This window comes from Homalodisca vitripennis, chromosome X (genome assembly GCF_021130785.1).
Source record: "Homalodisca vitripennis isolate AUS2020 chromosome X, UT_GWSS_2.1, whole genome shotgun sequence".
Lineage (NCBI taxonomy): Eukaryota > Metazoa > Arthropoda > Insecta > Hemiptera > Cicadellidae > Homalodisca > Homalodisca vitripennis.
This window is the reverse complement of record NC_060215.1, coordinates 82,799,522-82,910,526: the sequence shown is the minus strand read 5'-3', so window position 1 is coordinate 82,910,526 and position 111,005 is coordinate 82,799,522. Positions and strand designations below refer to the sequence as shown.

The 111,005-nt window shown below is 34.5% G+C and overlaps 2 protein-coding genes across 2 annotated transcripts; both read left to right on the top strand.

The window, feature by feature from the left end:
- Positions 1-59,113: 59,113 nt before the first annotated feature.
- On the top strand, positions 59,114-99,878 carry LOC124369272 (phosphoglycerate kinase). Its single transcript, XM_046827184.1, has 8 exons — positions 59,114-59,310; positions 70,112-70,315; positions 73,084-73,228; positions 75,078-75,277; positions 79,550-79,688; positions 94,497-94,753; positions 97,903-98,102; positions 99,619-99,878. The coding sequence occupies exons 1-8, from the start codon at positions 59,306-59,308 to the stop codon at positions 99,657-99,659; spliced, it is 1,191 nt and encodes a 396-aa protein (XP_046683140.1). The 5' UTR covers positions 59,114-59,305; the 3' UTR covers positions 99,660-99,878.
- Positions 99,879-110,083: 10,205 nt separating this feature from the next.
- LOC124369493 lies at positions 110,084-110,680 on the top strand. Its single transcript, XM_046827506.1, has one exon. The coding sequence runs from the start codon at positions 110,084-110,086 to the stop codon at positions 110,678-110,680; it is 597 nt and encodes a 198-aa protein (XP_046683462.1).
- Positions 110,681-111,005: the final 325 nt, after the last annotated feature.

Below are 111,005 nucleotides of genomic sequence, written 5' to 3'. Positions count from 1 at the left end.
AGTGCAGCATCTGGAATCTGATGCTGATACAGATTGACTCCTGGAATCTGGTGTCTATGTCTGTCTAAAGAAATTTATATTTTATAGAGATAATAGAGTTTATACATTTTTTTTAAGTTGGTACGAATATATTGCCATGCTAACCTATATAGTCATAGTAACATCACCGTTGAACAGATTCTCCGTTTAAAGTAATAATGCATCTTTATTTTGATACATCGAGATGACAACCACACATAAAAATACCTTTCTTCCTACTAAGCCGGAAGGAATATTTGTTTAATGATAACTATAAAAAACTATATTCCGCAATACTTTACAAAAAAAAATGCATTGTGATAATGTAGGATTGCTACTAATGTCAAATCACAGGTTTTATTATCAGCTGATTGTTAGTTGAGAGTATTTACATTTTGAGTTTATGTATGTTTTGTCTAAAGTGATCAATAAAATGTTTGTTGTAAAAAAGAAGTTATTTTAGTAATTATTTAGATACAACTGTATTATAGTTAAAATTGCGTTAAAGGAGAGATACTATCCATAGTAATTTGAATTGCTTTGTCTGATGCGCTTTCATAATGTACAGTTTTAGAGCAGAGTGGATATTCATATATGCCCTTAGAAAAATTACGTAAGATCCTAGGTTATGAATGGTAGTGTCGATGTGGTACAATATAATGGGTAGTTGAAGTTTTGGTTAGATTTAAAATAATATTAAGCTTATTTTTATAATTTTCGGAAATCATATATGGCGTATGTTTAACACTCTTGCACTGTCCTCTGTAAGAACTAGGCATTCTGAATTTAAGATGCAGATGTTGGTAAACGTAATTCTGAACAACCGCAGAAGATAAGTTGGATGAAGCAACCGAACCAACCAATCTTTCATTGTGGGTAATATAGTTCTATTTTACACCATGTGTCTTTACTTTTGAATACTTTCTTTACAAATCTACATATTAAGCTGATTCACTTATGTAACATCTGATTGATCTGTAGATTACTTAACAAAACATCAAATTAAAACAAATTGTTTTGGGCCTTTATTTTAAAATTAAAACATTCAGATTTAAAACACTGTAGCCTTCTTACGCTAATCAAATACAACAGACTATATTATATTTTATGACTGCAAATAGTGAGTTTTGTGGAACACTCTTCATACAAAATTTGCTGTTAGATTGTTTCCGTGTTATCAGTAAAGGACCCCCTATCTCCGTACCTGAGCTGTACGCAAATGTTACTCTGGCGCAGACTGTTCTCGGGTAGCAGATACGAGAACCCTCTTTATGTCAGTAAATGTTACTATCCGCAATAGTCACTGCCCTCATTTGGTGCCAGGACACCCGGGAAATAAATGTCCTTACAGACAGCGTCACGTGCGGATTTCAGGAACAAGTTAATGAAGAAATATGCCAGGACAGGGACATTGATAATCGGGGCTGATTGAAGTTGGCAGTGACAACCCGGCGATCAGGTGGTTCTAGCCCGAGCAATAAAGGCACTGTAACTGTCGCTAGTGGGTGTCAGCGTGGGAGGGGTGCTGTGATCTGGGGGGGAGGGGGGTTAGTGAAGCGCAGATGTGACTAATTAAAATGTTTTATAGGGTAGGTAATAGATAGAGTAACAGGTGACATATGTGGAGGCGACAACGTGTCAATGTGCGGTTAGTGGTTAGCCAGCTGCGGCCATAATGGCGATGGCGATGGCCGTTCAATTGGGATCGGCTAAACGGCTAAATGGCTAAACGGCGGTTAAATGGATCGGATTCCCACCCCCACCGCCTATTACCGGCGCAGGGAGGATCGAGGGCGATATTCGGGGAACTGGAAGGATTCATCGCTTTATTGATTCTGTTAAGCTTTAAGCTATATTGGCATACGGTGGAGGGCAGTCTGTGAATACAAAGGTACATGTGCTTAAACACGTCAGTAAACTTTACTGTTACACATTGTTTTGCCATGGAGAAAAATATGTTCAATAGAACATCCGATTACGACTCTTACATTTTGTTTAACCCTCCAACTGGCAGTCATTTTTTCCTGTAGTGGCAGCATGTTTTCGAGCCTCGTGCAAGGGTTTTTTAAAAAAATTATTAAAAATATAAATTAAAAGTAATATATATAGAAGTATATATTTTTGTGTTCAGAATTAAACATATAATAATATTAGTATTTAAATTTGGCCTTAAAAAATGTTGACTAAAAATTTTTTTCCATGAAATTCAAAATTTACATTTTTTATTTTTTAATTTGGGGGGGACCATACCTAGCAAACCAAGTTATAGTAAGAAAACTATAAAAGTGAGATATCCATTTTATGTCAAATTTATTCTAGTTTCAGAAACACATAAGCATTTTACAAATTTATGAAACTATAATAACACTATATAACAAAAAGCAGCGATGCGCATAAATTGTGAAAATAGGGTGTATATGTAAGAGTTTGCTAATAAAAGTTTTACTAATACAGTTTTACTTCAATACATGTTATATTGCATATTTTATTACTCAGAATGAAGTAAACTATACAGCAGTAGTAAAATAAATTCCATAACTTTTTTTTGAAGAGTCGAAAAAAGTTTCATTTTGTCATTACTCAAAACTTTTGCGAAAAATTTTTGAAAAATGTATTTATTCTAAAATATATTTATTTGCACTACTGCAATATTTAACAATTCACCACACACTAAACACAACACTAAAACACAAATAAACCTACTAAAACTTACTAATAAACACGACTCGTCACATCAACAACTCAGACGGCATCGACAACATGGCGGTCACATCTTTTACGTTCCAAACTACGAACTTGGTACATTGCAACTACAATACAAAAAGGAATAAAACTATAGTATTCCTTAGGCTTTTTTTTTCCTGAATCCAATGGTGCATGAATCGAATCGATACGTTGCCGGAATATACTGTAATGAGTGATTATGCAAGGGAATGTTTGTTCATCAAAATTATTTTGATGAACAACAATCATAATTGGGTTGTGTTTATCAAAATTTTGATGAACAACAGTTGGAGGGTTAAGGGCTGCTAGATCACAAGATATAATTTAATAAATTATTAGAATCAACTGGAGTCGTCCTTCGAGTGGGTATTACGTAGTAACACGTTTACATCACATATTAATGTCCTTTCATTATATATCATATTGTAAAACTCATCCTGGAGTATATTAACTTTTCATAATCCTCTGTAACTGCATTACTTATTAGTATACTTCCGCTTACACATTACGTAGTAATAAGGCAAAAGTAAATTCAAGATAATTCACTGCGACTTCGGAAAATTGTTTATCTATAGATTGGCGGCAGCTAATAACTTTGCACAGCTGATGATAAACTATTTATATTTTTGATTGTGACGTATTCTCACATGTTTCGTGAAACAACAATTAAAATCCATTTTTTATTTAAACCATAAAATACAGTTTTATTAATACACTATTAATTTACACTACATTTGCTTTTAATACTACAAGGGTTGAGCATATTTCTCTTTGCGACAACGTTTGGTTTAATTATGTTCGTTTGAAATCTACTGAACGAGGAATTAAAAATCCGTAGGTCGAAGTGTAATAACAAAGTTTCGTTTGTTAGGCTTGATCGTATTGCACGTTTTAAATTACAAAATTACGTAGATTTTGAATAACGAGCGTATTTACTCTGCCACGTAATGTAGCTCGGAAGCACGTGGCATATAACATTCAATAGAGTCGAAAACTAAGAGGTGCCCGAAGAAACTCGGGACTGATTAGTTTGGCCTCACGACGTTGAGGAACATTTGTGAACATACAAAATCACTGTAACTGAATACTTAACTTTGTGCTATAAATTAATCCGACACTAAAGAAACAAAAGGACGGAGACAACGATAAGTAGTGTGGGGAAGGGGGAGAGGGTAACGGTACCGCACTATCCCTGCTTGCCGAGCCGTGTCGGGCCTCGGTTTACAACCGCTTTATTGTACCCTCTATTACAGACATGACAAATCAACTTAGTGCCTGCTCTTTGACACTTTCCGAATTGTAAAGAGCCCTTGCTAATGCGCGCAGGGGCAGCAAGTACTAATAATGCCTGGGACTGCTCACTTTCTCCTAGAAGACACGGACCCAACGACGCGACGGCCGGGTAGGGCCAAGGTCCAACAACTGTGCTACTGCCAACGTTATGTCTTTGTCTGGAAATATCCGTGACGGCAGAAGTCAATTCTAGATTTCCAGAAAGTTTCGGGAGTCGGTTCGTGGCTCCCAGAAAAGAACGTTTTTTCCTTTCAATAAAATACATTAATCAAGTACCATGTACTATATGACTCACTAAATTAATTATTTATTGTTGGTATTAACGCTCTCAAACAGACTAAAATGATGCGTAACGTTATTGTTTGATGAAATGTGGCAATCGCCAATTCGCGTTTTGTGATGCTACAGCCAGCGGACTCAGCAAAGTTATTTCTCCAGTTATTTCGTTGTTATCGTTTAGTCTAGGACAATAACTGACCTAGTTCTGTCTACATTAGATTTTAGAACTTGACATCTAAATAACGTGACACCAGGGCGCCAAGGCAGCAGGTTCTATTGTCAAGCAGCTCGGGAAGAGATTTTTTTCCAGGATCTTGCAGATACGTATCCATCACCAAACATTTCCATTGAAAAATTAAATTTGGTTACCCTTTAATTCAACTGTTCATTCATAAACTTTGCATTTTGAATATAATCTACTACTTATACATATATGTCTTGGAAAGCACAAACCAATTATTTAATTAGTGTTTGTATATACAATAGCGATTGCAGGCTCTGATGACCTTTATTTTAGATTATACCTCTTCATATCCATTCCGGCTCTTCAAGCACGTGAGGATTTTATTTGAATAGCTTAAAGTATTTATTTTACACTCTCAAAAATTTTAAACAGCAAATATTTCAATGCAGTAACAGTAAAATTGATTATTGTAAATTGACAAAACTCTATCTATAAGATTGGCGAGCCCCAAAGGCCTAGCATAAAAGCCACTCTGGTGTGTATTTTAAGCAACTAGTGCTTAATAATACAAAAATTAAAATTAAAGAGTCCAGGAAATCCTTAATGAAGAAGAAAAACATATTATAAAGTTTAAAATTTGATTTTTCAATACAATTCTGTAACTAATATAAACAAAGGTTCAAATTTAAAATCGCACGAGACCGTTCCGCTACCTCCTCTACACCTTGGCACATATATACCCTGAGATGAAAATATTACCCAGAAAAGGGGTTCTTATACAATAAAGAGGAGTATAACAGTAGGTGCTTCTTCCGACAGGCTGTGGACAAAGCCAGTAAAAACAAAAATCCTCTAAGGAAATCTCCACCGAAGTAGAGTTGAATGATCTGTTCTCGCAACTCGTGTGAGAACACAAAATCGACATGGTCATAGTAAGAGAGCAGTACCATGACAGATACGGGGCGTACTGATTCCGTGATACCTTAGGCACCGTTACAATCTTTGTGCCGAACACAAACGTCTTCGTTAAGAGCCACGTTACCTGCCGAGCTCTCGTTTGTGTGAGTAGCGATGAGGTTACTTTCGTCAGCTGCTATTTCACCCCCAATGAAAGTATGGTCGATTTCAAGGGCAAGCTGGACAGCTTGGAGGACGTACTTCCCCCCTTGGTGGAAATTATTGTCGTCGGTAATTTTACGTAAAGGCAGTTGAATGGGGAATGCAAGTGATGAACAGTAGAGGTTACCGCATTCCGGAGATGGCTGCACGAGTAGTCGTGAATTGGGGAACACTCCCACATTCCGGCGGCAGAGATACGCCTTTACCATCCCGGATATTACTTTTGCGGCCTAAAACCCAATCGAAGAATCACGAACTGAAGGGTGTTGCAAGACTTTACTCGATCTGGTCTTCAGCATATCACTTTCGGTATCGAGAAAAGGAGTTCCGATTTGAATAACCCCAACGACCTTAAGGTTGCAACGTCGCCAGTCTAACCGGGGACACCATGACTAAGAATATCTTCAGGGGAAGCAATGCTGTCCTGGAACTGACGAGGAACGTCGGTGACACTGTAAAATAAACGATGGAACTTACCTTGAGAGGCTGTGACACTTTGATGCCCAGTTATTGTGGAGCTCCAGTCTACTGGTGGAACGAGAAATCGTACTGCTCTGCAGAAGGTCCTTCATCCTGAGGCAGAGGATTACCCGCGTTTGGTGGAGGTGGTGAATAGTTCCCGAGGCTGTCGCAGAAGAGTTGCGGACAGAGAAGGGGCTTTGAAGCGAAAAATCATCAGGAGCAAGTGTAATAAGTGTAAAGTGTTAAGGGTGGACATATAAAACGAACCAAAGGGGACTAAGTTACCGAGTTGCAATACAGACTCCGTGCCCAGTCAGCCGGCCCGATTATAAACTCCTCTCTTATTGACAACATAGTGGATTCCATAGTAGAGCTGTCCCAAGCCATCGGACAGATGTGGAGCCGTAATGCGCTTGGCCCCGATGGTGTCCATGGGATCTTTCGAGCGAACCTGGTTAAGGTGCGTAGGTTTAAAAGCTCGGAGTTTCCCTATGTGATCGCGGAGCACGATGATGCCAACCACACGTACTTCCTCTGCAGATGGTGGGAAAACGAAAGAAGGGGACTCCAAATTGCCATAGGCCAACTCTCACCGGACACCATCGTTCAAAAAATGGTCTTTGGCAGAAAGACTTGTAATACTATCTAAGCTTATGTAAAGGGGGTGATGAAAACCAAGAAATTAGAAGAAAAATAATACAGCCCCGGTGTTGCCCAACCGATAACCTGCTACTGTAGGAGCCCTCTCTTGGCTTTGTAGGCATCCTCTTGAAGTAATGTGGAAAGCAGTCCCTAGAGGGAGTGAAGCCTTGGCCGATGGGGTTTTTAGTCGGTACAAGTCCCATTCCTAGCGAAATTCGCTGACGGTGCATTAGCATTTCCCCCATAGATAACACAATTGTAGGTTCTGTAACATATATTAAAAATAAACCATTCATTAGATCAATCGTCATTAGATGGAAGAAAACCTATTTATATTATATATTACAATTATATGCTCATGTATTTACCTAATTTGTGTATGTTTCGTTCTTACGTCCGTATATGTTTTAATAATAATTCAAATTATTACAAGATTTAATTACTATCATTAGTACTATAATGAGTATGTAATGGGTATTAGGTAAACTATAAACGAACGTACCCTTTCAATAAATTATTATTTTTTATACTTGCCTTATTTTTCACTCTAATACTCTATTCATACTTTGTGTTAGTACAAAATTCTAATGCTAGACGAGAATACTAAAACAGTCATTGAAGTTGTAAAGTGTACTTTATCAATTTATAGAACAATGGTGTGTGCTTTTACTAAGATCCTTTCGTAATTATGAAATATGACAAACTGGTTTTAATGGAAATTTGAATTAAGAATAAAACACTTTTAAACGTGTTATAAGCATAGGTCTAATATAAAAAGTATTATGTATCTATAATATAACACATAAATCTTATAGCCAATGAAATATTTATAGATTGAAAAGTGTTTAGTAATTTAATGTTGCAAATGTCTGTTGCCCACTCTGTGAAATAAGTATTTTATATATTTAACATTTAGTATGCACAATACGGGCTTGTATATGCTGGTAGTCCCGGAACTGCCTACACTGGAGTTTTTAAAGTTGTCTTTCGGAAGGATGAAAGCACATTTTGTAATATACGAGTAAATAGAGTGTCCGGTAATTGTATTTCATATTTTAGTCACTAAGTGATTTTAACTTAAACATTTTGATTTGTAAATGCCGTGGGTAAAAAAATTGTAATTTTTCATTAGTATTTATCTCGTAAGAGTGTAACAATATATATTGGATGGTCTTACATTTTTCCAAACCATAAAAATAGCCCTCAAGGTTAAATGAAGTTTTCCTGCAACTGGAGTAATAAAAATTTAAACATTTTGACTGTTGAAATAGATTTAGATCTTACGGAAATTATTTCTGACGTGACTGTACAAGAGCAGTACAACATTTATATTACGGTTCCATATTATTTGGTTAAAAAAAGGAAGGGAACTAATTTTGATATTTACATCCCTCTTTAGAGACAACTTTCTGATTTCTCGGTAACATCATGCGCAGAAATGAAACATCCATCTGTAACATCCTTACACGCGACATTAGACTGCGCCTTCATATCATAGGTAGGCAAACGGGATACATACTTAATGCATCACTTTTGCATCTGCGCCTGAATTTCTTTTATGGTAGAATCATAAATGACCTAATATTAAAAAAGTAGATAAAATAATGTATTGGGTATTTTGTAACATTCTTACGATTGTTTAATGATATAAAACATATTTTATATTACTCATCGTAATAGTTGGTTATGTACAGTTTTTACGCATATGCACTCGAAGTAACTTTTACTCAAATTAGAATTACGTGCCAAAGTATATTTTTTTACCATATCATATTGGTGCGTTAAATACTAGGAAAATAAAAAAAAGATTTAAAATTACATTCTATTCTTGTTTTTAATTTCTCATAACCCATATAAACCCGACTTTTATAAGAGTTTACGACTGCCTGCTACTTTCTGGCTATTCCCTGATGTCACTTATTGTAAAGATAACATAACATATAACATAACATACATACGGATTCATATGATCAATGGATAAACTGGCAGATAATTAGGTATTATTTAATCGAACATTAAACGGAAATCAATTAAAGCAGAAGTAAGTCTAATTATATATAAATTACAGCAGATTAATATACAGTATCATAAAAACTAAAGTTATGAAATTATAATACTTCGAAAATAAATCACTTGTAATAGTATTTTCCTCATATTTAATTTAAACATTGCGTAACAATACTTATTTGACCCAAACACGTTTGCTAACATAATATAAAAACTTTATTTTAGTTCAGGTTTGAACAATTTGTCTAAAATTATACATGAATCAAAGTTTGTAAGTGATATTTATGTTTGTATTATTTATAAAAGAATGAAGGAAGGCGTTAATTTACCATCAATATTTGTATTTTTTCATAATAAAAAACGAATTTCACGTTTGTACCAAGATAACATTTGAAAATTAATAATATTCTATATATTACTAATTAATCACTGTTGTATGTTCAAATATTATTTTAAATATATTATAATATAGACGTAAAAAAGGAATAATCGATCAAAAGTTGTTCCTAGTAAATAAACTTAATTAGCTGGACTTGTGAGTTACACATTGTCTTGCGTTGCAAACTTCTATTCCACAAGAACCGGAGGCAAGAACAGCTTAACAACAAGATTATTCCCTTTAATACACAAACTTAATGGGGTTTAATCAGCGAAGTATTTACAAACAAGTCCCCGAAGGGGGGTGGGATGCGGGTTATACACAATCTAGAGCCATTATCAAGAGTTACGCTCCAGCCTCTAACTAAACTAATGTCGATTTGATTTGTTGCGGGGCGGTTTAGTTCCGAAGGTGGCGGTGACACGTGTTTAAAACATTGATTGCCGCCCCCGCCATACTGCCCCCGCCCGCGCCGCTCCCGGGGGCGGCACTCTACCCCCATTGGCCGACCGCAATATCTTATTCGATTGCAAGTAACCTAGCGGTGACCACCGCGCCGGGAGAAAGGGGACTATGGAGAATAAGGGGGGCGGAGAGAAAATCACTACACATTTTATAAGCCTCCACACTCACCTCGCATCTAATCCCATTATGCTTGCCTTCCACCGACTATAAAAACTAACCCTAATTTTATACCTCAGTACATCTTAGTTTGTTACGTTCCTTTTAAATTATTTCCGATCCTGAGCAAAACATCCCTGCACTGAATCAACCGTCGCGATACATCTGCCACTTCCAACCGAGTTTCTTTTATAGTTAATCAATGCCCTAGTTATACTTGTGTTTTGTTTATAATTTTTGCTAGTTAGGGCAACTAAAATGCAATAAAAACATGCATTTTTTCTCATCTTAGTCGGGATTTTAATGTGGGATTTTAAGTATGTAAAGCTCTATTTTTTAAGTAAGTATTTTTAGTTCTGGGATAATGAAAACTAATAGGCTGATTCTGGTTTCAGAGTGAACAACAATTATATTGCCATTTATGAATAAGTATAAACAAATTTCATTTAATTACTAACTTTTGGCAATTTTACTTTTATTTTCTCAACTAAAATATTTGATTAAATATTTATTGAATTTTAAATGCTAAATTTATGGAACTGTGAGACATTCTAAGATTATTCTTGGTCAGCTTTAATCGAACAATTTCATTCAGTTTGATACTTTCACTTAAGTTAGAGACCCGAGAGAGGATGCCGTGAACAATTGTCTAATGTTATTGGAAAGGAAGCTCGTACTATGTAAACAAGTGTAATAAAGATTAACAATAATAAGATTATTTGTGTAATAGGTCGTCAATCTATTAATAAAGAACTATATCTCTCCTGCATGCCCTTTGGTGTGGTTACCCGTGGGGAACCTTAGACATACGTTGGCAAAATCCTCGTCATAATACTCATGAAAGGGAGTCGTGATTGTTCGTAGTGCTCAGATAACTGCTAAAATTCTCAAAGAATGTCAAGATCTCAAGGTCTTAGATCTCATGTCAAGGTAGGAATTCGCCATGGTGATACTCGAGACAAAGCCCGAATCGAAGGAGTAAAACTGAGTTCTTTCGTTGATTTTAGTGTCAAACTATTATAAAATAAATTCTAGAAGTTAACGTCAGTTCTATGACCATTCCAGCTAATGTGACTGTCCAATAATTTTCCTCCACCTGGTACTAATAACGCTACCACGAATACAAACTATTGCCGCTACATTAAAAAAAAGAAATATTGTTATAATCCCACACTAGTTTTTGGAGACTGAAAGAGTCCCTGTGAAGTTCGTCAGCTTTAAGACTTCTTTTAACAAAGAACGACCTAAATTACCGAATTCATAATGGTTGAAAAGTAAATTTCAACGACACCCTGATCCTTATATAGGTCCCGTCCTGTATCTCCATTCTGTTACAAATTACATAAAGAACGGAATTTATCATCTCTATCAGCAGCTTTGATTGAGAAATCCGATTAGAACTATCATTTTGATGTGTCCCTAGATAGGTCATTGAAAATTTGATATGCGTTGGTTAGTATTTTTTTTTATTAAATGATTAACAAATACTTTTGACTCCTTGTTACACATTGATTGGTGTAAGTCTGGGATTAGAATTTGCTATAATACCCATCCATGTCGTTTTATGAGTATAAGCCATAGAAACTCAACATCGCCGTGGTAACAGTGAATATTTTCCTTCGAGTTGCTATGCCAATCCTTGAATCAACTCAGGGATTGACCATCCTCAGTTTCATACAAACGAAAACTGTACTCACATCATGGTTTATTTTGAGTTTTGCTAAATTTGCTGCCATTGAATGTTTATCGATACGCAACAGTTTCTCATGGTCCAGTTGAACTTAAATTGAACAATGCCTGTTGTGTAAACTGCAGTTATGACATACACTTATCACATAGGACTATGCTACACACAGTTCAGAAACACCTTTAGGTGGATTCTCTATTAGTACAACCAAGAAATCCACCATAAGAGATTTTGTATGTAAGTTTTATTCCGCAACTTATAGACCCTGTATACAACTTGTATACATTTTCCTGTACTTCGAATTCCTTTGTACACGTATTTTCCAATCAATTAATTTCATAACTTTTTATGACCTCCTTTCAATTTTATTTTTTCACATCCTGCAAAACATTCATTCTTTTCTTCAAACACTACAATATGCTTTACTTTTAGCAGCTTAGCTCCTTTGGCTGTATGGCTCCTCCATTTCAGACTGTACAGTGTACACTATGTGCCACAGTCTCTGATTCTCCAGACATGGATAAGCGGCTTTTAGCAAGATTGGACTTTTTCAAGGTTGATCTGAAATTAAAATGTATAGTCATGACATGATCCAAGTAGTGATATATCGATCTGTAAACTTTCGACTCAGCTTAAACATTACTTCTGATCTACATACCCCCTTGCTGGTTTTTATTATAAGCAATAGCCACTATTCCAATTTAGTTTTTCTAGTATGCAATCTGTACTTTGTGTCAACCCTGTTTTAGTTTGATTCCTTCAACATTAACGATATAGGAATACCAGCCACAATGAGGGATTTCTTGTTTTCCAACGTACTGTATAATATGCTGCTACAACCTGTATCTAAAACATCAGTTTTCCGTCAGATCAATTGCAAATATCGTTGATAAATCTCATCCTCAATCACGAATTTGTAACCATGAATTGAGCCCAGAACGAAAGTGTCACTGTTATCAGAAACACAGTTTAAAACTTGATAATAAAACAGTTGCATTCAGTCATAGAAGACTTAGTACGTGTATTATGCCTTACACTCGTTTCGGTGTATACAGGTTTGTTGAACACAGCCATGATTATTCTTATTTAAATTGCTAAAAGGCTTCCTCATTTCTTTTCCAGCTCTTGATCAGAGATACGAGCCATGGATTTACATCTCGGTAAATTTCTTTCTTACAGGTGAGATCTTGCTATGGGTATTATTTAAAATTAGCTTATGTTTCCTTCTCAATAGATGTATAGACTACATCCTTATATCGACTATACGGTACCTATACCTTCATATATCCATTTATAGATGGTTTTAGTCTCTTTTGTATAATCAGTTTCCAAGTGAATGAATGATTTTAAGCCATCAAGGTTGAATTTTTCCTTCTGGGCGTGACTTCTATTTCCATAAAGATGGAAAGTCTGTATGAGTATTTTGTAAATCTCTTGGATAATGAAGAACTTCCTGAGCCTCTACGTCAAACTACCAAAGTCCATAAAATGGCATTTATTTTTATAAATTGTCTGCTTAACGACTAGACCGATCTTTATTGTAATTATGAATCAGATGTTGACGTTTTTGAGCCGAGTAAATTCCGTTTTCGACCGTCATTATAAAATCCATATATTTTGTTAATTTAATGTATACTTCGCTTCCTTATTCCAACAAAGGATCAAATACAAGATAAACCAGACGCCGTCTAGATAAAGGCTGGATGTAGATTATGGGTTCTCATAAACTTCTTCTAAATTTTTCAAAGGCATACGGAAAATCAATTTGTCTTATTTCGTATACATATCCGAATACTATTATCTGTGTGTTTTCAATATTTTTACAGTGTAAAAGCCTTTCAACATTGAGTTAGTTATATTTTCTTCATTAACGCGATTGTAAAATGTTGATGGAGGCAAATGAATATAAAAGTTTTTCCATATCAATGATAACATGTGGGCATTTGTTTTCTCGTAATTAGCTACAAATTATAGGGTTTATAGGGTAAGTATTCTTAGTTTTTTGAACAGACCCTAGGACAGGCTGAAACACTTTACAAGTTTATTTTTTTTTAGTTTTGCTACATATCATTGTTACGCAGCCATATTACTTAAACCAGACTTGTATAGAGTTTTTCCAGATTCCATTAGAATTACACGAATAAACGAACAATAATAAAACACTGTAATACTACATTTTGGCATTGAGAACAATAACACAATATATCGGTTCAGACTTTAGGTTCAGCTGGGGTAGGCGAGCTCGGACTTATGGTCGCTTGTCTCCGGGTAAAGGACTGACTAATCCAGCCTGTTGCAAACACGGGAAACTCCAAATATAAAAACTATACTTTTCTCCACTTATACATATATCTGGTGAAGGAAACTCATGAAATTTTTTACTCTGCCAAAAGTGCATTTAAACATTAAGAAGATGTTCTAAATATTTTATTCATAACTGTCCTAACTAAATAAATTATTATTCTTAAAAGTTCCTGATTTTACCTCCAAGTAAAACCCGTATATATGTCCCTTTTAGGCTTCGATCACTAAGTAATAAAGGCAGGTTGTTCATGAGCCCAGGGCAACCTTCATGAGCCCGACGGCAGATGGTTTGGGTGGTGGGGATGGTCGAGACAACCATCACTAAGGAGAAATGGATGGCTTATCACAGCCTTCAGTGGCAAGGGACGTATTCTTTCACAATGAATCGGAGGAACTGCCAAACAAACTGTCAATAACTTTCATTTCGCTCCACGCCTGTACTCAATCAGTGCAATATGAAAACGTTTGTAGCAATACTTTGAGATTATATAAACATCAATACCACAGAGCAATGGTAGAATGTATAATATGACCAAGTATAGCTATGCACGTTACATTAAAATATTTACGGAGCTGGTCGGAAACTCTAACTTTAAAAACGTAAACTACTATTAAGTCACAGAGGCAAAAATACGAACAAAAACAAAAAGGAAGCTACATTACAGCAACTGCGCAACAGAGGTAAAAATAAGAAACGATAAATCATGCTGGATATCGTGAGAAACAAGCAAAACCACATAAGAGCCGCATAGGACGGCCCCTTGTGTAGGCAAACTAGAAGACAACAAGGGAAAGGGCATTAAAGCGGCAACATATGAGTTAGTCAAGCGGGCAAATTACTAAATGAGACGACTCGGCACAAAATCAAGATATAAAATTAGATGCCTTTTAATCTTCCAAATATAGTTCATTTTACTGTTTTATTTTATATATCGATAATAGATTGGACAATACGCTTATTTGCATTCAACATAACAGTTATTATGACGATATTATTCGTCTTCGATAGATATAGTTAGCTTTTACTTTGAAAAGGTTTTAAAATAAACTATATATTTTAAATATATTTGAAAATGTAATAATAGTCACATATCTACAGGATAGAACTCAAGTAAGTTGTATGAAGAAAAATGTAAACATATATTTCATACCTTTCAGGTTCGGGATGAACAACGTCATGATTATTGTTTAAAATATTGAAAATAAGATAGACTGAAATTAATATACGACTAAGTATTAATATTATCTTTAGCAGTAATATAATGTTTTCAAATCGATCACATTGGTGGATTTGGTTGTGATACTCGCACCGCTCCTAACACTACGGATCACAACCATACGAAAAATCTATGGTAATTGTCTCGTATATTATGAGTTTTCAACGTTAACAACGATACTGCAATGTACCACTTAATTACGATCAGTAATTAAAGTCGTTAATCGTCAATAACATGATTTATTATGACAATTGTAACCAAATTTTGTCAGATGATGTAAAAGATTGACTAATAAATAAAACCTTAACGGTTATAAAAACTTTAGAGTATGTTTCTAAATATATGTTAGTGTCTCACACGCGGCAATAGGAGGACAGTTTATTATACAATTAAAAAACAAAACAACTTATCATCATCATGCTGCAACTATTGTCGCTATAGTTAAGCAAGGTGGCATTGTTTTCTGGGAGGTGTTGCCAAGTTTAGTGATAAAAGAAAAGTATGAGGTAGGTACTCGAATAAATAATCAATCAAAAATAAATTGCAAAAGAAATCGAGGAACACTGAATATACTTGAGGCAGTTCTGGAGATGAATGCGGTGTAAATGTTGTTTAGATTTATTGTAATGCTCAAGTTCTACTTTTGAAACGTGCTTTCACCTACTCCATATTTTCGATTTACGTCTACACTAGATGTCAGAGGGATTTACAAAGGCATACATTTAAAAAAGCTGAAGAATTTTCAATCTTTACGATTTTACTGTCGGAAGAAGAGGGCTTTGATTGCAAAGGGTCCAGAAATTTTTGAGAAATTTAAGGGGTCGTAACTGAGATGCTGAGGAAACTACGAAGTACGAAGGCTGGAAGAACCAGCCAGAAACCAGATCAAGAGGTTTTTGGAAACCAAAAGAACTAAAACAGTATATATGGACTCTGGAAGTCCTCGGAAAGCTCCCCTGGTACTGAAAGATTATTTTTCACAGACTCTATGAATATGATATCCACATGGGCTTGTTATAGAAGAAGTCCACTATATGAACATTGTAGTCGGTCCCTAGGTAAGGAATCGATTGTCTGTAACTCCTCGTAAAATAAAATATCGCAGTCAAGCAATGCACCTATGTTTTTCTGTAAAAAAAAAAAAAAAAACTATTAAATCACGCTTCTACTCCGTGACTCAAAGTTGCCACACAAGTTGTCCACCCGAGATTGTACAGAAGGAGGGTAGGGATTGTGCTCGTGGCCCACGTGTACAAGTTTATTAACCTAAGTAAGGACTGAGTAAGAAAAAATAAAGATAATTTTCATTTCATTTATTGTTTAAATACAATCTAGATTAAATGAATCTGATTTTCTAATGGTTTTAACTGTCTTACGTAAAACTATTTTAAACAACGTGTTATTTTATATATTAAAATGTAAGGATTAATTTGGATTAAATTCATATGTTTAATTACCGTTTTTTGATTGATGTTGCTCAGCAGTATCGGATTAGTTATTCTTTATTTTTAGTCAATTACTAAGAAACACAGTTAATAGTTCTGGCTCAGTCTCACCAGAAGACAATCTTCAAGAGGGACAAGTTTCTTTTGAAAAACATAAATTTTAATTTATTATTGATTAATAACCAATGTGTAATCTAAATCTAACAATTTTTTAATCATAAATAAACACAAATTTCCAATAGTAAGGTATTTTTTTGTAAAAGAAATTAATAGTTCTTAAATAACAATGTTAATAACAGACACTGTTGCTGTTCTAGTATAAATGGTTGTTCACACGAAGCCAAAAATCCCTAGTGGCCCAAATATAAAAGTTATTTCACATTTAGTTAGGAATTTAATTACATAACCACGAGTCGAAGTTTGTCAAGCAATTGTTATTAGAAAACTTGTTCAGTTGTTATTATTTATGTTTAAAGATCTTTGCTCATCCGAACACTTTCAGTGCGCTGTAACTATAATATAACATCCTTTTGGACTCTCTCCATTTTGGCTTACCATTAAGAATCCATATATAACAATGAATTACAAACTATCTTTATCTGACACGGTGTCGTTTACTGGGTGACATACGGGCAGAAGGGATTCGAACATAATCCCTATCAGCTAAACCATCGATCGCCCGGGATTCCAAGAGAAACAGACACAGATTTCATAATTGAAGGGGAGCCTAGCGATCGCACAGGGATGCGGCACCCTCCACACATTAGGCCTCCGTGAAATTGATACACGCCTCGGCGGGAGCAGAATTGCCAGCTTATCTGAGGCGGGGAGCATTGTCACTATTAGAAGATTAGATGTGCCCGTGACCGGTCCATAATTGGCGAACAATACAGCAGTCCCGCTGTTATGATACGGGGTCTGAACTCCCTTCTACTTCGCCCTCCCCTCTCCACTCGACTATTACACACTCTATTTTACTCACTTCAATCGAGTTTTTACTGCTGTTCATTTAAAGCACTCAAACAATCAAAACAGTGGGTCGAGAAGAAGGGTGGAAGTAGTTTGTAACGCCGCTGCGCCTCGCCGCCCGCGCCACCCGCCCGCGCCTGCCAGGGTCACTTAACAGATGTTTCTAATCTATTTCAAAATGTATATACGTTTGGATAGAACGATTGTCAATTAGTCTATTGAACAAGGGGGTTTACCTTGAAATGCGAGGGTTCAAGCAAACAGATCAAAAAGGTAAGTTATTACACTACTCAATATGTATTACTATTAATAATACCATAAAACAAAGGAAATATAATCAAATCAAACATTTTATTGTCAGAAAAATAATATAATGTACTCGTATAGCAAATATTATACTTATTTTATTCATGCCAATGTTCCTAATTCCAACGCTAATTGTACAAGGGGTGGGACTACACCATAATCTTAAACTACATAACGACCACCAAGGCTTTCAGGTTCAAACAGCGTTGAAAAATTGCTAACTCAATTCAGATCTTGTGAATAATTGAGTATTAAGAAAAATTATCTTTAAATTGCTTAGTTGCTATTTAATACTGTAAAATAAATAGTTAAACTGAGATTTCCATCGTGCATTGATTTCGATATAGGACTTGCGTGGCGTGCACAAATAGGTTTGATTATACAGTAATTAATATGAAATATTCAGAATTTTGTCCTTACTGCGAATCTACATGTTCTGTGTCACAAACCAAGGAGGTAATATTGAGATGTGTTGTAGATTTAAACTTCAGAAAATAATCCTGCGAATATGTTAACTTGATATAACAGGTTCTTTTTATATTATACTATAACAAATACCAATACCACAAAGTAATTAGTAAGCAAATAGTTTATTAAAAAAAATTCTATTATACATTTTTATAGTATTATTTATTATAATATTTTATTACTTTGATACATAAATTTGTTATTATTAGTTCATGATGTGGTTACAGAAATTCTGGGAACTTGATAAACCTTACTTAAAAGCAAATTTATAAAAAAAAATGTAATAAGAAACTAATTATAACTAATAAATGAGCAATAGCAATGACAATGAAATCTAGTTCTTATCTGAAGTATTGAAATTGCAAAAAAAGTTTCTATGTGGTATCATATATTGATACAAGTAGACTATTTATTTAATATTACAGAAATATAATCAGTTGCTTTACGTTTTTACAAATTCCAAATATGATGGAATGATAATGTGCTTCTTGTAAATACTTTAATCATCTGAAAATGTATTTCGTTCAAATGTGCATAATTAATTTAGACAGGCCTTTTCTCAAAATATACTATCCATTAATTATACCCAAAATACGATGATATTAGAACGAAATATAGTTACATTATACTATATGTGGTAATTAGTGTTTAATATATATTTAAAACAGTAAACTAGGTTTTTGGATAAGTGAAACACGTAAAATGTTTTGCTAAATAGTATAAATTGTAATATTTTGTCTGAGAATAGCACAAGTACTTGATGAAAATGATTTGTTATTAAAGTCATTGTTTTTGTCCTTTTTATAGTTTTCAAAACTCTTTTATTATCTTGAACAAACTTCCTTTTTTTATTCTTTCACATGTTTTATTGTTTAATCTTGTGTTGATTTCAATCAACTTCAGTTTTTAATGGTGTATTGTGTGGAATAAAACAAAATACTTTTTTTACTAACAATGTTTTTTACAATTTTCAAAAGCGGAATAGTAAAATTATTATTCCTAGTATCGGATACCCCTCATGGTCCATTATGATAAAACTGTAGATAATATATTAGCATGAAATATAACCTAACCGAGTAACGTGTATGCTTTATGAATTGTTATAGCAGATATAGCGTAAGAGATGTACCAGTAAATTTTAACAGCTGGAAACTGTTATTATTTTCTTCTTCTTCTAGACAAGCAATTGTAAAGTTTTAGAGCTGATGTTACGACAGGCAAGATTGTCATGGATCATACCGGTTATTGGATCCATTATGTTTGAATATTAAACATATATAAGTCTATTATATATGATTCTCTTATACTCAATCTACAAATAATCCGGTTAGGTGAATGTTTTATCCTAACAAAAATTGTCAAGCGAGCCGGCTGTACCGGCCATCTTGATTTTAGCCCCACGAGAACTATGTTACCTCATGCACTTTATTGACCGTATTTGTAGTTGGAAAATTGTAAGAGATGTTCATTTTAAAGTTATAAGTAATACGCATCAAACACTTTTTTGGTTTCACAGGTTACATAGAAAAAAATCTGAATCTTTTATACGTCATCGTTAAGTATTCAAAAAGTACACACAGTAAAAAAATACTTTTGAATTTGTATTATTTATATATTTAAACAGTAACAAAAAAGAGCATAAATATGCACAAATCGCATGTTCTTGTGGGGAAAAGTGAAGGTCGTTTCACTATACGCTCTTAAATTCAATATTATGAATTTGTATTTGTGAAATAAACATTGATCAGTCTAATTAAATTTACTTTCTTTTGCGACAACAATTTCACTAATTACCGTTGTTGGCAGGCTACTTACAGCGTAGGACCAGTCGTAATTAGTAGGCTGCATACGAGATATCGTGGTCCATTACGTATTTGCTACTAATAGTTACTAAATACTAGTATGACCATCAGTAGGCAACTGAATATATCATTCATTCTATCGTAAACCTGAGTAATATTTGTATGAGATAACAACTGTTAATATTGATTAAGAGTTAAACCACGTTACCTGAACTGGCATTATTACGTACGGGTATGTCTCCATAAACATGTAGAAGAGGGAAATGGAGGAGATAAAAAGGAGAAATACAGCAGGAAGACGGAGAATGGGAAGAGAAGACGACAGAGAAAGGAGGAAGCGTTTAGAATCGCACTGTGATTCATGCCTACACCCAATTGACCGGGCAGTGAGTGACTAGGTAAATTATTGGTTTCAGTGGGGACGCGACGAGATAGCCGCCCCATCCCCTCTTTCATTACAATTTATATACATTTTATTCTGATGGCGCGGATAACTGATGCGAGCGACTCATGTTTGCGATAACAATGCTATTATCTCGCTGAATTGCTGCCGCCGTTGCTGCTACTGCTGCGCCAGTCGCGTTTCATCAGCACAAACTACTCTGCCCTCTTTCACCCCCCCCCTCCCTAAACCGCGCTGGTAAACTTGTCTTGACTACAATTACTTCTACAGACTTTGTAGTCACAATGGTGACTATTATTGTCAATTTGTAGTTACTCTTTTATACTACAATGCACTACTAACAGAAACATAATATGTTATATTCTTGCCGAGGCCGCGGCTAAGTAAAGTGTGTACTTTTTGTCAAGCTGGCTAGTCAATACCCGGTGCTTATTTATCATAAGAATGAATAATAACTTAAAATAACGTGTATGTCTGTTTTCATATTATGTATTATTCAGCTTGCGATTCTTTACCCATCAATAAACACACTTTACTCAAGTCGGAAAGGAGTTTTCAATTTTATTTTGGATATGCTTAAATTAAATCATATAAATTGTTTTCGATTAGCCAGTTATGAACGGAATACTTAGTATTTAGAATTAAAATTTTTAAATCAAGATATTATTTATTTTCTTATTTCTTGCACAAATTGCAGAATTAATATTACTCTAAATTACTAAACATGTAGTTTTTGTATCCAAGGTTTACTTTTACTTTTTACAGTTGTTATGTATATTTAAATATTGTTGTTTTGATTGTTGTTGCTGTTACTTACGCAAAATTCATGTTAAGTTGTTATTATTTTTAGTTTTATGTTTTATTTTATTCTGAAGCCACTAACTAATCAGATAATATGAGTATATAGCCCACACAGTGCCATATGCAATTGCCTCAATTGAAGCATACATGTATTAATAATAACTTCAGTTATGACATTGAACGATTTATATTTAAACTGAAAATAATATGAAATTATTATATTGCATTACATAGTGGACTCTGATGACTCTGCTTTTAAACTTATTAGAACAATATAATGTATTAAAGTTGAAATACATAAATCAAATAAAAATTAAACAGAGCAGTTTACAATAATCTAGTTCCTCCAATATAAGTTAAAACTCATTTTAAATTATTCTCTTTATAGTGTAGCCAGAATAAAAATAAAGGTTTGAAATAGAGTCATACTATACAAAAAAATAGCGTAATTATTGAGGAAGAGTGGTTTGAAAACACAATGTAATGTATTTTGTATACATGGTCTGTTCGTCTACGCCATCAGAGGATTAATTTAATTTTGGTCATTACATTTACTTACAAAATGTTATTATTTCGTATTCGTCACGAAAAGTCAGAGAGCAATGCTATAATTTGAGTCTGATTTATCAGTAAGTCTGAATTAAATGTTGAAGTATTGAAGAATCTCCGTAAGCTTAGAATCTTCGCTTTGAGTCTTCTTACAGACGTCTACAATTCGGTTTGAACGTCTCGGATACTTCAGCATGATACACTTATCTGTCTATTATAATATATAGCAAAATATGAATAACATCATTAGTGTGTGTTTTATTTACTAAAAATGCAAAATCGGTGGACTTCATAATAAACTCTGAAGATCTTTATATGCATTTGGATTCACATTCAAACTACAAACAATAATCTATTCACTATCACAGGCGGGTTATTGTTATTATTTCTTTTTAAGGAGAGGCCGATCCCCTTTTAAGCCTTATTCTGTCCGTCCTCATGGGCCATTGGCCTGTGCAAGGATCTTATCAAACAGAATAAGGGGGAGAGTCGATACAATACAAGGTCAATGGTACTTGGTAAAAAGAGCAATGGTCACAGACAGGATTTGAACCTGCGCTATCTCTAACTCGTACCCAAAGTCCAACGTCTTAGACCGCTCGGCCATCAGCACTCCCCAGTACTAAGCCATATTAATTTGCGTACCAGATGAGACAACAAATATTTAATGCATGTTTTGGAATTCTGGTTATTTATATTAGATTCATGATCTTGGGCATTAGAAAGAAATACGATGTGAGCACATCTAAAGAATGTGTCAAAATAATCCCACAATGCACAATAAATTGGTAATTTATTTGTTTTTAAAACGTATATTAAAATTATAAACTTCTACATTAAACAATCTCATTACTGCAAAGTGAAAACTAAACCTACAAGTTTTACAGAATACACTTTTACAGGACGATATTATATGATATTGTTTATATGTTCAGGGTTTAATTTGTTAGTACATGGTGAAAAAGATAAATGAAATAAAATACTAAAATACATTTCTTGTCTTTTATTGTAGAAAAAATGTAAATTTTTAGTTTTGATTAATGTATACAATTATGTTTTTTCCCGTCTTAAAAAAATTCTCTTCGTAAGTTTAGTTTGTAAGATTAGGGATTTAATTTCCGGTTACTACTTTATTGATTTAGTTAGGTAAAGCTGATTCGAGTGCACAATTTTGGGTTTAAGGAACTATATTTTTACGTGCTCTTCTTTATAATATTTTTATTTACTTATTTTCTTCTTATTGTTTTTTACAAGTAATGTTCTTTATCGACGAATATTTTAAAGACTATTGCCAATTACCTCGAATTGGTGAATGAACGAATTAGTTTATTTCCAACAAGAATTTACAGTATATACAGAAACAGAAAAGATAGATATTACAATTATTATCGTGCTAAAGGAACAAATATTAGTAACTAAACGCGTTTATTGTATGGCATTAAGAAATTTGTGTTGAACTAATTGCGTCAACGATATCCTTCTGAAGAAATGACAGGAACACGTTCAATTTTCGCATTGCGACAGCGCATGGTAGCATGGCCCTTGAGTAATTTTATTTTTGTGGAACTAAGAGTGTTCCTCTTCTTATATTTTCTAGTTTGTTTTTGTATACAAAAGATCGTGCCTCATCGGTTGGCCTGATGGGGAGGCATGGATGGGGCTCGTTTCTCGTTATTTTTACACCGCCACCTGGAAACATGTAGGTATTCTTGAAAACTGATATAAAATTCAAACTTCTCATCCTGAAAACCTTCAGATACCGACTTTCATCAAAATCCGCCGAAAATGAGTGGAGGACGAAGCATATCTCTCTTCTACACGAGTTTGAAGCCGCAATCTTGGAAATGAGTGTTAATTAGTAAAACTGATATCAGGTGCGCGTTTCTTTACCCGATAACTCCCACTAACCAAGTTTCCTGCAAATATCCAAAACGCCCATTGTGCGCCATTAGCGGCCGCCATCTTGGAACGGTAATAAAATGCGACTTCCGGTTCCAAGGGAGGGAGTGCCCCAAAAATTTTTATAGTCAAAAAGTAGGTCTCATTAACATACAAAGATTCCTAAATTTTTCTTTCAATTGGTCAGAACCGTCTACTAATGACAGAGGTGGCCACTGTCTTTTGGATGACCGTGTATATACCGTATTGTAATATATTGTATTTCTCGTGCAGCTTAATATAATTTAATAAAATATCCTAGCAATAAAAAATACATTACAAATGTTATAAAAAGTAATGTTCCGTCGGATAAAAATAAAAACTTTTAGATAGTTTATATAAGAAGAAGAACTTGAAATATAAAAAAACAGACCTCGTTGATGTATTCTTCTAAAAGTACGGATCATTTTTAGGTTAATTAGTAAACATGTTTTTTTTTACCTAAATCAAAGTTTTCTTAAATTTGTTATCAGCTTTAATAATGCATGTATAATACTCATTAAACATAATGTAATGATCTCAGTTTGTGAGTCCTAATACGTTACATGTGATGCATTTTAAGGGTGTTGGACAGCAGAAATGGAGACCTTTTATAACATGTGAATGGAGAAGTAAATGTGTAAGACTACCTCATGCACTGCTTTAAACATATTTCATGGATAATTTATATTAATTTTATCAATGAGGTCACTAGTAGAATTTTTTATCATAATTAAATTATTTGTAGAATACGTAATGAATCTAGTTTTCATTACTATCACTATAAGGGCTCCAAAATCCCTTTTAAAATTATTTGATAAGAATGATACATTGAGACGTATTAATCTAAACATTTTTGTTTTTCCCAATGTTAGCAAACATGAACCAGAATAGACAAAAGCAATAAATTTAGTATTTAATCTATTATTGCTTAAATCACTGGTTTTCAAAATACTAGTAAGTAGTTACAGGTAAACATTTAATTCGCATAAAAATATCGAATATAATTAATTAATTAGTTAAATCACATTTTTTTACATATTTCGCTGTAATTTGAAAGAAAATATCGATGTTATAAAATACTGCTAAACATTTAATTACGGATACAAATATAATTAATTAATTAGTTTAGAACATACTTATGATATATTTCGCTGAAATTTATTTTTGTTTCTCTTTCAATAGTATAAAATATTTGGTTACGTTTACTAGTCTTTAATTTTCTCATTTAAAATATGTAAACGAAATATCATTAGCATACAGTCCGATTTAAAAACAAATGACACATTGTTTAAAACCTTATTACAAGGTGTCAAAACACGTAGGTCTATAAGACTCGATTGTGAATATATAATGTAACGAAAATTAACAGTTAAATTAATGTAAATTTCGCTTCGTAAGCGTCATTTTGAAGCCGATTTACAAAAAAAAACATAATTCACACACTATCAGTTTTATAATATGTTATAGTATGAATGTTGGGTTTTGCTCCAGTTCACTTTCCTTTTTTATTGCCGCGTCTGGTAACTGACGCTGTCTGACTTTACTCCTGGATTCACATTCAACATTCAAATTGAATCACCCCTTCCTACCATAGCTACGTTATGTTATAGGTATGTTTATCATAAACAACGTAAAATTAAAAATAACTGTTCCTGGTTTCAAAAGTAAACTTAAAACTATTAGTATCAATAACAATTAACATAACGTCCAAATATTCCAATGGACATACAGGATAGACTACAAATATATAAGTAATATTGATTGTGAGATACCTAGTTTACGAGGATCGGTTAGACAAAAGTAAGAAAATTGATTCAAACTTTTTAAACAACCATAAATGTACATTCTAGGAAATGTAGTAGAGAACATGTTAGTATGTTTAGAAACATGGTCCGTATAAGTGCAGTTTTCAGTAATCAGTTTTGTCAGTTATTTTCAAACCACCCTAAAATTTAGAAATTAACAGTTTCACATTTTTATGTTGGGATATTGTTTATATCTATTAATATTTTTGTTATATACATTTTCTTCAAATGCTGCTTTATACATAAGCATTTATATTGAAACTAAGGAAGTTGTCTTATTTCCCTTCTGAAGTTAGATTAAACAGCCACACAATCTTACGTCATTAACTTTGAAATAAATAAGTAAAAAATTACACTAAAAAAGTACAGCTGGACAGGCGCTTAAAAGTTATGTGTGCAACAGAAAACTATTATAGCCAGTGCACCATTTGTATTATTCGATATAACTTTATAAATGATTCGACCCCATCAATAGAGGAGTTATCTTGAAAAATGAACTTTAGCTGCAGGTAGATGAATAATGCAGCGAGAGACCGTGTGCCCCAATCGCAGTGGAGAACTTGCTAATAGACTAGGGATGAAACTACAAGGGTTGCAGGATGAGGCAGCGTTACAGGCCATTATAACGGAATCATCTGCTCCGGCACAATGGGTTATGATAAATAATAATTTGCGCTAGGGTGGCTACACACCCCTCGCATAATACAAGTGTACTTGTTTATTAAGTCGGCCCGCCCGCCTGCCTACGCCCGCTTCTGGATTAGCTACCGATGATAAATCGCAACTACATCTGTCGCCCCTCTCTACTTCTCTGCTATTTATTTTGGCACTTGCCAAGGTACATGGTGATTCAGGATATTCGCACAGTTCTTCGCGAACTTTCAGAACTCCTAGACCAGGAGCCGAGAGGCATTTAGCATTTATAAGCAGACAACCTGGTTTATCTTGAAATCGATATAGAAGTATTCCTTGAGAAAGAAGTCGATCGTCAGTCGCGCTAGGTTTGACGGAGGTCGAAATGGGAAGGTATCAAAAAGGTTAAAAATACAAATTATAATTTTCTCAAATTGTCTTTTTCTTACCTTTACAGGCTTAAAGCAACCGTTATACACGTAAATGAACATTCAATTAGTGTCTGCTAACCATATACAGGCCATTAAAATGATGACTATCAGTCTTTATCTAGTTGTCTGACGGTGATATAACTAAAATTTATATGTCAGAATGTCGGTTTTAAGTCTGGCTTTCAAAATAAGAAAAACATAATCTGAGAAAAGGATTCTTGTCTCATATTTTACCTTTTTGATACCCTCCCCTTTCAACCTCATCCAAACCTTGCGCGTCTGATGATCAATTGTTTTCTTAGGAAAAATTCCTCTACCGATTTCAAGAAAATCCTGGCTGTGTGCTTAAAGAAATTGCCTCTCAAATCACCTACACTATCATTCAAACTTGAAATTAATAATAAAATTTCGTTTGAGCGTAAATGTTAATCAGAAAGTTGAACGAGAAGTACACTTCCCTCTATTTATTTGAGTTGACTCTGAAAGATTTATAAGTCAATCTTTCCCATATTTACAACATAATGTTTTATGTTTAATCTTGCTTTTTGTTGCTAAAGTAATCGATATGAAACTATATGAAAAATATAATCGTAACTATTATTACCACGAATATGTACTTTCACGTGCAAGCAGATAAGCGTTATGCCAAATTAAATTTGCAAGATTTATTTTCATGCGTAAACTTCTATGTGTCTGAACAACAAGGTGGTTTAACTACATTTTTGGGGGGAGGGAGACGATTAATCTGATTAAAGAGCACTTAAATTTTACTAAAGTAGATAGGGCCAATTCAAAATAAAAAGCTTAAATGCTGTAATTCAATTGTGTACATGATGAGACAATAAGACTACCACTTCACCTATTTATAGTTGTCTCTGAAGTTAAAACTATGTAAATTTTTCATTTTGAGCTTCTTTGTCGTCGAATTTCATTGGATCTTTTAAGAAAAACATGACTCCAGATTCGAGGAGTCAAGTCTGAGACAGCGTCAGATACCAAGCGCTGCAATAAAATGAAAGTGAACTGGAGCTAAACTCAAATTCCATGCAATCAACTCTTCCTACCATAGTTTCGTTATGTGTTGAAAACTGAAAAATACACATTTTAATAAATTAGATAAGGCCAATTCAAAATAAAAAAATTTAATTGCTGTATTTCAAGCAAGTTGGATTGCTATTATAAGAACGTTTTATTTTTTTTTTATTTTTAGGTCTCTTTGGGGGTATGGGAGCATCCCCCCCCCCAATAGTTACGCCACTGTAACAATAGATTTTGTTGCGAAATATTGACTAGTGCAATGTATAGTGTTATATAACATTTAATACTGAATTTGAACAGTTATCCTGTACTAAAACTGTGAACTGATATAAATTCTAGTATAACAGAAGTACCTGTAAAGTTTTAAATTTCATTTTCTCTGTGTCAGTGAGTACAGGTTCTAATGATCCTCATGTAGATATAAATTATGCGTGTTTTTTTATTTTATTTCTATCATAAATAGCCGAAAAATTTGCTGTAATTTGTATACTATTCAGTACATTTATTAAATATTGCGTTTATAATTCATGTGTTTCTATTTAATCAGGAAAACTTCAACCTTACTATGGTGTCAATTGTACTTGAACCAAATTATCATTGTAGTATATTATAGTTTCTGAACCATAGTGTTTCTATTAATGCGGTTTAGTAGTATTTTAAGGCATCTAAAGAGATGTTAAAAATGTAATAACATCGGCCTAACTAAAACGAGCGTCGCAATTTAGACACGGCACCTCGTATTACTCGTTCAATCATAGAAAACAACTAAATTATATAGTTTAATTGGTTGATAATTCAAAAGCAAAACAAAATTTTAAAATTTCTAGTTTTATTTACAAACACCACGTATATAAACTGTTGACATGCTAACCGAATTTGAATGGGTAACTGAAAATAAACAACATCCCAGAAAATCATTTTTGTCAACCTAAAAGTCCTGTTTTCTGATCATTAATATAATAAATACAAATAAAATTTGTGTTGTTAATATATAGCTAATTCTCTTAAGACTGAAATTGTAAAAATAATAGTATTACTTAAATTGTTGTATATTATATTTTTATATACAATATCCTTTTGCCATTAATTGATGATCACTGAAATACAATAAGACGTTTTGATACATTTTATTTATTTGTTAGGGAATAAAACTTTTCCTTGAAATCAAGGAATTTAAGTAAAGATTTTATCTTTAAAAAGTTTTTATTATTCGTTTTTATAAATAAACCAAAAAACATAATTAAGCAAAGATTTTATGAGAAATATGCTGACTTAAAGATTCGTCGAAGGTTTTAAACACCAAGGTGTCATCAAATATTTTTAGTTAAGTCTCTGTTTATGTCTTCAAGTGTTTTTAAGTCTTCATAGAGTTTTAGGTATTATGTAAAAATGTATGTAAACAATATTATTTCGAACCTAGATATTTAAAGGCCTACTATTGTAAAGAAATTAAGGTACATATTTTATGAATGTACATTGTTTAAAATAAACATAAATAAAAGACCCAATGAGTCAAATTTCGCCAAAACGCCTATATCAAAAATATGATATGAACCATTGATAAACGTGATTAGATTTGTTTACATCAAACCAGCATATTATTATCTTTCTATCTAGATCAGAAACATCAGCGCACCTTGTGGCTGAACAAACAACTAATACGACGTAATTCCTTTCTACTTATCCAAGTTTTAAATGCAACTTTTAATAATTGCTTTGAACTGGAATGTTATCCTTTTTATGCTTTTTGTGATGAGCGACTCTCTTGGCTACAAAAATGCAATCTCAGTTTATTTTATGTATTTTTGAAGTGGCATTCTTTCACTCGATCATTTATTATAGTCGTTTCCGTAACTTTCTTTCCAAGCAAAAAGTATTTAAAAAGCGGTGTTCGATTATTGCAAGGCCGGTTTACGATAAACGCAATTTAACCAAAATCTTTTTTACAAGTTCCAGTACAATTTATGAGCATTGGAACAATGGAATAAATGGTACACTTTACAAAATTTTAAGTGGATGCATGTTACGTTGAATTCCAAAAATATTATAATAAAAATAGTTTAAATATATTTATGATTGGATTTAGGTATTACAGCATTGTAGTAATATACTAATGCAAAATTTTTTCAAATGTCTCTATCTGTACTATGCCTTTTACAGTGATGTCATCGCTGTTGTAAAATGTTCAATATAGAATCAATAAAAATGTAAGGGGCATGTGGGTACGGAATGCCCCCCTCCAGATAAATAGTTCCCTGGACGCAAGTGCAAATAATAATGTTCATCATTATCTCGCCTCATTTCCATAATATTTGAAACTTCAAAATTATTCTGTTTCTACTCTTATTTTCTGATTAACAAATGCAAGCATATCTTAAACTTTTAATTTTCGTATTCAATCATAAGCATTAATTTAAATATGTTAAAATCATAATTTGAAAACCAACTACGATTTACGAGTATACTATTTATTCTGTTATATTCGTTACTGTTAAGACATAGCAAATAACGTGGTGTGTTAAAAGCAAAGCTAAAATTTAAACGCAGCTGACTAAATAAATAAATACCAGAATCTATAATATTATTTCAACACAGTGTCAATAAATCTTTACAATCTTCTCTACTTTGAAGAAAGTAGGGGACACAACCTCTAGAGGAAGGCCCTGTTTAACTCACATAAATTGCCGGAGAAGCGTTTCACTTATTTCAGCCATGGTCGTTGGATGCTACCCAGAAGGTAGTAAAGGTACTATTGTCTATCTGTAGGCAATGTCAGAATAAATAAAATGTATACTGAGCATAAACTAACCGTTTTATATTTGAGTCCTTTTTATATCCTCTTCTTTCGATTCTCGCAAACACTAGCACGACAACGGCCGTCGGATCGATTTCTTTCTTGGGGATTATTTATCTATTGACTTTATGAAATACTAGGTTGTGTGCTTATAGAATACACATGCCTCTAACTCCTGGATTAATAAACAGGGGCCAATACTTCGTATTTAACTGACTAGTACTTTAAACTTTCAATATCAGTTCATCAGATGATCTAAATTGTTATTAATCAACTACTCGTACCACTAGTTAAACATACCTAACTGTCCATGTACTTCATTTCAATAGCTTTTTTTGGTTTAGACATATTTCCACTTGTATTATTTACTAATATATCTTTTTTATGTATCAAGAATTATATACTTTAGGCAGGAAATCATATATTAATCTCTTAATGTTGAAGTCAAATACAATTATAATATATGACTTATGTATAAATACAAAAGTCATTTGCAAACCGTGTTACATCCATATTAAACACTCTACAAAGTAAGCATTTGTACGAATTTAAAACTTCAGAAACCCCTAGGTTTTAGTAACGTAATTCAATAATAGCAAAACAGATCTTTAAAACAGTTAGCGAGAGTGTATTTGGGTTAACAAGATGGCGCCCGAAAATGTTATGCTGCACATATTTAGGGATGTTAGCTTCTCGATATTTTTGTAATTAAGTTATGTATTGTTTTAACTTTTGTATTCTACCCAGAGAGAAAGCCATGGTTTTTTCTAATAAAAGTATAATTGAAACAAACAAATTTTGTTTTGTTCTAAGCAGAAATATTTCAAGATTTTAAATTTGATGTCATGAGCCGTGTAAGCCTAACTAAAGCCCGTAATATCGATTTTAATAGTTATCACTTCTTGTTTACAACCCGGTCTCTCAGAACTCGTTATTGGGTTTCATGATACAAAAATACATTTGGCGTACTTATGTGGAAGAAACTCTGGTTTTAAGAAGCTTGTTACTTCAATTTTCCAGACCTAATATACTAGGAGTAGAACAAAATGGGAGTGCCGATGGCCGAGTGGTCTAAGACGTTGGACTTTGAGTCCGAGTTAGAGATAGCGCAGGTTCGAATCCTGTCTGTGACCGTTGCACTTTTTATCAGTACCATCGCCCTTGTACTGTATCGACTCTCCCCCTTATTCTGTTTGATAAGATCCTCGCACAGGCCAGTGGCCCACGAGGACGGGCAGAATAAGGCATTAAAAAAAAATATATTTTTAGGCTTCTCCTAAAAAAAATATTCTTTGGTTGATGTGAGGGGGGAAGCAACTGAGATATACTATTATAATGCACATATCGTCGAAAACAAATAAGGATATGCTATATTGAAATTTCTCATTTACGCTAAAATAATGTTCTTCAAATATGCCTATTTCTGTTTTAAAATTAACTTCTTCAAGAGCGCCCTCTCTAAGAAAGCTATCAGATTCCGATTTTAGGATTCCTCCCCTTGGCCTAAGATTGTTCAAGTGCTACTGAAACTATTGAGCTATCTTATGAGTGTTATGCCGTTTTGAAGAGATATGCCTATGACGCCCTATTATTCAGACGGAAATCCATGCAAAGCCTCAAGTAACAGCTCGTATTTTATGTAATATATACATTTATCATGAAACAAACCTTTGACATCATCGATGTTTTCCGATAGGTTGGGAGGCAGGTAAACCACCTTTTGGCGTTAAACATGCATTTAACTTTTATATGAGTTAAATCTATTAGTTGTATTATGCGTGACCGTTATCTATAAGCCTTATACGCGACTATTTGAATATGCAGGAAACCCAACATCACATCTGGCGGCTGGTCTATCTCAAGTTATGGAGCTAGATTTTTAACACTTCACAATGAGAATATATACTAGAATATTTAAAAAAAGTATATAAAACAATCAGTCCAAGATAACCAACATATCTTTTTCAGAGTATCCATTTGGGAAGTTCTTAGCTTAAATCATTTTAAAATTTTATATTTTGCTGCAGGTTTTAATTCTGTACAAAGAATCTTTTTTAAATATTGTTCATTTCTACTCCGTACCGTACTAAATTTAATTTAATTTTTCCATACATATTGATTGTGTCCCATTACAAAAGAATTATTTAATTTCATAAGTGTCATCGTTTTATGATCATACAGCAACGATTTTATCCAGTATAGTAGTTATGGTATAAGTAATCTATAATATTAATTAAAGTAACTTCTTTAGAGAGTATAAAATATAAACAGTTTAAGATTAAGAAATAATATGCACAGACTCCTTTTCGTTATACGAGTGTAGTAACACCATCATAAAAATAAGGTGATATTAACTTGATTAGTGGATGTTATAACCAATCAACAAGAATTTAGTTGGTTAATATGATGAGAATATCTGCCTGAGCAATACACGTTATAGTAATCAGCTGTTTTAAAATAAAATACACCCATAGTAAACATCGGAACTTTGGAAGACCGTGGAAAATAGCACTCTAATCGGGGGTGTTTAAAATCCAAAAAAAATCACATCTAGAATGTAAGACCTTTCAGTTAATGAAAATATGTACATAAAATAAATAAACATAAAATATATAAAATATATTAATGTACTAATATAGACAAAATAATTTTAATCAAATAATTCAAACAAAGTAGTGAATATTATAGGCGTTCAATTTCTATACATAACATACGTTTCATAGTTAAAGAAGCGGATATTAGCAGGTTTAAATTTCTCAGGAAATATTTGGTAAATTGTTACGTATCGTAAAGTTGGTATGAAAATGTTTGAAACGTGTGTAGATCAACGGCGGAGGGTTTATATTTTAGCAAAACGATTTAATCGGCTTTTCTATTCATTGATATTTATGTCAATGTGGAGAAATTCAAATCAATAACCCTTATAGACAGTTCGGAAGCGAGTTTTATTTCAGTTATTGAAAGGGCGAAATAGAGCTTAGAGTTAATAAGAGGAATAAATAAACGTCCGCTTAAAGAGGTGAGGGTGGGTTAGGGGAGTTACCACCTGGTGCCTGTGATCCATCTCTGTAATAGCTCTGGCTCCCTGCCGCTACACCAGGCAATTAGCAGCTCTGGATGTGGTGCGGCGGGGCGCGGCACGGCTTTAGTAGAAGGGGGCGAACCTTGTCTACTATATGCGATAATAGTTTCAAACAGAGAACTAAATCCGAGGAGTAGGTGTCAATAGTCTGGAAGAATAGAACTGAGGTATAGATGCGAGGATATACGAGTTGTGTCCAAAATATAGATGTCAGTAGTTTGGAAAGCAGACCTTTTCATCTAAATGTTGTAGTACGGATAGGATGATATACGAGTTATGTCTAAAGTATAGATGTCAGTAGTTTGGAAAGCAGACCTTTTCATCTAAATGATGTAGTACGGATAGGATGATATACGAGTTATGTCTAAAGTATAGATGTCAGTAGTTTGGAAAGCAGACCTTTTCATCTAAATGTTGTAGTACGGATAGGATGATATACGAGTTATGTCTAAAGTATAGGTGTCAGTAGTTTGGAAAGCAGACCTTTTCATCTAAATGTTGTAGTACGGATAGGATGATATACGAGTTATGTCTAAAGTATAGGTGTCAGTAGTTTGGAAAGCAGACCTTTTCATCTAAATGTTGTAGTACGGATAGGATGATATACGAGTTATGTCTAAAGTATAGGTGTCAGTAGTTTGGAAAGCAGACCTTTTCATCTAAATGTTGTAGTACGGATAGGATGATATACGAGTTATGTCTAAAGTATAGATGTCAGTAGTTTGGAAAGCAGACCTTTTCATCTAAATGTTGTAGTACGGATAGGATGATATACGAGTTATGTCTAAAGTATAGGTGTCAGTAGTTTGGAAAGCAGACCTTTTCATCTAAATGTTGTAGTACGGATAGGATGATATACGAGTTATGTCTAAAGTATAGGTGTCAGTAGTTTGGAAAGCAGACCTTTTCATCTAAATGTTGTAGTACGGATAGGATGATATACGAGTTATGTCTAAAGTATAGGTGTCAGTAGTTTGGAAAGCAGACCTTTTCATCTAAATGATGTAGTACGGATAGGATGATATACGAGTTATGTCTAAAGTATAGGTGTCAGTAGTTTGGAAAGCAGACCTTTTCATCTAAATGTTGTAGTACGGATAGGATGATATACAAGTTATGTCTAAAGTATAGATGTCAGTAGTTTGGAAAGCAGACCTTTTCATCTAAATGATGTATTAAGGATAGGATGATATACGAGTTATGTCTAAAGTATAGGTGTCAGTAGTTTGGAAAGCAGACCTTTTCATCTAAATGCTGCAGTAAGGATACGAAGATATACGAGTTACGTCCAAAGCGCAAGGATGTACAATACTTTAGAAAAGTTGGTTATTTCTAAAAAAAGCTGTATAAATGGAGAATATATGGAAAATTCCCAAAGTATGAGTTAATAGTTTGAGATAGGCTGGATGTTATCCATTGAATCTGTACATAGATGGAAAAGATGTGGAAAATTCCAAAGTACAAGTTAATAGTTTTGGGAATGCCCTAAATAATCACCACTTACTTGTATATGTTGTATTATTAGGAGAAGAAAGTAAACCTACCGAATTATAAACTTTACACTGAATTGAGTACCATAAATATAATGCATTCCTATAAAAATATTGTATGGCTTTTAATGACTAGAGGGCCGTGCAACAAGTCTACAGTTGCATCCGACGACCATTTTATGTCTGCTTTCCGAAGCAAATTTTGCAGTGTTCATGTTTTCCTGATATAGCGAAGCAATGTCTTTACTTAACTTCCAAAGTACGGTCTGTCTTAGTATTCAAGGTCAACGCCAATAATGCAGCAGCATGAGCTTGGAGCCCTTTAGACTTTGACCTTCGTAGTCAACGTGCTAACAAACTTAAATATCACAGAAGATTAGGCTATAAGACAATAAGTTTCTATTGAGATTATTCAGTCTAGAATAATATGCATATCATTAACATAATAGGTATTGCAGTATAAGTGGATTATTTGACCCATATGTTTTTACTCAATTGAGTCAAAACTGAGCACAAGCCATATTTATATATAATTTATCAATAGGAAAAAGGAGATTTATGCCAAAAGCATACGTTGCAATAGTTTGGAAAAAGACGGCATTTTACTGTTTAGACATATACCGAGGTACAATATCTTTGTAACATCATTGGATTTTGTTATAATTAATTTACAAACTTTAGTAGTTGGAAAATATTTGCAATTGTACGTACGTTTTAAGAACTAAACAGTTTTGCCGTACCAAAACACAGGCTTTACAAAGTTTAAGTGTTAATTATCATTTTAGGATCAACCATTTCATACGTAGATTTTTATTTTCCAAGTCCAGCTTCTGTATATATTACCCACATTAATAACGTGTCGTGGCAGTATCTTTGTTAAAGAGTTTGGAAATATAGCTTCTTTATTGCTAGGGTTATGTCGTCTAGCAACAGAGCAGCAAGGTGGCAGTGACATAATAATTAAATTAGTAAATAATATATTCTTCATGCACCATAAGGACAGTCAATACACGAAAGACAACGTAAAATACAGAACAGTAAGAAAATGTAACTAAACTACAAACTTGGCACTGAAATGCAGTAAAACAGACAAATCTACTATCTACAGCTAACAATAGTTAATTATGGATAACAGATAACAGACGAACTATTGTGTGTTTACAGATCATTGTATATTAATACAAGTGAAACAACAATATGTGTGTAATATTCAATTGTAACATTTATATTTAAATGTATTGTAGTATTCCTGTAGTTGTACAGTACTTTCTTGAACAGTAATATCAATCGTGACGATATGGCACTGTGATCATATTAAATAAATTTCAAATTGCTAACCTTCGATTGCTGCTCAGTGACCTGTTTTATAACATAATATTCACTGAAGAACTGATTCTAAACTTAATTAAAATGTGCAAGTAAAATGATATTTCTTGGATTTTATGGCAGGAAGACCTACCTACCATCATCATAATATTTGTCTACTAGTGTCAGAAGCTATTGTTCTCTTTTATTTTATCATTTACAATAAAACGATCAATAGTCTATTATTAATTACATCTGTTTTATACAAATAGTATATTAGTTTTAATTTTTAAATAATAAACAACATAAAGATACAAACTATCCTGAAATTGGATTTATTTTTAACAAAGTCCAGTGTTAGGCCTACATGTGTATACAGATTAGTAAAATCATGTAAAATATTTCCTTTTACCAATAACTGGTCAATATATAATCATTAATACAGTTTTAAAACCGTGCAATTTGCAAATCTTATTTCGCAGGCTCGTTTCCAAATGTCCAAATTATTGCACTCTTTTAAACAATTATAACAAGATACAATTATGACATCAATACAATAAAATAAAATAGCCTTTATTTACAAACGTTTCTTAGTACATTTACTGTTTTACAGAACAATTCAAGTCATAAGTGGCCTTAAATTAATATTCCATACTAAATAACAATTAAAATATGATTATACAATTTTACACTTATCTATAGGCTAAATAAATTCATTAAAATTAGGTCGCTCATTTAAGATTCATTAGTAAAAACCATGCAAAATCATATAAACTACTAGCTTAAACATTGTTTAGTTTTCGACTATTAAAAGTTGCGTATTTTTTTATTAAATGAGCTACAACTGTGTATTTTGAGGCTAGCGGGGAGGTCGTTGAACAACTTAGGTCTAAAGTATGAAAAACTTCTTCTCCCGACTTCAACTTCAGGAAAAGACAATCAACTGCATGAGCTTAAGCCTAGCGAATTCCGGCAACAATTTCTGAATTTGTACAGGCCTCTTAGTGCTCTTTCACACGATCCGGCGCGAGCCTGATGCGGCGTTGGGCTATGGGGAGTATAGTACGGTGTAATTAGACCTAAACCTCAACATCCAAAGTAAAAGTTTTCCTCCAACACCAAATTGCTCTACATAGTCCCCTTATTCTATGGTAAAAAGTTACAACACCATTTTGAGCGTCGGGTTTGGGGTTGAGGGGGGGGGGGGGTGGAATTTGAAAAATCACTAGTTTTTTTAGTTTTTCGTAAATATTTCAAAAACTAAGTGGTTTATCCTAAACATTGTTAATATACAAAAATGTTCTACGTTAAATTTTAAATAAGAATGGTCCTTTTCATAATCACTCTAATTGTACGGTTCAAGAGTTACAGACGGTGTAAATGTTAACTTTTTTCGTAATTTTGAAAATTAAAAAACAAAAATAATCTTCGTAAAAGAATGTTGCTATTTCAGTGGCCGGTGGTATGTTAGTGATAAAGCCCTTGAAGGAACGACAACCTCACCACCTTATCAAGGGGCACTCTTTTTTAAGGGAATAGAGGCTTCCACAGGCCTAGGCCATATAAACCTGTGGTACGGAGAAACCCACCCTGAATTTTCTACGAACATTGCAACATAAATTCACTTCTTAAGCATAATATCTTTTAAAATTTGGAATGTTCAATGTCTTTATTAACTTCACCCATCCTCCAGCACATTATCCTCCTCCTCTAGTTCGTCGTCTAAGATGTTATTATTGTCCATGTTATCACATGCTGGGCCTGAGCAATTGCTGCATATGCTAATGCAGTTTAGACCACTCCTTCTGCATTCACAATTACGAACGCATTCATCTTTGCAAGTACACATTATATTGGGACAGTAATTCCTGGGGGGCTGCAGGACGTGCTGTTGTAATTGGTGTCAGGTGGTCGCCAATCTTCTTCCAACCCCACTCGAGTGGATCCTTATCTTCATTCAGTCCACTGTTTGTACCTGGTGGTAGGTCCTAAATGAATGCTGTCTGGACGCTCCTGAAGTGGGGGGTAGTGCATCCAACTTCAGTAATGCATGTATAGGCTGCTTTGCAATCGCTTTCAAGTAGGACTGGTAGCGGAGACAATCTAGATCTTCAGTGTTCTTGTCTCCAAACATTGCAAGTAGGAAGTAATTTTCCTGCATCAGCCACTGCACTGGGGTCGGCTCTTGGGGTTGTTGAAGACCAGAAGCTTTTCACGAAGAACGTTGTTGGCTTGAACTTTCCTATAAGGTGCAATTTTTCCCTTCTTATAGACAGCAGACACAGTGTCACATCCTGTGAAGGCGTATGTAACCAGAAGTACATCTTTCATATCCCCAATGCCTTGCTGAATGTCAGAAATAATGTACTCTGTTTCCTGGTGATTTCCTTTTTTAGGTACGACCATTTTCAGTTTATTCCCTGAAGGTTCGTGGACAGTCAACAGTACTAATAAGTCCGTGTCATCACCAATAACACACGTTTGAACATCTTTCTTCGCTTCATCAATAGCTGTTAAGACTACTAATAGGTCAGCATCACCCGATGCTTGAAGAACTGTGCAACCACATTGTTGCAAGTGCGATGAAAGGAGGGTTATTAGACCCATCTTGTTTTTAGCACTAGCTAAAAATTCATTTTGATTTATGTTGACATGGATTGAGTCTTCTACTTTGACCACAATGTTGGAACGTGATCTTCGTAGGTGTTCTTGATCCTTTGTATACTTCGTTCGTAACCATCAAAAACAACAGTCGCTTTTCCATAATGAGTACATACGTAATCACTATATTGCTACGCAAATCTGCTTAAATGTAGCAGGCTGTTGCCAGACAACACGATGTAGGAGGTGGCCTCCGTCAATTATATAGGACACTTTCACTGGGTCATCGATGTTTGATGATTCTTTTGAATCTGAAACCAAAACCGTCCACCATTGATGATTTTTTCCCCTTCCTCATCAAGCCAGATTCGTCCAAAGAGTGATGAAGGATATGCACAGAGTTCAAACTGAAAAACTTTCCTCTAATCTCTCATCACTCCTTACTGTACACACCATCCGATGTAAGAGAGTGTTAGGATTTACACATACCATGTCGTTGTTAATTTTCACCGACTTCGTTATAGAGGCTAGAGACTTGACAGCAAACTTTCTTTTCATGTGTATTTCTTTAAATGTTTTGTTTTAATAGCTTTGATGGATATGGCTCCTATTTTCCAAATGCTTTATCGGTGCAGAAGACAGAACCGCCATTGGTTGCGGCCCGCGCTCAAGGTCACTATGATGGCGGCCACGCCTGCTTGTACTACCACGTTTCTCCTAACAATTATTTTTACTTTTTCAACCTTCTATGGTGCCTCTTAGCCTCTTTTTGACTATAATACTGTAGTATATTATTACTCTTTAATTAAATCATTTACTTATTTCTATATAGCTTTATTTGGAAAAAAACCTTAAAAATTATATCATTTTTATTTTTACACCGTCTGCAACTCATGAACCGTAAATTTTACAGGGAATATGCATAGGACATTTTTTTGTTTAAAATTTCATGTAGAATATTTTTTGTATATAACACTCTTTGTGCTAAACAGCTTAGTTTACAACAAATTTCCAAAAAACTAAAAAAACTACTAAATTTCCTACTTTTTCTCCCCCTCCCCCCCCAAACCCGACGCTCAAAATGGTGTAACTTTTTACCAAACAATAAGAGGGTTATATAGCACAATTTGGAGTTGGAATAAAACTTTTACTTTGGATGTCAAGGTTAGGCCTTTTTTTAGGTTAATAACACCGTACTAGTAGATGAGTCTTTCCACACAACATCAGGCGCTCGCCGCACGGCGCAGACGCCGCGCGGCGCACAAATTCCCGCCGGACTCCCCTACGCCTGACACGCGGCGTCCACGCCGGACTACTCTGCGAAGGGCTATTGTATCATATTGGGGGTTTCGCACGGCCCAACCTCTAGTCTTGGGTTTGCCACTGGAGAGTGAAGACGTACGTATACTTCGGTATTGTTTTTGTTCAAGTGTTTTGTTTTGTTTTTTTTTTTTTTAAGTAAAAATGAGTGAAACACAAGAGGTAGTGGCAGTCGAGACTGATGAAGATATTGACATGGAAAAATTAATTATTATTGTGGAAGAAAGACCACTGCTGTGGGACAAGTCGATAGAGGAGTATAAAGACAGAAACAAGAACAGGGAAGCTTGGAGAGAAATCTGTCATGCGCTATTTCCTGGATTTGAAGACAAATCCGCTTCAGAAAAGAAACAGTTGGGTAAGTACCGTTTAGAAGTTTTTCATAGTTAAACACATAGCATGTGATAAATGTGTTCATCAGAAATAACCGGATTATTTACATTTGAATAGTACTGGAAAAAAGACTAGAACTGTTAAAATGTCAAAAGAAGGTCTGTGGGAAACTAGCAAAAAAGTACCTGAGAAAAATTAAATTAAAAAGCTATTTCAAATTTGAAGGAAAAAGTTGCATAAATATGAAACACTAATATATTTCTAAAACGAATTTTAATGCAAAGTTTAGGACACTGATATTGTTGTTATGAATTTGTAATACTATTTTTTACTTAACTATATATAAAACTATTAGCCTTAATATCATAAACAGTTCACATTTTTGTCCACGGGTGGTGATTAGATTTTTTTTTAACTGCCATGTCACTGATCCAACGTTTGTCATGAAGTACTTAGCCAAAACATTTCTAACCTGAAATGGACTTGATCCCACCTCGCAATGACTGGTTAGTTCCTTGATGGGTACGTACTGGCAAATCTTCCCATCCAGAAACAGTAGATGCATCTTCTAACCTATTTCCATCCCTCACTCTAACAAAGTTGTGTAGAATTACACAGGCTTTCGTTATCTTGACAGCTAAATCAATGTTCACATTCATAGGTCTATGGAAGATCCGCCACTTATTGCCCATGATGCCAAATGTGCATTCAATCAATCTTCTACCTCTACTTAACCTATAGTTGAAAACTCTTTTCTCAACAGTTAAGTTGTGGCCTCCAAAAGGACGCATAAGCTTAGTACTTAAAGGGAATGCTTCTTCTCCTAGGAAGAAATAAGGCATATTAGGTCATTCACTCCCTGGGAGAGGCTCAGATTTAGGAAATTCTATTGCTTGATCCTGAATTTTTTTCCATAGACTTGATTTATGGAAGACTGATGGATCTGCTTCTGATCCGTAAGCCCCAATGTCAACGAAGGTAAAACGATGATTTGCATCGAACACCGCCATGTAGTAGAAAAAATAACCTTTGTAATTGAAATACAAAGAACCGCTATGCTCAGGCTTGACAACTCTGAGGTGTTTTCCGTCCACAGCCCCAACGCAATGGGGAAATTGTGTTTTATTACAAAATCCTTCTGATATTTCCTTCAGATTCTCTGCCGTCAGCTCTGGAAAACACTCCGAACGCAAGACGTCCCATAAACTGCTGCATACGTTTTCTACAATTTTACTTATTGTAGAGATTCCAAATTTGTAGTAGAAGTGTAGGTCAGTAAACGTGTTGCCAGAAGCCAAGTACCTAGAACAAACAACAACAGATGTTATAACTGTCTTTGTTCGAGATTTCATAGTTTGTTAAATATGTGTACCTAAATATGAAAAAACTAACTTGTACTATTAAAGTTTTCACAAGGTTTTTTACTCTTAAAACCAACTAGGTACTTTCATCTTTAATGTCTTTTCCTTTCCTTTTCAGTAACCTTTTTTGTCTTCTTTTGCTTTTTTATCTCTCTTGGAGTCGATTCTCTTTAGTCCTAAAATCTAAAACTTTCCAGGTCGAATGCCTAGCCTATCCAAAACATTTAGCTTTCCTACTGCTCCTTCATTGAAACCAAACCATATTGAACTTTCGTTCTGGGTTTGGATTTTCCCATGAAGGCAGCGTTTGATTTTTCTTTTGGACGAATACAATAAAAACATATTACAGCTGTCACCAGTTGCTGAAAATAGACACTGAACAGTAGGGCAGCCAACAAACCTAAAGTAAAACAAACTATATTTCAAGTAACATGGTATTACGTAAAAAGATTTTTATATTTGTTTATCCCTAAAAGATACCGTCTCCCCTTAAACTGTCAATTTATTTCCAACTGTTATGCTCAATAGATAATCAAATAATTAATGCGGGTTTTTATTTCAGGGGACAACTTGCTGAAGAAATGGCGAAATATAAGGGATAGGTGGATGAAGCACATTCGACAAGATAAGGATTCAAAAAGATCAGGAGCTGGAGCTAGTAAAACAAAAAATATACATATATCACGACCAACTTCAATTTTTGAAGAAAATAACTCACCAACATGACACAGAGTCATCCATCAACGTACCCGAAGGCAATAATCCTGTATCACCAACGGAAGATATAATAGACAATACAGGAACTCGTATTCCAGCGCAGCCAAACAAACCAAAAGTAACAAGAAAAAGGAAGAGAAACTAAGACGAGTTCGAATTGAAGATGATGAAAATCTTAGAACAGCCGTATGACGAAGAAGAAACTTACTTTGGCTTCTTCAGAAGTATGGTTCCAACTTTAAAGACCTTTACTACTGACCAGTTTGCTGAATTTCAGCTAGGCGTTCTCGGGGTTTTAAAAAACGTCAAGGCCCAAGGACAGGGTCAAGGAACCAGCCACGTCCCTACTTCGCAATACCAGCAAGTCCACTACCCATATCCCGGGAGTCAGCCTCAAAACGTGTATTGTCCTCAACAACAACCGCAGTTTGCTCCGCAATTTTCAAACCAGACCTACATCAACCCATACATTCGTCCGATTCACCCACATACCTCAACCAGCAGTGAAAAGTACTATCCAATGAACCAACAAACCAGTCAAGAAGCAAGCAACCAGCAGCCAACGCCACCATCACGGACACCAACCCCACATCGTGCTACAGCTACTCATCAAGGTTCTTGTCCTTGGATTTCGAAGGAGATTCAAATGATTTTAATATTTGATAAAAGTAAAAATATAAAATTTCTTATGTAGCAGTATTACTCTTTTGTATACTTCTTATACAATAAATGTTATCCATGTACATATTTGTAATGTTTTTGTATAAACTAACCTTAAATGACATATCGACTATATTTACAAATAACTAACACATTTATAAACTTACCTTATTGTAACGGCAAGCATTTCCATAGGTTGGATGGAGTTCCTCATGTTTGTATCTTGTTTTTGCAGCTTGTCTTTCAGTTTGTCATAAAGTTCATCATATAATTTGATTGACATACGAAAGTAAGAAAAGAATCTTTCCTCACTGTTCCGCAATGAATTGAATAAAACTTTGAAGGACCCAGAATTATGTCGATTTTGAAGCAATGGGTGAATCCAATACCGCCTATTTCTTCTTCTTCGCCGTCTCCACAGTAAGTACATGGCTAGCACTTTATTCTTCCGCGGTGTTAACATTTCAATAGTTGAGCATGTACTGAACAGTCAAAACATGGGAGCGCCGCACGGCACGCGCCGGATCGTGTGAAAGAGCACTTAGTCTGCCAAGAGCACTCTGAATAGCATGAGTGACGTGATCAAAGAATGTAAGGTCGCTATTAAATAAGGAACCGAGCACTTTGACTTGATCGCACTGCCAAAACTCGCCATCAAGAGCGAATCCCTGTCCATCAATGCCTGTACTAGATTGTGTGGGATGACGTGAAGAACAGTGCACTTATCTACATTGAAGCTGTATATCACTCTATACAGACCATTTACTAGTATTCTCAAGTTCAGAATTGATATGGGCGATAGTCTCCCAAACTGAGCTAAGATCATAGGACAAGTGCAACTGACAATGATAATGTAAATGTTAATTAAATGCATCCCAAACTTGTGAATACAATGAATTTAAAGGCAAGAATTAGAAACTTGTGTTAGGTGTTTAAGCCTGCTATGTTTTCCTCTTTTTGAAAATCGTAATGATTGAAATAATCAAACCAAAAAGCTGGCAGAAACAAGCTGAAGATTTTCCTTGTAATAGGTTATTGAAGAACCTCGATTAAGAGTAAAGTTTATAGAGAAACAAACATTTAAACACTTACGACAAGGTTAAGTAGAACACCACTGATGTAATTTGGTTACTTCTCGTGTAGGGAATGAAAATCACAACAGTGTTAGTGAAGAACGAAGACCTGATATTTTAATGTTTACCACGGTTGAGGTTTTCATCGCCCACAGAAAATAAATGCAGCTAGTAATTAACTTCTATTGAATGTGACAGGTCAGTAATGGGAAATATAGAGAAAATTAAAAAAACATATTGGGGAGAATAAATAATATGAAAAATTAAGATTAATGTAAACCGAAATTCATTAGAAAACAAAAATCTTGAGTAGAGGTGTTCAACCAGAAAAAAGTAATGTATTTACCACAAAGTAGTGTATTCTTTATTTTCAATAACAGACGTTTGGCTGTGACAACTTAACGTCTAAAATTTAGGAGAGAAACTTTTATGTTATATCACTCGGCATGAATCAAATCTAATAATGGCCTCGTTAGAACATGCTTCCTCTGTATTGAGATACATAGAAAACTGTATCAATCAAGAAGTAAGTATCACTGTTTTGTAATGGTGGTTCCGATTCAGAAAAAAATACAACCGCAGTATCACTGTTCATCTTTGCTGTCATTTAGACGCTAATCGAGAAGATATCAGGTTTCTCGAGCCTAATCATGGACAGAGCAAGGGAGAATCCGCACATGTACGATTAGTAAATTTTATTAATGTAAAAACATTTAAAATATTTAAAACATTAATGTAAATAGAGGTCTTAAAAGAAGTTGCCTAAGAGTATGAGGAACTAAATTAATTAGAAAAATAAAATAAATATAAAATTTACAATCGTGAGAAAATGAAACGTAAATGAAGATTATAACCACTACAGGAGCTGGAACATTCGAAGTTTATTTGCCTAATAGATTTTAGATAATAAGAAGTGAAGCAAATACAAAAAATGTACAATCAAAATGTAATGGTTGTTGGAAAAAGATAATAAAAATCGAGATTTCGCTGTGATTGTTTGTGAAATATTTACTAATTTCAGTTCGGAGTGATTTTATTGTTTTTTTCTCGATAATTATATATGTAGTAGTCGGTGTTGAATTAATACCTAAAATCAACGTCCTAACATAATTCTAAGTAGCACTTTTACCTCAACCACTCAACCAGTGAAATCCAAAATCGTCAAAACTTGAATCTGTAGAGAGCTTTTCTTCGGTATTTACCGACCGAAAGTGATTTTTTCTCTATAATTATATAGGTACAGTGTACAGTTTAATGATAATAAAAATCGTCGTCCTAACTCAACCAAAAACACCACGTTTACTTCAATCACTAAGTCTAAATTAGTTGAAGTTCTAATCAATAGAGTTTTTCAAGTGTATTTTCCGACCGAAAGTGATTATCTATATTTTTTTCGATAATTATATACGCGTCTACAGTTTAATGACACCTAAAATCAACGTCGTAACTTAATTCTAAGCAGTCATTTTACGTCCCCAAGATGAATTTGAACGAAGTGGTCGCTAATTTAAACTGTTCGCCGTGTTACGGTTCAGGTTACTTTGCGACGTCACGTGACCGCGCTCTATACAAATACCGTGATTACACTACACTATCCGAAAGGCCGAGCCCAAAAGTATCGTTTGATGCTTTATGATTTAAACGAAAGAACAATTATATTTTAACAACGGTCACTTTAATCAATTAAATCAATCAATTTAATGTTTGTAGACAAGGTTAATGATAACTCTCCTTTTTTCTCCTGCTCTATGCTTTATTTTTTAATATGTCTTAAAGTTTGGGGGGGTCTAGACCCCCTGGACCCCCCCTTCGCTACGCCACTGGGTTGGGAATCTGGTATCCCAGGGTAATTGAGCCATAAATACTCAAGACTGAAGTGAGAAAATACGGTAAGCTTAAATAGAAAGGTTATTTAGAGGATTATTTTAAAAGATCATATCTATCTCTGTAACAGCCAGGTACGTCTTGTAAAACCAGGATTAGTAAAACCATGTCCATCTCAACAAGAGGTTGCAAAAGGCTTGAAGAGTATTTTATATAGTATTATGAGCAATGATTTGGTAATATTTATATGTGGAGTAAATGACATAGGCATCAGTAGTGAAAGTAGTATTATGGACATGTACACGATCTGCTAGTCTCAGTACCGAATACAAAGTACATGATCTGAACCATGCCTCCTAGATATGATCTCAGTCTATATTCGAGGGAAAATAAAGCAATCCGAAAAATAAACAATAGTCAATGGCTTGAACAAGCTTTTAACATATAGAGGTATTGGATTTAGGGTTCTGTAGCATGTTTTCCAGAATAGGGGTTCACCTCTATCATATGAAGAGGATTGGTTTGTCATGAGATAAGGTCCACTATCACCTCTTGGGCCTCTCAGGGACTACTCGCTAGCTTTGGAGTTGAGACTGCTGCTGCCAACAAAGCGCAACCCAGCACCCCTCCCTAGTACATCTCTCTGACTAATCGCAGTATAGATTTGTTTGAATCCGCTATTTATGCCTTTGATACTGATCCCGACGGCATAAACAGCACTGTACCTAATTCAGTAGTAGAATACAGTATAATTTATCTCAGAATACTTGTTATACATTTGACAATGATTTTTAAGTCTCATAGGAACAGTGTTGTTTTGGGTGGCATCAAAAGGGCAAATAACAATTTTAATTTTCTTATCAATAGTGATTGTCTGACCATTTGAATTATTCAAGTAACAAATGTAAAATTCTGTATCAAAATATGCAAGGTCTTAAAAGCCAGTTCGAGCAGGCTAGATGGGTCCTCTATTTTTATCTTATTTATTTATGATCTTCCTGAGTTTTTAATCAATGACAACATCAAGAAATCAAAAGTCTCTCTTTGCAGATTACACTTGTATGATTCTTGACCATAAAAATACTGATCGAACATTTTCAGAGATTCTTCTCAATAATGGGATTGGTTGCCTCACTAATTTTGCTTCTGTTGAAACTCTTAATACTGAGTTACTTTGCCCAGTCAGTATTCCGACTATGATACAGCCTGGTGATCTGGGGATTATTTTGCGAAAACGCATTCAATAGGTTATTTGTTATTCATGACTGAGCTCTGAGGATCATTTAGGTCTTGGGCAGCGGGACAGTTGTAGGGAGAGCTTCCGACCGAGTGGTATTCTAAACTTTGCCTAGTTTGTTAATATACCACATTTTCGTGTTTTATTCAAGAATAAAACTAGTTTCTCTATCTAAGAATACCATTAAGATACAAGAGATAATACTAAATTTGAAAATTGATAGATGCAGATGGTCGTTGCTAAAAGTTTAGTTTTTAATTTTAGGCGAAAGGCTTTTAATGCTTTACCATCTTATCTAAAAATAACCATTAGTCTTAAACCATTCAAAACAGGAGTGATGGAGCGCTTGATTGGAAGGCCTTCTACAGCATGCGAGAGGCCCTTTAGAGCCCAACAATCAGTGATGGTTGATCCCGTTCTTGTATCTATTTGTTTTTCTATTTATGTATAATTATAGTTTGAAAAATTGTGATGTTTAATTTTAGTATTCCAATGTTCTCTGTTAACGTGCACATATAACTGTAAACTTCTAATTTTGAATAAAAAAGATTTTTATGGTTAGAGAAAGGGAACAGGACCCACGGCACTTTGAACATTGTGATTCGGCTTGTAAACGTTGGTTTCACCCCGATTGCGTCAAGATTACTGCCGGTGAATACAAGAAGATTGCTGATGGAACTACTAAGAACTGGTCTTGTGGTCGCGTTGATTGTGTAGACTCACAGTCAGTTAGACCTGTGTCTGCTCAAATATCTGATCTGTCCTCGAAATTTGATCGTGTTATTAATAAACTGAATTTGCTTGATGGCCTGTCACAGGGAATAGAGGATATAAAACACGATTTATCCAGCATTAAAGCTTCTATTGCTGAATTGGAGCCTCGAGTCTCTGCTAATGAGTCCAAGATAACTGCTTTACAGCAAGACGTACAATAACTTAAAGATTGCCCTCAAACTGAAAATCTAGAATCAATACTGGAGGAATCTAATGACAGAGCTCGTCGTGCCAATAATGTTATTGTGTATAGCTTATCTGAAAGCAAAAGTAGCGATGTGGCTATGAGAGTGCGTCACGATTCAGATAAGGTTCAAGCCTTGATTAATGCCTTCTGACCATCCCAAACTGATCTTACCTTCAAGTGCTACCGTATTGGTGCTGCGACTAATAAAAAGGTGCGCCCCCTAAAACTCATTCTTCCTACTCTACAGGCTGTCATTGAGTTCTTGAGAAACCTTGATGAAAACGTCCTTCGTGGCATCGATCCCAACTTTTCTGATGTAAGAGTGTCAAGAGATCGCACACCCCGTGAACGTGATCATCTCAACAGCTTGAGGGACCAGCTCAAAGTGCGCTCAGAGAAGGGAGAGAAGAATCTCACTATAAGGTACGTGAATGGAACGCCGAAGATAATGAAGCAGGCTTCAAAAAACTGAGCGGCGTAGTCACCAGTGTCTACAATCAGAATGTTAATGGGTTAAGAACTAAAATTCAAGATATCAAACAGTCCATCCCTGTTTCTGTATACGATATTGTAGTCTTGACTGAGACCAATCTGAGTGGTGACATATCCTCAGCCGAGCTTGGCCTTTCTAATTTCAAATTATTTCGTTCTGATAGATCTTCTGCCACAAGTTCCAAATCTAGTGGTGGTGGAGTATTGGTGGCTGTGAAAAATTCAATAATGGTTACCGAACTTAGTCCTTGTATTAGCACAACTGAATCTGTATTTCTTCAAATTAACAAGACATCGTTAAGTCCATCCATGTTTATTGCTGGACTTTACATACCACCAAATAAACCTGCTGAACCCTACTCGAACTTCTGCGACATTATTGAAGAGTTTTTGAGTACTGGTCCTGATTATGATGGTACTGCTGATTGGTGATTTTAATCTCCCTGATGTTATTTGGTCTGACATGTCTCCACCTGCCAGCAATAAGTCATCTCAGCTATTGCGCAACCTGATGTCCTTGCACCGACTATATCAGATTAATGGTGTCCATAATCCTCGAGGGGTTATGCTTGGCCTTGTATTCAGCAGTGATGAGAAGTGTGTTGTCTCTCCTGCCTCTGATCCTGTCTTGCCTTCTGAAGCTGCTCATCCTCCTCTTCACATCGAGGTACCCGTACAAACCTGTGGGTCGGTGTCCAATGTTGCAATGAATTATAACTTTATGCGATGCAACACTCAAGAAGTTTACAACGAGCTTAGTCTTTGCTGTGGTGAGGTGTTTTATCATATACCTGATAGTCATGGTTTTTTCGATAAGTTTCAAAAGACCATTCATGATATTGTTCTGAAGCATACTCCGTTGAAGAGAGGCGGTGTGTGTAGATTTCCATCATGGTTTTCTCCTGAGTTGAGGAGTGCTGTCGTGTGCAAAAAGATCTTGCACAGAAAATACAAGGCTACTGGTAACTATGGGCATTATTTAGAATTCCAGAGGGCCCGACACCATTGTAAGAAGCTGAGTGACCTTTGCCATGCAACATACATGGAGCGAGTTAACAACTCTATTCCCCTAAATATCAAGGCTTTCTGGAGTATTGTCAGGAACTTGAAATCTGAGTCTACCAGAGCAAATGAATATTTCTCGGATGATCAACGCGAATCTAGTCCTGAGGGTATATATAACATATTTGCTGATTATTTTGCATCCGTATATAGACCTTCGGCTGACCTCATCCCTCAGTTTGACTTCTCTACCCAGATCAATATGTCGTCTTGTTCGGTTGGGGTTGAGGATGTGAAGAGAAAACTTTCTTCATTGGACACTTCCAAGGGAACTGGGCCTGACTTGATTCCTCCATCCGTCTTGCGCTTCTGTGCTCCCATTATTGCGCCTCAACTTACAGTCATCTTCAAAAGATTACTTGAGGATGGTATATTCCCTGATGGACTTAAGAGCTGTTTTATTGTGCCGATTCATAAGTCGTCTGATCCTTCTGATGTCCACAATTACCGACCTATTACTATTCAGCCAGTTCTGGGGAAGATTTTCGAAAGCTTAGTTCTTGACTATGTGAGCTTCCAATTCAAAAATATCATAGCGCCGCAGCAACATGGCTTTGTCCGGGGTAGGTCAACAGTTAGCAACTTGGTTGTTTATGTGGATTACATTTTGTCTGCCTTCTCGAGTGGCGTCCAGGTCGATAGTGTTTATATTGATTTTAGCAAAGCTTTTGATGCTATCAGTCATGGGCACCTTCTGGCCAAACTTCACGGTTATGGTATATGTGGTAGCCTACTTTCTTGGTTTCACTCCTACTTAAATGATAGAACTTTCCTAGTTAGTTTCGCTGGCGCCCTGTCAAGGCCTTTTACCGCCACTTCTGGTGCCCCTCAGGGGTCACGCCTGGGCCCCTTTCTCTTCAATCTCTATATTAATGACTTGGTCAAGTCATTAAATGTTGACTGCCTAATGTTTGCGGATGATGTCAAGGTCTTCCGTGCTGTTAGGGACCCTTCTGACACTGAGAGACTGCAGATGAACCTATGCTTAATTGAGAACTGGTGCATGAGCATAAATGCCACCAAATGTTCATTGGTTTCTTTCACTCGCTCTGCCCAACCTCTTGTGGTATCTGACTACGTGCTCAATGGAATTTTACTATCTCGCAGTACAATCGTCCGTGATCTGGGTGTCGTCTTCTCTGCAGATCTTAGCCCTGATAAGCATATTGACTTCATCTGCGGCAAAGTCCTACGAATGCTCAACTTCATACTAAGAGCTTCAAGGAGTGGTCTTGGCATTGTGGCGTTGAATATCCTATATAAGTCCTTGGTAAGGAGTATACTTGAATACTGTTCTGTTGTCTGGTCTCCTTATCAGCACAATCACATTGAACGTCTAGACAGGATCCAGCGACGCTTCGTCCGAGCTGTCGGTGTTAGACTGGGTCACAACTATTTTGATGTACCCATTGATCTAGTTGAGGCCTCTCTTGGACTTCTCCCTCTGTCTACTAGAAGGCAACAGGCTGATGCTCTATTCCTATGGGGAGTTCTTCGTGGCACGGTCGACTGTCCTGACCTACTCTGTCGCATTGATCTGCGAGCTTCAAGACTGACCCGCTCATGTAACCTGTTTTTTTGGTCGGTCGCACCCCACCAGCTACATCATGCACGGCCCTCTTCCACGTTTGCATCGACGACTGGGCAACCAGCTGTGTCGCCAGTTCGACTTCTTTGATGACAGCCAATCTGTGATCAGAGGAGTCGGGTACCCCGGTGAATGTTTGTTTTCCGGAATGGAGTTCTCCTATATAAATAAATAAATTATATCTCGAGCTTACTTATTGTTTTATGTTTATGTATGTTATCGTTGTTTCTTGTCATTGTTATGTTAGCTATTGCTATTATTGTTAAACTGTTATTGTTATTATTTATACTGCTTTCCTCGTATTACCTCTATTTATTGAATTGTTGATTTAGTTTATTAAGTTTGCCTATTGAATTAGCTTATTGTTGGTTGAAAAAAAAAAAAAAAATGATTGCTTGGTTATTGAATTGTTGTTTTAGTTTATTAAGTTTGTTTATTGATTTAGCTTGTTGTTGGTTGACGTGCTTGCAATATTTTATTGTTTTGTTCTTTATTGATAACTTTGTATTGTTTTTCTATAATTTGTATTGTCATCTTTAGTTATTTTCTCTATTAGAACGTATATTTTATATTTGTATTTCTATTGTACATTAGTAGATATTATGGTAATATTGGATGTAAACATGGTTTCTGTACAATTCTGTAATGTATTTTGAGAAAATAAATCATTATTATTATTATTTATCTTGATATCCTTATCTGTAAAATGGTGTATTACCGTTGATAAATAAAATAAAATAAATAAATAAACATTGTAAGGCGATTACACAAATGATGATGAGCAGAAAGTCCGTCTCCTTCTGAAACTCACTTTTCATGAAGTGAAACTGCACAAATGATAAAATGAAGTGGGGCAAGAAACCTCCAAAAGAGAGCTGAGAGCAAACGAAAACTACCCTAATCCCACAAAGACTAGAATGCGCAAAATAGAACATCCCTTCTTATTTTAAATCTGCCGGGACTGATAACATCATTCTGAACTTGCTATGAAGGAGGAGCAACAAAAATCTGCCCCACCAGATAAAAGAGGAGAATTACGTTACTTATTAACCATTTACCGAAATTGAGGATAAGTTATAAGGTAACAATTAATCTCAATGTTGGAAAAATATGCCACTTAACCGAAATTATTTAGATAATTTTTCTACCCTCCTTTGAGTTCATAATAGACCCGGTTAAAGGCAAAGTGGTGTAAGTCCATTTTTTAAAATTTTGAGTTATGGTCTGCAATGGATTCTCCATACCAAAATCTATTTTGTGCAATGATGGTGCAAGTCCTAGTACACTTGGGGACCACACAGAGTGCAGCACTAGTTTTAGCTGACAACAGAGACATCTGTTGGTTATAAGGAAAAGTGATGTAACTTGGACTTGCACCACATTTCCAGAAACAGCTGTTGTCTAAACAGTGAATACACATGGTTGTTTGCTTTTGTTGGTGAAGCAGTGAGTTTATATTCCAGTGTTAGTTACAGTCACAGTTTATTTGTTATATTATAATGGATTCCGACAGTAGCGAGCCAAGTATTTTACACGATAATGCATCAAGTGACGATTATATTCCATCTGAATCTGCACTTTCAGGTAAGCTAAAAAAATTAATTTTTAGGTTAGAGTAAACCATGGGCTTAGGTTTAAAGTAAACAGTATTAACAAAATGTTTGTCTGTATAATGTATGTATGTACCCAAAACTAGACCCAACTGTTATTTTATTGACAGTTGGTGTGTTTTTTCAGACGAAACAGACTCTTCAGAAGACGACCACGATGAAGAAGATGTAAGAAGAGGAGGTAGAGAAGACGAGAATGTAGCAGGTGGAAATGAAGAGGTTCATCCAATTAATATATCCCGTAAAAGGACAAAAGGCACGGGTAAGAGAGAACAGAGGAAAAAGAAGCGAAATTGGGAGAATGCTACAAAACTGCAAAGGGTAAGGAAGTCAAAAGCTAAAAATTTTCAAAACGCTAATTGCAATTGTAAAAAAAGTGCTCAGAAAAAGTTTCCATTGAATCTCGAAAAAATGCTTTCAACACCTTCTGGAAAATAGGTTCATTTTCTGCTCAAAATTCTTTCATTTGTGAATTAGTTCAACAACACAAAGTAGAACGTCAACGTCCTCGAGGCGGTGGAAAAGAACCAAAGTCAAGCACTAATCGTGTTCATGTCATACTGATTGATGGGACAAGCGTCAACGTTTGTAAAAAGTACTTTCTTGGTACTTACCAAATTTCTGACGGTAGAATGACCAGAGCTTTGAAGGTGGCCAAGAAGGGCCTTTCTCCTGGTGCAGATGGACGGGGTAAACGAAATCCCGTAAACAAAATTCCTGAAGATGAGATGGCAGTAGTGAGGCAGCACATATTACATTTTCCTTCTTACGAGTCACATTATACTAGGGCTCATAACCCTAATTGAAAGTATATGCCAGAAAATCTCAACATTCGATTGATGTACAATCTTTACAAAGATTACTGTACTGAGCATAACATAAGACCCGTTAAAGAGGGCATATACCGAAGAACATTCAACACTGAATTTAATCTTCATTTCCATGCTCCTCACAAAGATACATGTGTTAGGTGTGACAAGTTTAAAAACAAAAACATCATAGGCTAGTAAATTATGTTAAAAAAAAAAAAACAGAAAGATACTGGAGAAACTGCAAAGACGTCTGTGCAGCTGTTAGAGGAGCACAGCACTGAGATCCTACTTTGAGAAAATTGTATTTCAGGGTTAATGATCTCGAAATCAAGAAACTGCACTGTAAGATTTTCCCCGAAAAAATTAACTTCACTGCAGCTCTATACTGAGTGATACTGAGTACTCTTAATCACCGATAACGCACTAGGGTGTCTTTCGCAGTCAAGGTGTTAAATCGAAGCAAATATATAATATTTTGCAATAAATTAAAATATAAAAACAAAGTTACCACACACACACACACACACACACACACACACACACACACACACACACGCACACACACACACACACACACACACGCACGCACACACACACACACACACACACACACACACACACACACACACACACATACGCGCGCGCGCACACGCACACACACACACGCACACACACACACGCACACACACACACACACACACACACACACACACACACACACACACACACACACACACACACACACACACACAGGTAAACACCCTGTATATATTTGCACAAATAGAATTCTATTTTCTTCCTATTTTATGACATTGAAATATTATATTATATCTTACGTATAATTCTTGCAAGTCAAATGTGTCTGTACATTTTAATGGTCAAAGATGATTGCGAGACGTGTACAAGAAAAGTTATTGTAAACTAAAATATTGTATAAATGCTATATACTGGTACCTGTTTCATTCGTTATTAGGTGCATTCTTTCCAGTTCACCTGAGTTAGTGGGAGACGATCTGCCAGTCGAGGAACAAAGTGATTAGACTCCGTTAAGTTTCTATTTTCAATGTAAATAGCCATCTTTCCACTAATCGTGTGGTAAATTTAAATCCCCGCAACACAAGATTTCGTTGATATGGCCACTAATTATCCTAGCATACTCTTCTTAGTACTCAATTGAGGCGATCTACCATATCGAAAAACTTTGCAATGTGACAATCCTACAGTTTCACTGTCCAATACATCAGTGTTCTGTATATGTTGTATATGTATATTTGTTTCTGTTCCAATGAATATATCAAAGCATGCAGATAATAAGTTAGTTTTTAAAAGCATGCTCTTTGGATATCAAGCAGCTTATATTTTGATAACAGATATACATGCAAGGTAAACTACTTGATTAACACATTGAGTGCGGCGCGCGGGAGTTCCCGCGCTACAGCCAGGCGCCGCCGTGCTGCGCGCCGGAGTTCCCGTGCTTTTGCACCCTTGATTGTTTACAACTCAGTCTGTGGTTAGCATTGCTTGTAGTTTGTTTCGCGGCCGCAGCACTGTGTATCGGCTATAACCTCACTTTTGTGCAGTTTCAGTTTCCGAGTAGCGCCTTTCGTTTAGTTTTGATCGTTGTTGCTTCGTAATTTACTTAGTTTGGGGTGTTGTTCTTAGTTAATAACACATTTTATTTATTGTGTTAGGGTTTTAAATTTTAATAAATGGCTGCTTCGACCTCTAGACAAAATAATGACACTGCTAACTCTAGTGGACAGTGAATCAGACATAAGTGAGGACAGCGACTATTGACCTGAGTGGAGATGAAAAGTGACAATTTGGATGAAGATAATGACCATCTCAACCCTTCGTGGTCTCCCTTTACACAAGGACTTCGCTGTATACCATTTACAGCAGAAAAATAGGTTCAAAGTATACCAGTACCTGGTAACAACAAGCCAATAGATTGGTTTACTCTGGTACTTGATGATATTTTTCCTAGAGAATATTGCTCGAGAATCGAACATATATGCATTTGAAGTGTATGGTAAGCCAAATCTTGGAGAACATCAAGAATAAACAAATGGCAAGATTTGGACTGTTCCAGAATTAAAGGTATTTTATAGGTTTACTACTGCATATGGGAACCATCAGATTGAACCGTTTACCAGGACTACTGGAAGACATCCAGGATTATTTGATATTAAATGTTTCAGAGATCAAATGAGCAGAGATAGATTTTTGCTCATTCTTAGATGTCTGCATTTCTCAAGAAATGTAGAAGGAGAGGGCAAAGATGACAGATTGAAAAAAATTAGCATGTTGGTTAGCTATTTCAATAAAAAAATGGACGATTTATATTATCCATGCAGGGAACTTTCCCTTGATGAGGGTATGGTGCTGTGGAGGAGGGGCGTTTGCTCTTTCGACAGTATATCAAGGGGAAGCGCCACAAATATGGCGCAAAAGTTGTACCTCCCTTTGTGAGCCTCAGGGCCTTGTGATTAGGTTTGCAGTGTATTCTGGTGGTGAAGGTGAGTTAGGGGGCAAAGGCCACGCCTCTAAGGTGGTTATGCACCTAATGAGAGGGAAAACTTGGTGTAGGCCATTCCTTATATATGGATAACTACTATAATAGTGTTGCTCTTGCCTCCAAGTTGTTAGCAAATAAAAACATACTGTACTGACACCCTCAGACTCGACAGGAAGCATGTTCCAGCTGACGTCAAGACAGCTAAGCTGCAGGTGGGGGAGACAATACAAAGATACGCTGAAGGAGTCCATGGTGGCCAAATGGAGGGACAAAGCGGATAGTGTCATATCTATCTACTGAACATGAAAACAACATTGTGCTAATATCTAATCGACGTAATGTGCAACGAGAAAAGCCCATGGCTATTGTCCAGTACAATGCCAACATGAAGGGGGTAGATAGGAGTGACCAAATGCTCGCCTACTACCCCAGTGACCATAAAATCTGTACGTTGGTACAAGAAGATTTTCATACATCTTCTACAAATGATAATGGTAAATGCCCACAAGTTGTACAATGTTGCAAATGACACCAAATACTATGCAAACTGTATGATTTTCGCTTACAGGTTATTGATGCTTTGTTACCTCCCAAACAACAAGCTCCTCCAGTGCGGCCTCCACGCAACCCGCTGCACGTTCTTTTCAAAGACCACTGCGCTTGACAAGAAAGGACGACTTCTAGGAAAAAAGATGCCGTCCAGTGTCTAAAGGAAGGAAGGCGCAAAAGAAACTGTGTACATGTGTGCGCAATGCCCTGGCGAACCGCCACTGTGTGCGTTGGGTTGCTACGACAAGTACCATGCGCAGCTTCAAGAATAAAGTGTCAAAAAGAGGATGTTGGGTGATTTTGTAAATATGTATATAAAACAAATACTTTGTTTTTTTTCCTAAATAGTTATAGGTATAAATATAAACACTAATGGCCACTGATTTCTAACATTCTTTTCGTGGTAAATGACATAACGACATGGTATGTGCTCGCTCAGTGCTTGGCGCGGGAATTCCCGCTCAAACTTTACGACGTCATCAATTGCTTTCCAGAGACTTCATAAACACAACTGGACATCATATTTCAACTATAAACAGCCAAAGGTACACATTCACGCATAAATAAACTATTTTAAATATTCATATCTTGCACTAATGCTAAGCGCGGGAAAAACCCGCTTATAATAATGATGTCATAAAAATGTATGAATTTTGTTGTTATGAACCATTTTTTATTGTTATACATTTAGTTTCTGAGGGCCAAACTTAAAGATTTTTCAGTTAGATGATTTCAGCTTCTGGCAAAAATTTCCTAAAACTATACAGCAGTTCAATGTGTTAATCTAGTTATTATTATTCTTACTAACTATGAAGTGGATACCATTAACATAATAGTGATATCTCCTTCTTCCTTGCTTTTAACGTACCTCCAGTATTTTCAGCTGAGTTTAACGAGGTAGTCTGTTTCTTTCAGCTGAAGGAAAAGCCTTAAAAATGTTGTTTGCCTCAATTCTAGATTGGAATACCAGATTTACAAGCATAGTCTTCTTATGAGCGACCTTTCTAAGGAGGAAAGAACGTAAGGTTGAGAATTTAGAGTTAGAGTTGAAATGTATCTTGCATAGAATAGACATAATTTTCTGTTCATCTTCACGCATTGATTCTTTCAAGGTTCGAGCCTCGTTTTCGGCAGACCGTGGGCAAATGAACGAATTTTGTGATCGCTGAGTTCCTCCTGTATGGCTTCTTCTGCTGCGTTTCCACAGCTTTCGAATTTATTTGTTTAAAACCCTTCAGCACAGATAAGTTTACCTTAGGTAATTGTTTTGTTCTCAGTTGGATTACTCTTGGCTCAAGTAATTGCACGTTATTTTTTTATTGTTCCAAGCTTCCTTTTTATTTCTTGAATTCTAGAAGAAAATAATCTATCTTATCACGTTTATACAGGTTTTGAAGTACGGGGTTGAATTTAATGTTTAGTTCACTAAGCTCTCTGGAAAAGTTAGAAGAAGACGTTTGGGTCCTGCATCGGCAATGCTGTGCTATCAATTGTCTCTCACTTCCAAACATTTTGCGTACTGTCATCGATTCTCTTATATTCAAAAGAAGTTAATCAAATACATTTGGGGTGAAAACACCTGTTACAACCACCATCGTACTCTACACCCTTATCAAATATCTTTGTATAGCGTACCGAGCACACGGTTCAGGCACAGTATTCTTAATCCTTCCTTCCTAAAGGTACACTTCCTTCAATAATTTAGCAGAAAGTGAGTCTCAAGTTAGGAAAAGTAAATTACAACCTGTCAGAACTGAAATCTCGCTCTTCCTCCAGAACTGTATATATGTCCCTTCTCAGTTAGAAGACGTCGGAAAAAAGGTGTGAAGCACATTTTGGAAGCATATCCGAACAAAGAACTGCCGTTAGTATTTTTCTTCAAATAATGACAGCATATACCTAGAGATTACTATGTTTCTGCACAATCAAAGGTGCTATTTAAAAGTTTTGTTTTAGTTTGACATGTAGTTAAAATTTGGCAGAATTGTTGATATGTGTTCATTGACGACACAAATATTATGCACGTGTGAACAGTAAAAATTAAAATGCAGCTAGCGATGTAAATATCAACCATGCAACATTATAGTTTGTACAAGCAATACAAAAAAAGCTCTGCAAAGCTACATGTTCTAAACGTAATCTGCGCGTGTGCAAATTCAAATTGCGTACATTATTGCAGTTTGTTGCAAGCCTGACTGTACTGAACTGAAATCCGAAGTGACCTTCTAACCTTGAAGGGGTGAAGGTGATTGGCACGTCTTCATCGTCTACACTAACACTCTTGTTCGGTCTGGTTGTCGGCGGTCGTAAGAGCTCTCTTGAAATTCACTAAGTTATAATCAGTTATTAACAATGGCTTTGAATAAAATTGAGTATTGATAAACTAAGTTTGGCAGGCAAGAGGGTTTTCATGAGGTTAGTAATTTTTAGCATTTTACTTGAAATTGATGAAGTTGTCACTACTTAATACTATTATTTCCTTAATTTTTGTTTCTTTTAGTTATAGGGCTAGTATTTAATTTTAATGTGTGATCTAAAGCAATAGAGCTATAAAGTAATATAACAAAGTATTTACTTAGATATTTTAGTGACCCTAACCTCAATTATAGAACTGGAAAAAACATCTTGTAATTTAGCTTAACCATCTTAAATGTCATTTGAAAACAGTCTAGTCCTTAAAGCCAATCCTCGATAAATGTATAAGAATGTTTATACAGAAAATGGAAATATCTATCCTTAACAGTGAACAGAATCAAGTTTTTTTTTTTACAATTTGAATGTAACCATGGCTTGGGCAGTCTTATACAAATTTTACATTATTTTTTATCCAATATATCACATCGTAATTAAGAATATAAAGACACTGTTGGGAGTGAAATAGTCAGTATAGAGCTCACAAATGTACCTGTACCTGACAACATAACCTCAAAATTAACAACTAACCACATCAATAATTTCATTTGTAAGATGAAATATGCCTGATATTAATGTGTGGAATAACATTGATATAGAAAAAATAAGCAACGTTTTTAATATATTTACATGGCTATTTAAACAAGTATTAATTTAAATAGCATAGGCCTAATATAACAAATTATTTGTGCATACCTTAATAGGCTGGCTCGTCTATATAGACGACCTGGGCAGGCTAAAGTGCAAAATTGAGGATTTAAAAATGAGTACTTCTGCATGAAAAGTATTAGTACTAAGTAATGAAAAGTGAAGGATATTTTATTTTATTTAAGTTGTCTTTGAAAATGTAAAGTATACCCTAATGGTAACTCTACTCAAATTAGCAATACCACTGTGTGTAGCGGAGTGTAAAGTGGCAACCCCGTTTTACGGGGGGGATTACCGGGGGATGACCAAAGATTACTGGATTTTAAGGCTAAAATATAACTTAAGGAAATTTCCGCTAAAACTAAAAATCTATTTATTAACTATGTACAAAAATGTGTTTAAATCGTGTTTGAGAATGAAAAGTATTAAATGTTTTTTACTTTATTACATGATGTAAAGATTGCCAAAGATAAAACCATTCTCTCTATATATTTAATCCATTATTATAACTACGTGGCTTTGTTTTAGCAGGAAACTCATTGGTATCAATTTACAATAACGTGACCATGGAAAGGTATGTTCATTTTTTTTCCCCTGAAAACTACAATTTTTCCTGAAAACAATAGTGAAGAAAAAATTCGTCGGCAACGAAAATCAAAGGAGTTACGATTTTTTGAAAACTCTGTTTTTGACAGTATCTCTGGCAATTTTACTGAAATGATGCTGACAAGTACGTTAATTCTGTCAACGATGCCTGCCCGCTGCGCAGTGCTGCGCACTGCTGCGCACTGCTTGCTCTTTTAGAAAAAAAAATTAACTCGAGCTTGCAAAAGTCGAATCCCAGATCACGTGATGCCCCTGATCCTTAACCCTCCAAGTGTTGTTCGACAAAATTTTGTCGGTTATTTTCCATTTTTAACGCAATAATGCCCGAAAGGCATCAATATAATACAATAATATACTTTCCCCCCAGTTTATATGCACCTGTGATAATAATACTTGGCTATAAATGCCCAACCCATGAAAAAAAGTCCATTTTTCATGGTCACGGTATTGTAAATAAATACCAACTCATTAGCTTTCAGTTTTATTAAAATGTACTGTCGATAGCACAGGCCGAAGGGATCAAACTGAATAGAAAAACACAGGAACCAAACCGAAACGAGTTGTTTTTTATCTGTACTGTAATTTGTGTTGTAAAAGGTGCAGTTATGATGTTAAGTTGTTAAAGACGGCAATTTTAAGACTAGCCTATATACTGTGAGGTTTTCATATTTATTATTTGTATATATGTATTTTTGATACCTACTTATATAACAAAGTAGATAGGGACAAAATGGCCTCCTGCTTGCTGACATCACTTCCTTTAGAGGGGCAGAAAACAAGAACCGATTTCTATAATGACATGTAATTTTTACAGTAAAATAAAATCTATTCTTTTTAATAATGTAGTTTTTGTAGGTCCTTCCTCTCTAAGAAATACTCCAAAAATAGTGGCCTCTGGATAATACTAAAGTACCATTTTACCACACCAATTTAATCCATACACCATGACAATGACTATTGCTATGCACAGGGAGATGGCTGGTACTGGCTTTGAGGTTATGTTGAACGATTCAATTTTATGGACTTAACATTTTGTCCCTAATAATTCTTTTGACTGTGGTGGGCAAAATATTGGGTAAAAAGCCTGCACAAACTGATTGAACTCTTACAAACCATATATACATTTAAACTAGTTTGCATTATTGATTTTAACCAAGATTTTCTTACAGTTACATTAGTAACATTTCAGTTAGGTTTTTGTTTATATTAAATACACCCTACTAGGATCAATTTGATTCAAGCTAAATCATTTAAGTTATACCTTTGTAAAGTTTTTTAATCCGGCTGGATATTTTCATATAAATGCTAATATGATAGCACTTAAATATTAGAAATGATATTGTTTACACTATATTTAGTATAGTGTACAAAATCAGTGATGTTTTTGTTTGCATTTGATGCTTTTATAGCATTCTTATTGTTTGTTTAAGCTCAGTATTATTTTATATGGCACTTTTGATAGGATACCTCGTTATAAAATAAAATTTGTATTATTTTATCAAAAATTTAGTTTTCATATAGGTTGCTATTATTATTTATCGAGTTCTAAGTAACCCATATCTTTAAAACTGAAGGTAATCAACTAGGTACACACTCAAATTACATAGCTAGTAACAACAAAATATAACACTTTGTTTACATGCAAAGTTACGAAGGTACATGCACACCTGTTGTTCTTTACATATTTATTAAGTATAGAAGAACTTAACAATAGGAGTATCTTTTTGTGTAGTAAAACACCCCAAAACTACTTTATCAATCTGGAATAACTTCAGAACACATTGCTAAAACATAATTTTATCCAATTGAGAAGCTTTATAATCGCCACTTGTACCCGACTGCACACTTATAGTTTATTTTGTTACAAGCATATAAATTATGCACACTCCTGTATTTATTATATCTGAAGATTTGTTTATGCACAGATCCCACAAACAAGGGTACAAAATTAGATGTTAAATTTGTGTAATAATTTTAATTATCGTCCATTAACATTTTGGCACCATTTTTGTTCTGTTCTCTCAGGACAAGAAGCGAAATTGCATGGAGTCCTAAAAGGACCTTTGCGCTGCTTCTGGAGTGACAAGATATTCTTGATGGGTTAGGTTGGGGGTAGGGGCCGTAACCTGTCAAGATCCATGACAAAGGATTTTAGGCATTAATCTCAGTCATATCCTCTCGGAAGAAGGGGGAAACCAGCTTTGAACCAGCCTCTCTAGTCAAAGCAGGAAGGGGGGGGGGTGTGGCATGCCCTTATGTTTATGCTAGCAACAGCCCTTAACACTTGGGGAGCCCCACCAACTGCTTGTTATCTCCCGCAGTGAACTAGACCCATCGATCTACCCTTGCACCCCAGAATCTCAACATTTGCGGTTAGTGAATGCCATTCCTGGACACCTATAAGGTTGCCCAGGTTTAATTGACACAACGCTTATTGCTGCACCCAGTGTAGGTTTAACTGGATGGTATAATCCAACCCAAAGTTTAAACCACCTTGGGATCGTTGGTACCTTACTATTAAGATAAACAAATAATAACAAATTGTAATTTTATTAAAACAGGTTAGGTTGAAAATTGTATAATTATATAAGGTTTTCATGAATGAAGAAAGGAGATCTTATACACTAATGTTAACTTTACTCTGCAATGAACACTGTGTTTTCACTGGACTAGGTATTATTTAGAAATATAGAAGAAAAAAAGAAAAACTTAATTAATTCCAACTCGCAACAGTCCCTCCTCACCATCACCAATATATAATGAGAATCTTCTGCATGGTGAATACACTGTAAGGTGTCTCCAGCCTCTTAAAAAGATCAATGTAAAGCTACGTTTATACTGGCAAGAAACTGCATGAGTTTTGTGTTCCCTAGTACAAATTGCTAATCTAAACGGCGCAAGAGCTCGTGTGAGGTAGACCAGTGATGAACAACTGTTCATGAGAACTGGAAAGCGAGGTCGGATATTAAAACTGTCAAGTCTAAAGAGATCCTTGTGCTCACAACCAGTGTTGGATAGTTGTTCGCGAGAATTGGAGAGTAGTGTCGTACATATAAATTTAAATATTATACATTGTCGAGATATCACAGTCATGTATAAATAGATTTTGTATTAAATTCCACAATAACCATCAATGCAGCTGTTGTAACTGTTCTCATGGTTTAAAATTGCTTATCCTTGTTCATATTATGCAACAGCAGTTAATGTCATATTAGAAATTCCAATTACAATTCTCATATCAGTTACTCATTTCAGTCAACGTAATTCCAATATCCATAGATCGTGTGAAACTGTATTTGGAAATCTTGGAAACAGTTAGGCCTATTTGTTCAATGAACTTCTTATTCCTGACTTCCAGGCTCATGTAGCCTATTTGACAGAACAAAGACCTTGAAAACAGTACTCATGTAAGTTTATTCATTCATGTGTTTGTTTTACCTTTAGAAACTTTACATTAGAAGAACCTGAAATTATGATTTGTTAATTTTTTCGTTTTGCATATATTTAGTAAATTATAGGCTACATGAGAAATTGTCTGCTGCTTAGTTAGGCTTTAATAAACACTTCTCTGAATTTAAACTGATTTTAAAACATCCTTAACTATTGTTTTTTTTTTCAAAATCATGAAATGCAAACATGTTTTATTTTATCAAGCTTTTTGTAACACCTGCATACCTGGAATTTAATTTCTACAATTTAAAATAAAATTAGGACACCATAAGTGCCATTGCAGGATATGCCCTTTCTGACTTGCAATGCCATGTTATTTCCAAACGGCCTATTGTTATAACTAAAATATTAATTTTGTCTTATGCCTATACTCTTTTATTGTATTACTGTGTATAACATAGTAGGTTGTCCTTTCAATTTGAACAAATAAAAACTGATCAATTTGTTATTATACCTCTAAAGGAAAATTTGCTGTCTGTGTCTTGCACAATAAAATGTTGTGATCACCAAAGTTAATGTTTTTTTTTTCTTTTATGAACATTTAGTGCAGTAGCAGTTTCCTACATAAATAACCACTACAATAGATTTTCTGCTACATTGTTAAGAATTTTAACATGTATATTGATTTTAATATGTGTTGTTCTTTTTTAAATTGAGTATTGTTTTGAGGTTTCCAGGTGACCAGTTCATATCTCTTATGTAATTCCACTAGTGTGTATTTCTAAGGTTCCATTCCATTTAAAATGTTGACCATATTTACTCATTTCTTACATTGTTGTTTACAATATGTTCTGTTCAGAAAGCTTACTGGACAATCTAGGGCAACACCTAAGAATTTAACCTTTTTAACAATTGGTAAATTAAGAATACGGTACTAGATGTTTTTGGTCTTTCTACTCAAATGCACATGAGTTGCTTTATCATAATTTAAAGCTAGACCTCTTTGTATAAGGAGGGTAATATCATGCATGTAAATTAGACAGTTAATTAAATACTGTGGTTCTGAAGGAATGATGGGAAATCTTTAGTAAATAGTCCAAACAATATGGGAATTGCAACAGATCTGTGTGGTACTGTGGGTATAATAGCATTTAATGTTTTAGATGGTTCTAATGGGGCTAAAATTAAATTACCAACAGTACAGCTGGCCCTTAAGGGATCTAAGCCTTTTGTTTCTTGCTTTAGACAGTGAATATTTGATAAAAATAATTATGAATAATATAATATGGGTTTGTGATCCATTATGTGTGATAATTTGTCAATAGTAGTACAGTGGAACCTCGATAAGTCGGATTAATCGGGACCGCGGCCGATCCGGGTTAACGAAAATCCGGGTTAGCCGGAGAATTCGGTAAAAATTAATAAAATACGGTATACTTACAGATAAACTCCATTATAATTGTAAAAACATCAAACATATGGACATTTAATTATTATTAATCCTTACAGTACATTTATAACTGTTCATTTCCTGTTAAAAAAACTCAGTCAGCTTTGGTTGTGCCAATGTCGTCTGCCGTTTGCGTGCTGTGCGATCCCGCAGTCTCTTCAACATGAGCAATTCAGCCGGCGATGTTTCTGCCTGCCGCTCGAAATAAACCATTAGTTCGTTTAGTTTGGTCACTGCATCTCCATGACTCATCACTGGATCTTCAATGTCACCGTCTGCCTCCTCAGCGTTTGATTCATTAGCATCAGGTAAAAACGACGCGATCACTTCCTCGTAAGTAAGTGGCTCATAGCCTCCGTTATTGTCTGCCCCTAACCACAGAGTAATGTCATTTTCATCGACTTCAGAGAGGATTTGGGGAAATACGCGTCTGTTATTGTTTCCGAGAATCCGGGACAATGACCGCCACTCGGCCGCCGTGTGCCATGAGTCACACACTCATTGTCGTACAGTCCCATCAAATACTGATGCAACATCGATTCACTGATACTATACCACTCAAAAATATTATTGAAATGTTTGTCTGATTTTTCATTTTTTAATTGAAAATAGGTCCGGGTTAGCCGGACTTCCTGATTAACGGGGGCCGACTTATCGGGGTTGTACTGTACCTATTTAGTTATGTAAGTCAATTAAATTAGTTTTCTCCAAGTGGTAACAAACTTTAGAATGTAAAAGAATTTTACTTTGACTTTCTTTTAAATTACTCATAATTCATCAGCCACCTGGAGAAGACAACAACTATAACTTGATTCAAGGAAAAGATATTAAAAAAAAACATTATTGGAACTTGCTAAGTATTTAATTTGTATTTTGTGTGTGCATTGGGTAGGAGTGTGTTGTATAAGGTTTGATAATCAGATTCAAAGATTATCAGACGGCTTAACTATGAGTTTGGCTCTTATACGATTATAATAATCTTTTGACAGAGCGAAGTCAAATTTTTACTATAAATTATTCTTGAGAATGAAAGTATTTTCACTAGTATCAAGGCGTGATTAGATAATTTTAACAATGTGGTCATTAATAAGTTAGTTGAATCTATCAGTTGAACTTTTCTCATTGACCTCTGTGGGTCTATGTTTTTTAATAAAAAATAGATACTGTTCTAAAAATAAAAATCATAAAAAAATATTGTTAGTATTAATAAGGTTTAGGGATACTAACTAAACACTGGGCAGTTAAGTACAATGCAGGACTCAAAACGGTTATTATTAATCATTCATTCTTATTATCCTGTTGTTGCCTAAGATTAATTTTAGATCCATTGCTAAGAGATTATCACCTTGGAGTTAATATAATACATCACTTGAATTTAAAGTTAAAGAGTTTAATCATTTGTAAAATTAAGTTTTATGTCGTTTTCCTCTTAGTTTGAAAAGCTAATTGTTGTTTATAGTGATCATATTCCTATCTATTGTTGCTAGTGAAGAGATAAATTTTATGTATAAGTTTATAAAAATACATGGAAATGCATGGAAATTAAGTTCATATCTTAAAAATTTGGAACAACATGCACTTTCAATTAGGTTAATATTTTTAGGTGTGGTTTTTTCGCATTTTATTTGTCAAATTATACATTTTAAATGTGTAAACTCAGGAACAACTCAAGAACTGATAAAATTTTTGTCTGATTCATAAGTTAGGCGCAAGTTGACTTTAGCAGCAGTTAAATAAATAATGAGTAAATGGGCCTATGCTATTTACAAAGTTCGAAGCGGGTACTTTATTTAGACTGAACTAGTTTCCTTAAATGTTTGGGTTAGTAACTGTTTACGGAGTAAATACTCTTGTTGCACAGTAACTACTTTTTGTGGGTGATTTAACGAGAATCTTCATCAAGGAGTTTGCATATGATACAAAGTTTGGAAAGTAACCTTTTATCCATTGTCTGTAGTTGTATGAAAATACTAATTATTCTTTATGATATCAACATAAGTATTAAATGTGGTATTTTACTGTGAGTTTTTAAAATTAGATTTCACAAAGTATTTTTGAAACTATGAAGGTGAAGAAATTTGTAGAAAGAAGGTTCTTGTCTATTGCTTTATGAGATTGGATCAAAAGATCCAACATCATATCTAAATATCCTAAATGGATACAATTTATGCATTACAATCAACCACGCTTGCTTTCAATGTGTAAGTTAAAAATAACAAAAACTTACCTATACATTCCAACCGTACATTATTTAACATGTTTTACCCATATTTTAAACCCACACAACCCATATCTTAGCTTGTAATTCTGTATTAAACCTATCCTCAGTGGTGTAGTGCTGAATTTAGCTGTGCCGGAGCGACCATGATGTAAGTATAATAAGTGTGCTACCGCGCAGATTCCCCCCACCCCCCTCATACAGGTCGGGCACGTGTCGTCAGCTTGGCGTTCTGACGGCGGCGTTACATTTGCAGACTTAACCAATTAACCACTTAACTGTCGTTTTACCCATTTAAACTAGAGCGATTGTAATAAATTTTATATATTCTGGTTCATTAATAAATATACTTTATAACAGTAGTTATTTCATGGTGACAACTAATATAAATATATTATGCTTACACCATGGGAGCGGCGAGTTGCTGGGTAAAGCAATAAAAATCTTTTTGATTATTAATAAAGGACATTTTATTTCGTAAACTAAGCTAACACAATTTGTAATAACAAACAGATAAGCTATGATTTTAGACAAACTTTGAAAAATTACTGTGCTGTCGTGCTAATACATTATTGTAGCCTGAAAAAGATAAAGTAAAAATGCATTGTAAAAACTATTAAATGTTGTAAAAGTTATATTTTTACATATTTTCAACGGTAACACGAACATGAATATTGTGCGATAACCTCTAAAGTATGTCCCAAAATTCCTCTCCTTTTCCATTCCAATTTCCTTTCTTTGGAGGTTCTGCTATTCTTGTTTGGGTGTCGGCTGCTGAACGATGTCTTCTTAGCCATGTCATGACATAGGGGTCAAGCTTCCATCTGCGGAGCGGGGGACCTTGGAGTTTTAAAAACAGTAGGGCTGAGACATGACTGTCTATGAGTTCCTTAATGGTGTGAGTATGTTATTCATACTGCTGAACCCTCTTTCACAGTCAGCGGAACTACAGGGTATTATTTTAGTGCAGTTTATAAGCTCTTGCAGTCCATCAGGTACCCGCCTGCTGTTGTCCAAGTAATCCCTGTAAGCAGTCACAGCTCTGTTGATGTTTAACTTGAAGCGCTTACATAGCTGCTCCACTTAAGTTTGGCCAAACCCAGGTTGAATATCAGTAGGCCAGTATTCGGGTTTCAAAACTTTTAGTTGCTCTACAAACTCCTCGTTCTTGACAATTTCTTCGCCTAAGCTAGCGGTAAACATTCTCTTCTTTAAGTTGCTGATTACACTAGAAATCAACTGCTCACCATTAAATGATACGATTTTAGGGTTTTCATTTAACTTTACAGAAGCAAAACAGCCTTCCCTCATGGCGACTTGTGCCTCCAGAACTCTTGTCCCAGGTTTTTCTTCCAAAGATTCCAAATATCTGATTGATCTATGCATCAGTTCGTCTGCAAATACAATAATGCTATGCCAGAGCGACGCTCCGCTTCTTAAAGCTGTGCCGGAGCGCCGCTCCAGACCGCTCCGGCCCCACTACACCACTGCCTATCCTACTTAGCCATATATTTTGGTCTAGGGAAAACAGAAAACTTATTTAACCTATTTAAATAAATAAATAAAACTGCCTAGTGAAGGCAAGTAGGTCTTGGCGGATGCTCCTTTGAGTTATCTTTTCCTGATACGACAGTTTGTGGTCAGTGGGATGTACTGTTTTGTATTCTAAATAAAAAATGAAATTGGGAATATTAATAAATAAAATCAATTTATAAGCATTTGGTAAATTAGAGATAAATAATGCTGTGTTACAAAACATTTTAAGATTACAATTTAGTGTAAACTATTAAAAATTCTAAACCCTTAACATACGTATCAAAAAATAAAATCCTACAGTTACCAGAAATGTGGCACACCTAATCAGTTTTTCAAAATCGGCAGGAAATTTTTCCACGGTCAAATGAAATTTGTATGATACACTTGCTTGCTGATTTAAGTATTTTTATCCATAGTTTACATTTTTCAAAGATTTACTTAGACTCTTTCGAAAGTGAGTCTAATCAATTTGACCTTGTATAATCAAACACATATTAAGCTAAGACCTCCAGTTTCTGAAACAAATCTTTTGTATGCCTATATAGATGATGAATCACAAAAGAGGAGTATACAGTTTTTATTTTTATTAGAGTGCATTCGTCTCCCCTTTGTAAAGGCACACCCGAAAATTTTGAGTACCCAAGAATGTAGTATTTTCCACAGACTTAGAAATATTTCCTTGTTGTGTCAATAGTTGTTAAAAAATTAGCAGGCTAGCAGACTTTTTGATCACTCCATATTATTGCATTTACATAACGAAAATAGTGGAGCCAGTATAAAATTACTTGTAAATTGTGGTAACTTATAGAATAATACCTTTAATTTTAAAGGAGTTTTTGACCTCTTATAAGTTTTGATTCTGATTAACCTGAGTATATTTATAAATTCTGATAAATTTTCAGCTTAAAAAATGTTGCTCTAGTATTATTTTATGTATTTATTCTTGATTTTTTCAGAGTTGATTTCAATGTGCCATTGAAAGACGGTAAGATCACCAATAATCAGCGCATTGTAGCAGCTCTTGAGACCATCAAGTATGCTCTGGACAAGGGAGCCAAGTCCGTGGTTCTGTGCTCACACTTGGGGCGACCAGACGGCAGCAAGATCCTCAAGTTTACCCTGGCCCCTGTCGCTGAGGAGCTCAAGACACTGCTCAAAAGGTACTATGCTGTTTGTTACTTATTACTAACCACTGACACATTGCATGTTGTATTTCATATGTTTCAAATAGACCAAAAAGTGTGGCATTAGGAATGTAATCAATTGTAAATTGCTTTAAAATTGCATACTTGATAGGTATATTCCAGTTTAATTTTATTTTTCAGCATCTATGCTTTAACATTCATACTGCAATATCGTGTAATCCACGTATGTAATATTAATTTTCATTTAACTGTGATGTATGTGGCTTAATTTATTTCATGTCTGCTACAATCCAGTAAATATTATTGTAATTACCTTTTTTATCACTAACGCTTGTGTTAACTCAGTTTACTATTAAATAAATATCTTCATCTGCCTATCGTGTCATAGTAGCCTAATTAAAATAAATATTGATGGCAAAAAACTTAATAATATTTAACTTTTATGTCAAAAAAATGGAGTAGAAGTTCAAAAATCATTCTCAAACTATTGTGTTTTCACAACAAAAAGGAAATAGTGAAATTTGGACAGAGAATGTTGTGGTCGATGATGTTGTACTGTGTACACCCAGTCTAGCAGGTAGTGTGCACTAAAATGTATGTTTGTGATCCAGAATGGGTTAAATTATATATTTGGAAAAGAATATAAATCTTTTAAAATTTAAATTAACAATTGCAATATTTTACCATTGTAATTTTGCAAGTTAATTTTTGAATTTGTAAATAGCAGAAATTTATTTAACCTTTTTTGCTAGTTCGGGGTCATTAGGAACATTTTTTTTTACTTATATGATCATCATAAATTAGTGATTGAAGAATTTGATTCACCATATTAGATTTTTTTACTTCTCCAGCTTGTAAAAAGTCAGTCTAAAATCATCAAATATTTGCGTGGTCATTACTGGAGTATTACGCATAAGAGACACATACCTATTGCTATTCTTCCTATTTTAACTATACATTATTGGAACCTGTGGCAGAACGTATAAAATAAAAGAAAAAATCTTCATGGAAATAAATACAAAAACATGAAAATAGACTCAAATATATGAAAATTAAGTTAAAATTAATCATGTAGAAGTATTAAAATATTAATGACTATTGAATAACAATACAAATTATTTATTGACTTTCTTTTCAATCCAGTTTGGGTGTCTTTTATTTTAACTCACTTACATAACCAATCATTAAGTTTTAAATAGACATGTCCCTATCTTATCTTTTAGATGGAGTTTTAGGATTAATGCAATATTAATTTAGCAGTTACAACAGATAAGATACTAATAGTCTACCAAAGTCATATTGATACAGTAATAGAAAGTCAAATAGTTACATATAAAAAAAACTTTTGTAACAACTGTTGCCTAAACTATTTAAGAGTAGAAAATTAGCAGTTTTTAGTATTGTACATAGGTATCATAAAATTTAAAAAAATTTACAACTTTAAAACCAGCTTTCCTTCCACTAGTGAAAAGGTGAAAGAAGGTCAAGGAAGCATTATTTGTGTTTATCAACGTCCTACATAGTGAATAAAGTACAATATATTATTATTTTGATATCAATTAATAACATACTGGACTAAATCTTGATTAAATATTTTTGTTGCCTTATGTGTTGTTTTCACAAATTTGAATTTTAGTTACTTATTGGCTTCAAAAAATTAATGGAATTCAATAGTTTATGTTTCAAAATTTAGATTATCATTATAATATGTTTGTACTTCATGCCATATATAATATATTAAAAGTACATTTGATTATTATAAATACAGATTTATATTAAATTAAGACAAGCAGTTATGATAATAACATAATACTTAGTAAAAATGTATTGTGATCATAAAGAAAATTTGAAATATCCAAGGTTTTGAGTTAAAATTCACATTACCTAGGTTCCAGTGTATTCAAATAAAATTCAAATATTTCAATTAAACTACAACAAGCTAGGTTGTAGAAATAGTAAACTGTCATCAATGGACCATCAATTATTATTTTGAAGTGAAATGAATTAGAAAATAGCATTTGTACACCAATACTTCGTGTATACCAATACTATTCTAGCAATAGTATACAATGTTAACACTTTGGCTACCAGAAGACTCAGTGCCTGATATTACTAGTGTCATCTCATACCTGTACTGTACCATTCAGTAGCGAACATGATAACTGTTAAGTAAGAGGTGGATTTTAATTTGCTATCATAAACATCACACAATATGTGTAGTTGAATCAAAGAATTATTCAAGTAATTATTTTAAAATATGAATTTAAGTCTGTAGTTTTAATTTTAGATTCAGTTTGGTGACTAATAAATATTTGTGCTGTTGTTATTTTTGTATTGTACTCCAAAGCCAAGAGAATAAAAATACCCAGTTCTTAAAAAATTCTCAAAACGTGTTGGGCTCATGTTTTCCCTAGGAAATGTTAGGCACAATTGTGCTAAACTAATATAAGGTCTTCCAATCCTAACATTGATTAATCAGACAAATTTCAAATATCACAGCCAATACACAATGATTTAGAAATTGTGTATTGATATACAATTGATATAAAACAATTCCATTGACTTCTTCTAAGCCATTTTGTCCATTATGTTTCATTCTCAAAATGATAACAGGTTAACTAAGATGTAGATATTATCACTAACCAATATTATTTATTAATTACTAAAATCACTAATGTAACTAACTTATAACCAAATAGTATAGTTGGGGACTAACAGTGCCAAGTGTGATGCATGAGTCTGTGATGCAGAGGGCCTGTAGTACTGTCTCCGCTGTTCTCTAGGGAGGTGGTGTTCCTGCCAGACTGTGTTGGACCGGAGGTAGAACAGGCCTGCGCTGACCCCAAACCTGGCACTCTTATTTTGCTGGAGAATCTACGCTTCCATGTAGAAGAGGAGGGCAAGGGTGTTAATCCTGCCGGTGAAAAGGTGACAACTTCCTGATCATTCTTCTCGCACATATTATATGAGCCTAAGTTTGGATATTAAGTAGAGATTCCTTTTAACCCATTGCGGATTGTATTGTTTTGGCGAGCGGGCACCAGCGGGCACGAATTAATTTACGGTCAGTGACCGCACGAACAGCAATGGTGCGCCACATTGTATCGCTCGCTATTGTATACTAGAAAATTCAGCTGTGAAGGTATTCATTTAGATGGAACATGGGCCTGCTCGGGTATCCGTGATGTAGGAACGATAACACGCGAGCAAGGTTCCGGGGTGGCAGGGATGATGTCTGAATCATAGTCTAAATAAAGCGGCTTCGGCGAAGCGATAACATCCGGGCCATTGTCTAGACTAAACTCGCCAACATGTACGTCTGCGTCGTTTAGTTCTGTGTCACTAACCTCAAAAGTATTATAATAACAACTGAGGAAAACACCCAATCAGAAGCGCTACAAAGCAGAGAGTAAACTCATATGAATGATTTTTCAACTTCAACATACAACTGCGATCTGTAAGATATTTATAAAACTTTTGAAAACTCTAAACGTAGACCGTTGTTAAACACTCTTAGTTGACAAGTGAAGATGATCGACCGATCTACCAGACATTAATAGAACTATTTGGAGGGAAACTTAAACGCAGACCGCTTTTGTGACCTGAGCTCGTCATCGTGCCGTCAGGCCCGGCCGCTGCGTGACGAGCCCAGCTTGTCAGTGATCCGCAATGGGTTAAGCTACATAATTCCTAGTTAACATACAGTTTTGAAATTACTGATAGGGTTCAACAATTTCATTCAACCCACTCCTCTAGCCCACATATCATTGTGAAATATTATATACGTGAGTGTGTGTGTTTGTTCATTTCATTTGTTGTTTCATTTCAGTAATGGTATCTATCTTTAACGTACAAATCGTCTGTTTTTTAATTCATAGACAGTGAACATTGTTTATAACTTGAGCAGCAAAGTCCTACTTAAATGCATACTTTCTTCCATTTGTTGGAATGTTCTTATTTTTCAATTAAAAAGTATGAATCTTGATATACTAGTACACTTGCAAAGAATACTTTGTCAAGGTTTTTTGCAACTGTTAATCTATGAGGGTATTTTCACCGAACTTGGTTTATTTTAGACATTTGAATTCTACTAGAGTTCAGCATTCTAATTCTAGATTCTAGATTCCATTATGAATTTAAATAAAAAATTTATACTTTTAAAATAATTAACAGCAACAATTAATTATTGAACTATCACTAACTCCAAGTAAGTCCAAAGCAATCAGCCTTCCCTTTGGTAAATCTATAATTTATAGATTGATCTCTTCTTATTCAAAAACCCTTTCTTAAATGCCAGTTTTACATCAGCAATTTACAAAATGATCATGCCTTTCACATCACCTAAACTCACCATGTCATATCAATACTACATTAAAATCGGATTGAAAATCTTTTGAATTCTTCCATTCCTACTGGATGGTCCGTAAAAAGTAGAATCTGGAATTAATAGGTAATCACTAATAACAATTATTTCTTGAAAAATATAATATTTGAAAAAGCTAATTTTAATCTATGTTTTTTTTTATTTAAATTGTAAAGGTAAATATTTCTCAAATATAATGATATCAGTACAGCATATGGTACTGGTATGGTTTCAGTATTTCGAAATCTGCTTGAGGCTGATATAGTCCCACATTCCAAAATAAAGGTGATGGATAATATAACATATTATAGATTATAACTATAAAAATTATCTTACAATATCACTTTACATGTAAATTTACAAAACCTGTGTAAGTTTAAATTTATTTTCTTGACACTTGATTTTCTGTTTCAGATCAAAGCCACCCCAGAGAATGTCAAGGCATTCAGAGAATCTCTGAGAAAACTTGGTGATATTTATGTGAATGATGCTTTTGGCACAGCCCATCGAGCTCACAGCTCCATGTTGGGAGAGGGTTACGATCAGCGAGCTTCTGGTTTTCTTCTTAAAAAGGAGCTCACTTACTTTGCAAAAGCTCTGGAAAAGCCAGAGAAGTAAGAATAAAATAAGAAGTTAAATATTATATTTCACAATTTAGTATAGTTATTCATATATGTGTCCAGTGAAGAAAGGGGCATAGTTTAATTCTCTTGAGACATCCAAAGCCCTTGTTTAACACCATTAAATTAAACCTGGGTGAAGTTTCTCTTTAATTGGTATAATTACAGTATATCCAGTCTAATGCTGGATATCAAAGAGCAGTTCAGTGTTTTATTTTGTTCACATATAAGCCAATACTTTGAATTTGCACACCATTTAAAATTTTATTAATGTAGTCTTATGGTAAAGGTAGTATTTCATTTCTCTATATTCAAGAATTTGTTGCAACATAGATGCACTCTGTCTCAACAGGCATAATTGTAGGCATAATTTTGATGTCATACAACAATTTCTTCATAATTTAGATTGCTAGCACTTTAAATGCAATTTGAAATTAGTTTATCAATAATTGGTTAGTAATGAGTCACATGTATGGTTGTTTTCAAAGTCAGCAGTAATATATTATATTTCGGTTTGAATTAACAAATACAACTTTCCATATTTTTTACCAAAAATTGTTCCTTTCTTGTAAATTGTGTCTGTTGAGACACAAGACCGAGACAAGTTTTTGTAAACTCTTTTACTTTTTCAGTGTACAATAGAGATTTGATCATCCAGAATGCAGCTATCTGACGATCTAGGTCATTCAAAGTAAATTATAAAAACTAGATTATTTGTTTACATCACACTATAAAATTTTGTAACTCCTACCTTGATAAATAATTGCACTATGAAGATTTCAGCAAAACCAAATACTTCACAAAAATACTAAATTCTGAATGTTACCATTGATATAATGACAGAAGATAATGAAAATAAATCAAAAGTGCTTCAAATGATGTTTCTCGTAATTCCTTGCTTTTGAATGACCAAAATGCTGAATATTACTGTATTTAGACAATAAAATAAATAAAAACAACTAAGAAGGTGGATGTCCGATATTTTAAGCGTCACCAATAAAAGGGTTAATGTTTCTTTTGAAATTATAAAGATCACTGAGGAGAAGCCTACATTGTAAAGAGAAACATTTGATTAGCAAGAGACTATGAGGTAACATGAGTGTGTGGAAAATCTTGAGGTATTTGGTTGAGTTGTTTCTGATATCATAGTAGTTTCTATTGAAGCTTTCAAGGCCCTTAGAGCTCTAAGGCTTAGACATAGCTCTGAGATCAGATAGCAAACTTAAATTTTAGTGTGTAACTCTAAAGTAACATTTCATGGTATTCATTTCATAGATTGTGTACTGTAGTTAACACGATATGGATATGACACCCTGTGGAAGATATATATTCGTACCTAGTTCAATTGTGTAAGTTTTAAAAATGATTCTTTGCGAGCACTTGTAGCTCAATGTTACTTTACTGTTACTTCAATTGTTCCTAATTTTAAGCCTCAGTTTCCAATAGTTATGAAAATACCTTGGTAACGTAGTAAATAAAGGCCTTCAAAATTTCCCAATAACTCCTGTAATTAGTTTAAAAAATCTTAATAATAACATCTATAAGGCTAATGTGGGATCCTGAATATGATCAGTTTTAAAGAGTGTTGTTGCCCCACGTTGGCTGTGTCATTATGCTCCGTATCGTTGTTTAAAAAATGTTCAAACTTCCAATTCCCACGTGGATGTGTCCTATGCTGTGGAAATTGTATAGAGTGTTGTTGGAAGTATACTGAGTGTTAGTGAAAGTATACGCTACATGTCACTAGGCCTAGGTCTATATTCATTTGTGTTTTTAAGTAGGTTAAATGATTGTGCAAATTAAATATCACTGTATTGAAGGCTCTGATAAATATGGTTATTTATATCAGGATAAAGTTCACAAATGTTCACTGGGTTCTCATCAATCACTTTGATTTTAATAAATTTTGAAATGTAATATTCTCTGAGCTAACGCTTATTTTGTTTACTTACCACACTTCTTCGCAGATGGGATAGTCAATCATATTAAAACAAAGCAAATCACTTTGATACGTTAATTTATTTTGATGTGATACAAACAACTAATTGTACTCACTTTGCTTTGTTGTTAATTTATTCACTAAAAACAATATCCCATCGCCCGGTTATAACTTTTAATACACTATTGCACAATTCCGTATTGCATCACTGCCAGGTGGATCTACACGTCTGACATCCTCTCTACTTCAGCTCTCCAAACAGAAGAAAGATTCTGGGGCCAAAACCTTGCGTACTGTCTCAAACAATGCTCAACCCCTCTCCCGTTCAAATTAGCGTCTTCACGATTGAATATAAGTTAATTTTGTTCTCATAATTATCGAATTTTATCGCGTTCACTATAATTGATCAGTTTAAGTCTTTCTATTGTCTTTAACTATTTTTCTATCGCTTTTTATTTAAATTTTTGCAACATGTGCTTTCTGATGTCATCAATACGCAAGTCATTTTATCCCACAATTGGCTTTTTTGCATAATTTTATTTGGTACTTTTAGTAAAAACAAATTTTGGTTATGTTTAGCTCAGTTTAATTATTTGAATTTGTTCCCGTATAAAGTTTAACATATTTCTCTATTATTAATTAAATAAATCTCAATTCCAATAACATGTGATTTACTTGTGTCATGGTCATTTGTTTCACCGTCTGCTAATTCCCCGCGAATATTTAAATGTCGTAATTTGACCTGTCACAATCCTAATGCTATTTTGTAGGACTTGTAACAATGTAAAGAAAATTGTCATTAACCCTTCTAAACATCTAATTCCAAAAAGTGAGGTTTTTTTAAGAATTTACATAACTTTCTTTCATTATATTGACATTTTATCTGGTGTTAGTTTATATATTATTACTGTTGGGAAAAAATATAATTTAACTACTTTTTTATATAAAGTAAACTTTTTAAAACCCCAGTTTGGTAGTAACCAATAAAGAAATTAACGTAAAGCTTTCGATACTTAGTTTTACTTTTGAAATAAAATTCCCGTTGTATAGGAATACATCATATAAAAGATAAGTCATGAGAATAGTGATCTTGGTGAGGCGGAACACATCTTAGTGTTTGGTGGGAGCTACCTGTCTCCACCCAGTAGCGCTACGCATTATTCATAAAACACTTTCCTGACACCTGGCGGATGAAATTAGAGCTATAAAAATTTGTTCTAAAACTTGCCAAGTGATGGTTGGGTAGTTCACTACAAAATAAGCAGATCACAACATATACCTACACACTTGTTAATGATACATATAAAAACACAATGTTATTACTGCAGGTAGCTTGTAGTGTTGCAACGTGACTGTTTCATTGTTACTGTTCAAAGGGTTAAAAGTAGCACAATTATTTCCAAACTACACAATCATAAATTACATTATGTATTTCAAGGCTCAGGAATATAAATTAATATTTTATTAGGTAGTAAATTATTGATTATAATAACACGCAAAAAAAAATGTCAGAAGTAAAGAGCTCTAGTTTTTTTAATACTTTTTTCTCTTAAGACAAGAAGCTTAGAAATTGCACTTAGTCCTAAATAGACCTTTGCATAGCTTCCGGAGTGACAGGATATCCTGGCTGGGTAAGATTTGGGGTTAGTGGCCACCTCATGTTGAGATCCATGAGGATGGATTTTGGGCATTAATCTCAGTTAGAGAAGGAGAGGCCAGCTCTGTACCAGTCAAAGCAGGCAGGGGGTGGCACGCCCTTATGTTTAGGCTAGCAACTGCCTTTAACACTCAGGGAGCCCCACCAACTCCTCCGCAGTAGACTGGACCTATCGATCTACCCTTGTATCCTCAATATCTCAACATTTGGGGTTAGTGATATGCTGCTCGTGGACATCCATCATGTTGCCCAGATTTAATTGACACAACTGTTTTTTTTTTTTTTTTACCCAGTGTAGGTTCAATAGGAAGGTATAAACAAGTCAGAAGTAACCCTCCTGTCTCTATAGCTTATAAGAATGCCAAATTTCAGATTTTTGAGCAGAATACTGTGAACATGAACCATGGACATAATCTCTGATAAACAAATAAAATAATTTTATCGAGCAACTATGAAATTGTTAAAAAATATCAGATATTAGTTTCAGTTACCTTAAATCTTTAAATGATCATAAATAATAATGAAAATAAGTTTTTACGAATATCTGTGATTAGTAAGTAAGGAACTCTGTGGTAGATTGGAAAGGGTGAAATACAATGGCTAATATTTACAGTTTTTGCCATGTTGTTTAATAAAATTAAAACTTATTATTGTTGGTATGTTTTGCTAGGCCATTCCTTGCCATTCTTGGTGGAGCCAAGGTTGCTGATAAGATCCAGCTAATAGAGAATTTACTTGACAAGGTGCAGGAAATGATCATTGGAGGAGGAATGGCCTTCACATTCCTCAAGGAGCTGAAGGGAATGCAGGTAAGTAACTAAGCCAGTTTAGATGTGATAAGCATGAACTTTTCTGTGTTGCATTGAAAAGTCTGATGTTGAAGAGATCGGGGGTGTAAAACATGTGAGGTTAATACAATTAAAGTTGGTACAAAGTTTTGGTCCTCAGTACTCTGGACAACATACAGGGTGATATTTTTTAACATGGGTTAAATTAGTATTTTTTAAATCATAAGTCCAATTTAAAACTAAAAAGGGGAATCATTCTTATTTTTGGTTTACTTTAATAATCTACGAGGCATGTTCAGAAAATAAGTACTGTTTCATTCTACTGCCGCTGTAGCGCTGCAATTGGTGTTACGCACAAGCGCACTAGTCGTCCTTGTTCACTGGCTATTGATTCACGTCATTTTAGTTGTTCTAAGTTGTGTTTTCAGTTTTCTCTGATCGTTGAAAATGTTTAAGACAATTTGTGATCCTGCTGATTGTGAGATTCATTCTGTAATAGATTTTTGAATGCAAGGAATGTGAAACTGGCAGAAATTTATCGTAAACTTCGAGATGTTTACGGGGAAGATGTGATGAGTGAAGAATGGTAAGAAAGTGGGTTAGAATGTTCAATGGCGTTCAAACAACTGTGCATATTAAGAATCAGAGCAGTCGGCCTTCTCTCGTCACCAATGACCTGATAAGGACAGTTGACGAAAAATCCAAGAGAAGAGATGTTTCACTATGATAATGCTATCTGACAATTTTCAACAAATTTCACGCACACTTTTGTACGAAAATGTTATGGACCACTTAGGTTAACACAAGCTACGTTCCCGATGGGTTCCAAAAATGCTCACTGATGTGTCCAAAACCAAGAGACTCAGAAGTGCTTTGAGTTTTCTTACACGGTACAGTGATGATAATGAGGATTTTTTAAACAAAATTGTGACAGGTGATGAAACTTGGGTCCGTCATGTCACACCGGAATCCAAACAACAGTCAATGGAGTGCCGACACACGTAATCCCTGAAGAAACAAAAATTCAAGACGAAAATGTCTGCATAAAAAATCATCTGCACTGTCTTTTGGGATAGGAAAGGTGTTTTGCTGATTTTCTCCCAAGAGATGAAACCATTAATGCGGCAAGGTATTGCAAAACCTTAAGAAAACTAAGGCGGGCAATTCAAAACAAACGGAGAGGAATGCTCAGTAACGGAATTGTGTTGCTCCATGACAATGCTCAGCCCCATACCACTGGTGACACTCAAACACTAGTTCGACAATTTTGTTGAGAGCAGTTCGATCACCCGTACTACAGCCCAGACTTGGCATCTTTGACTACCACTTGTTCCTGTACATGAAGCGCGAGCTTGGCAGCCAATGCTTTAAAACTGACGATGAAGTGAAAACTGCCATGGACTTGTGGCTACATTTGTTTGCAGGAACCTTCTACGAACAAGTTATAGACAAATTGATCACCCGCTATGACAAGTGTTTGAAGATCGGTGGTAACTATGTCCAAATATAGTTTAAGGTTTGAACTTTCATGTAGAAATAAAATTGTGTTGAAAAAAAATTGTTTTTACTTGTTTTTTTTTAACGGTAGGCCTACTTACTTTCTGTACACACCTCGTATTTTGTAACTTACAGATATTGCAGCCATTTTCTAATATGATGTCCTACTTTAATTTTTATGATATATTTCTGTATTTTATGTTAAATTATTTATTCTTGGGTATGACTCCTTACTCGTTTTGAAGTATAGACATTTAAACTTGTGAAATTCATCCTTTGGAGCGCTTTAGAAAGGCTATGTTTTCCGTACATAAAATCATTGAATCAAGATAAAAATCAAAGTAGTATGAAATTTGTAAATTCTCATAGGGCTAAAAATAAATTAGATTTATTCAATGCATCAAAGCACTCTTTGAACGAATGTATGTTTATTAACATGTGCATACAAAGTAAAATACAGCAACATCGAGCATGGCTGCTGCTTGGATGGGTGACCGCTGAGTGATTCTGTGCTTGCAAGCAGCAGCCTGCCTGCCTGGCTATTGGTGGTAGTCCCCAGGTTAAGACATAAGACATAAGACATAAGACATTGTTTATTTGAACATAATCGTCAAGATCAGTACAATTGTCATTTTTTGTGTGTATGTGTTACAAAAGGTGTATTTTTGTGTGTGTGTGTGTGTGTGTGTGTGTGTAGCATTTTCAGAGCGATTGGTATCTTCGTCCTCCAGTTTAGGGGTTGTAGTCCTCCTTCCACCTCAGGAACTCCTGCACCGAATAGAATGGGTGGTCCATCAGCCAGTTCATAAGTCCTCTTCGGAAGGATTTGATGTCTAGTTGGGCGACATGTGCTGGCAGCAAATTCCAGAACTTTGCACCAATATATGATGGCTTTTTCTTGAAGATGTTAAGGCGGTGGGCAGGTAGGTCATAAGTGCCAGCGTTCCTGGTTCCATAGTGGTGAATATTGCCTCGTCTTTCAAGGTTGCTTGTTCTTGCATAGATCGTGGTTTCAAGAATATATAGTCCCACGACTGTCAATATGCGTAGTTCCTTGAAAGCATTTCTGCACGAGTCTCTAAAGCCCAGTCTTGCCATCACTCTTATTGCTTTCTTCTGATGGATGAGCACTCTCTGTAGATTGCCTCCTGACGAGTTGCCCCAGGCTGCAAGGCCATACCTCAAATGCGTCTCAAAAAGGGCGAAATAAGTTGTCCTTACAGTTTTGTCATCTGAGATCTGGCTCATTCTTTTAAGGACATAGAGCCCAGAGCTTAACTTACTACATACAGTGTCAACATGCCTAGCCCAGCTAAGGTTTTCATCAAGTGTGACACCAAGGTAATTTACTTCGTAGCATACTGCAAGCTCTGGCACTCCACTTACACCCTCTTTTTCCTTGCCAATCACCATCTGTTGAGATTTTCCTTTGTTGACGACTAAGTCGTTCTGTTGATAGTATTGTACGGCCATATTGTATGCTATGAAGGATTGTATGTCAAGGTTGTCCGGTGTCTTCGCCCCAAGAGTGAGGATGGTATCGTCTGCGTACATGTGAACTTTGCTGAACTCTTCAAGTTGGGAGGGCATGTCGTTCACGAAGAGTATAAAGAGTACTGGCCCCAGTACTGAGCCCTGCGGTACTCCACTCTTGATAGGCAGAGGCTTGGACCTGACTGTTGTGATCTTGGTGTTTAGTTTGTGTTGGACTTCTACCATTTGGGACCTGTCACTGAGATAGCTGGAGAACCAGTCGGCAGCAGTTCCCCTAACACCTATTGACTTTAGCTTTTCTAGTATGAGGCTATGGCTTAGGCAATCGAAGGCTTTGCTTAGATCTAAAAATATTCCTGTGGCAGTGTTTCCTTCCTCGATGTGATCAATCATTGTCTCCACAAGCTCTACGATTGCTGTATTAGTGGATCGACATTTGGTGAATCCATGCTGCGCTGTAGTTAGTAGCCCATACCTCTCGACATGCTTTATTAGTCTGGCTAAGGCTACTCTTTCCAGAACTTTGGAAAAGGTAGGCACGAGAGAGATGGGTCGATAATTGTTTAGTTGAGTGGTGTCTCCTTTCTTTAGTTTCGGGTACACTTTACTGATCTTCAGCCTTTTTGGGAATGTGCTTTCTCTGAATGACGCATTTACAATATGTACAAGCGGGGGTATAAGTTCTTCCATGCAGTGACGAAGTAATTTATTGGAGACCTCGTCATATCCATATGATGACTTTGGCTTCATGGACAGGATGATATTCCTGATTTCCTCTTCGTTTGTTGGGTAGAGTACTAGGTCGCCTACGTCGTGTATATGGTTGACAGTTCTCCTTTCAGTGCCTGTCTGCCCTGCTTTGGCCAAGGTTGTGGCAGCTATATTAACAAAGAATGTGTTGAACTCATGAGCAATGATACTGGGGTCGCGAATAATCTTTCCATTGGTATTGAGTATTGAAATTTCTGGGGTTCTGTGATTCCCGGTGCATCTTTCGCTGTTGACTATCCTCCATAGTTCCTTGCTCTTGTTGTCAGCGTTTTCTATTCTGTATGCTGTTGCTTCCTTTCTAAGTTGTTTTATCTTCAGATCGTAATCTCTTTTCTTCTCAACCATTCGTTGTTTGTGCATTTCTTGGCCTGATGTAAGATAGTTTTCCTGCTCTGCTATGAAACTTCTTTTGAGGGCATTGACTTCATTGTCCCACTTGTACTTATGCTTCTTCATTCCATTATTTTTTCTTTTTGTGACAGGACATGCAGTGTTCATGTTTGTGGTGAGAATGTTAAGAAAGGTATTGTAGGATGTGTTTATACTGCTTGCCGAGTATATCTCATACCACCTCTGTTCCTTAAGTAGCAATTTTAGGTCTTCTAGTTTTCGGTCTGTAAAAAGTCTTTTGTACACCATAGTTGGCTTTGGTTTTTCAAGAGCGATGGTGGCAACACATAATTGGGCTTTGTGATCGGATATTCCTGTATTTAGGATATTGACCTGGATGTCTTTTTGGTCAATATTTGTGCAAACACAGTCGATAGAGGTTTCGGATGTTGAAGTTTTCCTTGTGGTTCCTATATCTAGTCTTTGAATGTTGTAGTTTGCCAGGTATTCGTTTAGCTTAGTTTTATTGGGGTTTGATGCTTTCTCAAGGTTGTCAACGTTGATGTCTCCAACAATAATGATCTCGCTGTTCCAGAGTGTAATCTCGTCTAGGCCTTCTGATAGTATTTTAAGAGAATCTTCAAGGTTGGCTTTAGGGGGTCTGTAGATTCCCAAGATACAGACATCTTTGTGTTTAGTCTTTATCTTGACCATTGAGAGCTCACATATTAGTTCTGTGCTGAGTAAGTGTGTACTCGTACTCTCAATATGGGGTTCAACATCGTTTTGGGCATAGATTGTGACTCCACCTTTTAAGTGGTTTCTTCTGCAGAAGCTGGTTATCAGTTTGTATCCGTCTAATACTGTGTTTTTTAGTTCATCGTCTTTCAGTCCATGCTCTGTTAAAACAACTACATCTGGAGTCTCTTCACTTAATAAATGGTTTACTTTATCAATTTTATTAGCTAATCTATCCACATTTTGGTGCAGTATTTTTATACAGCTCGGCCTTTGAGTTTTGTGTTTCGATAAATTAGCGTCTTTTGGGTGCTTTTTAGTTTCCTCTCCCTTTTTTGGCGAAACTCTAAAAAATGTTCTTGAGTTTTAAGGTGCCCATGGTCAATAAGGCCTACTGTTTCTGACTTTGTCTTTGTGTTTGAGGTTACATCGCCAATCTCAATAGCTTGCAGTGGAGCTGAGTTCTCTTTTCTTTTCATTGAGGATTCTATGTAGGAGCAGCAGGGTATTCTCTTATTGTTGGTGTTCTTTAAGTATTCGTTGAGGATATCCTCGTAGCTTTGATGCAGAGTTTCTCTTGCTGAAGAAGGAGGATTTGCTGTAGTTTTTATTTTCTTTGGTGTAGGGTGTAAAAATATTGAAGATTCCTGAGCTGGAGGTTCATTACTAATGTCTTGACTTTGTGCTGTTGGCAATTTTGTAATCTCTATAGTTTGGTTTTGTAAGACTTCTTTGGTTTTTAATGAGTTGGCTTGCAGGTTTTCATGTTTTTCTATGTATTGTTGCTTCCTGGTATAATCAGTTATCTCCGTGGTCATCTGTGGAACCTGTGTTAAATAAGCCTGAGTTGTACTTAAGAGGGATTTTAAGAAGGCTTTAGTTTTATTTTCTTGCTCAGTTAGTTCTTTCAGCCTGACTTCAGAGCTAACTCTCAACTGAGATATTGTTTCCTCTCTTTCTTCCAATGTTATTTTAAGCTCTTCAACAGCACTCACCAGCCTGATGTTTTCATTTGTGAGTGAGTCAACATTAATAGATTTGTCACCCAAGTTGGACTCCAAACGTTCAATTTGACCTTGAAGACTGCAGTTGACTGATTGTTGGTTTTGAATGTTAGCTAATAAGTCAAGTCTGTCATTGTCAGCCTGAGAGATTAATTCATTTTTCAACTTTCTCTGCTCTTCAAGTTTTTTGTTTAAGCACAACAGTTCTTTTTTGAGGCAACTATTTTCATTTAAAATTTGTTGTATATTTTCTTTTGATGTCATTAGTTCATCCTCCAGCTCCGACAACTGTCTGGAATGTGCTAGTTTTATGCCATGTAATTCCTCCCTAAGAACTTCGTTCTTAATGGAAAAATTATTTAGCTCTCGTTTTAACTCATTATTTTCAGTTGCTAATACTCCACCAGCTTCAATAGCCAGGTTAAAAGATGTTTCCATATCATTTTCTGAGTTTTCTAAATTTAGAATTTTTTCTTGAATAGCTTCCTTTTTTGACTTTAGACTATCTGGTGGATGGGAAGAGATAGTGTTATTACATTTGCAATTTACACACAGCCAAGTTTCTATTTCTATTTTACTAAGTTTTTTGATTTTGCTATCTGACCAATTCAGACATTTAGAGTGGAACCAGCTTTTACAATTGCCTGTACACAATATGCCTTTATATCTCACTCCGATAGAGCAGATTACACAAGGAAAAGATGACATAATGCCTTCACTTTTCTGGGATCTGCCTGTAGTACACTAAGTGCTTCTCAGTTGTGATAAAATGGTAAACAGTTTTTTATTCTAGCTTTGGCTGATTGCTGTTGTCCTGATGAATAAAATGGTGAACAGTTTTTTATTCTAGCTTTGACTGATTGCTGTTGTCCTGATGAATAAAATGGTAAACAGTTTTTTATTCTAGCGTTGGCTGATTGCTGTTGTCATGATGAATAAAATGTTGTATTAATACTTAATTAATAAAAAGAAGTGTACAATTTTGTTTGATTTTGAGGAGTAATCTAGTTCCTTGTCAAGTAGAAAGATCCAGACAGCCTAAACTAGATAGGTGATGGAAGTCAGATGTAGATAAATAACAGCCGAGTGTTGGTGCCGTTGTCAGTTGCACAGTCAGCAGCTCAGGGTCAGTGCTCCAGTGTCACACAGACAGCAGCAGTACGGTAGGTCAAGTGAGGAGTTTGCTGATGTTTGCACAGTCAGCGATGTTGTTGTTAGCACCTCACGACTACTTGTCTGTGTAGTTCATACAATGATATATTACAACACAGTTTCAAAGTAGGTCACTGTATGATGCGTGTACTGTTCCATATGGTATGTCTAATTTTTCTAGGCTTGTGCATTCATGGTATAAATTAAATATTTTGCAGATATCATTAATAATGATAAATAATTGTTTTGTAGTGAACGTTTATGCTTAAGATTGATTAATTTAAGTAGCTTGAAATTTTTGTTCCTTGAATAAATAAAGTATTCTCAAGTTCTTCTAAGTGTAGTTTTTTTTTTTTTTAAATAAATGGACTTACAGTTTAAAGGTTGTGTTTGTTGCGAAGAAAAGTAGGCATTTTGTTGAATTTCCCACTTAAATCACACTTTAAAACTGGACCACTTTCATGTAGAATGATGGACCACTAAGTGTAGAGAGAACTTCTTAGCCCTAACTTTGCCTTGTAAAATAAGACATTCTTTAACTTTAAAATAAGCTTACTTTTACAAAGTACCTAGTAGTAGTGTTTATAACATACAGGTGCTCAAATTAACAACCATCATTCGCTAGGCAAGTATGTGCTCTTACAAAAACATTGTTCATTTATGAATCGGTTGTTAATGTTTATCAATATGGTGTTTCGCTGTTCCATTGAATCTTCTACAGTTTCACTGCATTCCACGTCAATATTGTCCTTCAAATATCCCCTTAACCCTCTAAGTGGCAAGCGCCGTCTGAGACGTATGATTCACGCCGCCGCGAAGTGGCAAGCGCCGTCACAGCCATCGCTTCACATTTAAGGCCGTTGCTCCGCAACCGTCCATTATTTTTAGGCCTAGTTTAAACTATCGTATTCTCCATGAAATTTCCTATACATATCATATAGTATAGTGTGTATTCATGTCACTAATGTTTGCTGGCTTAAATGATTCCGACGGTTTTCATTTGACCTGGCGGCAGACGAGAGAACAGCTGTCTACTCATCTCGTCACTGTTTTGTTTGGCGACTTTGCGTACTGTTATTGTCAGTATATTGTTTATCGCGTTTGTGTTACCGGTAAATGTTTAGGTTATTCGTTCGTCATGGAAAATGTTGGGGTACTTTGGGATTATACCGACTACACCAGTATGAGGAACACAAACAAATAAATTTATAGAAAAAAAAAACATTATAGAACGAAAAAGCAACTCTTCAATTACAAACTTACAATGATTATTAATTGTTAATGGGTTTCCTGTGACGTCCAGAAAGCAGCAATATCAAGGAAGAGTGAGTCTAGAACCACCTAGATCCACTAGGCGGATCCACTAGTGGATTTCCGCCTTCAGCAGCAACTGCCGACCGCAACGCATATTTTAGATGTAGGCAACTAGTCATGATCTTGTAAAAAGCGAATGGCCCCCTCTTCGCTCCTGGGTAAATCCCAAATTCTCATTGTGTCACCCATCACTAATCTATTACACACACAGTAAAACACGGAAGTACAACAAAGCGACGCACTTGACAGACACTTCGGCACGAAAAGTACAAGAATGCGGCGCACCAGCTGAACGGGCGGCGAGAATCTGTAGTCACGTTATCTACTAGATCGCTCGACTTTGACCTCTGTCTGAGGATGGGGAGGGGTTTGCGATAAGACAATTCCTGTTTTATATTTACGAAATATACTGTGCTATGACAAACTAAGCCCCTATTATACTATTATAGGCTCTACACTACTGGGAGGAAAAGACAAGCCCCTTCTAGTGACTCGGGAGTAAAAAAACCAGTTTATACATAGATTTAGTTTTTCCCATCTAACTTTTTTGTTCTTGTAAATAGAAAAAAATGTATAAGGAGTAATTTGTTTAAAATAAAATTGTGTATATTCTGTGAATTTGACATTATTTTGTAGCTCCAGTAGTTTCAAAGTGACGGACAGTAGAACTTAAAAATTATTTTATACTAAAAAATAATGGTAAGGCACCAAATATTATATTTATTCTTATTCTATAGTTCATAAGGAAAACAAAAATATATAATGTTGCTAGGTTATCACTTAGATAATATTTTCTAAAAATAAGTTTAACGATCACGGCAATTTGCCCAAAAACGGCCTGCCACTGAGACCACAAATGACCGCCACTTATAGGGTTAAGAAAGTCTAAAGGTGTCAAATCAGGTGATCTTGGAGGCCACTCTTTGTTTAAAAATTCTGCAACAATATTACTATTGTGTAGTGGAGCACCATCATACTGAAAAATAAGTTCATTCCTGGTAACTATTGGCAAGGTTTTCAAAGCAGTAAACAATTCTTTTTGTAAAATTTCTAAATATCTCAGCCCCAGCAATGAACAATTATAAAAGTGCACAGTAATGGCTCTATTATTAGGAATGATGCAGCAAATGTTAGCAGAAAATTAAAAATGGGTTTTCAGTTCACCAGTATACCTTACTTTCACCTTTCATTATTATAAAAGTTTGTTTCATCTATTCAAATTATTTAAACCCATAAGTGGACCATGATGAAATTTTTGTTTTGAGCGTTTCCTCACTCTTTGTGCATGGGTTGGTTAGTCTCCAATTTGCTGACATTAATGTGTGTGCAATTGTCACGAGTCCACAGCAAACCCGACTTTCAAATGTACATGAGACCACAGACCAATCATCAGTTTTTGTTAGATTTAATTTTTTTTCATTTCAATTACATTAGTTGTTAAATATGCTTTGAAACATCAACATTAGTTGAGTAATTAGTGACTGTTGTTTGGGTATTAAAGAAAGATGTATGAGTATTTTTATATTAACGAGTTGAGTTAAACATTTTGTGAATGCGGAATAATTTTGTAATACAGGGTGAATAAAAAGTATGGATACTTCATATTAACTTTTTAACGAAAATACCTAGAAAAACAAAACTCAGTATACCTCTGTATGGTACAAACTGCACTTTTCAATTAGTATCACAAAATTGTCCCTACCTCCAACATAGAGATGTGTGCCGGGAAAATACCCAGTGGGAAGGTAAATATAAATTGGATATTTACCCAATGGTCATTTAAATACCAAAAACAACGGTATTTTTGAGCTTTAAGCAACACTTTTTGTTTTTATGAAGTGTTGTGCAAACAAGGATTGAACATTCATTTGATGTTTTATATTGAAATTAGCTACATAATATTTATCCTTCAAAATTTTAAAAAGTAACCATGTATGTTAATTTTTTTTTTATTTATAACTTTTTGCGCTGCTATTGTCTACCTTAGGTTTTTAAAATGATTTTTATTGCTTTTCCCTAAACTAATATATAATGTTAGACAAAACATTTGTATTGTTTGTAATATATGCTGACGTATTGTATAAGGTTTAAGAACATTTTATTATAGTGGTATTGTACCTGTACATAGCAAAATACTAGAATGATCAAACTGGAACATAATTATCATTAACACATGAACATAACTTGTATTACAGTTGTTTATATTTGGTTTTGAAAATGGAATAGAGAATCAGAAACTTTGGACCGGAACTTAGGAATAAGGTTTCAAATGGCCACCCTGTGTCATTTCTGTTAATATTAATAACTTTATAGTGTTCTAACAACTGTGAAACATGAGTTTCATACATGTTTAACAGGTACATACTCTTATTCATAAATAACTGTGTATTTTTCATTCCTACCCCAACAAACCAAATTTTGAGGCCAACTTAAAACTGTTTAATGTAAATGCATTTTGAGTTACACATTGTTTTAAATATCTTTATGAAAGGAAATTAACAGCAAAACTTGGAGGTCGCTATTTCAAATCATTAAAAAATGGTGACCAATTCAAATTAAACATATCTTTTTGCCTAAAATTGGTAAAAATAACAAGTTATAAACAAATTTAGAACATTTAAACTCGTCTGAATGAATTATTTGCTTTCATAAAAGTGAAATAAATAGGGTTTACAAATGAAAATCGATAAAAAATAAAAGGGTTTTGTAAAATCGAATTTTATTTCACTTACTAACCTCAGTGTTTTCATAACAGATGCTCAAACTGTTCCCCGTCGACGGTCTGACAATGTGCTGACAATCCTGAAGTGAACCCCATATGGATTCCTGCGGAACTCTTTGAACTTTTTGCACAATTTGGTTACTCAAATCATTTATGTATTTTGGTTTTTATTTGTACACATTTTCTTTAGTGTGGCCCCATCGCTGGAAACAGACTACATTAAAGTTATTTGTTACTAACCAAACAGTTGTAATAATCTGCTGTTGCAATATTTCAAGGTACATTGCCGAAGTGAGGTTTCCTTAAAAAAATGGGTCAAATAAATTTACCTCATACAATATCTAGCCAAATGTTTAGTTTTTCTCGAATCTGTGTATGTTGTTCTCTCATCCAATGAGGATTAACATCAGACCAATACCGTCAGTTTTGTCGGTTTACATTGCCGTTTAGCATTAATGGCACTATGTCTGTGAAAACAATGTTATTAAATGCTACTCTATTATTATTAATATTCCTAATAGCAAAATTGAACTCTGCAGTCAAAGTTGTCCTCAGGAAGTTCATGAAGCAAGTGGATTTTGTAATGTTTAAATTTATTATTGCTCAAAACTTTACGTTCTGATATTTGGAAAATATGTAAAGTTTTTAAAATAGAAAATTTGAGACATTGAGATTCACAACAATACATTGCAAACATCCAGTAACATTTAATCTTTGGTAGCTGACTTCTGGTTCTGGAAAGGTCCTTGACTCTGCCTGTCTCTTTAAACTGTTTTATGGTTTTTTGCACTCCTGGTTTTATAAAGTTGTGATTAGGAAAAGTATCATTGAATAAGTTTCTCACCTCATCACAAGATCTAATCCAATATCTATAAGCACGCATCATTATAATCACTATATGTTCATGTTCACTGAGCTCCATACTGTACAACTAGTAGTTCTAAAGAGCTCTTCTTAACTTTGTGAACTCCGTTAACAATATCACTTGCTTTAACAATAACTGATAATACTCGAGGCAGACCGAATCTTGCTAGGAATGTTTCTAGGGGTTATGCTCACTGTTAAACAATGAATATTGATATTCGTTACTTATCCAATTAAAAATATTTAAACTTGAATTAGCTGCCATTTTGTACTCACTTGAGATAGTGATCTCTTAAGTTTCACTGTTACTTTTCATTCATAAAGACCTTTAAATTATGTGTAACTTGATAGGAGTTTACATTTAAAACTTTTTAGTTGGATCTATTCTTGGTACTAATTTGGTATTTTTGGGGGCAGGGCCAATCTTTTAATAATAACCAAAAAGTGCAGTTTTATATCCTATAAATGTATACTGAGTTTGGTTTTTCTAATATTATAAAGTTAATATGGGGTATCCATACTTTTTATTCACCCTGTACATAATTATGACAATGTTTTTATACCATTCATACTGTTTAAACGTAAGTAATAGTTCATCTCCTTTCTGATTATGCATTTTAGCTCTATGACCCCTTTAGTGTAGTCCCAATCTCGTGAAATACATTACAGTCCAAACCTGAGAGCGTGAGAACTTACCTTGGCTAGCTCCTAAACAATAGATACTGATAAGAACATCGCAAAAAAAATCAAAGTGTAAAAGGAGAGAACATATACTATTTATTTAATTATATTATTTATTTATAGTTCTGTTTTCTTTGGGTACAAGTAAAATTTTAGATTTCCTTTACTAATTATTTTAAGTTTTTGATTTATTGAAAAAAGGTATTTTTTAAATACAAACATAAAAAGAAACAATCTCAAAATAATTGATTTATTAAAAATATTTATTGTGATAAAAGGTACCTAAAACTGAAATTAACCATATTATAACCATAGTTTAGGAAACTGTTGTCAAAAAACAGGAAACTAAACATAATGTTATAACGCTATTATTATGATCAATGAACATTTTCCTAAAATAAATTATGAATAAATTGCTTTATAATTTTATAAATATAAATCTTATTTAAATGCTTTTTGCTCACCAGCTGTATTTTACTTCTAACTTTAGTATTAGTAATTCTAGTTCTTCTATAATTTTAGGTAACACTGTTAACTTATTGTTTTTCTTTTTTAAGATACCAATAAATAAATACATTTTCTGACATATTTGTTAACTTCTAAATTTAATTACTAGGTCTAACTAACTACATTACATGCTAGTAATATTGCAGTACAAATATACTGTTGTAGTGGGAAAATATGCCATGAATATTAGTAATAATAGTTGGAAAAAAATAGTCGGGAAATTTTGGGTGGTTAAACATATTATTCTGCATTCCTGGTTCAAATATGGTTGTTCAAATGTTGTACCATGTTTTGGAAGAGAAGGAAGAGAACAGAATTAAATATAAAAATAAATACTGTATTGTATCAATTTTCCTGGTTATTAAGTTTATTAAGTTCTGTATATAAATATAACTCTTAGAAAATGTTCAGATTTAAGAAGAGTGGTCCTTTTATACATAAAGAAATCTCCAGCTTGAACTCAGCCATTCATTTAACTGGTTGTAATTGAATCTTTTATAAAAGGTGTGTTTTGTAAGTACCATTTGGAAATTATGCTGTTGCAGTCGGTGTCTAGTGCATGTGTACTATATATGTAAATTTGTTGGCAAACAACAGACTTCAATAAGGCAACAATAGATTGTGTTTACACTTTTTATGCGTGTTTAAAATGCCTATGGTAATTGAGAATGGTACCCACTGTGAAATAGATGCTATTTCTTTTGTGTGCTAAAGATGTAAAAGCAGTTGAAATTCAATGTCATATTTGTGAAATGTATGGACAAAACCTTATGAGTGATAGAATGTATGCAAATTGGTTAAATCTTTTAAAGATGGCTGAAAGAATGTTCATGATAAGGACCATAGTGGGCGACTCTCAGTGATCACTGATGATTTGGTGCAGAAAATGGGAAATCGAACTGGCACTTCATAATTTCTTTATATCAGTTTCCCTAATTTTTTAGACATTTTCTCTTTGATACTATTACTGATTATTTAAACTATACAAAATTGTGTTCATAATTGTTACCAAAAATGTTGCCTGAGGAGCATAAAAACAAACTTTTAGGCAGTGTCTTAACTTTTCTCGAATGTTATGATGCTGAATGTGACAATTATTTCAGTTAAATTTTAACAGACATTTGGCTACATTACATTGGAATCAAAACAACAATCTAGGGAATGGCGGCATTCAACATCGTCCATATGTACCGTGTTTTGGGTCAGGAAGAGTGTGTTGCTAGGTTGAATTTTTGCCTCATGAAGATAAATTCCAAAACATACTGTGAAGTCTTACCCAAATTACATCATGCAGTTCAAAACAAAGCACAGGCATATAGAGTAAAGGGATTGTTTTTCTGCAAGGGACAATGCTCGTCCACATGCAACACAATGTACTCAAGATCTTATCGCATCGTTTGGCTAGAAACAATTTGATCATCCTCCTTACAGCTCACAGTAACTAGTGTGTTTTTGCAACTGAAGACAAATTTTGGCCAGTGTCTATACGACCAAGTCGCAGTGGCTGTCAAATCAAGTGGTGAACTTTTATGTTAGTAGTATACAAAACCTTGTTGCTTGATATGATAAGAACCGTACTATTGGTGGCTATTTTATAGAAAAGTATATAAAGGTGTGGGCTTTCGTGTAATAGTAAAATTGTTAAAAAAAGTTATTTTTTATGTATCAAAGCAATATTTAATTTAAAAAACATATCTCATATTATTTTGTCAATGCTTGTTTTTGATTTTTATATGTTGGTCGTCAATATTTCAGATTGGAAGCTCATTGTATGATGCTGAGGGTGCTAAGATTGTTAAGAATTTGATGGCCAAAGCTGAGAAGAACGGTGTAAAGATGCATCTGCCTGTTGACTTTGTGACGGGAGACAAATTCGCAGAGAATGCAGCTGTAGGTGCAGCTACCGTGGAAAGTGGCATACCTGATGGCTGGATGGGTCTGGATGCTGGACCCAAGTCTTCCGAACAGTTCAAGGAGGTCATTGGCAGGGCCAAGACTATTGTATGGAACGGGTAAGATTATTCTAGATATTTATGAAGATTGATCAGAAAACCCCTCTATTTCTATTATAAAATTCTATTTTACTGTAACAAATAGTTTTGGCATATACAAATATACAAACTTTTGAATAGAATAGGAATTAAAAGGGCTCTATTATTTATCTCAATTCAAAATAAAGAATCAGTATACTACATTGTAGGATATTTGAGAAGTGCTGAACGTACTTGTACTTGTTTTATTAAATCTTATTATAGCTGAGTATACAATTAGTGAACTAAAGGATACCTTAACTATCAGTCAATTTAAAACTTTTAACCCTTCATTAAAACTTTAATTTTACAGTTCAAAATATAAATTAGTTTAAATGGTTTATTTACACTATTCAATTAATCAGTACATTGAATAGTATTCATAAGATCTATTTCATTCATGTTGTTGCTATATTAAAATATACTTCCAGGTATGTTACAAGCTAAATTTTATCTAGTTCTCAAAAATACACAAATAGACTATTAACCCTCCAAGCGCTACTATCGCACTGTGCGATATGTTCATTTTTGTTAAATTACAGTAAAACGGTTTATTTAATTATTCCGTAATTTTCATAATACACTGTTGGAGAGATTTCTCTATGCACAGGCTCTATTTTGTAAGCCTTTGAGTAGAATGAAAAATAACAGTCAGCTGATTTTATCAGCTGTTGCCGCACTCGCCGTACAGTACTTTGTTGTATTTTTCGTCTATATTAGTTATCGTTCGGCTAGTAGAACATACAACCATACCATAGTTGTCGGTACTGGTGCCCTGGATGTGATTGTGGTGTTCATCCTGGTTGCTACAACGCCTTAAAACACTTCAAGAGGCCTGTAGGGGGAGGCAGAAGAAAGAGGGTGGCGCATCAATCAGAATCTGGCTCTGACTAAGTTTCTTTAGTCAAATGTAAATATGTATATAAACAAAAGGACCATAATAAGATTTTTTTACTATTCATAACTATTATAACAGACATTTAGCTTTTGTGAGGTTATATGTACATCCAAACCAATGTTGTTTGAGAAGTTTTTAAAAATGCAGTAATCTTTTTATGAAAATTAAATTTTTTAATAAGTTACCATTAAATGATAGATCTGTATCTTTAGTCAAATTTAAAACAATTTTGATGTGCTGGTTAAAAGTTAATATATTTTATTGTGTTGATGAATTCTTAAATTGTGATACCACAACAATAATTTTTTAAATTTTGTGTCTCAATGTACTTATTTATTCAGTTTTAATATTGTTGAGTTTTAAAATTTTATCCATGTTAAATGTGTTAATAGTTATTTATTATTGTTAATTTATATAGATCTGATGGTTGTTTGATTATTGTTGTTATTAATTATATAGATCTATATATTTACTGGTAGGCTGGATTGAGTAGGTAGAATCTGAGTTGTTTGTTTTAGTTTTAGTTTAGTGTTTTAGTTTAGAATATTTTAGTAACTTGACGAAGTCTATTGCACTATTGAATGTGTTTAAAGACCAATAAAGATCTTGAATCTTGATCTTGAATCTTGAACCTTTTACTTTGAATGTATCCATTGTGCAAATTTTGGTGTGCGGAACATTTTTTAAGTTTTTATATTTTGTGTTTGCAGTTTTTGTTCAAAAGGTTTGAAGGGACATTTTTATTGTTCACAATTAAATTTGAAACAATTTGTATATTTTGAAATATTTATAACCATGTTTTAAAACGCATTTACAACCTCACCATCTAAACAAAAAACAAAAAGAAAATAAAATTATCTACTACTCATCAAGCCTTTTTTTAGAGAAAAGTAGTAAATGTTTTGAATTATCTTTATTTCCTAAAGCATGTTTTTCTGAAAAGAATGATATATAAGACATGATGTTTGAATGTATATTTGTATCTAAAAAGTGGCTTTTAAGAAACCATGTATTTTGCTTCAAAACAGCCCAGCACTTTAAAGTGATTTAATTACCACTTGGAGGGTTAACAGTATGTATTTATCAGATTAAAATTTTTTAATGTACAGAAGATAAGGTTACCAAATCATAATAACTAATTACTTTTAATCTTAAACCCTGTATTCACATGCTTTAACTTTTAAAATTATAATAAAGTCATACATTCTGGAAATAATATTTTAGTTTAGACCTAAATATGTTGTGATTAATTATACAGTTGTAGATATCTGGAATTAATTTTTTAAATGTACCTCCATACAGATTTCTGTAAAGAGTTTTAATTTGTGACATAGAGGAGCAATATTTAGTTTTTCCTTCTGTAATAATGAAGTGTGTATAATTGGCATTACCTTCAGGGATCTATTATATATTACATCTCCAAAAACCATTATTATACCCAATTTTTTAAAATATGTTTTAACTGATTCATTAAGTTTCAAAATCAATATTAATAAATTTTTTCTACTTTGAATTTTGTTAATTCTAATGATGTCTTCTTTCTTTATCACCCTGTAAATTTATATTTCATAGGATAGATGTAAATGTGTATAAGAAAAGTAAATTACTCTCAGGACTGATTGACTGCACAATAAGGACTTTTTCTAACATCATACAACCCTGAATTTATTTTACATTTTATAAACTTGTGCTCGTCCCATCATCAATTTTTTATGGGGTCATATCATATGAGGTCCATTTGTGGATAGCAGTCAAATTCCCCATATTCCGCAAAACTAGCAAGTTATTGTGTATGTTGATTTCAGATTTATTTTACCTTCTACTTAGCTGTAACAGACTTGGCTCCTGGAATCTGAGTCCATGTGTGTCTAAAGACTGAGATCCAAAAGAAGTCGGCGATGAAGAAGCTTTAAACGAACTTTACACACAGTTTTTATATCAGACTGTTTCTCTACATTCAGCAAAATTGTGAATGAATGCATTCACTTCTAAACCTTTTGTTGTCTGAATGATCAGTGGCTGTTGAACATTCTCGTGGTATAAGAGAAGAAATAATTACGTAGTGGAGAGTTTACTAAAAGTAACACACAGCATTATTTTTTGCAAAAACTGGTGTGAAGATCTGGTTATATAATTTAAAGATAAAATCATGATATGTCCAAAATCACGACCAATTTCCAAACGAAGTATCAGCCTATAATTCAATCTATTGATATCTGTCTTATGTTGCCAGGCCAGCAGGTGTGTTTGAGTTTGAAAACTTCTCAAAGGGCACAAAAACTTTAATGGATGCTGTGGTGGAGGCCACTCAGAAGGGAGCCATCACCATCATTGGTGGAGGTGATACTGCTACTTGTGCAGCCAAGTGGAACACTGAGGACAAGGTCAGCCACGTCAGCACTGGTGGAGGTGCCAGTCTTGAGCTGTTGGAAGGTAATGTTATTATTTTGTAATTATTTTAGTGCCAAATAACAAGTAGTATATGATCAGTTGTAAATGTGAGCTTTTCCCTTGACAGTTTTTTCAGGCCACACTGGAATGATACTAAAATAAGCTGGAAGAACTTGTGACTAAACCAATGCCATGCCAAAAAGCACACAAACAGTCTAAATATAAATCACAAGTTTTTTTATCGTTAACCCTCCATCTGTTACCCTATACTTTTGCCTTGGGAAACTTCATTTAGGAATGAGTTTAGCTACATCATTGTGTTCAGAATTTTTCTCACCAAGATCATCTGCTTCAAACATCTGTTCATTGATATATGTTGTAAAGAAAGACCTTCAACACAACCATTGTTTGCAACATTTCTGTAATGTTAGACGACCAGTTTCACTAGTCGCTAGTATTTGGTTGTTTCTCGTAATATTATTAGAGTTGTTATCAAACAACCTTGTGAAATTTGCCATTAAGTGGTATAGATATCTTCAAAAAATAAGTAAATTATCAGTGTTTGTTTTATGATCAAACTATATGATTTCGAGAGGACTATAGCCGCGATATTGATGCACCGGCATTACTCATTGTGTATTTTAAACTTTTATTTATAAATTTTAAGCTTGTACCTATAAACTATACTGTGATCAATGGTTTATTTGTGATTCATTTGCTGTACAATAATTTAGTGACATTCACAGGTTTGTTGGCTAAATTGTGATTTAAAAATCGTTATACCTAGACCTACGCCTAGATTACAAATTATATTTATTTCGTTATTTTTTATTTATTGAACACTATGAGTGACCTCATATAAGTATATGACCTCAAATAAGTCAGGTGAACTTTAACATTTTATGCTCTACAACATAGAAAAGGTCTCAAAATGTAATAAGCATACAGAAAATATCTAAAAATATTAGAATGTGAATATCTAATTTTTTGTAAAAAGACTACATTTTACTATTTACAAATGTTGAGAGAAAAGTGGAATGTTTTGATGTTTTGCATAAAAAACCTTTTTTAAGACATTTTGTATATTTTGAAAAGTAATTTAAAAAATTGTTTCTATTTTTTATAAGGCTTTACTTTTGGATATTTTTGTTTACTTTTAATGAAAAGCAAAAATCTAAATTTAAATAAAAAACGTAATAAAACTGCATATCAATGTTCCTTGTTTCATACTGAAAAATAAAATATATAATAGTGTGTACTTTACTTCAATAATAAATATTCTACATAGGTTTGAATGAAGGAGTACACAACTAGCAAAATAGTGCCTGTCATTATAGGAATTTCAACTACCAATTTCAGGGTAAATATACATATCAATATTTTTTATAATTTTGCTCATGTTTCTTTCAAATTCTTTCTCAACTTTATACAAACACTATACACATACATGTTTATGTATACTCAATATGTTTCTGGTTTTTGTTCGCCAGGAAACTATTATTGGTAAAATTATATTTGCGTGTATGGTATGCTTAATTTCAATAAACTTGTGTTTCAGGTAAAACATTGCCTGGAGTGGCAGCATTGAGTGATGCTTAAATGCGAGTGAGAATTATGACAGCAACTACTGCCCTCTTCTCCTGTTCAGAAGAACTAGCATAGGTTGTATGCAAAGTGTTAGCAGAATTGATTCAGTGTTGTACGGACATAATTTATTAATATATTGATAGATAAATTTTCCCCTAAATATTAAACTTGTTACCAAAAATGTTATTATTTTGTTAAAAAAGGAAATATACTTGCATTCCAAGATGTTAACTTTTGTTCTTCTTGATTTCCTTCTTTATTTCTTAAATGTGTGTTATTTATTTACCCATCCATAAAAACATATTACCTAGAGTAACTGGTCTGAGTTTCCAATAATAAATACCATACTTACCAGACAAGTCGAAATTTGTTGACAAAAATACAGTGTGAATGTTGTGTTTGCTCCAGTTCGTCTCTCTCTTAGTGCAGCATCTGAAATCTAAAACTGTCACAGGGTTGACTCCTGAAATCTGAAGTGACCCAAAAAGATGGTGATGAAGAAGCTCAAAACAAACTCTTTGCATCATTTTGACATTAGATTGTCACCGACTTTCTTGGATCTCTTCAGATGAACATAACTCTAGATTCCAGGAGTCAGGTCTGCAACAGCATCAGATTTAATATGCTGCACTCTGAGAAAGATGAACTGGAGCAAACGCAACTCTAATATTGAATAAACCCTTTTCACCACAGCTACTTTATGTGTAAAAATACAATGTCGAACATTGTCATAACACTGAATTACATCAACTGCCAAGTCTAAATAGAACAATAATTAAGCTAAATATAAAGAAAAAAACTGTATATATTTTAGAGATTAGATGGGAAAAATAACTGTTTATTGTGATTTACTATTGGAAGAGGAGCCTTACTTTTCCAAGTTCAATATTGCAATAGCACAAACAATCAAACACCTGCTTTTTTGTTGTTTATTATGAACAATACAATACAAATGAAAAATTATTGAAATATTTCAAAACCTAACTAAGTTATTGTAATTTAGAAAATAAAAATTTGATGAACTAGTTTTAAGAAAACTGGGTTTAGTTGTACAAGTAGCATGAGTATAAAGTCCTTGGTGACTAGATGATTTTAAAATTATTCATTCCTACTGCTGAGACATCCATAATATTAATGAGCTATAAATTTACCTTCTGACATTCCTTACTATTGCAACACTGTGACACCTTAAGATATCCACACATTAACATTTTGTTGTTTGTTAAAATTAAAAACACAACACAATCACATGTAAATAAATAATACAAATATTTATAGAGCACAAATTGCTACGACTCAGTTCCCTCATTTTCGTGCGTGCTGGACGAACGGTTTGCTACTACTGGAGGAAGGAAATTGTCAAGACCGTATCATTCAGTTCATTGTCAGAGTCACTTTTGACTGCTTTGTTTATCTCATAATTTGTGGACTATTTGTAGGCTTTAATTTATACTGCAGTAGTTGTATCCACATTGTATGAAATGTTTAGTGTAATTATACTGTTGTGTAGCAATATTCTTTAAAAAAACGGGTTTTGAATGATCTACCCATTTGTCATAGATAGTTCTTGGAACAATCTCTATACCGTATTTGATTAGTTCCACTGCGGAAACAATTATCCTCGTCTGTTTTTTTACAAAGAATTATTAAGTTATTGATTTTATTTTTGTTAACTACACACTGGTAAACAGTGTTACTCATAATCTATCTTTTACTTATTCCTATATGGCTGTTTGTATAAATCGTCGCAACTCCTGAAAGAGACAGGTGGAGCCCACTTGGGTACAACGTAGAAACATGCTGCTTGATAAAAAAAATTTCAAATTTTTAAGTATGAAAACTGAAACTATCTTCTTACATTTGTATTCACCTTTTTAATTCCCTATGTAAATAAGAACAAGTATAACTTATAAAGTTTCAAAAAAAAGTAAGTGTGTAATGAATTTTTTTTATTTCTCTGTATTATACAAAATGTTAAAAAATCTGCACTCGTATATATCTCTCATATTTGGCAAACGGATTTCACCAGCTATAAGAAATAAAATCAAGATAGATAATATATTTTTTATTTCATTTATTATGTACAGTACCATATGTAACCATTTAGTAACAGAGTAGTAAATATTCGATAAGCCGTTATAGCACTTTTCGGAAGTACCGGTGCGCTGATCTCATCGGCTCTTGGCGCTCGAACGCTATCAATAGTGGTACCCAGAGGCTGTCAGCAATAACTCCTTAAAATCACCATTGATACCCATGGGACTCAATATGTAAATTATGTACTCCTCTTATTTAGAACGGTGTTTGATATTTATTGAGGAGAGAATGTTTACTAAACAAGGATATTGTGCCTTGCTCTCCACCTCCCTAGGTAACTGTAATCTGTTACCTTGTGTAGCAGAGTTGCTGGAATCCTGCAACTCCTCAGCTACTTATCAGAGAATCAAGTTTAAATTTATATACATTTGAGGTTTAAGTTCAGTCTCATTAAATTTTGAAAAAGGGCACTCCAGAAAGAAGGAGTATGTAAAAGCGAGTCGAACGCTCGTACCGCCCAGTGAATTGTGATTATCATCAATGACATGACATCACTTCTTTTCACTATAATGTTGTCTTGTAGTGGTCTTCGGACCTATCTACGACTGAAGAGACTAAACAAAGTCGAAACAACAGAAGCACACCTCCATCCTGAAAGACGGAATGGTTGTAATTTATTGACGCAGGCTCAATCAATTTAGAACATGCAAGCCACGCCGGAACGGATTCGGACACACACGAAACGTAACGTGCGCCGACATCAATACTCGGAGAGGTTGATGTTTTGGTTTTGAATTCTAAATGTAATTAAAACAATTGGCAAAGGGTTTATCCCTTTCAACCTTATAAAAATGATAACCTGTAATGGCGTCAATAATTCCCCATCACTATTACGCGCAACCGGGTTAAAGACGTGGGGCACGCTGATTTTAATCGCAGCTATCAACCAGTAAAAGCCATCTTGGCTATGGGAACCCACACGATCGCCCGGATAAGCAGATGCTGACACGAATTGTGAAATAGAGCCTAAACGTGCAACTGTTTGATGGTTACAAACGATCTTGAATGTCTGATTGAGAAGACGACCTCATATCACCGAGGATTTAAGAACTACACACCCTACCGCAACACCTTATACCAATACAAATTTTGAGTGTTACACTAGTTAGGTGCAAGTATTCAACACTTCACTTCTATATTTAAAATTCTAAATTTTGAAGGTTTGTGGAAAGAAGCAAAGTGCTATCAATTTGGGGTTTACATCAGGTAAGAACGCCCTAGTGGCGGATCGTTTCATCCAATGTAAATGTGTGTTGCCTTGAGCAACACCAAGAAGTACCATCTGTTTCGGTCTCAGAGCTAAAAAAGCTCGTACCTCATCAGGTGTACACTTTAGTACACGACAGATTTAATAATTAAAGGTTAACTTCAGATGAAGAGATTCTGAAGTATAAAATTTCGAAAACGAATTAAAATCAATTGGAACTTAATTCGGTTAAACTTGTAATTTTGAAATTTTGGAACAAACTGATTTCTGAGTTCACGGGGGCACACCCGAGTCTGTATTTAGAACGGTGTTTGATATTTATTGAGGAGAGAATGTTTACTAAACAAGGATATTGTGCCTTGCTCTCCACCTCCCTAGGTAACTGTAATCTGTTACCTTGTGTGTAGCAGAGTTGCTGGAATCTGCAACTCCTCAGCTACTTATCCAGAGAATCAAGTTTAAATTTATATACATTTGAGGTTTAAGTTCAGTCTCATTAAATTTTGAAAAAGGGCACTCCAGAAAGAAGGAGTATGTAAAAGCGAGTCGAACGCTCGTACCGCCCAGTGAATTGTGATTATCATCAATGACATGACCATCACTTCTTTTCACTATAATGTTTGTCTTGTAGTGGTCTTCGGACCTATCTACGACTGAAGAGACTAAACAAAGTCGAAACAACAGAAGCACACCTCCATCCTGAAAGACGGAATGGTTGTAATTTATTGACGCAGGCTCAATCAATTTAGAACATGCAAGCCACGCCGGAACGGATTCGGACACACACACGAAACGTAACGTGCGCCGACATCAATTACTCGAGAGGTTGATGTTTTGGGTTTTGAATTCTAAATGTAATTAAAACCAATTGGCAAAGGGTTTATCCCTTTCAAACCTTATAAAATGATAACCTGTAATGGCGTCAATAATTCCCCATCACTATTACGCGCAACCGGGTTAAAGACGTGGGGCACGCTGATTTTAATCGCAGCTATCAACCAGTAAAAGCCATCTTGGCTATGGGAACCCACACGATCGCCGGATAAGCAGATGCTGACACGAATTGTGAAATAGAGCCTAAACGTGCAACTGTTTGATGGTACAAACGATCTTGAACGTCTGATTGAGAAGACGACCTCATATCACCGAGGATTTAAGAACTACACACCCTACCGCAACACCTTATACCAATACAAATTTTGAGTGTTACACTAGTTAGGTGCAAGTATTCAACACTTCACTTCTATATTTAAAATTCTAAATTTTGAAGGTTTGTGGAAAGAAGCAAAGTTTGCTTCTTTCCACAAACCTTCAAAATTTAGAATTTTAAATATAGAAAGTGAAGTGTTGAATACTTGCACCTAACTAGTGTAACACTCAAAATTTGTATTGGTATAAGGTGTTGCGGTAGGGTGTGTAGTTCTTAAATCCTCGGTGATATGAGGTCGTCTTCTCAATCAGACGTTCAAGATCGTTTGTACCATCAAACAGTTGCACGTTTAGGCTCTATTTCACAATTCGTGTCAGCATCTGCTTATCCGGCGATCGTGTGGGTTCCCATAGCCAAGATGGCTTTTACTGGTTGATAGCTGCGATTAAAATCAGCGTGCCCCACGTCTTTAACCCGGTTGCGCGTAATAGTGATGGGAATTATTGACGCCATTACAGGTTATCATTTTATAAGGTTGAAAGGGATAAACCCTTTGCAATTGTTTTAATTACATTTAGAATTCAAAACCAAAACATCAACCTCTCCGAGTATTGATGTCGGCGCACGTTACGTTTCGTGTGTGTCCGAATCCGTTCCGGCGTGGCTTGCATGTTCTAAATTGATTGAGCCTGCGTCAATAAATTACAACCATTCCGTCTTTCAGGATGGAGGTGTGCTTCTGTTGTTTCGACTTTGTTTAGTCTCTTCAGTCGTAGATAGGTCCGAAGACCACTACAAGACAACATTATAGTGAAAAGAAGTGATGTCATGTCATTGATGATAATCACAATTCACTGGGCGGTACGAGCGTTCGACTCGCTTTTACATACTCCTTCTTTCTGGAGTGCCCTTTTTCAAAATTTAATGAGACTGAACTTAAACCTCAAATGTATATAAATTTAAACTTGATTCTCTGATAAGTAGCTGAGGAGTTGCAGATTCCAGCAACTCTGCTACACAAGGTAACAGATTTACAGTTACCTAGGGAGGTGTGAGAGCAAAGGCACAATATCCTTGTTTAGTAAACATTCTCTCCTCAATAAATATCAAACACCGTTTCTAAATACAGACTCGGGTGTGCCCCCGTGAACTCAGAAATCAGTTTTGTTTCCAAAATTTCAAAATTACAAGTTTTAACCGAATTAAGTTCCAATTGATTTAATTCGTTTTCGAAATTTTATACTTCAGAATCTCTTCATCTGAAGTTAACCTTTAATTATTAAATCTGTCGTGTACTAAAGTGTAACACCTGATGAGGTACGAGCTTTTTAGCTCTGAGACCGAAACAGATGGTACTTCTTGGTGTTGCTCAAGGCAACACACATTTACATTGGATTGAAACGATCCGCCACTAGGGGCGTTCTTACCTGATGTAAACCCCAAATTGATAGCACTTTGCTTCTTTCCACAAACCTTCAAAATTTAGAATTTTAAATATAAGAAGTGAAGTGTTGAATACTTGCACCTAACTAGTGTAACACTCAAAATTTGTATTGGTATAAGGTGTTGCGGTAGGGGTGTGTAGTTCTTAAATCCTCGGTGATATGAGGTCGTCTTCTCAATCAGACGTTCAAGATCGTTTGTACCATCAAACAGTTGCACGTTTAGGCTCTATTTCACAATTCGTGTCAGCATCTGCTTATCCGGCGATCGTGTGGGTTCCCATAGCCAAGATGGCTTTTACTGGTTGATAGCTGCGATTAAAATCAGCGTGCCCCACGTCCTTTAACCCGGTTGCGCGTAATAGTGATGGGGAATTATTGACGCCATTACAGGTTATCATTTTATAAGGTTGAAAGGGATAAACCCTTTGCCAATTGTTTTTTAATTACATTTAGAATTCAAAACCAAAAACATCAACCTCTCCGAGTACTGATGTCGGCGCACGTTACGTTTCGTGTGTGTCCGAATCCGTTCCGGCGTGGCTTGCATGTTCTAAATTGATTGAGCCTGCGTCAATAAATTACAACCATTCCGTCTTTCAGGATGGAGGTGTGCTTCTGTTGTTTCGACTTTGTTTAGTCTCTTCAGTCGTAGATAGGTCCGAAGACCACTACAAGACAACATTATAGTGAAAAGAAGTGATGTCATGTCATTGATGATAATCACAATTCACTGGCGGTACGAGCGTTCGACTCGCTTTTACATACTCCTTCTTTCTGGAGTGCCCTTTTTCAAAATTTAATGAGACTGAACTTAAACCTCAAATGTATATAAATTTAAACTTGATTCTCTGATAAGTAGCTGAGGAGTTGCAGATTCAGCAACTCTGCTACACAAGGTAACAGATTACAGTTACCTAGGGAGGTGGAGAGCAAGGCACAATATCCTTGTTTAGTACTCCTCTTAAGTGTTGGATACTGAGGCTTAAAATGTGGATTGGAAATGGAAAACATTTGCTTACAATGTCGGATGTAATGGTGCTTGATAATATCCATATTTGAACTTACGAGCTTGGTGCAGTGGTGGGGAGAGTCAGAGTGTAAAAACGGTAACTTATTATAATGAATATCATATATTCTAGCAATGTTTGTGAACATATCAACACCAATGTAAAGATTCCTGCTTATACTACAGCTGGAATCGCAACAGGCGAAGCCCTAATGGGTATGCTAGTTTTACGTAAGCATCAAATTTTTACATGAAGCGTCAGTAGTTTTTATTACAGTTTGAAAAGGAAAACTATCATTTTTTTTGTCTTTACTGTGTATCAGTTTTAACTTTTATTCCTCTGAAACCAGCAATCGGATCACATCATCACACGGATCATTATTTGAACACACGGTTAACAAAATTGTTTTGTTTGAAATCAAATTTTAATCCCCTCAAGAAAAACTTTTACAGTATTGTACATATTCTAATGGAACATTTTCTTGCCTTTGTGGGGTCATAAAATTAATTCAATTGTACGGTTTTAATTATTAAGGAATTAAAAGTTATTATTGTTGTTGAGTTATTAGTGAATGAATTTAATAATTATACAAATGATAATCATTTGTATGTATACTGGTTTCATGAAATGATGTAGCTGGATAGGGGTGGGAAAGGCAGTATGACATAATGAAAAAATATCTTTTTAATAAACTTAATAAAGAGAGTCAAATTTCCATCACCCCATTATTTATTTATTACCAATTCTTAAAGTAAACCATACTATGTTTATTAAGTTAATTTCTTGCTCACCCATGTCAGATACTTCACAACCGTTAGGCCTACATATCAAAACAAAGTATGTAATTTTGTTGAAGAATAAGACAAAAAAACATATAAAATAGCAAATGACTTCAGTGCTTAAGTGAAAATAAACCTACAAAAAACACTCATTAATAAGAATTTATTCCAGAACACTGCGCCATGCATCAGACACAACTGTTTCTGAGTATAGCCAATATTTCACACACATGTAATGTCCTCCACCAGACTAGGACGGTCTTGTTTCATTCTCAACACAGTAAAGAACTGCTCAGAGCTCGGGAAACTCAGTCACTAACGTGACAACTGATGACGTAGGGATTACTGTAACAGATACTTTGTACTGGATACTCGTCTGTCCCGAGAGTAGGTACAAGTTACCGCAAACCAAAAGTATCCGCAGGGTAGTGCTAAAGGTACTTTTATGATACAGATACTTTACATGTTTACTGCCGTTCCTGGTACTAAGTAATCAGACTTGTTTAGCAGTAACAGTACTGGAACATGTGTACCTGGACCATTTTTATGAACTACTTTGTTACGCATGATTCTAAATCAGTACCAGTACATTTTGTGCGTGCTTACTGAAAGTACCAGGTCCAGGTAAAAACCACTAGAAATAGTTAGATCTACCATTCGTTCCCTCCGTTGGTGCGCCCCTCTAGGGTTTGGTTAGATGTTAGGCTTATATTATACATTTTTATAATGTATTGGGAAATGTAGTCAAATCATATTGTTTTTCTAGAGAGCATATATTTACTCCTTGAACATATTTGAAGAAGTGTTGTACTACAAATTTTAAAGATCCAAAAAGCCTTACTTTCATTTGACTCATATTGTATTTATTAATGTCAAGTATACATTTATGAGCCAATCTCATTTAGCCAATTTGGTGACAAGGAAAGACTGATGTGTGTATTTAACGAGGTACTTTGAACCTTACCCATTGAAATATAGTTGTGTATCTTTTGATCCTATTTCTTGATAATATGAATTTGGTGAAAGACTGGTTGATAACAGGTTGAATTATCATAAACATAATAATTTTTCCTTCATATACAATTTTAATTTATATTTATAAACAAGTTATATGTTTTTTCATTATTTGTTCTTGCTTATTTCTGTACCACAGTAATGTATCCCAGATTTTATTACAACAAATATTTAATCACTACATTTTTGGAAAACCCTACACACCTGGAGTTACATTTATACATAGGTTTGTAAAACAAAATAATCAAGGACAATTTATTTTATGAATTTTTATTTTTGACTTATGCAAATTGTGAGTAGAATGTTTTACACTATGAAATAAACTCTTCATGCCATTATTTGGTTGAATATTTTTAATAATATAATGTAATAACACAATTTGCACTAATTCATATTTTATTTATTCAGTTTATTTCGCTTTATAAGTAATTAGGGTCATAAACAAGAGGATTTAATTTCATGAAAATACAGTGTAGCCTACATTATATTGCCTGACAGAGTAAAAAAAACCTATTGGGCAAATAATCAAGTTTTAATGTATGAAATCAAACTTAGAAAAGTTTATTAAGTAATATATTAGTAGGAGTAATATTTATTCTAATAAATTAAAATAATTTGTATCTATTTAAAGATTAACAAAATACTTAGTCGTTAATAAAATGTTGGTGGAATTTAATTCTAAAAGTAAGAACAGGAAATAAAAAGTATGCTGTTTTGATTTTAGTGCTGCGTACTTGTGTGTAAATTAAAATTGTCTTGCCAACTCTTTGAATAATTGTAATGCATATATAATTGCATGTAGTGCGTCTCATTTCATACAAATAGGAAAAATGTTTTTTTTCAAACTAAACAAACACACAAATTAACACTGATCAAATACCAAGTTCATTGACTAATTTCAAAAAGACTTTTGAAATAACCAGACTTGTTATGATTAACAATAAATGAATAATATTTTTTAAACGATACCTTTTCTCGTATCATACATTTTTTCATTTATATCACATGATTTTCATATAGAATAAAATTGTCCAGTTGCCTGCAAATTCGGACTATTTGAACTGTTATTTTACTGCAAATAAAGATTTATTGTATTATCTATTGTGTGTAACATACAACACAGGTTGTGGTACACAGTTTCAAAATTCATAAATGTAATAAATTTACAAATGATAGTTTTCTGTTTTTATTCACTAGAACAGATCTTATTTAATAAACAACTATTTTCATGATATTATGTTAATTAAAATTGCTGAAATTATATTTGTATATGTTTGCAAACTTGTACTAACAATAAAAACATTTTCTGCTTTCATTAAATATATTATAAAATGCTATGTTTATATGTTCTTATAGTTTAAACTATACTCATCACACATTAAATGTCTAAATTTATTTAACTGGGAAAATTTAGTTAATCATAAAAGTATGTTAGCTAAAAATATATTGAACGTTTGGACTATGTGAATATAAGTAATATGATACTCAGGTTATTATATTTGATTATAGATTGAATCTAATCCAATCTGTTTACTTTATATATAAAACAAATTAAATGACTATATATATATATATATATATATATATATAAGAATTGATGACAGTTGTATTCTATGATTGATTGGTGTCCAAGTTTCGGAAGATTTATTGATTTGATAACACACTGATAGTGTAGTCTCTGATGTCTACAATGCCCACTTCATTCATTTACTCATTACTAGGTGATCATTTTTCATAATGTTAAAGACATGTGTTCAGTTGGTTGGATTGCTAACAGTGTTTGTTAGTTCTCAAAAATTGTTCACCGGACACTGTCCACCAGTGATAGCCATGGAAGGTTTTAATCGTGACCGTTACATGGGAATCTGGTACCAACAAGCAGCCTTCAAGCCCTTCATGAAGGACGAAGTGAGCTGCACCCACTTCAGGTACACTCCAGTGGCTGGAGGAGGTTTCCAAGTGGAGGGACGGAAGATGGCTAGGATGACCAACGGACCTGTGTCCGTATACGGAGTGGCACAACCAGTGAATTCCAGCAGTAAAACTTCAGGTAAATATGTGGTGACTCTTTTTGGAGAGCTAGTGAATGAAGTCAGTTCCTATACTGTACTTCACACAGACTACAGTGAGATATCTGTGGTGTGGAGTTGTGATCCACGATACAGGCTATGGAATCTACAGAACGTACAAGTGTTAACTAGGCAAAGGACGATGAACACCACTCAACTTCTGGCCTCTGCTCTTAGGGCTTTGCTCCCCAAACACCTTGACATGCTTTTTGATAATCTTAGTCCAGTTGACCAGACTCAGTGTGAAGAAATCTTATCGATGTAAACACTGTCCGATAACTTTAAGGACTGTCAGCAATTTATTTTGCCACAAGTTATTTATTTTTTTCTTACAAGCATTTTAATATGTAAAATATAAATGTTTTTCTATACAGTATTGTCTCATTTCACCAACAAATTACATGAAGACTTCTGTTTACTTTGGAAACTCCTAAGTTTAAAAATATATTACAGACATACTTTATAAACTGATACCAGAATTTGAAATAAGCTGTCAAACCATTGGTTTTTAAAACAAGTTTAAAATCCAACTTGATCTTATTTGATCAACTTTATTTCTTACATAAAAAGATAACCAAAATTTCGTAACT

Coding starts and splice junctions, on each gene's coding strand:
- LOC124369272 (XM_046827184.1), top strand. Junction 70,316..73,083: donor CTCAAGACACTGCTCAAAAG/GTACTATGCTGT, acceptor GCTGTTCTCTAG/GGAGGTGGTGTTCCTGCCAG. Junction 94,754..97,902: donor AAGACTATTGTATGGAACGG/GTAAGATTATTC, acceptor TTATGTTGCCAG/GCCAGCAGGTGTGTTTGAGT.
- LOC124369493 (XM_046827506.1), top strand. CDS start 110,084: ATGTTAAAGACATGTGTTCAGTTGGTTGGATTGCTAACAGTGTTTGTT.